We start from the raw sequence: 136,694 nt of genomic DNA, 5'->3' as shown, positions 1-136,694 counted from the left end.
AAAAATATCTTTTCAAAATATCTCTTCTAACTTCCTAACCTCTTATCTTTTCAAAATTTGTTTCAACTAACTAACTAACTTTTTGTTTGTTTCTTAACTTTTTCAAAACTACCTAACTAACTCTCTCTCTCTCTAATTTTCGAAAATATCTTCCCTCTTTTTCAAAAATTTCTTTTTTTTTTCTTTTCTAATTAATTTTTATTTTTTTTTTTTACGAAAAAAAATTTTAAAATAAAAATATTTTTTAAAATTCAAATTCTTTTTAGTTATTTTATTTTATTTAAGTATTTACTTCTTATAAAATAAAATAAATAAAAAGATAAATCAGTCCAAGTTATATCCATAGATCCATCATGGACATAAGTGGAGATGGACAGTCCAGGAGGACTTTGGGGTCATATTCTAACCCCTCTACTGCTTCATATGGGAGTAGCATCTGCATACCCTCCATTGGAGTTAGTAGCTTTGAGTTGAATCCTCAGCTCATTATCATGGTGCAGCAAAATTGCCAGTATTCCGGTCTTCCACAGGAAGAACCTACAGAGTTTCTGGCACAATTTTTACAAATTGCTGACACAGTACATGATAAGGAAATAGATCAGGATGTCTACAGACTATTACTGTTTCCATTTGCTGTAAAAGATCAAGCCAAGAGGTGGTTAAATAACCAACCTAAGGCCAGCATAAGAACATGGAAACAGCTGACAGAAAAATTCCTGAATCAATATTTCCCTCCAAAAAGGATGACACAGCTAAGGCTGGACATCCAAGGCTTTAAACAAGGAGATAATGAATCTCTTTATGACGCCTGGGAGAGATACAGAGAGATGCTACGAAAATGCCCCTCTGAAATGTTTTCAGAGTGGGTTCAGTTAGACATCTTCTACTACGGGCTTGCAGAAGGAGCTCAGATGTCTTTAGATTACTCAGCTGGTGGATCTATCCATATGAGAAAGACAATTGAAGAAGCTCAAGAGCTCATTGATACAGTTGCCAGGAATCAGCATCTGTATCTAAGCAGCAACCCTTCCATGAATGAAGAGGTTAAAACAGTAACTGCTGAATTCAGTACTGTAAAACAAGCTGCTGAATTCAATCAGCAATTAGATTTTCTAACAAAGCAGCTAGCTGAATTCAAAGACAGGTTACAGGAGACAAGGATAGCTAATATAAATATGGACGAACAGTTTAAACAAACAAAGCAGCAGCTATCAAGGCAAATAGCAGAAGAATGCCAAGCAGTTCAATTAAGAAGTGGGAAAACATTAAATACCCCACCTCAAGGCATCAAAAATTCAAGAAATGAGCGACCCACCAAAGATTCACCTGAGGACAGTAAGAGCCCAGGAAAAAATAATTCTGGCACTAAAACGCCAGAAAATAGGTGGAAGGCTGGCGCTGAACGCCCAGACCATGCCCAAAACTGGCGTTCAGCGCCAGAAACAAGGCAGGATTGGCGTTCAACGCCAGAAATGGGCAAGAATCTGGCGTTGAACGCCCAATTGGTGCAAAATCTAGCGTTGAACGCCCAAAATGGGCACATTTCTGGCGTTCAGGCGCCAGGAACAGACAGTGATTTGGCGTCTAACGTCACTCCAGCTTCTGACTCTGGTACGCAATTGCCAGTGAGGGATCAGACACACATAAGTGCTGATAACAACCCCTCTAAAAAGGCTTCTTTAACCACTAAGGTTGAGGAATATAAAGCCAAGATACCTTATCCTCAAAAACTCCGGAAAGAGGAGCAGGATAAGCAATTTGCTCGCTTTGCAGATTATCTAAGGACTCTTGAAATAAAGATTCCTTTTGCAGAGGCACTTGAGCAAATACCTTCTTATGCCAAGTTCATGAAAGAGATCTTGAGTCATAAAAAGGAGTGGAGAGAAACAGAAAGAGTTCTCCTCACTGAAGAATGCAGTGCAGTCATTCTGAAAAGCTTTCCTGAAAAGCTTAAAGACCCTGGGAGTTTTCTGATACCATGCATATTAGAAGGTGATTGCACCAAGATAGCTTTATGCGATCTTGGGGCAAGCATCAACCTGATACCTGCATCCACTATCAGGAAGCTTGGCTTAACTGAAGAAGTTAAACCAACCCGGATATGTCTCCAACTTGCTGATGGTTCCACTAAATACCCATCAGGAGTGATTGAGGACATGATTGTCAGAGTTGGGCCATTCGCCTTTCCCACTGACTTTGTTGTGCTGGAAATAGAGGAGCACAAGAGTGCTACTCTCATTCTAGGAAGACCCTTCCTAGCAACTGGACGATCCCTCATTGACGTCCAGCAGGGGGAAATAACCCTGAGAGTCAACGATGACGAGTTCAAGTTGAACGCTGTCAAAGCCATGCAGCATCCAGACACATCAACAGACTGCATGAAAGTTGACCTTATTGACTCTTTGGTAGAAGAGATCAACATGGCTGAGAGTCTCGAATCAGAGTTGGAAAACATCTTTAAAGATGTTCAGCCTGATTTGGAGGATTCAGGGGACATGAAAAAGCCTCTGAACTTTCTTCTGAAAGAGGAAAAACCTCCTAAACCAGAGCTCAAGCCACTGCCACCATCCTTGAAATATGCATTTCTAGGAGAAGGTGACACTTTTCCAGTGATCATAAGCTCTGCTTTAAATTCACAGGAAGAGGAAGCACTTATTCAAGTGCTAAGGACATACAAGACAGCTCTTGGGTGGTCCATAGGTGACCTTAAGGGCATAAGTCCAGCTAGATGCATGCACAAAATTCTATTGGAGGATAATGCCAAACCAGTGGTTCAACCACAGAGGCGGCTAAATCCAGCCATGAAGGAAGTGGTGCAGAAAGAGGTCACCAAATTACTAGAGGCTGGGATTATTTATCCCATTTCTGATAGCCCCTGGGTGAGCCCTGTTCAAGTCGTCCCAAAAAAGGGAGGCATGACAGTGATTCATAATGAAAAAAATGAACTGGTTCCTACAAGAACAGTTACAGGGTGGCGCATGTGTATTGACTACAGAAGGCTCAATACAGCCACCAGAAAGGATCATTTTCCTTTACCATTCATAGACCAGATGCTAGAGAGACTAGCAGGTCATGATTATTACTGCTTTTTGGATGGCTACTCAGGCTATAACCAGATTGCAGTAGATCCCCAGGATCAAGAGAAAACAGCATTCACATGTCCATCCGGAGTGTTTGCTTATAGAAGGATGCCCTTTGGGCTATGCAATGCACCTGCAACCTTCCAGAGATGCATGCTCTCTATTTTCTCTGATATGGTGGAAAAATTTCTGGAAGTCTTCATGGATGACTTCTCAGTATATGGAGACTCATTCAGCTCCTGTCTTGATCACCTGAAACTTGTTCTGAAAAGATGCCAAGAAACCAACCTAGTTTTAAACTGGGAAAAGTGTCACTTCATGGTGACTGAAGGAATTGTTCTTGGGCATAAAATCTCAAACAAGGGAATAGAGGTGGATCAAGCAAAAATAGAGGTAATTGAAAAATTACCACCACCTGCCAATGTTAAGGCAATCAGAAGCTTTCTGGGGCATGCAGGATTCTATAGGAGGTTTATAAAGGATTTCTCAAAAATCGCAAAACCTCTAAGCAATCTGCTAGCTACTGACACGCCATTTGTGTTTGACACAGCATGCCTGCAGGCGTTTGAAACGCTAAAAGCTAAGCTGGTCACAGCACCAGTCATTTCTGCACCAGACTGGACATTGCCATTTGAGTTAATGTGTGATGCCAGTGATCATGCCATTGGTGCAGTATTGGGACAGAGGCATGACAAGCTTCTGCATGTCATTTATTATGCTAGTCGCGTTCTAAATGATGCCCAGAAAAATTACACAACCACAGAAAAAGAACTACTTGCAGTGGTTTACGCCATTGACAAGTTCAGATCATACTTAGTAGGATCAAAAGTGATTGTGTATACTGACCATGCTGCTCTTAAATATCTACTCACAAAGCAGGATTCAAAACCCAGGCTCATCAGATGGGTATTGCTTCTGCAAGAGTTTGATATAGAAATAAGAGACAGAAAAGGGACAGAGAACCAAGTGGCTGGTCATCTGTCCCGGATAGAGCCAGTGAAAGGGACGTCCCTCCCCTTTCTTGAGATCTCTGAGACGTTCCCTGATGAGCATCTATTTGCCATTCAGGAAGCACCATGGTTTGCCGATATTGCAAACTATAAAGCTGCAAGGTTCATACCCAAGGAGTACAATAGAATACAAAAGAAGAAATTAGTTACTGATGCAAAGTACTACTTGTGGGATGAACCCTATCTCTTTAAGAGATGTGCAGACGGAATTATCCGTAGGTGTGTCCCTAGAGAGGAAGCACAAAGAATCCTATGGCATTGCCACGGATCTCAATATGGAGGCCATTTCGGAGGTGAGCGAACAGCCACCAAGGTCCTCCAATGTGGCTTCTATTGGCCCACACTCTATAAAGATTCCCGAGAGTTTGTACATAATTGTGACAGTTGCCAAAGAGCTGGTAATCTGCCTCATGGTTACGCCATGCCTCAACAAGGAATCTTGGAAATAGAGTTATTTGATGTATGGGGAATTGACTTCATGGGACCTTTCCCACCATCATACTCAAACACTTATATTCTGGTGGCAGTTGACTATGTATCAAAATGGGTTGAGGCTATTGCCACACCCACCAATGATACTAAAACAGTGCTGAAGTTCCTCCAGAAACATATCTTTAGCAGGTTTGGTGTCCCTAGAGTGTTAATCAGTGACGGGGGCACTCACTTCTGCAATAAACAGCTTTACTCTGCCATGGTTCGGTATGGAATTCGCCACAAGGTGGCCACTCCATATCATCCACAAACCAATGGGCAGGCTGAAGTCTCTAACAGAGAATTAAAGAGAATCCTGGAACGGACAGTAAATACCCGTAGAAAGGATTGGGCAAGGAGCTTGGATGATGCTCTGTGGGCTTACAGAACAGCATTCAAGACCCCTATAGGGACCTCTCCATACCAACTCGTGTATGGTAAGGCATGCCACTTGCCCGTGGAACTGGAACATAAGGCCTACTGGGCAACCAGATTCCTAAACTTAGATGCCAAATTAGCAGGAGAAAAACGATTGCTCCAGCTAAATGAGCTAGAGGAATTCAGATTCACAGCTTTCGAAAATGCCAAGCTTTATAAAGAAAAATAAAAAAAATGGCATGACAAAAAGCTGTCATCTAGAATCTTTGAACCAGGACAAAAGGTCCTGTTGTTTAACTCTAGACTCAGGCTATTCCCCGGGAAACTGAAATCCCGGTGGAGGGGACCATACGTGATTACAAGTGTGTCACCATATGGTTATGTGGAGCTTCAAGATATTGATTCTGATAAGAAGTTCATTGTCAATGGACAGAGAATCAAGCATTATCTTGAAGGCAACACTGAGCAAGAATGCTCAAGGCTGAAGCTAGATTAAAAGCTCAGCAAGGTCCAGCTAAAGACAATAAAGAAGCGCTTGCTGGGAGGCAACCCAGCCATGGGGCAACAATCCTCTAAGCCTTTTGCCCTATTTTTATTTTTATTTTTATTTGTTTATATAGAGTTCATTGACAACAAGGTAAATAATCATTTACAGAAGACCTCGTCACACAAAACAGAGTAAAAGAGCTCAATGGCAAGAAAACGCCAGTAAAGGGGCATTTTGGGCGTTCAGCGCCCAAAATGGGCATCCACTGGGCGCTGAACGCTAGTAATGGCAGCATTTGGGCGTTGAACGCCAGAAATGGCCACCCACTGGGCGTTGAATGCCAGGAATGGCAGCAACTGGGCGCTGAACGCCCAGGAGATCAGCATTTGGGCGCTGAACGCCCAAAACAGGCAGTGTTTGGGCGTTCAAACGCCAGAAGGACAGGGAGGAGCCAAATCCAAGTAATCCCACACGTATTTCCATTTTAATTTCAAAATTTATGCTTCAATGCATGATTTTTACATGAACATATCAAGAACCCTGATTTCTAAAATCCTTAATTTCTAAAAATCCATCTTTCCAAATTCAATCCGACTCTTTTCAAAATCTATCTTTTTCACTCAAAAATCTTTTTAACTAATCCATATCTTTTTCAATATCTTTTTCATATTATCTTTTTCAAAATCCAGAATTATCTTTTTCAAAAATCTATCCTATCTTTTCAAAATTCAACTATATCTTCTATCTTATCTTTTTCAACTCAATCTTTTTATCTTATCTCCTCCAATTTTTCGAAAATCCACCCCTCCCCCCCCTTTAAATTGGGTTCGGCCTCCCCCCTCCTTCATCAACAAGTGCTACTCAATCTCCTTCTATCCCTCTCCTTTCTTTTCTTTTGCTTGAGGACAAGCAAACCTCTAAGTTTGGTGTGTTTTTCCGAGATCACTAAGATCATGGCTCCCAAAGGGAAACAATACACTCCTAGAGGCAAGAAAGAGAGCGTTCCAAAACCACTTTGGAATCAAGGGAAGTTCTTATCTAAAGAACATTCAGACCATTATCTTAAAGTAATGGGTTTGAGATCAGTGATCCCGGAAGTTAGATTCGATCTGAAAGAAGACGAATATCCGGAGATCCAGGAGCAAATTCGAATCAGGAACTGGGAAGTCCTAGCTAATCCTGAAACGAAAGTAGGAAGGAACATGGTCCAGGAGTTCTATGCTAATATGTGGCAGACTGACAAGCAAAGACTATCTGGAACAGCCTGCTACGAATTTCGGACCATGGTCAGGGGAAAGATTGTTCATACCACCCCTGACAAGATCAGAGAAATATTAAAGCTACCTCAACTAAAGGATGATCCAGACTCCTTCAACAGGAGGATGATGAGAGTAGACATTGGTCTGGATAAGATTCTAGAGGACATATGTATCCCTGGAGCCAGGTGGACCACCAACACAAAGGGCGCCCCAAATCAACTCAAGAGGGAGGATCTCAAACCAGTTGCCAGAGGATGGCTGGACTTCATTGGGCGTTCTCTGTTGCCCACCAGCAACCGTTCTGAAGTCACAGTTAAAAGAGCAGTGATGCTTCATTGCATCATGATGGGAAAGGAAGTGGAGGTTCATCAGCTGATTTCAACAGAGCTCTATAAGATCGCTAACAAAAATTCAAGAGAGGCCAGGTTGGCTTATCCAAGCGTGATTTCTCTACTCTGCAAGGACGCTGGAGTCAAGATGGGAATAACTGAATATATCCTAATTGAAAAGTCAATCACCAAAGCATCAATGGAGAGACAACAAGCACAGGAGGATCCTATCAAGAAGAGAGCACAGGAATTCCTCCCAGAGATTCCTCAAGCAGAATATTGGGAACATCTTGAGACGTCTGTCACCAAGCTACAGGAAGCTATGGAGCAAATAATAAAACAACAGAAGGAACACAGTCAAATGCTGACCCATATGCTTAAAGAACAAGAGGAGCAGGGACGTGACTTAAGGGAACTGAAGCGCCAAAAATCTTCTGTGATACCAAGTCTCCCAAGGATCAGAGGAACCCCCATACCCCCAGAATAAAGGTTGTTAATTTCCAATTTCTGCCTTAACTCTGTGACAGTGTCCTTATAAAAGTACCTTAGAAGTCATATAATAGTAGTTAGTATCTATTTTGATTTTATCTCCAATTAAGCTTTGGTTTATTTTTCTCATCATCATTAAACATGAATAAAATAGTAGATCTTTTGAATAAGAAGCAATAAAATCTCGAGTTTAAATAAAACAAATTCTAATTGGTTAAATGTGGTGGCAATGCTTTCTGTCTTCTGAATGAATGCTTGAACAGTGCATATGTCTTTTGAATTTGTTGTTTAAGACTGCTATATATGTTGGTTCTTGAAAGAATAATGAACATGAGACATGTTATTGATAATCTGAAAAATCATAAAAATGATTCTTGAAGCAAGAAAAAGCAGCAAAGAACAAAGCTTGCAAAAAAAAAAAAAGCAAGCAGAAAAAGCCAATAACCCTTAAAACCAAAAGGCAAGGGCAAATAAAAAGGATCCCAAGGCTTTGAGCATCAGTGCATAGGAGGGCCTAAAGGACTAAAATCCTGGTCTAAGCGGCTAAACCAAGCTGTCCCTAACCATGTGCTTGTGGCGTGAAGGTGTCAAGTGAAAACTTGAGACTGAGCGGTTAAAGTCAAGGTCCAAAGCAAAAAGAAGAGTGTGCTTAAGAACTCTGGACACCTCTAATTGGGGACTTTAGCAAAGCTGAGTTACAATCTGAAAAGGTTCACCCAGTTATGTGTCTGTGGCATTTATGTATCCGGTAGTAATACTGGAAAACAAAGTGCTTAGAGCCACGGCCAAGACTCATAAAGAAGCTGTGTTCAAGAATCATCACACTGAACTAAGAGAATCAATAACACTATCTGAATTCTGAGTTCCTATAGATGCCAATCACTCTGAGCTTTAATGGATAAAGTGAGATGCCAAAATTGTTCAGAAGCAAAAAGCTACTAGTCCCGCTCATCTAATTAGAATCTGAGCTTCAATAAAAAAAAAAAAAAAAAAACTCTGAGATATTATTGCTTCTCAACCTATTAGTCTTCTATTTTATTTATCTAGTTGCTTGAGGACAAGCAACAGTTTAAGTTTGGTGTTGTGATGAGCGGATATTTTATACGCTTTTTGGGGATAATTTCATATAGTTTAGAGTATGTTTTAGTTAGTTTTTAGTCTATTTCTAGTAGTTTTTAGGAAAAATTCATATTTCTGGACTTTACTATGAGTTGTGTGTTTTTCTGTAATTTCAGGTATTTTTCTGGCTGAAATTGAAGGAGCTGAGCAATAATCTGATTCAGGCTGAAAAAGGACTGCTGATGCTGTTAGATTCTGACCTCCCTGCATTCAAATTGAATTTTCTGGAGCTACAGAACTCGAAATGGCATGCTTCCAATTGCATTGGAAAGTAGACATCCAGGGCTTTCCAGCAATATATAATAGTCCATACTTTGCACAAGGATAGACGATTTAAACTGGCGTTCAACGCCAGTCCTCTGCCCAATTCTGGCGTTCAGCGCCAGAAAAGGATCAAAAACTGGAGTTGAACGCCCAAACTGGCACAAAAACTGGCGTTCAACTCCACAATTGGTCTCTGCACGTGAATTGCTTAAAGTCTCAGCCCAGCACACACCAAGTGGGCCCCAGCACACCAAGTGGGCCCCAGAAGTGGATCTCTGCATCATCCATCATAGTCCACTCATATTTTGTAACCCTAGGCTACTAGTTTAGTATTTAAACAACTTTTAGAGACTTATTCTGTATCTCATGACATTTCAGATCAAAACTTTGTATTCTCTGACGGTATGAGTCTCTAAACCCCATTGTTGGGGGTGAGGAGCTCTGCTGTGTCTCAATGAATTAATGCAAGTATTTCTGTTTTCCATTCAAACACGCTTGTTCCTATCTAAGATGTTCATTCGCGCTTAACTGTGATGAAGGTGAGGATCCATGACATTCATCACCTTCCTCAACCCATGAACGCGTGCCTGACAACCACCTCCGTTCTATATCCGATTGAATGAGTATCTCTTAGATTCCTTAATCAGAATCTCCGTGGTATAAGCTAGAACTGATGGCGGCATTCATGAGAATCCGGAAAGTCTAAACCTTGTCTGTGGTATTCCGAGTAGGATTCAAGTATTGAATGACTGTGACAAGCTTCAAACTCCTGAAGGCTGGGCGTTAGTGACAGACGCAAAAGGATAGTAAATCCTATTCCAACCAGATCGAGAACCAACCGGTGATTAGCCGTGCTGTGACAGAGCGCGTGAGCGTAGTTTTCACTGGAAGGATGGACGGTAGCCATTGACAACGGTGATCCACCAACACACAGCTTGCCATAGGAGGATGGGCGTGCGTGAACAGGAAGACAGAGGAAAGCAGAGATTCAGAAGACAAAGCATCTCCAAAACTCCAACACATTCTCCATTACTGCACAACAAGTAACTTTTAATTTATGCTCTACTGGTTATTCACAATTCAACTGATAAACATAATTGACTTCCTGACTAAGATTTACAAGATAACCATAGATTGCTTCAAACCAACAATCTCTGTGGGATTCGACCCTTACTCACGTAAGGTATTACTTGGACGACCCAGTGCACTTGCTGGTCATATGTGCGAAATTGTAAGAGAGTCACAATTCGTGCACCATTTGGGCACTCATCCGTGTAGTGAGAGTAGCAAGAGCAAATACCACATACTCTTTGAGGGACCAATTGTTGTTGGTTGTGTTGTTGAGATGGTGGGGGTTGTTGTTGATATGATTGAGGTTGTTGTGGTTGTTGTTGATTCAATTGGAGTTGCCTCAAGACGGATGTCATCTCATTCAAGGATTGAGTTAGAGCGGTGGCTTCACTACTAGTTGATACCTCGTTCACGATCCTTGGACGGTTGACTCTTCGCCTCATATGTTGATTGGATTCGGCTAAGTCAATAATAAGTTGCCATGCCTCCTCCGCGGTTTTATATTTGGACAAAGAACCATTGCTAGAAGTGTCCAAGAGGATTCTATCTTGCTCTCGCATCCCTTGACATATGTATCCAAGCAATACTTGAGTGTCGAGCATGTGATTAGGGCACGCATCTAGTAGTTTGCGAAACCGTTCCCAATACTCATATAGTGGTTCCGTCTCACCTTGCACAATACAAGACATTTCTTTCCTTAGCCTATCCATCTTTTCCGGGGGCAAGAATTTATCCAAGAACCCCCTTCTAAGTAGGTCCCAATCGGAGGTAACTTCACTAGAGAGAGTGTAGAACCATTCTTTGGCCTTGTCCTCAAGAGAGAAAGGGAAAGCAAACAACCATATAGCAACTTCATCGGAACCTTCCCGTCTAGTAGTTGAGCATATGCGATGAAAGTCCTTGAGATGTTGAATAGGGTCTTGTGCGGGAAGTCCGTGAAACTTGGGTAGGAGATTGATCAAAGCGGTCTTCAATTCAAAGTTCGCATTCAAATTGGGGTGAGTTACATGAAGGGGTTGAAGGACATAATCCGGTGCACCCGCTTCCTTGATAGTAACTCTCCTTGGAGCGTCCATGGTATTAGTACCTAAAACAAAAGAAGAGTTGTTAGTGATATTGGTGGGAGTATGATTAATGCCTTCTTTGAGTGACGGTTCAATGTTCACTTGTAGTAAGGTGGTTGAGGTGGTGAAGACCTCTTCACCTTTTCCAAATCTTAGCCGCCTCCGAGCTTCTCTAATATGAAACAAAGTTCGTTCTATTTCCGAATCAAAAGGGGCTAAGCTCGGATTCGGTTGTGAACGCGTCATTCAATGAAGGGGAAATGGAATTCATTGTAACGATGAGAAGTTAATCAATTGAGCAATTTACAATGAAGTGCAACTATGTACATATATACACACTTAATCCAAAATAATAACATGGCACACTAAGCAAACTCCCCGGCAACGGCGCCATTTTGACGAACGAATTTTTTTGCCGGTATAGAAATTATCAAATGATCAATCGTAGTATAGTCTAAACCGACGCAAAATCCTTCATAAAAAAAATGTACAATCTATATCCGAGAGTACTAGTCTCCCGAGTCGTTCTCCCTTGGAATTGCCAAAGTATGCATCTTATTGATTTAGTAAGCCTTGTTGGAATCCTTTGTAGGTTTTAGCAAGTAATGAGAAACAAACAATCAATTATCAAAAAGACTTGGCTTAGGGTTGGCATTGGAATTTCTATCCTTATAGTCCTTTCAATGTTGATACAATTAGGCTTTGCTTCATTTAGTTATCCCCTAGGTATGGAGGAAAGTCAAATGAAAGCAATCAACTTGAGTCACAAGTCCTAGCTTCACCTTATGGGAATCTAGCTTTAGTGCACTCCAAGCCAACTAGCAATCCCTAATTCTAGATCAACTATTGATACAACTATTCAACTTCTTCCAAGGACCAAACCCTATGCCAAGTGTGAAAATTCTACTCCATGACTAGTGTTGTCATTTTATCAAACATGTGATGAGCAAGAAGGAAAGTCATAGTAAAATGAGAAGAAAAGTTGAATTGAAAGTATTGCAACACAAAGATCTAACAAGAAGTCTCAAAGAGTAGCAATGAAAATCCAAAATAGAGATGAAATCCAAAATTACAAAGTTGAATTCTAGATCTATGAGAATTGATCAATTGTATCTACTACTTGAAATTGGAGAAGGAAATCTATGACATGAACAAAGTGGAGTGAGAATTGTAATGGATCTCACCAAAAAGTCATTGAAAATTCAGAAATTAGAAGAGGATGAACCCTAGTGAAGCTTAGAATCTCCCTCTTCTTCTCCAAAAAAGTGTAACTAACTCTCTCTTCTCCAAAAAAAGGAAAATATCTAGGTCTAGGAAAAATGAACTAAAAATCCCCTTAACCCTTGCTCCTTTGGTCTTCTTAAGCTTTTCCCGCCAAGGTGCTTCTCCAAAAGTGGGATCCTTAACTGCCTCCATGCCTAAGTCACGTGACTTCTTAAAAATCATGTTCGCAAATCGGCGCGCACGCGCAAGGTACGCGCACGCGCCGTTGAGACGTCTTGCAATGTGCGCGGAGACGTGATGTATGCGTACGCGCCCATGAAGATCCTGGCTTAGCCGCTTCTCAAGCCGGCTCTTGGCTTCGGCTCCACGTAGCCCTATCGTGCGGGCGCGCAAGGTGCGCGCACGCGCCCATGCAGAAATTCCCAAGGCTTAATCCTCATGCTTCCTTTCTTCGTACCCGTCTTCTTTCTCTCTTTCGGTCCATTCCTACTCTATATCCTGAAACCACTTAGCACACAAGTCACGGTATCGAATGGCACTAAGAGAAGATTAGAAATGTATCTGTTTTAGTGCGAAATAAGCATGTTTTCATTCACGAGGCGAAACTAAGAGAGGAATGCAAAATCTTGTATTTTCATATAGAAAGTGTGTGGAATCATTGATAAAACCCCTGAAATCAGCACAAGATAAACCCTCAAATTGGGGTTTGTCACTGAGCAAAAATCTGATTCAGAGGCTGAAAAAGGACTACAGATGCTGTTAGATTCTGACCTCCCTGCACTCGAAGTAGATTTTCTGGAGCTACAGAAATCCAATTGGTGCACTCTAAATTGCGTTGGAAATTAGACATCCTGGGCTTTTCAGCAATATATAATAGTCCATACTTTTCCCGAGATTTGATGGCCCAAACTGGCGTTCCAATTCAGCATAAAAATTCTGGCGTCAAAACGCCAGAACTGGCATAAAAGCTGGAGTTAAATGCCCAAACTGGCATAAAAGCTGGCGTTTAACTCTAAGAAAAGTCTCTACATGTGAAAGCTTCAATGCTCAGCCCAAGCACACACCAAGTGGGCCCGGAAGAAGATTTCTGCATTAATTACTTATTTCTGTAACCCTAGGCTACTGGTTCTCTATAAATAGGACCTTTTACTATTGTATTTTCATCTTTTGATCATCTTGGAATCTTTAGTTCATCTTTTGATCTCTTGATCATGTTTTGGGGGCTGGCCATTCGGCCATGCCTAGACCTTTTGTTCTTATGTATTTTCAACGGTGGAGTTTCTACACCCCATAGATTAAGGTGTGGAGCTCTGCTGTTCCTCATGAATTAATGCAAAGTACTATTGTTTTTCTATTCAAATCAAGCCTATTTCTTCTCTAAGATATACACTCGTTCTTCAACTTGATGAATGTGATGATCCGTGACACTCATCATCATTCTCACCTATGAACGCGTGCCTGACAACCACTTCCGTTCTACATGCAAACAAGCTTGAATGTGTATCTCTTAGGTTTCTAATCTAAGATTGGAACCTTCGTGGTATAGGCTAGAATTATTGGCGGCCATTCTTGAGATCCGGAAAGTCTAAACCTTGTCTGTGGTATTCCGAGTAGGATTTGGGAAGGGATGACTGTGACGAGCTTCAAACTCGCGAGTGTTGAGCATAGTGACAGACGTAAAAGGATCAATGGATCCTATTCCAATATGATCAAGAACTGACAGATGATTAGCCGTGCGGTGACAGCGCATTTGGACTATTTTCACTGAGAGGTCGGGAAGTAGCCATTGACAACGGTGATGCCCAACATACAGCTTGCCATGGAAATGAGTATGAATGATTGGAAGAAGGAAATAGGAAAGCAGAGGTTTAGAAGGAACAAAGCATCTTCATACGCTTATCTGAAATTCTCACCAATGAATTACATAAGTATCTCTATCTTATTTTATGTTTTATTCATATTTCAATTATCTTAAACTCCATAACCATTTGAATCCGCCTGACTGAGATTTACAAGATGACCATAGCTTGCTTCAAGACGACAATCTCCGTGGGATCGACCCTTACTCACGTAAGGTTTATTACGTGGACGACCCAGTGCACTTGCTGGTTAGTTGTGCGGAGTTGTGACAAAGAGTTAAAATTACAATTGTGCGTACCAAGTTGTTGGTGCCATTGATGATCATAATTTCGTGCACCAAAGACACAGAGCCATTCGGGATGGCATTGAACCACTTAATTGCTGGGCCAGCTAGGGTTGCCGGAAAAGCCCTACACCAAACAGCGTCGACCACCCCTTTTAGGTTCATTCTGGTCTCGAAGGCCGTTAGGTGTTCTTGCAGGTCCTTGGTACCATCGTACTTTATGTCAATCGATTTGTGGAAGCCCTTTGGTAGCTTGCCCTTCAGGATTCTCTCGGTGAATGGGATAGCTCCCATTATCATGTGTTCGCTCTTTCTTCGCTTGAGATCTCTCCGGTATCTCCTTTCCTCATTGTCATGATGACATTCGGGTTCCCGGGACTTTCTGCGGTTTCGGTGCCTGCCGTGTTGTTGATTTGGTGACCTATCGTGCCTTGTATCTCTCCACAACATGGTCCATAAAATTGCCTCGCTGGTACATTCTGGTTGGTACCATTCTTTAGAGGTGGCCTGGCCTTCCAAATTATGTACTCGCTGGTGTAGCTCTTGGATAATCTGGTATGCTTGTTCTCCCAGGCTGTCCGTTGCCCTTGGTTCGCCAGATCAGTGTTCGTCTACTCATGGTTTCTGATCGTGGGTTGCCTGTGCGTGGATGACGCTGGTTATCCTTCCGTGGATGGCGGGGTAACTGGGGTTCTGCAGTTTGTAAGTGGGGGGAATTCGGCGGATTTGGTTCGTGGTGATGGTTTGAGAACCACTCTTTGAGTTCATCCATCATTATGCCAAGGCTTGGCCTGTCCTAACAGACGGTGCCAATGTATGAGACTTCGCTGGTACGGGTTGAAGGAAGGATCGGGGACTTGCCGACCTTGGTGATGATGCGATTGGACTTTTGGAGCAATGGGAGGTGGTACCTGTAAAGACACTCCGACGTTCAAGTCAGAATGGATCTAAGAGGTATGGGTGAAAGTTAAGAATATGTAACGTACCTAAGGGAGCCCTTGGCTCTTCTTATATAGTTCTGTCTTTGTTATCTTATCTTCTCTTTGTTGGCTAAGATAAGAGAGGTATTTGAATTTGAATGTTAGTTAGAGATTTGCGATCTCTTGGCTAGTTTGAGCCGTATAGAGGCCCTCGACCTAGAAAACTGGGTCGTTACTTGGCCATTTTGGGAGACCCGGGGATCGGGTCTGGAGCAGTCCCTATACCATTTATTTTTTTAATTAAGTCTCTGCTAACATTAAACATAAAAAAAACGTTAGTAAAATGTGGATTTACTTATTTACCCATATCCTATACTTATAATTTCCACCCTCATCGCCCTCTACCACTCCCCCCACCTCGTTCACCATCTTCTTACCTTCTTCCTCCATCACCACTCTCTGTTCTCCAACTAGCTCCATTTCTACCATAGTAGAATTTTTGGAATAATCAACACAAATTCAGAACTAGCATGATCAAAAACAGAATTTTTGTCATAACATAATCAGTTAGTTATATGCAAAACATATAATTAGAATTTTTTAGCACAATCAAAATTTTCTTTTGGCATAACCAGTGAACTTCGTAAAACCAATTCAAAAGTAAAAGTAAAAGAAGAATGAAGCAGAAGTGGAATGAAGCAAAAGTAGAATAAAGCAAAAGCAAATGCAAATGCAAAAGCAGAATGAGGCCGAATCTAATACCGAATCTGGAGCAGCAAGCAACGAACATCGACAACGGACAGGAAGGGAGCAAGTCGTCGGCAACAACATATTCATATTTAAAAAAATCATCAACAAAATTACATACAGTCAACAATTCCTGATCCAGAATCAACAACTCAATTCTACAAATTTCAATTTCTAGGTTCAACAACAAAACCATGAGAAATTCAAATCACAACAACAATTCTAAATTTGTAATTGGAGTTTCTGATTCAGGAACCAACCTAACTGAATGTGGAACATGAGCTCTAAATGCCGACGATTGTACGTGGGGGAAAATAGAACTGGCTAAGAAAGACGACAATGTCCACAACGGCGAAAACCACCCAACACGACAATGGCGCGCGACGCAAGCCAGAAACGACGTCATTGTGAAGGAGAAGGTGGAGACAAAGGTGCGCAAGACGGCTGGTGTGGCGATAGCAAGCGGCATCAACAAAAATGCAGAACTATGCAGAGGGAACAACACCTCCACAAAAAAAATACGGACAATCTCGGCGGTGGAGGGTGGAACCGTGACACTAACAACGGAGGGCAGAACAATGATGGAGGCGAAGAAGAAGAAGCACCACTCACTACCGAGAGAAGAAGCACTGAAGAAGCATTGAAATGAAAAGGATGATTTTGAAATTTAGAAAATATTGAGGTGTCCTCAATTAAGTCTAATATCCTTAATTTTAGAATATTCAAATTTTTTAATAGAATATTCTGATATTTTTAGACATTTTTGTAATAGTAGGGACTTGATTAAAAAAATTAAATGATATAGGAATCTAATTAAAAAAATATATAAAAATTTAATTAAAAATTCGATAAAATTATAGAGACCTGCAGAATAATTAAACTTTTTTTAAAAGATAAAAAAAGAACTTAAATTCACATATAAAAACAAACTAGATAGAAACTAATTAAGATAGCTCCTCTCTCGTTTCGTTGAATACTAGCTACTTTCAAAAAAAAATTATCTCGTAACAAAATATTTCAATATTTATTTTTTTATTAAACAATTAGCACATTTATTATCCTCTTTATAAATCTATACAAAAATAACATTTTATCTATACATAAAAAATATTTATTAATATAAAATATATATTAAAATATAAAATACATATTAAAATAAATAAAATAATATATATATATATATATATATATATATTAATATACAAATACATAATGATTAATTTTTAGTATTTATATAATATTTTTTTATTTTTGATGACAAAATGTATTCCATCTTATTAAATTAAATTCAGTGTGTGCATTAGGGCCAGAGTGTGGTGGTTGTAGAGGCATAGATCTGACATTTTTAATGCTAAAAATTATTAGACAAATCACAAGGTGGTTATTCTCATCAAAAGTACGGTCATGGATCTAAGGTTATATATGAATATGTGTACTTTTTTTAGTACCTTCAAGATCGTTTGTCCTGAAAACTTCCTGTAGGTAATAATTTAAAGTTAATTGTGATGCTAATTTGTTTACTGATTTGAACTTGACTGGATTTGGTTGTCTTATTAAAAATTCTAATGGGATTGGATTGCAGGTTATTCTGGTAGCTCTTCTCCCTGATTTATCATCCGATGTGGGTTTTTTGTAATTTAGAAGAGTCTTGTTTTAGCTTGCAATTGCAGATTGAGAGACATAGTGAGTGAAACGAATTGTCTAGACATTCTTTATCTTTTGTATGACTCTTCTGATAGGTGTAAATCTAAAGTTATTGATTTAGTTGACAAGATTCAAGAGCTGTGTTTAAGACCCTGATACATGCAATTTGATTGGATATGTAAGGAAATAAATAAAATGCGAATTGAATGATTAGAAATAAAATTAAAAGTAATTCCAATCATGTTATTTAGTCTGAACTTTGTGAAGCTCTCCAATAAATCATTATGCCTGATTTAGGATATGTGTGTTTTACGTTGTTTTTCTTTGTTGTTTAGACACCAAAAAATTCAGGGTGTGCGAATTTTTTTGGGTCTTGTGTGTGGATTCATTTACTTAGTAAGTTTTTGGTCAGAAGATTTGTCTTAAATATTAGGAAAAATTATTGTAAAGGACCGTTAGAAAGATTTAATTATTAAAAAGGACCTTTAATATTAAAATTATTAAGAAGGATAAAATCTTTTTATAATATTTAAGAAGAAGAACCAAATCTTTTTATAAAGAGACAAATATATCTTTAATTATTTTTTTTATTTTTTATAATTTTTCCTTAAATAATAAAAATTACTAAAATAATAATAAAAAATAAAATTTTAATAACAATTTTACTAAATATTATTTTTTAAAATTGGTCATCTAAAATTTTAAATTAATAATTATTCTTCAAATACTTATACAATAATACTTATTTTGTGTTATGTATTATAGTAAATTGAGTTTATGAACTGATTCAATTTATCATGTATTTTTTATAATAATAAATTGAATTGGATTGATTAGATTTATTAAAGAATTTAGTGCAGATATAATTTTTCACTTGTTTTAATAAATTGAAATGGCCTAATTCAATTTATTTATATATTTTATCTTATTAATAAATTAAATTGATCTAATTTAATTTATATAGATATATTTAAAACAGATGTGTAATCAAACAATTTTATGTAGAATATTTCTATAATTTTAATCTCTATTTATTAACGTAAATTACCTTTGAATTTATATAATGTTTTATTATTATAATTCAATGGCTAAATTAACATGAATGTTTTTTTTTTTTTTACCAAAGATAAGAATCAAATTTTTCTATAAAGAAATAAATATATCTTTAATTATTTTTTATTTTTTTTTATAATTTTTATATTAACAATTTTTTTTCTTAAATTTTAGTAATTTTTATTAATTATTTTTATTTATTTTTGTTATTTTTGTGATCTTTACCCAACGAAAAAAAATAAAGCTAAAAGATCAGAAAAGTAAAAAAATTAATAAATAAATAATAAAAATTACTAAATTTTTAGAAAAAAATTATTAATATAAAAATTATAAAAATAAATAAAAAATAATTAAAGATATATTTATCTTTTTATAGAAAGATTTGGTTGTTCTTCTTTAATATTATAAAAAAATTTAATCCTTCTTAATAATTTTAATATTAAAATTTTTTTTTAATAATTAAATCTTCCTAACTGTTCTTTATAATAATTTTCTCTAAATATTACATAGATAAATGAAAACAGGCCATGGGCTGGAGGTACTAGACCCTTTGAGTTTCGGGTTAAGGCCCATTAGAGAGAGATGCGTTTTATTAGTACACAGAAGACGGTAAGTAGAGTTTCATTTGCGTCTGCGCTGCAAAAAAACTAAAACTAGGATTTGTTGCAGCAAGCCCGAGTGGGAGTGGAGCAGCAATGGCGCCGAAGCAGAGAACAGCGAGGAAGGTGAGCCGGAACCCCGAACTGATTAGGGGAATCGGAAAGTACTCGAGGTCCAAGATGTACCACAAGAGGGGACTCTGGGCCATCAAGGCCAAAAACGGCGGCGTTTTGCCTCGCCACGATCCCAAACCTAAGCCTCAAGCACCTTCTCAGAAGCCTCCCAAATTTTATCCTGCTGATGACGTCAAGAAACCCCTTGTCAACAAGCACAAGCCCAAACCTACCAAGCTCAGGTACCTTTTCCGCTATCAATTTCGTTTGGATATGATTTCGTTTACTTTTCTTTGTTTCGTTCATTTTCGGGTTTTGTTTATTAATTAATTAGGATCTGGATTAAGCTTTAGCCATTTTATTTTCATGAGTAGTGTACAATTTAGATTGCTCGTGTACAATGCACTCTTATATTACATGTTCTAATTTATTATTAGCTTTTTTTTATATATAAAACTATTTTGGAGCTTGTGACAATACAAATTTTTTTTTTTTTGGGTATTGTTTTTGTGTGTCAGGGCTAGCATTACTCCTGGAACAGTGCTGATTCTTCTAGCTGGCAGATTTAAGGGAAAGAGAGTAGTGTTCCTGAAGCAGCTTCCTTCGGGCTTGCTTCTTGTTACTGGTTAGTTATGTATTAATCTTTTTTTATTTTCTCTTTGCATGATATGCTTTTGTTAATTGCAATGCTTCATATCTTGTGGTCATTAGTTGGTACTATATTCCGTTTTATTTCTCTGTTATTTATTGGGATTTTACTGAGTGATAAATAATTGGTTTATGAGGGCTTCTTTGTTTTCCGACATTTACATGCTTCAGTTTAAAAATTGGTCTAACTGTTGTCATTTATCATTTTCGCTTTTCTTTTTATTTTTTAAATCCCTGCATTTGGACTTGTATGTTGGTGCAAATGCTGTTTGTTATATAGTGTGTGCTTTGGCTTCAGGCTTTTGATGCCTACTGATGTCAAAATTGAAGGGCACATGGGTGTACTGATTAGGTTCTAGGTTGTAGTTCACTATCTTATGTTTTTCTGCTTGTCCCTTCAGGCCCTTTCAAAATCAATGGAGTGCCTTTGAGACGTGTGAACCAATCCTACGTCATTGGTACATCAACCAAAGTAGATGTCTCTGGTGTTAATGTGGATAAATTTGATGACAAATATTTTGCAAAGGAAGCTGAGAAGAAGAAGAAAAAGGAAGAGGGAGAGTTCTTTGAATCAGAGAAAGAGGTTGGATTGCTTGCTGACTTTTCACATGTTATTCTCATTTCTCAATTGATTGTATGCGCTGATTCTGCTATTCTTTTTGGTGATTCAGGAGAAGAAAGTGCTGCCCCAGGAGAAGAAAGATGATCAGAAAACGGTGGACTCTGCTTTGTTAAAATCCATTGAAAGCGTTCTAGATTTGAAGGCATATATTGGTGCTAGGTTTTCCCTCAAGCAAGGCATGAAGCCTCATGAGCTAGTTTTTTAAAAGGGTTTTACACTTGTTTTTATCATATTCTGTTTTTTATTGAATTTTTGAACTAATAGTTGTGCTGCTATAATTTTCTTTCTGGTAGACAAATGAAGAACACGGTTATTTTTGTTAGGCAAAATATTTCAGGAATGTTCAAGTATTCAACCAATTTTACTCTTGCGTATAAACTTAATTTAAGTGGAACTATTAATTAGGATCTTAAAAGTTGTGATTTTTATATCTGAATTAGTTGTCATAATGAGTTTTGGTTATGATACTGTTCGACTTTAAGATTGGACCAATTTTATATTGGACCAATTTTATGTGACGATATTTTTAAATCTAATTCGTCTATCAAACATTAGCATTGACGGATAAGATTAAATTATTAATAATTTATAAATAATTATAGGTGAATTCTATCATGTAGAAGAAAGATTCTTTCTATATGTGTAGAAATTTGTTGTTCTTCTTCTAGTAGGACAAGTGTCTAGAAAGAGAATATAATTAAAGCTATAGTGGAAGACAAAAATTGATTTTGATGCAGAGTGTGGATCCCATTGTATTAGATAAATTAAAATATTTAATGATGTAAAGTTGATTAAATTTCTATATGTGTAGAAATTTCTGGCCCAAGCCATTTTTTTTTTGGATTTGGGTCTTAATTAAATTTCTTTTAATAAAAAGCAAAAATAATAAACATAATATCTTATGGATTTGGGGTTATTTGAATTTTTTTTGTTTGGGTCTTAATTGATTTTTTTTTGTGTAAATGTAGGTGTTGATTGATTTTTTTTTTATGAAAAGTGGACAATTTTTTTTTGTCATGAAAGATGTATTTTTGTGTTCTTGAAAATATTAATTTAGTCTTATTTTTACATGTTATTTTTATTCTAATACTCTCAACAATTTTATTCTTAATAATGTTTTAGACTATAATCATTCATTAATTATGGTTTAATTATTAGTTATATAGTTAATTTTTACGTTATAAAAAAATTATAATAGTGCACAAGAATAAAATGCTTTAGCATTTAGAATTTAATTTTAGTTCGTTTAGGGTTTATTTTGATGATAATATTTTTTGTACGTGATAAAATTTTTGTATTGTAACATTTTTTTAAACAAAAATATCTACCAAAGTCATTTAATTTAATTTATATTACCTTTTACATATGTATAAATATTTTATATTTTTAATTATTAGTATAAATATGTCTATCTACATATTATTAAGTGATCACTTACATGTTAATATATATATAGTTTAGCCACCTATACGATACTTTTTTATTTTTTTGGTGACTTACGATACTTTTTAATTGATGCCTAATTTTGTTTGATTTATTTTTGCTAATAATTTTTAAATTATTATAATTATTTTACTTTTATATTTTTAAATTTAAAATAAACCATTTAATTTTTTTTTTTTGACAATTTGACTAAAAATTTTAGACACCATAACAAATATCTACATAATTATATATAATAAAATACTCAAATATTTATACATTATTAAATTAACCTTAAATGTATCGAATATAAATTATTAATTAAAACATATCTTCTTTTATTAATTCAACTACCTCTTGCGTAACGAGAATTACTTTCAGTATTTCTTCGTCAACAACACTCAACCGTCAACATGTTACTATCATTATAATTTGTCACATCCCAACAACAATCCTCCATCAAAGCAAAAATAAAATTTTGACAAGTAATAAGCATACCTTTGTCACGTCCCAACAACAATCCTCCATCAAAGCAAAAATAAAATTTTGACAAGTAATAAGCATACCTATCATCAAAGATTAACTGCTTTAAATTTAACTAACACACAAAAAATTAAATTCTAAATTCAAATAACCATTCTAACCAATAAAATAATAATTTTTTATAAATTCAGTTATTCACCGTATCTTTATTTTAAAAATAATTTACTAGCAAGTAAAAATTTAAATAACAATTACTTAAATATTTTTGTTCACATTAATCATTAACCTACACATAATTTACGTTATTATTAAATTAACCTACACATAAATGATTTAACAACTAAATTAACATTGTTAAGTATAAAAAATCTAGTCATCAATACTGTATCTAATTTTTAAATTTTATCGAAAATGTGAATCTAAATACTAAATCCCTTATCATTAAATAGTAAAATACTTAGCAATCTAATTTTAAAATGAAAAACTTAAACGATCTAATTTTAATCTCTAAACACCACAAACCCTGATTTCTTAATCATAAAACTTAAACTATCCAATCCTGAACTCTAAACCATCCAACCCTAAATTCTAAACAATATATTTTTAAATTCTAAATTCTAATAAAATTTTTTACACTAAAACCTAAATCCTAAAGCATCTTACACTAAACCCTAAATCAAGTAACAATAAATTTGAATAACTAAATCATTTTATTCACAAGTTTAAAAATAATGAAACAACAAAAACAATTTAAATGGCTTTTAATCCAATTTTAATATGTTAGACTTTATTTAAATATTATGAATGCAAAGTAAATAATTATTTTTTAAAAATTTTTTATAAGGCTCATTTTTAAAATGATTCATTTTTATACCAATACTTATCATTTCATAATTTTAGAACAAATTAAATATAAAAAGAAAGAGTAATAAAAGAAATAGGCAAGTAGCAATAAAATTCACCTAAATAAATCATGAAGAAATTATATCATATCATATTCGATAATAGATAATACTCTAGTTAATCTTTATATTAACTAATTGAATGTATAAAAGTGGTAACATTCATTTTAAAGATAAATCACATAAATAAACGGAATGAGTTTCAAATTTACATAAATGTCCTAAATGCAAACTGATTATATGAATATTTCAATTACATATGATTCGAAGTAGTAGGTGTACTAGTAAATTTACATAAATGTCCTAAATGCAAACTGATTATATGAATGTTTCAATTACATATGATTCGAATTAGTAGGTGTACTAGTAAATCGAATTCATTGGAATCGGTTTACTATGAAAAAACATTTTAGTGAAGACTATTTCATGTAAATCGAATCTATTGGATTTAATTTAAAACCTATAAAAATCCAATAGCTTCGATTTAATAGGAGCAACTTCCATGGAGATAAATCGAAACTATAAAAATAGAATCACACTCAAGGTAAAACAAATTCATAGGTTTCGATTTAATAGTTTTGACAAAAACATTTTATTCTTGTGCACTATTATAATTTTTTTATAACGTAAATTATTTATTCTGCTACAAAAATTTACCATATAACTAATAATAAAATCATAACTAATAAATGATTATAGTCTAAAATATTATTAAGAATAAGATTGTTGAGAGTATTAGAATAAAAATAACATGTGAAAATAAGACTAAACTAATATTTTCAAAAACACAAAAATACATCGTTTATGACAAAAAAAATTGTCCACTTTTCATAAAAAAAAATCAATCAACACTTACATCTACACAGAAAAAATAAATTAAGACTCAAACAAAAAAATTCAAATAACCCCCAAATTCATAAGATATTATGTTTATTATTTTCGTTTTTCATAAAAAAAATCAATTAAAACCCAAATTCAGGAAAAAAAATTGCCTGGCCCAGAAACTTAAATCCATTAAAGAAAAAAAAAAACCAGCCCATCATTATCATTCATAATTAATAACTAATCAACTTTACATCATTAAATATTTTAATTCATTTACTGCAGTGGGATTTACACCAAGATCAGCTTTTGTCTTCTACTATAACTTTAAGTGCACTCTCTTTCTACACACTTGTTCCACTAGGAGAAGGACAATAAATTTCTACACATATAAAAAGAATCTCTCTTCTACATGATAGAATTCACCATAATTATAATTAGACCATAATAGAGGTTCAAATTACAATAAATTTTCAACATTCTTCCACTTGGCTTAAGTGTAATCACATTTTCACACGTTACATAATTGTTTTAATATGGTAAAATATTTTCTGAATTATGGTAGTAATGTATTAAATATGAATTGTATTTCCTTTCATATACTACAACCACCACTATTATAAAGTTTCTAGATCATTATGTTATAATTCAAAATAATATTATTTTAACTAAAAACAATAAACTATTAATGTTCAAAAAACACAAATAAATATAATGAATTCGAAATATTAGCATCATTCAAAAGAATCAAGACTTATTCTATGTACATGTTTTTTAAATGTCTTTGGATGCAATCCTTTAATCAATGGATCAGCAATAATAAATTTTGTTCTAACATGTTCTATGGACATTTTTTGTTTCCAAACTTCCTCCTTAACGTCAAAGTACTTTATTTTCATTTACTTGACACCTTTAGAGTATCTATCATTTTTGGAAAAAAATACTGCTACAACATTATCATAATAAATTTTCAATGGCCTAGAAATTAAGTCTATAATGCTAAGTTCTAAAATAAAATTTCGCAGCCATAAAGCTTGATTTGTAACTTCAAAACATGCTATAAATTCTACCTCCATAGTAGATGTTACCACAACACTTTGCCTGTAGCTTTTTCATGATATGACAGCTTCTCCAAATAAGAATAAGTAGCCAAATGTAGATTTCTTTGTGTCAACACTTCCACCAAAATCTAAATTTGAATAACCAATTACTTCTAATTGGCTAGACCTTTGGTACATGAGCATATAATTCTTTGTACATTGAAGATACCTTAAAACCTTCTTTGCAGGTTTTCAATGATCTATTCTAGGATTACTTTGATATCTTCCTAGCATTTCTACTGCAAAACTAATGTCTAGTCTTGTGCAGGTCTGCACATACATAAGACTACCCACTATAGAACTATATGGAATTACTTCCATTTGTTTTTGTTCTATATCATTTTCTGGGCATTGCATAAGACTAAATTTGTCTCCTTTTTGAATTGGTACAATTTCTGCAGAACACTTTTTCATATTAAACCTCTCTAGAACCTCATTTATACAGACATTTTGAGACAATTCTAACAATCCTTGTGATTTATAACAAAAAATTTCAATTCCTATCACATAGGATGTCTCTCCCATATCTTTCATTTCAAAGTTCCTAGAAAGATATTCTTTAGTCTCACGCAACATTTCCAAATCATTTGTTGGAAGCAAAATACCATCAACATATAAGACTAGAAAAATGAACTTACTCCCACTGACCTTTCGGTATATGCATACATCAACCACATTTTCTTCAAAATCGAAAGATAGAATGGTATTATTAAACTTAATATACAATTGTCGTGAGGCTTGTTCCAATCCATATGTTGATTTCTTAAGTTTACACATCATATGACTTTTTCTTTCATTTGGAAAACTTTTAAGTTGATCCATATAAACTTCTTCATCAAGATCATTATTCAAAAAGGCAGTTTTTACATCTATTTGATGTAGCTACGTAATGAATCTTTCTTAAAAACATGTGAAAATATTTTTTTTATAATCAACACCATTCTTTTGAGTAAATCTTTTAGCAACAAGTCTAGCTTTATATCGTTCAATATTGTCGTTTGACTTTTGCTTAATTTTGAAGACCCATTTCCAACCAACATATTTAGCACCTTGTGACAATTCAACAATATTTCAAACTCTATTATCTTCCAAAAATTTTAACTCTTCTTTCATGTTATCAATCCATTTTTTTGAATCATCACTATTTTTGACTTGTGTAAATAAAAATGGATATTTAAATATTCCAATATCTTCTTCTTGTAAATAAGTCTCATAATAGTTTAGAATAGCTGACTTTCTTTTTCTTTGAGATCTCCTCAATGGTACTTCTAGAGACCCGTTTCTTTTTTATATTTGTGAGTTAGTTTTTTCATTGGGAGTATCATCATTCAAATTTTGTTCATCACTACTAATATGTTCAATAATAGTTGGAACAACTCTTTAAGTAAGTGTGGATAAAAGAACACTAACATGTATATGAATATTAACTTTAATTTTTTTTATTTTCACATTTTGATGATTTTCACTCCCACTAACTTCACAATTTTCAAAGAATTTGGCATTACCAGTTTCTACAATCCTTAGACTATAATTTGGACAATAAAAAATATATTCTTTAGACTTCTCTGGATATCCAATAAAATAGTCACTCATTGATTGAGAATTTAATTTTTTTTCTTATGGATTAAATATTCTTACTTCTGTTGGACAACCTTAAACGTGCAAATGCCGTAAATTAGGTTTCTTATTAGTCCATAATTCAAAAGTAGTATTTGGAATAGCTTTATTAGAAATTTTATTTAGCAAATATACGGCAGTCTTTAATGCATACATCCACAAGAATTTGGGTAAAAAAAATTGCTCATCATACTTCTAACCATATCCATTAATGTTCGATTATGCCTTTTTGTCATACCATTTTGTTGCGGTGTGTATGTCATTGTGTATTGTGCACATATGCTAGTTTTTCTAGAAATTTTACAAATGGATCAGGATATTATCCTGTTTCATTATGTTTTCTATAATATTCACCACCTCTATTTGACTTAACAACTTTTACCTTTTTGTCTAATTATCTTTTAACTTCTTTAATATAATTCTCAATAGCATCAACTGCTTGAGACTTTTCTTTAATCAAATAAACATATCCATAACGTGAAAAATCATCAATAAAAGTGAGGAAATATTTTTCTCCACCAATAGATGGAGCATCAATAGATCCACATACAGCAGTGAGTATCATTTCAAGAAGCTGTCTTGTTGCACCTTTCTTATTTTGTTTGGTTTATTTTTCCTTAATACAATCCACACATAAACCAAGATCAGTAAACTTTAGAATTTGTAAAATCTCATTCTTTACTAATCTTTCCATTTTTTTCTTGGATATATGACCCAAGCATTTATATCACAAAAATACAAAATTTTCTTTAGGCGTATTTGGCCTAACTATATTATTCTGGTAATCAATAAGCAAAATTGATCAAGAAATTTTAATCTATATAATCCATCGATTAAAACACCATAACCAACAATATCAGAATTTTTAAATAAATTAAAACAACCATATCCACCGTTAAAAGAAAAACCACAATTATCCAACTTTAAAACAGGAATTAAATTCTTAGACATTAAAGGTACATAAAGAACATAAAGAGTCATCTGAATTTAAACAAAAACTTGTATCCAACACCAAGCGATAAGTTTCTATTCCTTCAATTATTTCACACGGTTTTTCATGTAGAGGAACATCTTACTTTGACTTGTGATTTGGATCGTAAGGATTCCCTGCATTACATTAGATACATGAGTTGTAGCACAATCAAGCCACCAAGAATTATGAGAAATATCAATTAAATTTAATTCATAAGTACATACATATGTTTCAAATATACCTTTCTTTTCGAACCATGTCTTACAATTAGGATCATCTTTTTGAAAATGTCCTTCCTTCTTACAGAAATGACACTTTTGTATTAACATATCATTTCTTCTTAAAATTTTTGGGCTTTGTCTTTAATTTTTTTTCTTATTTGCCAGCTCCTTGAACCAAATTGACAGAATGACCACCACAATTTTTAAGTCTATTTTCTTTCTGTATAAGCTTTCCAATCAATTCATCAACGTCCCATTTTTTCTTCATAATATTATAATTAATTTGAAAAGCTCCATATTCAGAAGGTAGTGAATTCAGAATGAACTACATCATAAAAGGGTAATCAACTGTCATATCCAATAACTTTAATTTTGCAGCAATATTAGTCAATTTCAATAGTATGCTCTTGCATACTCTTAGACCCATCAAACTTCATGGCCGTGAGATGTGACATTAATGTACTAGCGAGTGATCTATCAGCAGAACGGAAACGATCTTCCATAAACGCAAGATATTCTTTAGCACTTTCTTTATCTGTTAAAACGCTTCATGTCTTAAGTGCATACTTCTCATTCTCATCATTATCATCAGTCACAATGGATTTTTTCTCCAAAAGTGAAAGTCAAGCTTCAAAAGACCTAAATAGAACTTCACTTGCTCAGTCCATTAAGAGAAATTTAAGCCATTAACAATGGTAACAGATGAAACTTGCAAATGAATTAAAATACCTGTAATTTAATCATACAATGCTCATATTAATTTTAATTTTATCATCTACTCAAATTACAGAACATAACAAAGTATATTATAATTCATCTTTTTGTAAAATTCTACAATATACTAACATACAAATAAATGTCATATTTATCATACTTGAAGATCAAAATTCTTTGCTAAATACATATATCTTCTTTGGACAATACATATGTCTGACTAAAGAATAATAAATTTTTTCTTTCAAGTCTATTAATAATAGAAAAGATTTTTGTTTGGGTAAATCTAATTCTAAAATTAATTAACACATTATTAATTATATTGCCATTTTATATTATAACTTGATCACTCTGATATACACAAATAATAAATAATCAAAATAAACTTAATATTATAAATAAAATATTTATAGATTTTCATAAAATTAGAGTACATTACGTATTCAAAATAAATTCATATTAAAATTTTCAAAAAAAAATTATATAGGAACATATACGACCACAAATATCCAATTTTGATGGCCTGAAAATTTGAAACCCACTTAATTAAAATTTTACTATAAATAATTAATCAGAAAACGCAGTAGACATCATAATTAGACTAGGAAAAATCACATACTTTCAAAACCTAGCTCTAATACCACATGTAAACTTAATTTAAGCAGAAATATTAATTAGAAACTGAAAAGCTGTTATTTTTATACCTGAATTAGTTACTATAATGAATTTTGGTTATGAACTTATGATAGAGTTGGACTTTAAGATTGATTTCTCTCTTTTTCCCTTTCTTTTCCTTTCTTTTGGACTTTCTTTTGGACGTTCATCATGATGACAGATTTTTTAGTATTTTCAATAAAATAGAAAAGTAAAATCTTGTGTATATTGTACAGAGAAAAAACCATTTTATATGTATAGTTATATTTAAATAATGTATTCATTAAATATTAGCATTAATGAATAAAATTAAATCATTAATAATTTATAAATAATTATAATTAAACTACAATAAAAATTAAATTACAATAAACTTCCAATGATGCGAATGCGTAATTGATTTTATAAATTTTAGCTACTTATGCGAATATTTCATGTTGACATTCAAAATTAAGAATGCTAGAAACAAAAAAAGGATGTCGGCAGAGCCTGCAAAATGATTTTCTTTTCCATGCTTGGTAAAGGGTATAAAGAATTTGTTTTAGTGTTTCGTCGGGTTGATAAAAAAATTATCGAACTCGATACATCAAATTTACAGAAATGAACAAGGGTTAATTATTAATGCGCTTCCGTTGAAGTTTTGGCTTTTGAAGATTAATATGAATACTTAGTTTAATGAGCTGATCATTTGAATATTTGCCCACTTAAATTGCGAGCGCAATTGTATCATACTTTGATGTATGCATAAAGATTTTGAGGAGTAATTTTGACGCTACAAGTCTACTTTCTTATTATTTTTTTGAGATGCTCCGACAAAGACGCTTTTTAAAATTATTTTTTAATAATTAAAATTTAATATATATAATTATTTAAATTATGTTATTTTTGTCAAAATTAAGTCAGATAAATTAATTTAATCGAAAAATAGTGAATTAAATTTTGAATTCGTCTAAATTAATATTATTTTTTATGAAAAATGACTACAATACATCTATTATATAAAATGACTAAAATACTCTTATTATATATATTAATTTTGAAAATCCTAAATTCTAGCTCTTTTTTTCTCTATCGTTATAGGGTTAGAATTTAAAGTTTTTAATATATATATATAAAATAGGGATATTTTAGTTGTGTTTTTATAATAGGAATATTGTAGTAATTTTTTATAAAAAATATTAATTTATATCGGTTCAAAATTTAATTTATTAATTTTTTTGCTAAACTGATTTATCCGATCTAATTTTAATAAAAATAATACAATTTAATTAATTATATGTGTTAAATTTTAATTTTTAAAAAACATCTTTAAAAAAAAGACGTTTTACATCTTTATCTAAGTAGCTCCCTATTTTTTTTACCAACATTTCTACTAAACTTTTTTTGGTATTGACATTTCTACTAATTTTATTCCGAATCTGAGTGAATAACTATTCTTCTTAGTTTTTACTTTTTAGTCAAAGTAGGTTTTCTATTTGAGCATTTAGCTCGGGATCCAACTACTTTCTAGCCGGATTGGAGATAGTTTGTAACTAATTAGCCTCAATGACCAAGCTACTTTTTGAACTCCCCCTCCTTTCGTTTCCTAAAAGAAAAGAACACAAACCTAGGCGCATGCAAGGTTGATTCTATAAACACACTGATATGAACAAGTAAAAGTCGGTTACGAGTTATAGCTCGGCAACGTACGATTTACAATTGTAACTGCATATTCCAGATAAATCAGCATTTATGTTCTTCCTATAACGTCGGATACACAGTTAATGCTCGGACGTTACACAAAAACGGTAAGCTTCGACCAGCCAGATATAAGGAGAAGAGCAGAAGCCAAAGAGGTAAGCCATCTTTTTCCAAAAGGCATACACATATATATTCTCTTACTAACTTGAGCGTCGGAGGATCTTTGCAGGTTCCCACCACCTCGGTTTCAACCACCGCCGTGTTTCGTGTTCTACCTCAAGAGTTTACCGACCTTTTCTGGGGAACGAGCTATATCTCAGTGTCAACATGTCAGAACATTTGGCGCTAGAAGAAGGGCAAATTTGAGATATCATTCGTTGTAAGCCCCAAATCCCTTATGGCTGATGCTCCTCCCCCTACCCCATCCGAGCTTCTGAAGATGGTGACCGAGCTTCAACAAGCGAACCAACGGATGGCGGAGGACAATCAGCGAATGCAAAATCAAATTGCGCAACTGGTGAATGCTCGTCTGGAGCATAATAATAATGATCACGAACAACACGGGAATGATGAACGACAATCACTACCAACTCATGTCTCTGATACACCACAGAATAGGAATGACGAGGAGCAACAGAATGAAGAGGCCCAACCCGAAGATGAGGGAGAAAACCCTGACAACTCTGTGGGACCGTTCACAGCTGACATAATGAACTTCCAGCTCCCCAGACAGTTCACTCTACCGACCACATTAACCCCATATGACGGACTGGGAGACCCAAAGCAACATGTTAAAAAATTCCGATCAATCATGATTGTTAACGGTGCCTCTGATCCTATTTTATGCCGATGTTTTCCTTCTTTTTTAGACGGTCCTGCACTTGACTGGTTTTGCTCTTTGCCTGCAGATTCTATATCACGTTTTCAGGAGCTAGCCAAACAGTTTGAGGATCATTTTGCAGCCTCGGCGATATATCTCCACGACTTTGACTACTTAACGACCATCAAACAGGGTCCACAAGAAAGTCTAAAAGATTATATAACTCGGTTCACTAAGGTCGCCATGAGTATTCCGGATCTCCATCCGGAGGTTCACCTTCATGCCATTAAAAGTGGTCTTCGTCCAGGGAAATTCCAGGAGACCATCGCTGTGGCCAAACCGAAAACTTTGGCTGAATTCCGCGAAAAAGCTAAGGGGCAGATAGATATCGAAGAACTTCACCAAGCGCGGAAGTCAGATAAGTCGGCCACTAAAGACGACGAAAGAACTCATGATACCAAGAAGGGTTTCAAACCAGTCCCCCGTTACGAATCATACACCCAGTTCAATACCAAAAGGGATGATATCATTAAGGAAATTTTGAATTCAAAACTGATTAAACCTCCTCGCAAGGCAGGGAATTACCCTGAGCCAAAAAACGTCGACAAATCAAAATACTGCACCTTTCACCAGAAGCATGGCCACACAACTGATGAGTGTGTAATTGCTAAAGATCTCCTGGAACGGTTGGCACGACAAGGCCATCTCGATAAATTCATTGCAGGACATATGCAAAAGAGAACGGCATCCAGCTCCGAGCAACCCTCAACAGGTCAATCGTCAAAGGAAAAAGATAAAGCCCCGGCTCAACCACGGGAAGTAATCAATTGTATTTCAGGAGGCTATGCCGGTGGAGGGAGTACAAGCTCGGCCAGAAAATGAACTTACCGAGCTATGTTAGCGGTCAGAGACACTGACTATAATTCCGCACCAATCCCAGACATCCCCGAGCTGACTTTCCGTCCCACTGACGTCAATTGCAGACACACAAACTACGACGACCCCGTGGTCGTCTCTATCCAACTGGGAGACCTTATTGTTCGGAAGGCATTGCTTGATCCAGGGAGTAGTGCTGATGTACTTTTTTTTGCAACATTTCAAAAAATGAAATTGAGCACTAACATTTTGCAGCCATATTCGGGAGACTTGGTTGGATTCTCAGGAGAGCGAGTGCCCGTCCTGGGGTCCGCATGGTTGCAAACTACACTAGGCGAACAACCATTATCCAGAACACAGGATATTCAATATCTCATCGTAGACTGTTTTAGCCCTTATAATCTTATCTTAGGGAGACCTTTTTTAAACAGATTTGCTGCTATTGTTTCTACATATCACCTCTGTGTCAAGTTCCCTGTGCAGGATAATATCGTTGCAACCATACATGGCGATCTGCAAGAAGCTCGGCAATGCTACAACGTAAGTTTGAAACCCATCAGAAAGAAAACTGAAGCTCGGGTCAACTCAATACAATCCAAACAACCAATCTTGGCAGAATTAGACCCAAGAGCTGACTTCCAGGAACGTCCCACGCCTAATGAAGATCTTCACAAGGTCGTCTTAACCGAAGATCCAGCAAAATTCACATTCATCGGAACATCAATGGACGACGAGGTCAGAATAAAGCTAATTAATTTCTTGTGTGCGAACGCCGACCTTTTTGCATGGACTTCCGGAGACATGCCAGGGATTATTCCGTTAGTAATTACACACAAATTGGCTGTCAGTCCGGCAGCCCGACCAGTTTCCCAGAAAAAGAGAAACCTCGGCGCAGAAAAGCGATCAGCATCCATGACAGAAGTCAACAAACTCCTCGAAGCAAAATTCATCCACGAAATCAGGTTCACCACGTGGTTGGCCAACGTCGTTATGGTAAAAAAGAATAACGGTAAATGGCGCATGTGCGTCGACTTTACTGATTTAAATAAAGCATGCCCAAAGGATGCTTATCCTCTACCTTGCATAGACACTTTAGTAGATAACTCCTGTGGTTATGACACTTTGAGTTTCATGGATGCATATGCTGGTTATAATCAGATCCTTATGCATCCATCAGACCAAGAAAAAATAGCTTTCATAACTGAATATGGTAATTACTGCTATAATGTTATGCCTTTCGGTTTAAAGAATGCAGGGGCGACGTACCAACGACTGATGAACAGGATTTTCGAACACCAAATAGGTAGAAATATCGAGGTATACGTGGACGACATGGTCGCCAAGACAAAGATCGGCCAATCCCACATACAGGATCTTGAAGAAATATTTGCTCAAATCAGAAAATATAATATGCGGCTAAACCCTGAGAAGTGTGCCTTTGGTGTAAAAGGCAGAAAATTTCTCGGATTTATTCTGACAAGTCGGGGTATCGAGGCAAATCCAGAAAAATGTCAAGCAATACTTGATATGTGCAGTCCAAAGACAACAAAAGATGTTCAAAGGTTAACAGGCATATTAGCGGCATTGTCAAGATTCTTGCCATGCTTGGCCTTCAAATCTTTCAACTTTTTCCAATGTTTAAAGAAAAGTGCGAAGAGCTTTTTCTGGGATGAGAAATGTGAAGAAGCATTTTTGAGCTTGAAACAGTTCCTCTCCAACCACCTGTTTTGCAGAAACCTAAGCTCGGCGACCCATTATACCTATATTTGTCTGTCACTGAGATGACCATTAGTTCCGCTCTTGTTACAGAAAACAACAAAGACCAGCAGCCAGTCTATTTCGTGAGCAAGACACTACAAAATGCGGAACTTAGATATCCAAAGCTTGAAAAGCTTGTCCTGGCACTTATGTTCTCTGCAAGACGACTCCGACCTTATTTTCAAAGTCATACAGTTATAGTCCGAACAGAACATCCACTTCGACAGATACTTTCTAAGCCTGAATTAGCAGGACGACTGACTAAATGGTCTATTGAACTCTCCGAGTTCGACATACAATTCCAACCTAGAGGATCTGTTAAATCGCAATGCCTGGCTGACTTTGTGGCCGAGTTTACTAGCACTTCATCCGATGAAAGAAGTCGACTCTGGACATTGTTTGTAGATGGAGCTTCAAACCCTCAAGGGGCGGGAGCAGGAGTACTGTTAGAAAGCTCGGATGGTATAGTCCTCGAACACTCTCTCATATTTTCATTCAAAGCAAGCAATAACCAGGCAGAATACGAAGCCCTCATAGCTGGGCTCAGGTTAGCTACTGATTTACATATTGCTAATTTAAAGGTTTACTGCGATTCATTATTAGTCGTCCAACAAGTAAATCAAAGTTTCCAAACAAAAGATCCAACTCTTTTAAAGTATTTGAATATTGTTCAGAGCTTGTTAAATAAGTTTTCTAAAGTGGAAATTGTCCATATACCTAGAGAACAAAACCATAGAGCCGATGTTTTATCAAATCTAGCAACAACGCAAGCACACACTGCTACACTTTTACAATCAACTTTAGACAAACCGAGTATTGAATCAGCCAAAATTTTAAACACCTTGAGTAAAAATAGTTGGCAGGAACCTTACATTCAATACCTCCGCAATGGTTCCATCCCGGAGGAAATTGAAGACAAGGGTAAATTCAGAAGACAAGCTTCTTTTTTCACCTTGTTAAATAACACTCTGTATAGGCGAGGTTATTCTCGACCATTGTTGAAATGCTTGGATAGGTCGGAAGCCGATCTTCTCTTAGCCGAGGCCCACGAAGGAATCTGTGGCATACACTGTGGAGCTCGAAGCCTGGCACAGAAGGCTCTCCGAGCAGGTTTTTATTGGCCGACAATATGGGAGGACAGTAGGCATAAAGTCAGAACCTACGACAACTGTCAGAAACACTCGCCGATCATTAATATGCCTGCTGAACAACTCCATCACTCAGTGGTAAGCTGGCCGTTCAATCGGTGGGGGATAGATATACTCGGTCCTTTCCCCACTGCTCCAAGACAGGTAAAATTTTTAGTAGTTGCAGTAGATTACTTTTCTAAATGGATTGAGGCGCAGCCGCTCGCAAAAATCACATCCTCACAAATGATAAGTTTTGTGTGGAAACATATAATTTGTAGATTTGGTATACTAGGCCATATCGTAACCGATAATGGTCGGCAGTTCACTGATAGTACTTTTAGGGAATTTTTGCAGAATTTAAAGATAAAGCAACACTTCTCTTCTGTGGAACATCCGCAGTCCAACGGCCTGGCAGAGACAGCCAACAAGGTCATCCTGCAAGCGTTAAAGAAAAAGCTCGACAACGCAAAAGGCTTATGGGCCGAGCTTATTCCTGAAGTTTTATGGGCATACAACACTACAGTCCACTCAACGACCAAGGAAACTCCGTTCAGGCTGGTCTATGGATCTGAAGCAATGATCCCAATGGAGGTGTCCCAAAGCTCTATGCGGACGTTAGCCGAAGATCATGAGCAAGCTCGGCAAGCAGAGCTTGACCTAATTGAAGAAATTAGGGAAACAGCAGCTATTCGGCACAGAGCCTTGCAGCAACAAGTGGGCCGACGATATTCTCGGAAGGTAGTTCCAAGATCGTTCAGCAACGGAGACTTAGTACTTCGCAAGACTGAGCAAGCTCGCCGACCTCCTTCTCATGGGAAGCTCGCCGCAACCTGGGACGGCCCGTACCGAGTATCTGAGGTGCTAGGCCAAGGAGCATATAAGTTAGAACAGCTAGATGGCACGCAAATTCCCAGTACATGGAACATTAACTCTTTGAAGCAATATTACAGTTAACAATAAGCAGCTTACCAGTACTCTTTTTCCTACCTTGAGAATTTTTTCCCAAAAGGGGTTTTTTGCTCATAGAGGGTTTTAATGAGGCTGGTTCACCTGAAATAAACTTGTACAGGTACTGCTATTAATAACATTCATTTTCTTTTGCATTTTTATGGCATATCTCCCACCAAAAGAGGGGAACTACTCTAAATTTTCAGATATCATATTCTTTCAAAAAAGAGTTACCAATAAAACGATAAGTCGCATTATCATAATACGGATGCGCAAAAATTACAGTCATCAGGCCTTAAAACGGCTACATCAAAAAACTGATTAGGAAACAGCGAAACCTAATCTACCAGCTTATAACAAAAGTACTTAAGTACACAAATCAAAACATGGAAAGATATCCAGCAAAATACACAGAAATGTTTTCCTTAAACAGAACTAAAAGGTAAACATGTGCAGAATTAGTCGGCAAGGTTGTCATCTCCCTCCTCAGTAGCCTCCTCATCATCTACGAGCTTACCACCTCGGATGACTTTACCAGGATCCATGGCGCCGAATTCTCCATCAGGAACAAGGAACTTTGCCTGATTAACAGCTCGCTCGAAGCCTTCTGCAAAGGCATCCAGAATATCACCTTCCTTGTTACTCTCAAATTCCTTCAACTTCGCAGATAACTCGATCATTCGATCATTTACGGTCGACAAGTCATTTTCCTTCTCTTTCAATAATGCAGAAATCCTTTCATGACACTCCTTTTCAACTTTAAGCTTGGTCTCGGCCTCAAATAACTTTTTCTTCAATTCCTTAATACTCGCCTCACTCAGCGCTAATTGCTCCTTTAACTCAGCAATCTTGGAAGCCTCAGACAATTCCTTCTTGTGTTTTTTCTCTTGACTACGGCCAATACTGGCCAATCGAAATCCTAATACCTAAAATCATTAAACCAACATCATATTAGAAGAGACAGCAAAGAAAAACACACAAACCATCCTATATTTTAGAAACACATTACCTGCAAGTATTGATCAACGCCTACGTCCCCAACCTCCTCTACCCGACTTCCATCTGCCTTAGACTGCACAACCTCATCCGACACAACGCTAAAGGGAAATTTCTTGTTCCATACCGAGTAATTCTCCTCCTCCTCGTCAAATGAGTGTAATTTCTCTTGCCTTAAAGTAAAGTTCGGCAATTCATCGAGTTGCAACTTCTCACCTTCAACTCGTACCTCATCTTCGGTGACTGCATCCGATTTTCTTTTTTTGAATACAATACCCTTCTTCTTCGGTGGGGGCTGATTCACCTCAGCCCCACCATTCCGACTATTGATAAGTTCGGGTCCCAGTATATGCTGCGGATGGCAACACCAATAAAGCGAGAATTTTTTCCCCAAATGCTCGTCAAGGTAAAACGGAAACTCTTTATCTACTGATTTCACTTTCAAAAATATTTCTTTGAAATCCTTAAAAGACGATTTATAAAGTTTGAAGATAGAAAACCCAGGGGTGCTGTTTAAATTAATTCATAACCCTTTCCATATCCCTTTAGCTTGGAATAAAGAAAAAAACAGTTCTAAATCTGCTTTAACTTCAAGAAAATCCATTAAAGCTTCAAAACATCTGATAAAAGCCCACCTGTTTGGGTGTATTTGAGATGGAGCACAGTTCAGTTGTTTCATCACATCACATTCAAAACCAGAAAAGGGGAGTTTAACTCGTAGTTCCTCAATCATGCAACTATAAACATAAAAATATTCAAAATCTTTTTTTCTATGGAAAACACGATCCGCTCGGCTGCATGGCAACAGTTCTATGTGAAAACCAGCCCTGACTACCCTACCCATGTTTACCCGCTTCACACTCTCAATATCAGAAAACAATGAAGCCTGTATATGGACATCATTGTCAACCCAATCATATTTCTCATCATCCTTAACTTGGGGAAGCAATTTTTTCTTCTTCTCACTCATTGTTAACAGGTATGACAGAAAGAATTAATAAGAACAGAAGGGGGTGAAGAAAACTTACTAACCTCTTCTACTCATTGTCACTTAAAAGCTTCTGACTCCAACTTAAACGCAGTGGGTGTGAAAACTTGAAACTCCACCACTAATTGAATTAACTTTTCAGTTCCATAATCAAATCTCATCCACACAAACCAAAGTCACTTTAACGGTCTAAGAGTGACATTGGAAGTTGAACCAGACAAACATTAAATAAACACAATGGCCAATAAAAGTAAATGATTCAAATTTATTTCACACAACCCTTTCATATGCCAAGATTAGGATCTGGTAAGACACGTTGACCTGGGGCTAGATATGCCGAGCTATAACTCGCTAAGTCAGTAAAAAGCTCAACCTGTCTCCTTCAGATCAGGCCAAGCTTGGGGGCTGTGATATGGACAAGTAAAAGTCGGTTACGAGTTATAGCTCGGCAACGTACGATTTACAATTGTAACTGCATATTCCAGATAAATCAGCATTTATGTTCTTCCTATAACGTCGGATACACAGTTAATGCTCGGACGTTACACAAAAACGGTTAGCTTCGACTAGCCAGATATAAGGAGAAGAGCAGAAGCCAAAGAGGTAAGCCATCTTTTTCCAAAAGGCATACACATATATATTCTCTTACTGACTTGAACGTCGGAGGACCTTTGCAGGTTCCACCACCTCGGTTTCAACCACCGCCGTGTTTCGTGTTCTACCTCAAGAGTTTACCGACCTTTTCTGGGGAACGAGCTATATCTCGGTGTCAACAGGTTAGAACACACACTATTTTCATAAAATGTTAATTCCTCCTTCCTCGTGATGATATTATCCGTATCTACTTGTTGAAGCTGTCATGTACTAACAGGAATATGTTGCTTGTCGTGATCTAGAAGCACGAGCTTCCTCATCAATATATCATATCTTGAAAATAACTGTTGAAAGGAACCCTCGATCATAACTTTCCATTACTAACTGATCAAAGAGCATATTAGATCAAACTTCAATATCACTTGTAAATCCAATTGAGTGTTGGTTGTAGGGTGATTACAACATTAAATGGGTTAGTTATTACAATTAAGGTACTTAAGTAATTGGGACTGCCTAAGTTAGGCATTCTGAAGCTGCCGACTTTGGTGAGAGCTAATTAAAAATGCTTTTCTTTTTCATTTTCCCCCCTGTTAACTAGCATTTCCTGCAAGGCAGATGGTGGCCCATCATAATCAGTATACTTGTTTTTTTGGGGCGGTTCACATTTTGTCACACTCACGTGGTATGGTAGAACACAATGTTAGGATCAATCATTGTTGCAAAATTGAGTTTGAAGTTGTAAAGCCCTCTAACATTGATTTAGTTGTCTTCACGAAAATGGAACTGTTCAGGCTCCACTCACTTGAATGTTTGAGATTTGCCATACGACAGCTACAATATTAAATATCAGTAACATGCAGCTGAGATGTGTTCCTCTTGAATCCTCCATCTTATGAATAAAATTTTCCAATGATTAATAGCATTTTTTTTCTTTGAAGTCCTGGTAGGAACTTTAAAACTATGATCTCATGAAAAATCTTGAGGAGCGAAATTAAAAGGAAAATTGTTAAGGTCGAGACTCGAAGAGTATACGAGTTTGTTTATCATATGGAGGCCACTCAGATAAACACGCCTAAAATGTCTTTTTTTAAAGATGTTTTCATATTGTGTTTTAATTAGTTTCTGTATAATTTATTCGGTGTTTCTCATCACATATTATTAAATTCCTCAAAAGATTTTCTTTCCAAAAACACTAAAAAATATTTAATTTGGACTAAAACAAAAAAAAGTAATAGATTAACTATTAGATTTTTTTAAAAGATTATTTACATAAAAAATATATCACATTCATAAATATATATATATATATATATATATATAAAACAAGCTCAAGCGTTTAAAAATTTTTATAAATAAAAAAATAATTAATTTATATTCGTACAATATATAAAATAATTACTATATTATTATTATTATATTATAGATTAAGATTCACTAATTTAATTTTTTTTTATTTTTAATATAAGTATTAGAAATAAATAAAATTTTTATAATTAAATGTAGTGTAACAAAATATATATAATATTAATTAGTTCTTAAAAATTTTAAAAAAATAGTTTCTCATTTTAGTAAAATAACTATTTATTAAAGTAGACAAATTAATTATTTTTTTCTCATATACGGTTTTTTTAAGACATAAAAGCAATTAATTAGGACATTGGTTAAGATAATTAAAGTCACTATTTCATTAAATTTTTAATTTAAAGAAAAATCCTAGTTAATTTTGGTATAGAAATTTCGAATTTAAAAACATTGATAAAAATTATGTTGAATTTTGATTTATTTGATTTTCATTTAAATTAATCACTACATAAGTTAAAGTTCTGTTTTGAAGTTATATTCGAGCTTTAATCTGATTTTTAAAGTTTTAATTTACTTAGTTTGATTTTTTAACTTAGGTATCCGTGACTCATATTAGGGTTTTAAGTGTTTAGTTGAAAATAAAAAATAAGGTAAAAAAATTTCAATTGTCACATCAAATAGTCGCTAGAATGTATAATGTAGCAGTCGTTAGTCCATTTCAGTATGTTGTTAACGATTTTGTGAGACAGTGACAAAAATAAGATTAGGAACCAATGTGAGTCATAACTATTAAGTTGGGAGACATAATTGTTAGAACTGATTAGGAACCAATTGGGAGACATAATTTGTTGTTGCTTGATTAGGAACCAATTGTGAGTCATAACTATTAAATTGAGTAAATCGAAATTTTTGAAATTAGATTGAAATATAATTGTTAGAACTGAACCAGCAGTGATCGAACCGATCAAGCTACTGGTTCACTGGTTTATTGGTTCAACTGATAAATCACTGGTTGAACCGATAAAACTGGTCTCACGTAAATATAAAATATAAAATAGTTAAAAACTTAAAATTAAAATTTGAAATGCATATCTTCACTAACATTTTATGAAGAATCAAGTCTCAACTTCTAAAAATAACTAATATAAAAAAAACCATAAAATTTTAATACTACAATAGTATCTTATTTTGACACAATAAAAAAATAATTAATTCACAAAGCCTATCATCTAACTATAATATCAGTAGATTTTAACACTAACATCAAAACAAATAACCTTAATCACAATACTAGCAATAAAATAGATCAAGTAAATTAATAAATTTTTAGTGAAATTTATATTTATATTAATAATGGTATATAATTAAAATATAATTAATTTTAAAAATAGAAAAAACAAAAATTAAATTAAATTAGATATTTATGTATACTATATAATTAGTATTTGTCAAATATAATACTTAGAAGTGCAATGGCTAAGTGGCAAGTAGAGGTTACTTTTGCTCCAAGGTTCTTGGTTCGAGACCTTGTGGAGACATTTTAAAATTTTTTTCAAGCAGACCAGTTTGGTTAGACCAGTTTGCACCGGTTCTTACCAGTTCACACCGATTTTATTCCTTAAACGGTCCAAAGAGTAAACCGAACTGGACTATAATCCAGTTCTAGTCCGGTTCACTAGTTTTTTGGTCGAACCAACCGATCCAGTTCGGTTTTTACAACTATGGATATAATAATGGTAATTAAGTTGACCATTCAGTTGTTTTAATGGTAATTAAAATCTAATAATAGTTTATAATAAAAGAAACATTCTTTTGCAACAATGAACCTATAGTAATAGTTAGGGGTGTTCATAGATTAGATCATATCCATATAAATCCACAGTATTTATCCGTATCTGATCTGTAATTTGAGAATATGATCTGATCTGTAAGATGATCGGATTGGATCGAATCGGATCCACACTCTAATCAGATAGAAGTAAATATGTTTAAAAAAGTAAACAAAAAAAATTATTGACTTTTTTTTATAAAAATAAATTTTTTTATATTTTTTATTTTATGGATATATTTGATATCTGATCCAAACATAAAAAGTGCGAATATCGAATTTGATCTAATGAGTTTAGTGCGGATTGGATCGAAATTTCAGCCGTATCCCATCTGTAAACACCCCTAGCAATAATAACTAAAAAAATATAATGATTATATTTTTAACTAAGAGGAAGTGCAAAAAAAAGTACTAAATACAAGAACATTTAATCAAATATTAAAAAAAAATTTACTTTAAAACATACAGTTGGACTTTTTTTGCTCATATAATAATAATAATAATAATAATAATAATAATAATAATAATAATAATAATAATAATAATAATAATAATAATAATAATAATAATATGATAATTGCTTTGTATATCACACAAATATAAACGTTTTTTTTCTATGATCTTAAGAAAGGTTTTGTAAGTCTCTAACTTTGTTGTCGATTTTTGTAGTGTTAACTCTCATATTATCAATTTGATTCATATATAATTCGGATGATAAATTATTTGGTGACGTGCTTTCTTTTTTACTGTGATATACTTGTTTTATTATTATTATTATTATTATTATTATTATTATTATTATTATTATTATTATTATTATTATTATTATGTACATTAAAAAATAACAGGCCAAATTATTGCCATAACATAATAAAAGTATGGAAGTTTATCATTCTTCTCTAATGGAGGAAACAAAATTCTTTTCAATAATTTATTTAACGTTTAGTAGAATAAAAATAAATTTTATTAGAATAAATTTTAGTATGAGTTTAATATTTTTATTCATCATAAAATATTTATAGAATTACTCGTAGATAAATTTTGGAAAAAAAAAAACCATGATTTTTAATTTTATTTTTAAATAAACTTTATTTTTAATTTTAAAATAAATTTTATTTTTATTTTTTAATAATATTAATTTTTTACCGTATATAATTATTCAATTATTTTTTAATCATATATAAATAAATTACTCTTAATAAGACTTTTTCGTGTTATTCAATTATCTTTTTTTTTTTAAATAATTAATTATTAAAATAATTAAATTTTTCACAACAAAAATAATAAAAAATTATGAATGAAAAAAATTAACCATCCTAATACTTTTTTGTATTTTTATTCATATTTTAATTATAAACATAAATATAATTTAATTATATTATTTATGAAATGTGACTATAGATGTAGATAAAATTTAGTTATATTACTTATATATAGTTTCATTGTATTGTATTGCTTATAAAGTTAGATTATAATTATGACAATAGAATTGTTCTTGTATTTTTATATGTGTGACTAATTGGTGGTGTTAAAACATTACTCTTAATTATAAATAAGGTTTATAATTTAAAAAATCAAAACTCAATTAAAAAGATACGAAAAAAATGATGTTAAAATATTCTAACTCTTTAAAATAAAAATATTCAAAATTTAATTAAAAATTATTTAAAATTTAAACTCAATAAAAATTTATATTCAATGTATTTTGTATTAAATATATTTAATAACCTATTATATCATATTATATCATATTGGTTGAAATTAGTTTTTATAATGTTAATTTTTTAATAACACTTTATTAGAAAAAATCATCTTTTCAGAATTTTTTAAAAACTAATTAATATTATATATATTTTATTACAATATATCTTGTTATAAAAAAATTATTTATTTTTAATGCTTATATTAAAAATAAAAACAAAATTTAAATTAGTAAATTTTAATCTATAATATAATAATAATATAGTAATTATTTTATATATTATACGAATAAAAATTAATTATTTTTTTATTTATAAAATTTTTTAAGAGCTTATATATATAAAATAATTAATTAATTGTTATATATATATATATATATTTTGATGAATGTGATATATTTTTTTATGTAAATAATCTTTTAAAAAAAATCTAATAGTTAATCTATTACCTTTTTTGTTTTAGTCCAAATTAAATATTTTTTATTGTTTTTGGAAAGAAAATCTTTTGAGGAATTTAATAATATGTGATGAGGAACACCGAATAAATTATACCAAAACCAATTAAAACACAATATAAAGACATCTTTAAAAAAAGACGTTTTAGGCGTGTTTATCTGAGTGGCCTCCTTATCATATTTTAATATTGTGCTTTTCATCATGGGAATCTTAACATGCTTATTATCTTAATCTCTGATTATATTAACTACCGTAGGCTGAAAAGGAAAGATTTTATTTTTCTAAAATCAAGTACAATGGCCAAATAATTATCACCAAACTAAGCAGAAGAATAACCCATGCCTGTTCAGAAAATCTTCAGAAAGCAAGAGCAAAGGTTGTACACGCTAAGCCTTCACACAACAGTTGAAGTAGCTAAGGAAGCTTCTCCTTGTCTGTCACCAAAAGAAAAAGACGTTAAGAGATTACATTATGTAGCACTTAATAAGCAAGACTTTAGAAACACATATATCACAGATCATTTAACACATCCGCCAAAGACATTTTATAAACGATCAATCCATCACAGTATACATTTTATAATTTAATGGACTCTTACCCATGAAAACTGCCCCAAACATTCACTGCATGTGCAGCAACTCGAATCGCGCGATGCTTAGGTATCCTACATCTACATCTATATATAATTTATATACATCCTTCACTTTACACATCTATCATAACACATAATTATGGGTCCCACGTAATATTCCCTTCATTTAATAACATAAATAATATAAACTCTGCTTTCATTGGCTGGAAAGATATTTCTCTTCTTCACCACATTATTATTCACTACTTTCCGCCCTATTTGTCATTTGCGTTCATTATTTGAATTCAATCAATTTCCTGATTCCGTCGTAAAGCATTTTTTTTATGATATACTGTATCTACCAATACCAGTTCCAAACATAAATCAGTCTTGATGATTGGAGGTACCGCTAGGTTCATACTTACACAGTAAGCAATAAAAGGAGCATAGAAAGCATCAATTTGATTTTTCAATAAAGGAAAAATATAAATTCATGTATTTCGGTAAAGACACCAATGTCAACTCATGTATCAACCAAACGTGTATTAAAATCCAAATAGAAAACTGGCTTATTCTTATCATGGTTAACTTAATTAGAAAATTAATTACCTTCATCAGGATATATCCAAAGTATAATCTTTCCTCTCAGAATATAAAATAAACTTAACAAGCTAATGTATGTATGTATTAATGTATGTATGTAATGTAACCATCAATTTTAACAATATCTAATAGTAATTTCATCTACACTTGCCATAGCTACAAATTCAGAAATACTTTAAGGATTAAGAGATTAAGAGGGGAAGAATCTTACAGTTGGAGAGTGAGAACTGTTTTGATGGTAGTGAGGGTGCTGATGCTCGTTGCGGCTATGGCCAGTAGTGTTTTCTACGGTGGCAGTGGTGGTGTTTGGGTTAATGAACTCGTCTTCGTTACCAAGACTTGCCCTTGAAATGTTAGTCTTGTTCTGCTTCCTTGTTTCTCTGATCTTTGAGAAATCTAGTGAGTAATCGGGAACTTGCCCCTTCTGATCCCAGTCCCCAAATTGCGGCACTGATATCCATGCCGCATTTTTCTAACATTCACAAATCACAACCATCTTAGTCAAAATCACAATGATATTTAATAATATATTAAGAGGTTTTAACAGCAAGGTTCTAGTTATTTAGCTTGCACAGTCAAATTTCAATCAGCTAAGAACAATACAAATATCGTCGTCATAAATTGCGGGCGAAGAACGAATCCTAGCGACAAATTTGACTGTTTCTTCTTTATATATTTTTCATTACTTGTACGGCTAAAACACCAATATCGTCATTCCACAGTTTGAAGAAACAGAACAAAATTGATTTATTATTGCTCTGAGCTGGAAAGGAAATATGAAATTCTATAGTAATCGAACTCCTGTCCACCTTTACCAACGGTTTAAAGCGGTCAACCAAATATTCTAAAAAAAATCTTGAAAAATAAACAGCAGAAAGCAACAAAGAATATAGAATTACGATGCCTTAGGTAATTAATCTTTTTTTTTTTCCTTTCAAAAAATTAAAAAATCTTGTTTCTGGTATTGCCTAGCTAACAAGTAACAATTTTCTCTGAAATAGTTATTGATATTAAGCTTTTAAAAAACAATATATTCATGAATTTGTGAATTAGGAGAAGAAAAAAAAAAAGAAGTCTGTTCCTTCTGGTTCTCGTTCATGTAATACTTTGTTTCATGAATAAACGAAGCACGAAAGAAAAGAAACTCCTGCTATATAATCAGCAGATTCCATATGCATATATGCAGAGAGAAAAATCAGTTTCAAGTGAACACAGTATATACGTAGTTCATGCAAATCTCGGAGAGAGAGAGAGAGAGGCAAACCTCTTTACGAGTATCCATAAGAGTGGATTTCAGATCTTGAATTAGATAGAGCGACTAGTTTGGAACCAAGAAATTAAGAGCAGTAATATGAATATATGTAGTTAGTTACAGAGGGAAGTAGCTTGTGACGCAGCTATAATGTAATAGGAAACCAAGAAGGAAATAGAAACTACAATTCTACAAAGAGAGGTCCCCGGGTTGGGTTCGGGTTTGGGCGATGGTGACTTGTGAATTATGATGTGATGCTGCAGCAGCGAAGAAGACCTATTCTGATCCTTACTGCACTGTCTTTCTGTTATTATACCCAACTTTATATGAGATTAACCCATCTTAAACTTATTAAGTCTTAATATAGGAAAATTATCAGGTGTTCCAAGTACTTTTATGGAACATGGCTGTTCCAATAAGCAAAAGGTTCCCATATTAATTTTGTCGTTTAGCAACTTTTTAAAAGACTCTAAAATCCTCTAAATTAGATATTAAATGACATAAATGGACAGCTATAAGAGGTTTGCTGCCCCTTGGATTGCTGGCTTTCAATAACTGACTTTATTGTTTTGAAAAGTTATCAATAATTTTTTATAAATAATAACTTTATAATTTTTTAAGACAATAAATAAATAAATAAATTTCAACCTAGTAATGATTTAAAAAATATAAATTCTAATATTTAAAACATTTGTATCTATTTATGAGTATCATTTATCATCAATAGTTTTAAAATTTAAATCCGTTATAATATACCACTAATCAATTAAATTTCATATTTATCATTCAATTGAATTAAAATATGATAGTTAAATATAATTAATATTTAATTAAAATAGCTATAATAACAACTTTTAATTATAAATATTCAGAATATATAACGTTAGATTTACTTACACATATTTAATAACACTTGTATCAATATTACTCTATTTTATATCTTCTGGATCAAATAAATTATTTAAAATATCTCTAAGTATGTTTAGCTTTAACACAACAACAAATACTTATTTAATATACATTTTAATATATTATGATTAATAAAGTTTATTTATACTTCTATATTATATTTTTTGTATTTTTATTCTCAATCATTTTTTCTTAACCCTTTTCTTTAATTATTTTCAAACATAAACTAAAAAAATTATATTTAAAATTTAAAATTACACCATAGAATATCATCTTAAAAAAACATTCACACCAACAAATAAAAATAAATTTATCTGTTTATAATTGAGTATACTAGATAATTATATTATGTATTACATAAAAATACTAAAAAATACACATAAATTAATATGAAAAAAAATAAAATTATGGGCAAAAATACTAATTTTGTAATTAAGTCTCTACCATGATAAAAATGTTAAAATTAATAGAATATTCTGTTAAATTATACAAAATTTTAAGTCAAATATTAGGCATATTCGTTCTATTTAACGGAATATTATGTTAATTCTAGTATTTTTGTCACGGCAGGGACTTAACTATAAAATTTGATATGGTATAATGACTCAATCATAAAGAAAAAACAGTATATGGACTTAATTGAAAATTCAAACTATAAGGATCGACAAAATAATTAAACAAAAAAAATATAGAGTTTAATTTTTGATGCTCGGACAGTGTAAAATGTTTTACACATTCGTGTAACCACATCTATTTTTTTGAATAACCATTCACAATGAAAATAATAATTATTTTTTATGACGTGGTATTTATGATTAAATGTACACGTAAAATTTTTTACGGTTAAATTCTAAAATATATCCATGATTTAAAGTTATCTTTTTATATTTAAATATAAAAATTATTTATTACATTATACACAAATTAACGTAAACAAATATGTAAATATTTTTTATTTGAATTTAAATAAAATACTAATAATACTTTTATAATGTAAAATTTAGAAAAAAAACATATGAAATCTTAAGTTCAAATTTCACCATTATTAGAGTCTTGTTCTAATGGTTATTTATTACGTTATTTTTAGAAATTATACAAAAACTAAATGAAGCAAAATATATATGTTTAAATTACTATATTTTAATTTTACGCGATTTCACAATCTTTTATATTAATATTTTATTTGAGTCAAACAGTATATATTATTACTAATATTGTAAAAGCTTCAAGACCTGTTTAAAAAAAGATTACATGATACGCAGCTTTGGCTCGCATAATTTATTTAGCTATGACTAGACTCATAAAAAAATCTTAAAAATCTTTTTACATAAAATTGGATAAGGAAATTATCAGTTAAAGACTACCTATAAACTACTCAAATTACACATTCATCACAACATGTTTTCCATATCAATCTTGATCGTTAATATTTTTTATATTAAATCTGAATGATTAAATAAGTTGGAACGAAAAAATTCCAGATTCGATGGAATAGGTGATAAGCTTCCCTTAACATAACAACGTAAGGTTTCTTCTGCCGCTTTGTCACTGCATTTTGCCCACTGCCACTCATCAACACGCTATGCTTACCAAGCAGGCAAGCACACGCCACTTTCCTACTTTATTCTACTACTCTCATTTACATAAATCATATAACAAAGTAATAGACACAAATAATAAAAAATGTTAGGGTGCATGGTATCATCAGTGGACTTTGTTCTTGTTATTGGGTTCCCTTTCGGCGTGTTGCCTTTATTGCTCGGATACCCTGAATCACCCATTCATGCTCACTGCGCTGGCTTAACACTTCTGAATATTCTCCCTACTTTTAAATTTGTGTTTTAGCTTTATGATTTATATATGTCAGCAACGCTTTATTTGTTTGAGTGGAAAAGGAAAAATATATGGAACCAAAATGTGACCAGTCAAAAAGTAAACAAAATCGTTTAATTAAAATCACTTTTTGAATAATATGTTTGAAAACCGTTGCTGAGATCACGGAGCACAAACTAAAACCCGATTTTTCATAGAACCCAAACACATTTTGACTGATTTTTGGCTGATATGCTTTTGGTTCCCTAGTTGTTGTCAGTGGAAAATAGATGAAAAAAAAAGGAGAGAAAGAAATTAAAAAAAAATAATTATTTTTTATTGTTTAATTAAATAAAAAACTCAAAAGAAAAAAGTGAATAATGTAAAAAATAGGTAACATCTATTGAAATTTTTTTCTCCCAATATTAGATAAAAAATAAAAGAAAAATATAATTAATATTAATATTATAATATTATCTTCTTATTTGTTAATATATTTTAAAATATATAAAAATAAAATTATCTTTTTATAATATTATATATTATTTTTTCTTATTTTTTATTTAAATATATTAAAAAAAATAAAAATTTATTTAATTTTTTTTTACTTCCTTTCTCTTTATGTTTTTTCTATCAATCACTAAAAAAATAAAAATTTATTTTATTTTTTTTATTTTTTTTCTATTTCTTTTCTGCCAACCACTCCTTGAATTGATTATTGATCATCAATATATTTCTTTAGTATTACTGATCAGTGAATAAAATTTGATCAAATATGACATGCTTGACTAGTTGACTATTATATCAGGATCATGATGGAATTGATATAGGATGTATTCTGATCTATAACAACAAAACTGAAAAGTCATGCCCACACATTGACAAATTAAAAGAGGATAACCTAAAATTTGTTTACGTGAGTTTTTCCAGAAAAAAATAAAATAAGTAATTTTCTTAAAAAAAATTTAAAAAAGTAAAAGTAATTTTATATTTAAATATTTTATATAAAAATATTTTTTTATCTAATAATTATGTTTTGATACTGTTCTTGCAAGGATATTCTGTCCGATCTATACGTCAGTTCTCTGTTAATCTCATTATGCCTGGTGGCTTTGGCTGAGTCGATGATATCCTTGTGAACCTGGACCTAAGCGTGATACCTACAAAAGGGACTCCGACGCTCAAGTCAGTAAAGAGATAAAATAAATAGAGTGTATATGATTGGTGATATAGCTCTGAAGTATGTTGTTTTCGGGACGAAGTATTTTTGTCTTGTCCTTCCATTGATGGCTCAACCTACTTTATAGATCAGTTTGTAGCTTAGTAGTAAGCTTTTTCCGAGATTTTGGTAACTGATCTTCGTCCAAGATTGTGGGGACTGATCTTCATCCGAGATTGTGGGGAGTGTTCTGTTGGGATAGAGCCGTTACGCCGAGGTATGACTTGGTTTTATCCGAGATATTAGGGGTACAATACACAGCCCCCAAGCTTGACTTAGTGTGGTTGCATCAAGTTGAGCTTTTTGCTGGAGTTATACCTTGGTGCTTTGAGGTAAAATATTGGAGCCCCAAGCTCAACGCGCGTTTCAAGCTTGGGCTAAAAATAAGTGGGTAAAAAAATAAAATTAAAAATGTTTTTTCAAAAAAGAAAGGTTTTTGCTTTGTAAACTGGGTTGCAATAAATTTCACGCTTAGCTATGGTGAAACCGGACCGTTTTGCATTTGGGCGCGTAATTGTTGCTGTTTCAACTTCCCACTAAAATAGTGGGTTTGTAATTAAACCTGTGCCGTTTACGAAACAAGACTTCAGTTTGCAAAAAGGTTTTGATAAGTGAGTAGACATGTCTTCCAGAGGTTAGTCTTCTCATCTTGTATCTGTCTTTTCTTCTCCTCAGTGTTCTTTCGAATTCTTCTCCTCTTTTATTATCTGAAAAATGGTTAAAGAGAAAGAGAAAGAAAAGGTGAAAGCTGTCGAAGTGAATAAGGAGAACCCCTATCATTGGGTTCATGAGGACATGAAAACTCGTGCTTCGTCGTATTGTGATCAGGAGTCACTTCATGCTTTAGAGGCCCCCAGGTTTGTTAGGGATGGTTCTGGTGTTCGTATTGAGTTTCTCCCTTGTTCTAGTGAGGAGAGGGTTTGTGAGAGGAGGGAGGATTGGGGTTATTTTTATATGTACCGTTCCCTGTTTGACTGAGCTGCATGTAAGGTTTCCGTTTTTAGATTTTGAGTGTAAAGTTCTGACCCAATTGAACTGTGCTCCATCACAGTTGCATCCAAATTCATGGACATTTTTGCATGCGTTTGAGGTTCTAATGGGTTTTCTGAAGTCTCCCTCTTCGCTAATTGTTTTCTTTTCTTTGTTTCAGTCTAAGGGGGTTCGTAAAGGGCTGTGGGTTTTTCTAAGTAGCTTCCTTGGTCGCTCTCTCTTTTTGTTGTACAAATCTTCTTTTAAAAATTTTAAGTCGATGTTTGTAAAGGTTCGATCTTTGGAGTCTGTGTATCCCTTTTATTTGGATGACGAGATGATAGAAAGATTTCCTTTGTATTGGTGTTCGAAACCCTTGCAAATTTTTGAGGCTAGTGAAAGAAGTGAGGAAGAGGACTGTTTGTTGGAGTTTTTAATTGAAAACTTTGCTGCTGGAGAATATTTGTCTATTCCCGATTTATTGAAATGTGAAGAGGAAAATGACATTGAAGGGCTAAAATTGTATATAGGTAATTTTGATTTTACACGTCTTAATGATGTTTGGTTGTGTATTTGTTGACTTTCTATTTTTGTGGTTGCAGGTAGTAGGGTGCCGAATTTGAATGCTGCTAAATTCCAAGCGTATTTGAAGAAAAAGGGTGAGAAAGGTGGTAGTGTGTCAGAGGTTGTGAAGGAGACTGATGGGGATGCCGCGTTCTCTGCTGCTCAGGCCCCTCTTTCTCCAAAAAGAAGGAAAAATGAGTCGGAGAATTCTTTGGAGGTCATCTCTGAAGGTGATCAGAGTGTTGCCGTGAAGTCTATTTTTGAAAGGCTGCGGAGATTGCATGGCTTTATACCTGGGGAGAACTTGCATTCTTTATGGAGCGACCAATTTCCGATTTCCGAGCTCGCAGATTGCGTTTCTCAGTATCCTGGGGATATGGGTCTCACACGTCGGACATGGATCGAGGGGATGGGAAAATTCATTCAGGTAGTGGTTTTTATTTTGGTTGTTTTCATCTTTGTAGAGTGCTTTAATCATTTACTCTATTATCTTTGCAGATCGTTGCTTCTCGTCTAATGTGTGTTGGACGAACTAGTGAGTTATTGGGTTTGGAGCAGCAGGTGGTGGTTGAGAAAGTGTCGTCTCTTGAGCGTCTGTTGAAGGAAAGGGAAGAAGTTGTTGTTGATGTTACTGCGAAGATGAAGGAGAAAGAGGATGAAGTCGGCCGCTTTCAGGAACAAGTTAGGTTGCTGCAAGCTGAAGTTAAGGAGAGTGATAAGACTAAGGGTGAGATGACTGGTCATCTTAACGAGCTTGAGGAGGAGAAGATGGATATGTTTATAGCTGGGTTTGATCGTGCTGTTAGCCAAGTCTCCTTGTTTTCGCCGAACTTTGACGTAAGAAAACTCAACGTGGCTAAAATTGTTGTTAATGGTGAACTTGCTGATGACGAAGTTAGCGAAGACCAGGCTGAGAGCATTCCTCGTCCCCCTTGAAAAGATATTTGTATTTTGTTTCATGACTTTTCCGATGTTTTCAGAATATTTTAAACTTTGTACTTAGTGACTGTTTTGGTGTTGGTGTTGACTTGTGACAATGCTTTTATCAAAAGCTCGTGTATGGATATTTAATTTATCTTTTTCATGCTAGTTAGATGATAGATATTGATTTTGATAGTAGTTTTTGATATTTGAATTTTGATGGTACTAGTCTTTCCGACTTGTGTGGTCGGTTCGATGCGTTGGTCCTAATTTCTAATTGCTGATAAGTCAGTTTGATTGATAGGCGTTCAGTAATATTCGAAGTATAGATAGTCGAGCTGAATGTAATATTTATTGATATGAATGAGATGTTTAAGGTATGAAGTGGTCGGCCTCGTTAAAACCTGTCCGAATAAAACGCTCCTTAGGGATAAAACCTTGTGATCAGGAAAAAGAGTACCTGGTCAGTTCATATTTACATAAAAGTTCAACTGTAATAGATTCTCAAAGATGAGATATTCCATGTGTTAGGTAGAGGTGTTCCTTCTAGTGTTTCGAGGGAGTATGCTCCTTTTTCGATTACTTTAAAGACTCGGAAAGGGCCTTCCTAGTTAGCTGCAAGCTTCCCGTGACCTGGCGGTTTTCGGACTTCTTCCATTTGTCGCAGGACTAAGTCTCCCTCTTGTAATGTTCATGGCCTTACTTTTTTGTTGTACTGTTTTCGTATTGTTGCCTGCATGGCTTGCTGCCTTACTCCGGTGAGGCTTCGTTCTTCATTTATTAGGTCGAGCTTTGTTGACCTGGCTTCCGAATTGTCTTGCTCATCAAAGTATTCGGTCCGAGTGGACCCTTGGCTAATCTCTATGGGTATCATGCAATCTGCACCGTACACTAGTCGGAATGGGCTTTCATTCGTTGTTGTGTGGGGTGTCGTGTTATAACTCCACAATATTTCTGGTATGAGCTCGGCCCATCGTCCCTTAGCATCTGTTAATTTCTTTTTTAAGGCCTGCAAGATAACTTTGTTAGCTGCCTCCGCGAGCCCATTAGTTTGTGGGTGTTCGACGGAGGAGAAATGGTGCTTAATATGCAGGTCTGTTAGATATGATGCGATCTTTTATCCGTAAATTGTCTGCCATTATCAGATATGATTTCTCTAGGTAAACCGAATCTACATATAATCGACTTTCAAATGAAATTTTGTACCTTTTCGGATGTAATTTTTGCAAGAGGCTGTGCTTCTATCCATTTGGTGAAATAATCAACAGCTACTAGAAAGAATTTTACCTGTCGTGTTGAGATTGGAAATGGTTCGAGTATATCCATCCCCCATTTGTGGAATGGCCAGCTGACGTCTGAGGTATGTAAGAGCCCAGCTGGGTTGTGAATGAGCGGTGTGCATCTTTGGCATGCATCACAGCTTTGTACCTTATTTCTGCAGTCTTTTCTTAATGTCGGCCAGAAGTATCCTGCTCGGAGTATTCTTGTAGCTAAGCTCCTACTTCCAGTATGGTGTCCGCAGATTCCCTCATATAGTTCGTTCACAGTGGTTTCTGCTTCTGCTTGGCCGAGACATTTCAGAAGAGGTCAGGAAATACCTCGCTTGTATAGGTCGGCTCCTAATAAGGTATACTGGTTTGCTTTGTATTTGAATGTCCTTGGGTTTTCATCCTCTGGTATCTCTCCGCTTTTTAAGTAGCGAATGAATGTGCTTCGCGAATCTTCTTCCTGTGAGACACTTAAAACAGATTTTACATCTAAACTTGATTCTGTTAGTGTAATGTGATGTAGTTTATCTGTTTGATCGGTTACCCTATATGTAGCTAGTTTGGATAAGATGTCGGCCCTGCCATTTTGTTCTCTAGGTATATGCAGTATTTCAAAAATTTGAAAAGATTTCATTAGCGTTTCGACCGAGTTCAGGTATTTTTCTAAGAGCGAATCTCATACCTGAAATTGGCCGTTTACCTGTTGCACTACGAGAAGTGATTGCAATGTACTGTTAAGTTAGAGATCCCCACGCCCTTGGCTAACCTCAAGCCTGCTAGTAGGGCTTCATATTCGGCCTGGTTGTTAGTTGTTTCAAAGAGGAACTTGATTGACTGTTCGGCTTGGACTCTATTATCGTCTTTTAGGAGAATTCCTGCTCCACATCCATTTTCATTTGACGCTCCGTCCACATATAGTTCCCATGTTTTGATGTGTTCTTATATGTCCATAAATTCTGAAATAAAGTCGGCCAATGCCTGGGCTTTAGGCGATCCATGCGATTGATATGATATGTCGAATTTAGAGAGCTCAATTGCCCATTTTGTCATTCGCCCTGCTAAGTCCGGTTTTGATAGTATTTGTCGTAAATGATGGCCTGTCCGAACTATAATTGGGTGTGTTTGAAAATAATGCCTCAGGTGCCGAGCAGTGATTACTAGACCGAACGCCATTTTTTCTATCATTGGGTACCTTGTCTCGGCATTCTGTAGGACTTTGCTTACGAAATACACCGGGTGTTGCTCCTTACCTGTTTCTGTTACGAGTACAGAGCTAATAGTGTTAGTGGAAATGGAAAGAAATAGAAAGACTTGTTTACCTTGCTCTGGTTTCTTGAGTATAGGTGGTGATCCCAAGATATGCTTGAATTTGGAAAATGCTTTTTCGCATTCTTCCGTCCAAATGAATTTATCCGACTTCTCCATGGTCTTGAAGAAATGATAGGATCTTGTTGCTGCGGCTGGTAAGAATTTGGATAGGGTTGCTAGGCAGCCTGTGAGTCGTTGTACTTCTTTGATCGTCTTTGGTGATTGCATGTTTAGGATTGCCTGACACTTGTCAAGATTGGCTTCTATACCTCGGTTTGTTAACAAGAATCCGAGGAATTTGCCCTTCTGTATGCCAAATGCGCACTTTTCCGGGTTTAGTCTCATATTGTAGGCTCGGAGTTGTTGGAAAACCTCCTGAAGGTCAGCTTCATGTTGTTTTTCTGAGCTAGAATTGATGACCATATCATCAACGTATATTTCGATATTCCGTCCAATTTGATTTTTAAATATTTTGTCCATTAGTCTCTGATAAGTGGCCCCTGCATTTTTTAGTCGGAAAGGCATTACTTTATAACAAAAGTTACCTTTGTCAGTTACAAATGTCGTCTTATCCTCGTCATCTGGGTGCATTTGTATTTGGTTGTACCCAGAGTAGGCGTCCATGAAGCTTAGCACTTGGTAACTTGAGGTGTCGTCTACAAGTCTGTCAATGTTCGGCAGCGGGTACGAGTCCTTCGGGCAAGGCTTGTTTAGATCTGTGAAATCTACACACATCCGCCATTTTTCTGAGCTTTTTCTGACCATAACCACGTTTGCTAGCCATGAGGAGAAATAGATTTCTCGGATGAAACATGTATCCAATAGTTACTGTGTTTCTATTGCTGCTGCATTTCTTCTTTCAGTGCCCAGGTTACGTTTCTTTTGTCTTATAGGTCGGGCATTGGGATTGACTGCTAGTTTATGGCATATAAAATTTGGGTCGATCCCTGTGGTATGCGAAATTGCTACTCAGATTAGGTTGTAAAATTATTTGTTCGTTCTTTCCCTAGCAATGGCACCAAAAACGGATGCACAGAACTATGGTCCAAACATAACTTCACAACTTCGCATAACTAACCAGCAAGTGCACTGGGTCGTCCAAGTAATAAAACCTTACGTGAGTAAGGGTCTATCCCATGGAGATTGTTGGTATGAAGCAAGCTATGGTCACCTTGTAAATCTCAGTCAGGCAGATATCAAATGGTTATGGAGTTTTCGAAAATTAATGATAAATAAACAGAAAATAAAGATAGAAATACTTATGTAATTTATTGGTGGGAATTTCAGATAAGCATATAGAGATGCGTTCGTTCCTCTGAACCTCTGTTTTCCTGCTATCTTCATCCAATCAGTCTTACTCATTTCTATGGCTGGCTTTATGTAAGGACATCACCGTTGTCAATGGCTACTTTTCATCCTCTCTGTGAAAATGGTTCGATGCGCTGTCACTGCATGGATAATCATCTGGAGGCATCACCGTGGTCAATGGCTGTGTCCCATCCTCTTGTAAAAATGGTCCAAATGCTCTGTCACAGCACGGCTAATCATCTGAGGTTCTCGATCATACTGGAATAGGATTCACCCTCCTTTTGCGTCTGTCACTACGCCCAGCACTCGCGAGTTTGAAGTTTGTCACAGTCATTCAATCCCAGAATCCTACTCGGAATACCACAGACAAGGTTTATACTTTCCGGATTCTCATGAATGCCGCCATCAATCTAGCTTATACCACGAAGATTCTGATTAAGAGATCCAAGAGATAATCATCCAATCTAAGGTGGAATGGAAGTGGTTGTCAGGCATGCGTTCGTGGGGGAATGATGATGATTGTCACGTTCATCACATTCATATTGAAGTGCGAATGAATATCTTAGAAGCGGAATAAGTTGAATTGAATAGAGAAACAGTAGTACTTTGCATTAATTCATGAGGAACAGCAGAGCTCCACACCTTAATCTATGGAGTGCAGAAACTCTAGCGTTGAAAAATACATAAGTGAACATAGGGTAAGCATGGCCGAGTGGCCAGCCTCCCATGGAGGTCTAGAGATCTAAAAATGATCAAAAGATGTCTAATACAATAGTAAAAAGTCCTATTTATACTAAACTAGCTACTAGGATTTACAGAAGTAAGTAATTGATGCATAAATCCACTTTCGGGGCCCACTTGGTGTGTGCTTGGGCTGAGCTTTAGCTTTCCACGTGCAGAGGCTTCTTTTGGAGTTGAACGCCAAGTTGTAACGTGTTTTTGGCGTTCAACTCTGGTTCGTGACGTGTTTCTGGCGTTTAACTCCAGACAGCAGCGTAGAACTGACATTTAACGCCCTTTTGCGTCGTCTAAACTCGGCCAAAGTATGGACTATTATATATTTCTGGAAAGCCCTGGATGTCTACTTTCCAACGCAATTAGAAGCGCGCCATTTTGAGTTCTGTAGCTCCAGAAAATCCACTTTGAGTGCAGGGAGGTCAGAATCCAACAGCATCGCAGTCCTTCTTCAACCTCTGAATCTGATTTTTGCTCAAGTCCCTCAATTTCAGCCAGAAAATACCTGAAATCACAGAAAAATACACAAACTCATAGTAAAGTCCAGAAATGTGAATTTAACATAAAAACTAATGAAAACATCCCTAAAAGTAACTAGATCCTACTAAAAACATACTAAAAACAATGCCAAAAAGCGTATAAATTATCCGCTCATCACAACACCAAACTTAAATTGTTGCTTGTCCCCAAGCAACTGAAAATCAAATAGGATAAAAAGAAGAGAATATACTATAAATTCCAAACTATCAATGAAACATAGCTCCAATCAGATGAGCGGGACTTGTAGCTTTTTGCCTCTTGAATAGTTTTGGCATCTCACTTTATCCATTGAGGTTCAGAATGATTGGCATCTATAGGAACTCAGAGTTCAGATAGTGTTATTGATTCTCCTAGTTCAGTATGTTGATTCTTGAACACAGCTACTTTATGAGTCTTGGCCGTGGCCCTAAGCACTTTGTTTTCTAGTATTACCACCGGATACATAAATGCCACAGACACATAATTGGGTGAACCTTTTCAGATTGTGACTCAGCTTTGCTAAAGTCCCCAATTAGAGGTGTCCAGGGTTCTTAAGCACACTCTTTTTTTGCTTTGGACCTTGACTTTAACCGCTCAGTCTCAAGTTTTCACTTGACACCTTCACGCCACAAGCACATGGTTAGGGACAGCTTGGTTTAGCCGCTTAGGTCAGGATTTTATTCCTTTAGGCCCTCCTATCCACTGATGCACAAAGCCTTGGGATCCTTTTTATTTACCCTTGCCTTTTGATTTTAAGGGTTATTGGCTTTTTGCTCTTGCCTTTTAGTTTTAAGAGCTTTTGGCTTTTTCTGCTTGCTTTTTTCTTTTTCTTTCTATTTTTTTTTTCGCTATTTTTTTTTCTTTTCTATTTTTTTCTGCAAGCTTTTGTATTCACTGCTTTTTCTTGCTTCAAGAATAATTTTTATGATTTTTCAGATTATCAAATAACATGTCTCCTTGTCATCATTCTTTCAAGAGCCAACATATTTAACATTCTTAAACAACAACTTCAAAAAATATATGCAATGTTCAAGCATTCATTCAGAAAACAAAAAGTATTGTCACCACATCAATATAATTAAACTAAGTTCAAGGATAAATTCGAAACTCATGTACTTCTTGTTCTTTTGAATTAAAATATTTTTCATTTAAGAGAGGTGATGGATTTATATTCACTACTTTAAGGCATAGACACTTAGACACAAATGATCATGTAATGAAGACACAAACATGGATAAACATTTAACATAGAAAACGAAAAATAGAAAATTTAAGAACAAGGAATGAGTCCACCTTAGTGATGATGGCGTTTTCTTCTTGAGGAACCAATGATATCCTTGAGCTCTTCTATGTCTCTTCCTTGTCTTTGTTGCTCCTCCCTCATTGCTTTTTGATCTTCTCTAATTTTATGAAGGATGATGGAGTGCTCTTGATGTTCCACCCTTAGTTGTCCCCAATACTTGTGTGGAGGAAAATGTATCCCCTGAGGTATCTCAGGGATCTCTTGATTTGCAGTCAAATGTTCTACCACTGAGCTATAGATCCTTTACATGAATCTCTCCATCTCCCATGACTTGGAGGTGGAAGCTTTTGTCTTCCCTTTCCTCTTTCTAGAGGTTTCTCTGGCCTTAGGTGCCATCAATGGTTATGGAAAAACAAAAAAAAAAGCAATGCTTTTTCCACACCAAACTTAGAATGTTTGCTCGCCCTCGAGCAAGAGAAGAAAGAATAGATGAAGAAGAAGATGTGGAAGAAACTAGGATTATGAGGAGGGAAGGTGGGGATCCTGTGGGATCCACAGATCCTGAGATGATCCTGTGAGGTTCACAGATCTTGAGGTGTCAAGGATTTACATCCCTGCACCAATTAGGCATGTAAAATGCCTTTGCATGCAATTCTGGCATTTAAACACCGAACTGATGCTTGTTCTGGGCGTTCAGCACCCAGATGCAGCATGTTTCTGGCGTTGAATGCCAGTTCTATGCTTGTTTCTGGCGTTCAGTGCCAGCTTTCCTCAGTGTGCATTTCTGGCGTTTGAACGCCAGGATGCTGCTTGTTTTGGCGTTCAACACCAGATCCATGCTCTGTTCTGACGTTGAACGCCAGCCAGATGCTCCTTACTGGCGTTTAAACGCCAGTGAGTCCTTCCTCCAAGGTGTGATTTTTCTTCTGCTGTTTTTGATTCTATTTTTAATTTTTTGATTTATTTTGTGACTCCACATGATCATGAACCTAATAAAACATGAAAGAACAAAAAAAATAAAAATAAAATTAGATAAATAAAAATTGGGTTGCCTCCCAACAAGCACTTCTTTAATGTCAATAGCTTGACAGTGGGCTCTCATGGAGCCTCACAGATGTTCAGAGCATTGTTGAGACTCCCCAACACCAAACTTAGAGTTTGGATATGGGAGTTCAACACCAAACTTAGAGTGTGGTTGTGGCCTCCCAACACCAAACTTAAAGTTTGACTGTGGGGGCTCTGGTTGCTCTGTTTTGAGAGAAGCTTACTGTGCCTCTTTTCCATGTTTACAGAAGGATGTCCTTGAGTTTTAAACTCAAGGGAGTCCTCATTCAATTGAAGGACTAGTTCACCTCTGTTAACATCAATCACAGCTCTTGCTGTGGCTAGGAAGGGTCTTCCAAGGATGATGGATTCATCCTCATCCTTCCCAGTATCTAGGATTATGAAATCAGCAGGGATGTAAAGGCCTTCAACCTTTACTAACATGTCCTCTACTTGTCCATAAGCCTGTTTTCTGGAATTGTCTGCCATCTCTAATGAGATTCTAGCAGCTTGCACCTCAAAGATTCCCAGTTTCTCCATTACAGAGAGTGGCATGAGGTTTATTCCTAACCCAAGGTCACATAGAGCCTTCTCAAAGGTCATGGTGCCTATGGTACAAGGTATTAGGAACTTTCCAGGATCCTGTTTCTTCTGAGGCAATCTCAGTTGATCCAATGCATTTAGTTCATTGGTGAACAGGGGAGGTTCATCTCCCCAAGTCTCTTTACCAAATAAATTGGCATTCAGCTTCATGATTGCACCAAGGAACTTGGTAACTTGCTCTTCAGTAACATCCTCATTCTCTTCAGAAGAAGAATACTCATCAGAGCTCATGAATGGCATAAGGAGGTTCAATGGAATCTCTATGGTCTCTAGATGAGTCTCAGATTCCTTTGGTTCCTCAGAGGAAAATTCCTTATTGATCACTGGGCGTCCTAGGAGGTCTTCCTCCTTGGGATTCATGTCCTCCTCCTCTCTTGTGGGTTCGGCCATGATAGTCAATTCAATGGCCTTGCACTCTCCTTTTGGATTTTCTTCTGTATTACTTGGGAGAGCACTAGGAGGAGTTTCAGTGATCTTCTTACTCATCTGGCCCACTTGTGCTTCCAAATTTCTAATGGAGGACCTTGTTTCATTCATGAAACTCATAGTGGCCTTAGATAGATCAGAGACTAAATTTGCTAAGCTAGATGGATTCTGCTCAGAATTCTCTGTCTGTTGCTGAGTGGATGATGGAAAAGGTTTACTATTATTAAACCTGTTTCTTCCACCATTATTAAAGCCTTGTTGAGGCGTTTGTTGATCCTTCCATGAGAGATTTGGGTGATTTCTCCATGAGAAATTATAGGTGTTTCCATATGGTTTACCCATGTAATTCACCTCTGTTATTGTAGGATTCTCAGGATCATAAGCTTCTTCTTCAAAAGATGCCTCTTGAGTACTGTTGGATGCAGCTTGCATTCCATTCAGACTCTGAGAATTCATATTGACTTGCTGAGTCAATATTTTATTCTGAGCCAATATGGCATTCAGAGTATCAATTTCAAGAACTCCCTTCTTCTGAGGCGTCCCATTACTCACAGGATTCCTCTCAGAAGTATACATGAACTGGTTATTAGCAACCATGTTAATGAGTTCTTGAGCTTCTGCAGGCGTTTTCTTTAGGTGAATGGATCCACCTGCAGAAGTATCCAATGACATCTTAGCTAATTCAGACAGACCATCATAGAATATATCCATGATGGTCCATTCTGAAAGCATGTCAGAAGGACACTTTTTGGTCAGTTCCTTGTATCTCTCCCAAGCTTCATAGAGGGATTCACCTTCTTTCTGTCTGAAGGTTTGAACATCCACTCTAAGCTTACTAAGCTTTTGAGGAGGAAAGAACTTGGCTAAGAAAGCCTTGACCAGCTTATCCCAAGAGTTCAGGCTATCTTTAGGTTGAGAGTCCAACCACACTCTAGCTCTGTCTCTTACAGCAAAAGGGAAAAGCATGAGCCTGTAGACTTCAGGATCTACTCCATTAGTCTTAACAGTATCACAGATCTGCAAGAATTCAGTTAAGAACTGAAAAGTATCTTCAGATGAAAGTCCATGAAACTTGCAGTTTTGCTGCATTAGAGAAATTAATTGAGGTTTCAGCTCAAAATTGTTTGCTCCAATGGCAGAAATTGAGATGCTTCTTCCATGTAAATTGGAATTAGGTGCAATAAAGTCACCAAGCATTCTCCTTGTATTATTATTATTTTCGGCTGCCATCTCCTCTTCCTGTTCGAAAATGTCTAAAAGGTTATCTCTGGATTGTTGTATTTTAGCTTCTCTTAGTTTCCTCTTCAGAGTCCTTTCAGGTTCTGGATCTGCTTCAACAAGAATATTCTTGTCCTTGCTCCTGCTCATATGAAAAAGAAGGAACAGAAAAATAATAATAATAGGGATCCTTTTTACCCAAGTATAGAGGTTCCCTTATGTGAGTAGAAGAAAAGAAGAAGAGAAAATCTGAACTCAGAGAGAGAGGGTTCGGATTTTTGGTGAGTGAGTGAGAGATGTTAGTAGATGAATAAATAAATAGAAGGAGATGAGAGAGAAGGATTTTTGAAAATTATTTTTGAAAAATGGTTAGTGATTTTCGAAAATTAAAAAAAAGAAATAAATTAAAATTGAATTTTGAAATAATTAGTTAATTAAAAAGAATTTTTGAAAAAGAGGGAGATATTTTCGAAAATTAGAGAGAGAGAGTTAGTTAGGTAGTTTTGAAAAAGATAAGAAACAAACAAAAAGTTAGTTAGTTAGTTAAAACAAATTTTGAAAATCAATTTTTGAAAAGATAAGAAGATAAGAAGTTAGGAAAGATATTTTAAAATCAAATTTTTGAAAAAGATAAGATAAGAAGATATTTTTGAAAAGATATGATTTTTGAAAAAGATTTTGAAAAAGATAAAATTTGAAAATTTGATTTGACTCATAGAGAACAACTAGATTTTAAAATTTTTTGAAAAAGTCAACTCAAATTTTCGAATTTTATGAGAGGAAAAAGGGAAAGATATTTTTTTGATTTTTTGAATTTTTATGATGAGAGAGAAAAACATGAAAATGATGCAATGCATGAAAATTTTTAGATCAAAACAATGAATGCATGCAAGAATGCTATGAATGTCAAGATGAACACCAAGAACACTTTGAAGATCATGATGAACATCAAGAACATATTTTTGAAAAATTTTTGATGCAAAGAAGACATGCAAGACACCAAACTTAGAAATCTTTAATGCTTAGACACTAAGAATTCAAGAATGCATATGAAAAACACCATACAACACAAAACAATATAATATGAAGATCAATCAAGAAGGTTTATCAAGAACAACTTGAAGATCATGATGAATGCAATGCATGAATGTAATTTTCGAAAAATGCTAGATGAGTATGCAATTGACACCAAACTTAAAAATTGACTCAAGACTCAAACAAGAAACACAAAATATTTTTTATTTTTATGATTTTATAATTTTTTTGTATTATTTTTTTTTTTCAAAAATTAATGTAAAAAAGAAAAATAAGGATTCCAAAATTTTTAATATGAATTCCAGGAATCTTGCACTCTTTAGTCTAAAGCTCCAATCTGAGGATTAGACATGGCTTAATAGCCAGTCAAGCTTTAGCATGTAAATCTTTTGGATCAGGAACAGCAGCAGGTGGATTAGCAACAACTAGCTTGCTCTTGATAATGTTGGGTTGGAAGCCCCAGTCCAAATAAATTTAGATATGGCTTTACAGCCAGCCAGGCTTCACATGCTTCATGAAACACTAGAATTCATTCTTAAAAAATTTTAGAATGATTTTCGAAAACAGATGAGAAATTTTTGAAATTTTTTTTTGAAAACCCTTTTTTTTTAAATAAGAAGAAAATTACCCAATCTAAGCAACAAGATGAACCGTCAGTTGTCCAAACTCGAACAATTCCCGGCAACGGCGCCAAAAACTTGGTATGCGAAATTGCTACTCAGATTAGGTTGTAAAATTATTTGTTCGTTTTTTTCCCTGGCAATGGCACCAAAAACGGATGCACAGAACCATGGTCCAAACATAACTTCACAACTTCGCATAACTAACCAGCAAGTGCACTGGGTCGTCCAAGTAATAAAACCTTATGTGAGTAAGGGTCGATCCCACGGAGATTGTTGGTATGAAGCAAGCTATGGTCACCTTGTAAATCTCAGTCAGGCGGATATCAAATGGTTATGGAGTTTTCGAAAATTAATGATAAATAAACAGAAAATAAAGATAGAAATACTTATGTAATTTATTGGTGGAAATTTCAGATAAGCATATAGAGATGCGTTCGTTCCTCTGAACCTCTGCTTTCCTGCTATCTTCATCCAATCAGTCTTACTCCTTTCTATGGCTGGCTTTATGTAAAGACATCACCGTTGTCAATGGCTACTTTTCATCCTCTCTGTGAAAATGGTCCGATGCGCTGTCACTGCATGGCTAATCATCTGGAGGCATCACCGTGGTCAATGGCTGCGTCCCATCCTCTTGTGAAAATGGTCCAAATGCTCTGTCATAGCACGGCTAATCATCTGAGGTTCTCGATCATACTGGAATAGGATTCACCCTCCTTTTGCGTCTGTCACTACGCCCAGCACTCGCGAGTTTGAAGTTCGTCACAGTCATTCAATCCCAGAATCCTACTCGGAATACCACAGACAAGATTTAGACTTTCCAGATTCTCATGAATGCCGCCATCAATCTAGCTTATACCACGAAGATTCTGATTAAGAGATCCAAGAGATAATCATCCAATCTAAGGTGGAACGGAAATGGTTGTCAGGCACGCGTTCGTGGGGGAATGATGATGATTGTCACGTTCATCACATTCATATTGAAGTGCGAATGAATATCTTAGAAGCGGAATAAGTTGAATTGAATAGAGAAACAGTAGTACTTTGCATTAATTCATGAGGAACAGCAGAGCTCCATACCTTAATCTATGGAGTGCAGAAACTCTAGCATTGAAAAATACATAAGTGAACATAGGGTAAGCATGGCCGAGTGGCCAGCCTCCCATGGAGGTCTAGAGATCTAAAAATGATCAAAAGATGTCTAATACAATAGTAAAAAGTCCTATTTATACTAAACTAGCTACTAGGGTTTACAGAAGTAAGTAATTGATGCATAAATCCACTTCCGGGGCCCACTTGGTGTGTGCTTGGGCTGATCTTTAGCTTTTCACGTGCAGAGGCTTCTTTTGGAGTTGAACGCCAAGTTGTAACGTGTTTTTGGCGTTCAACTCTGATTCGTGACGTGTTTCTGGCATTTAACTCCAGACAACAGCGTAGAACTGGCGTTCAACGCCCTTTTGCGTCATCTAAACTCGGCCAAAGTATGGACTATTATATATTTCTGGAAAGCTCTGGATGTCTACTTTCCAATGAAATTGGAAGAGCTCCATTTTGAGTTTTGTAGCTCCAGAAAATCTACTTTGAGTGCAGGGAGGTCAGAATCCAACAGCATCAGCAGTCCTTCTTTAACCTCTGAATCTGATTTTTGCTCAAGTCCCTCAATTTCAGCTAGAAAATACTTGAAATCACATAAAAACACACAAACTCATAGTAAAGTCCAGAAATGTGAATTTAACATAAAAACTAATGAAAACATCCCTAAAAGTAACTAGATCCTACTAAAAACATACTAAAAACAATGCCAAAAAGCGTATAAATTATCCGCTCATCACCCTGGCATATCAGCAGGGGTCCAGGCGAACAGGTCGACATTGGCCTTTAATATGTCCTCCAAGTTCTGTTTTGTTCTGCAGAGAAAGCCAAACCGATGTTAGTATAGTGATTTGTTTCATCCGATTGTACCTTTTCTAAGTCGTTCGTTTGGGAGGGGTGACTGTTGTTGTCCCTAGGATCCATTTCGGCCAGGGTGGGGATGCTTTCCGAGTTGTATACTTAATGGATTCTCGGGATAGCCTCCTTTGTGATTTTCTTCAGGCTTGCTTTGTAGCATTGTCTAGCTTCCTTATGGTCGGCGTGGACTGTCGCTACTGTGTTATCTTGCACAGGAAACTTGACACATAGATGAATGGTAGAAACAATAACTCCAAAGGAGTTAAGGGAGGGGCGTCCTAAGATGATATTGTAAGGACTAACACAATCGACTACCAAGAACTGGATGTCTAGTGTTTTGGAATTTGGGAATTCTCCCAATGTCCTCAGCCATACATAACCTGATATAGGGGCTCTTTCTCCTGAGAACCCTGCTAATTCTCCTCCTGATGGTTGCAATGCCTTGTCGCTTAGCTGCATCTTTTTTAATGTGGAATAGAATAGGATATCGGCACTGCTTCCCGGATCGAGCAGAACTTTCTTTACGGTCAGCTCTCCCATGTGCACCGAGATTACTACTGGATCATCCAAGTTTGGTGTCTGTGATTTGAAATCGTCAGTATTGAAACTGATATGGGCAGCTGAGGTCGGAACTGTTGGGTTTTGGTGCGACCCTTCCATTGTCATCATAGTCCGGTAGCATCTTTTCCTAGCTGTGTTGGTGAGTCCTCCTCCTGCGAAGTTGCCTGATATGTAATTTATGACTCCTTTGGAGGTAGGGGTTTCGATTGAGCCACGCCATGTTCCTTTTTCTTTGTGATCCGAGCCATATCTCGGCTTGTCGATGTCCTTGGTTGCCTCCTTCTGACTTTTGGAACTGATATATTTTGTCCAATAATCCCTGTCTGGCCAATCTCTCCAGTAGGTCTTTTGCTACTACGCATTCATCAGTGGTGTGGCCGGACTTTTGGTGGAATGCGCAATGTTTGCTTTTGTCCACGTATTTTTGGTCTTGGTATGTTCCTGCCTTGACTGGTGGCTTTATAAGTCTGTTGTGGAGTATTTCCTTGATGATGTCCTCTCTACTGGTATTAAACCCGGTATATGAATCAAATTTTGGAGTTAGTTTAAAAGGTTTTTTGGAATCTCTGTTATTTGACCTGTTCGGCCTGTCGTCTTCCTTCCGTGATGGTGGTCGTTCGTTTCTTCGTGTCTCACACAATTCTTCTATTTCAATTTCTTCGGTGGCTGTCTCGGAACTCCTCCAATGTCTCCAGTTTCGCCACAGCTATAGCTTCCTGGAATTTTCCAGGTCGAAGGCCACTTTTTATGGCATGCAGCTGGACTTCTAGGTTAAGGTCGGGGATTTCTATGGCCACCGTTGTGAAGCGCGTCATGTAATCCATCATACTTTCGTGCTGCCCTTGTTTGATTGTGCTGAGATAATCCGAACCTCTTGCATAGATTTTAGATGCTGCAAAGTGGTTGATGAACATCTTGGCGAACTCGTCAAAGCTGGTTATGGACCCTACAGGCAAATTAGAAAACCATAGTAAGGCAACTCCATCTAAAAATGTAGGAAAAGATCGACATAGAATGGGATCGGAGTCACTATTAAGGAACATCATAGACTCAAATTTTGTGACATGAACTTTAGGATCCCTGATCCCCTTATATGGCGTTAAGGTCATTGGTAGCGTAAAGTTCTTGGGCATTTTGAAATTCATTATCTTCTCGAAAAACGGGTTGGTTTGCCGTCTTCCGGTTTTTGGGGGTGTCTCCCTTGTCTTTGCGTTGGATTCTGATTAATGTTCTTCGTGTTGATCAACATTTGTCTTCTTGCTATCGACCTTCTGATCTCTGTTATTTTGCATTGCTGCTAATAATTCCGCCATCTGCTAGTTTTCTGCTTGGAGAGCGGCGTTGGCCGCCAGGAGATTGGCGTTGGCTGCCAGGAGATCGGCGTTAGCTTGATGGGGTTGCTGGGTCTTTGGGTAATCAGTCATGTTCCCTTTTCTGCAAAGAGAAAGAGGTATAAAGCAAATACGAATTATAAAAATTATAATTTCGGAGTGGGGTGAAGTTAATTTCCGGCTCCACGATGGGCGCTAAATGTTCTTGCAAGGATACTCTGTCCGATCTATACGTCGGCTCTCTGTTAATCTCACTATGCTTGGTGGCTTTGGCCGAGTCGATGACATCCTTGTGAACCTGGACCCGAGCGTGGTACCTACAAAAGGGACTCCGACGCTCAAGTTAGTAAGGAGATAAAATAAATAAAGAGTGTATATGATTGGTGATATAGCTCTAAAGTATGTTGTTTTCGGGACGAAGTATTTTTGTCTTGTGATCTTTTCATTGATGGCTCAGCCTACTTTATAGATAAGTTTGTAGCTTAGTGGTCAGCTTCTTCTGAGATTTTGGTAATTGATCTTCGTCCGAGATTGTGGGGACTGATCTTCATCTGAGATTGTGGGGAGTGTTCTGTTGGGATAGAGCCGTTACACCGAGGTATGACTTAGTTTTATCCGAGATATTAGAGGTACAGTACAGATACAATAATACAAAAATATTTTTTATTTATTTATTATGTTAAAAATATTTTTTAAATACTTTTTTAAAAAAAATATAAATTATAATTTTTAAAAAATATATTTTTTTTTACTTTTTCTATTGTTTTTGCTTTCATTACTAAAATTTTGCTAAATACAGTAAAAAATAAAAAAATTATTAAAAAATATCTTTTTCTAACAATTTAATAACACCAAAACAAACTCTAAATAAGCTTCAAATCTAATTGACCTACCTCTATTTTTTTATATTTATATCTGAAATATAATATTAAAATAAGTTATTCATGAATATATTTACCTTATATAATAAAACTTCATATTTTTTTTGTTATTTATGTTAATACTAAAAATTTATAAAATAAAGAAATTCACAAAGTACTTATATTTAATAAAGAAAAGATATCGTATGCAGTAAACAAATAACTCAATGTCTATAAAAAAATGAACTAAACTATTTTAAAGTGGATTTTATATATATTCACTAAATGTTGTCAAATAATAATAATAATAATAATAATAATAATAATAATAATAATAATAATAAAAATAATATTGATTTGAGTAGTCAAAAATAATAATATAATATTAAAATATTAACAAATAATTCTTTAACTATTTAGATAAATTGAATAGACAAAAATAAAAAAATACTATATTAAAAATATTGTATAAAAAAGAATTAAGAATTATTTGAAAGATATATATAATATTTGTAAAGATATCATAAAAAAGGTAGTTATTAAAAAGATATTAGATTAAATATTATAATTATTGACAAATTTTATCATAATTAATTATTAAATTTTAATAAATTTAATTATTTAATACATAATATTTTTTTAAAAATAGCATCAATATGTGTCAACATGCTACGCTCATAAATGGTAAAACAAAATACCATATATAATATTCATAGAAATATAAGGAATAATTGTGATAATTTTTAAAAGGATATAAAATAAAATATTAAAATTATTAATTTATGAAAATACAAAAAATAATCATAATAATTACTAAAAAAATATGAAATAAAATATTAGAATTAATATCAAATTTTAACATAATTAAATGTTAATTTTGGTATGATTAATTATATAATATTTTTTTTAAAAAAATAGTTGAAAAAAAAGGAGGTATTCAAATTGACACTAAAATGTGCTACATCAACGTGCTAACCCTCATAATGTAACCTGTTATATAATTAGTATTATTGATTATTGATGATTGACTCGTTATAATATAAGAAATAATCATAATAACAATTACGAAAAAGATATAACATAAAATATTAGAAGTATTGACAAATCTCATCAACATAGATAATTATTAAATATTAATTTGTATATCATTGATTATATAATTTTTTTTTATAAAATAGTTGAGAAGAAAATTGTTACGGATCCAGTCCACGGATCCTATACCCGGAACGGTCTCCGAACCCGGTTACCTGGGTTCGATCCGCTTCGCCCTTCCAAAAGGCCCGGAACCGGCCCGCTGAAGTTCCTAACCAACTTTCGAATTCAAACGTCTCCCTTATCTTAGCCAGATAAGATAAGATAAGATGTTCACCATCACCTATAAATAGAGGACCCAGATCCCTCCAGGTATTCATTCATTCCTCACACCTTATACCTCTTAGATCCATTCTGACTTGAGCGTCGGAGTGTCTTTGCAGGTACCTCCCCCCATTGCTCCAGTCAAGTGATCCGGCATCTACCTCAATCCGCAAGTTCTCGATCCATCTCTCAACCCGTACCAGAGACATCTTGTACATTGGTGCCGTCTGTGGGGAACTTGCGCCGACTAGAGTCGGAATGGGGGACGTACTCGAAGAAACCTCCTCAAGCCGGGATAACTCTCGAGCAAAGAACCCGACCCCCGAGCATCAGGAGGTCACAAACCATGGAAGGATAGCAAGCACCATCCACCACGCACAGAATAAAGAAAACGATCACATCATTCCGGATCCGCGACATCCTGAGAAAACAGGGGACAAAGTGGCACAAATAATCCAAGATCTTTGCCTCCGAGTTCAAGAATTCGAAGGCAGACTAGCTTCCAAGGAAAGGTATAATACCGAACACGGAAGTCACGCAACCTCTAGATCAAAATCTCGCCACGGTAGATCGCCAACACGGCGACACGATAGGAAAGATAATCGCAGCACCTCGCGCGACCCCAGGCGAGAAAAGTCGCCGGAACGACGGTACAGCAAAAGGCACAACCGCAGTACCTCCCAAGATCTAAGTCATCAGCGCGACTCAGATGAAGATCGGCGACACCGAGAAACCAAGCGCACAAGAAACGACCACACAATAATGGGAGCTACACCTTTCACAAAAAGGATCTTAAGAGCAAAACTCCCCAAAGGTTTCGACAAACCCACCGACATGAAGTACGACGGAACTAAGGATCCCCAGGAACATCTAACTGCCTTCGAGGCTAGGATGAACCTAGAAGGAGCAGCCGACGCAGTCCGATGCAGGGCCTTCCCGGTGACCCTAGCCGGGCCAGCAATCAAATGGTTCAACGCCCTCCCGAACGGATCCATAGCTGGTTTCCACGACATCACACGGAAGTTCATGGCCCAGTTCACCACCAGAATCGCTAAAGCTAAACACCCCATCAGCTTGCTAGGGGTGACACAAAAATAAGACGAATCTACAAGGAAATACCTCGACCGCTTCAATGACGAATGCCTAACGGTCGACGGTCTCACGGATTCAGTCGCAAGCCTCTGCTTAACTAACGAGCTCATGAACGAAGACTTCCGCAAACACCTCACCACCAAACCAGTGTGGACCATGCACGAGATCCAGAACGTCGCCAGAGATTACATAAATGACGAGGAAGTCAGCCAGGTCGTCGTTGCCAACAAGCGACAACACACCCACACCGAACATGGCAACCCGGCGCAACGACATAACCCACCACCCAGAGAAAATCAAAGGGACCACCCCAAACCGACAAACACAAACCGACCACCAAGAATCGGCAAGTTCTCTAATTATACACCCTTGACAGCACCAATTACCGAGATATACCACCAAATAGCAGATCGAGGCATCATGCCGAAAGCCCGACAACTCAAAGAAAGAACGGGAGGCAACAAAACCCTTTACTGCGACTACCACCGAGGTTACGGGCACAGGACACAAGACTGTTTCGACCTTAAAGACGCCCTTGAACAAGCCATAAGAGACGGCAAGCTCTCAGAGTTCGCCAAAATCATCAGAGAACCAAAATGTGCGGAGAGAGACAGGTCGCCAGAAAGAGCAGGACGCAACCCGAGAACACAAAAGCAACCTCCCAGGGAAAGCCCAGAAGACGACCCGGCCCTAATAGTAAACGTCATCACGGGCAAAGATGTGTCAGGCAAGTCAAAATTAGCACTTAAAAAGGACCTCAAAGTTTTGGCCGTCAGAGACCAAGCCCCAGCTATCACAGCCGACAAAGCGATAACTTTCCTACCCGAGGATTGCCAGCACGGCACCTCGGCCGAAGACGCACCTTTCGTCATCTCGGCGAGAATCGGAACAGGACCAGTCCGAAGAATACTGGTGGACACCGGCGCAGACTCCAACATCTTCTTCCGAGGGGCCTTCGACAAGCTCGGACTCCGCAGCGAAAATCTCCAAACACACCGCAACGGCGTCACGGGACTCGGGGACAACTTTCTCAAACCGGACGGTTCCATCACCCTCTCCCTCACCATAGGGGCAAGCAACCAAAGAAAGACAATTCTATCCGAATTTGTGGTCCTAAAAAACTCCACCGCCTATAACGTCATCCTCGGGAAAAAGACAATCAATGACTTCTCCGCCATCATCTTCACCAAATACCTCCTTATGAAATTCATAACGGACGACGGCTCCATCGGCATTATCCACGGAGATCGCAAAGTCGCAGCGGAATGCGATGACACCAGCCTAGCTTTACAGAAAAAATCTCGCAACGCGGCCGGAATTTTTCTAGCCAATTTGGACGCCCGACAAAACGGCCAACCCAGGCCAGAACCAGAAGGCGACATGGAAAAAATACAAGTAGGGCGAACCAGAGACGAATATACTTTCATCAACAGGAACCTCCTAAACGACCTTAAAGAAGACCTTTCCCAATTCTTGAAGCAGAACAAAGACTTGTTCGCTTTCACACCAGCCGACATGCCCGGGATAGACCCCGACCTGATGTCCCACCGATTGGCCGTAGATCCCAAAGCCAAACCCGTGGCACAAAGAAGACGAAAAATGTCCCCAGACCGGGCAGCCGAGGTCAAAAGACAAGTACAAGCCCTACTAGAAGCGAATTTCATCAGAGAACTACCCTACACGACGTGGTTGGCAAACGTCGTACTAGTAAAGAAGTCCAACGGGAAGTGGCGAATGTGCGTCGATTACACAGACCTCAACAAAGCCTGCCCAAAAGACGCCTCTCCCCTGCCAAACATCGACGGATTGGTAGACGCCGCATCCGGACATCGGTACCTCAGCTTCATGGACGCATACTCCGGCTATAATCAAATACCTATGCACCAACCCGACGAGGAGAAAACAGCATTCATCACCCCCGATGGGACATACTGCTACACAGTCATGCCCTTCGGCCTAAAGAACGCAGGAGCCACGTTCCAACGGCTCGTCAACAAAATATTCCAGAACCTTTCCGGAACAAAGTTAGAAGTCTACATAGACGACATGCTCGCCAAAACTGAATCCGGCGAACAACTCATAAGCGACCTCAAGGTCATAATGAACACCCTGCGAAAGCACCATATGCGACTCAACCTGACAAAATGCGCCTTCGGAATGGAGGCAGGGAAGTTCCTCGGCTTTATGATCACCCAACGCGGAGTTGAAGCAAACCCGGAAAAATGTCGTGCCGTCCTTGAGATGACAAGCCCAAAAAACCTCCACGACATCCAGAAGCTCACCGGTCGACTCACGGTGTTATCCCGTTTCCTCGGAGCATCAGCACAAAAAGCAATCCCGTTCTTCAAACTGATGAAGAAAGGAACCCCCTTCAGATGGGAAGCAAAATGTGAAGAGGCATTCCAACACTTCAAAAGAGTACTAGCGGAACCACCAGTTCTCGCCAAACCCCAAACAGGGGAGACCCTCTACCTATACCTCTCCATAACGGAAGAAGCACTCGCAGCAGCACTTATCCGCGAAAATGAGAAGAAAGAACAAAAACCCATCTAATTCATAAGCAAAGTCCTACAAGACACGGAAACTCGGTACTCACGCCTGGAAAAGCTAGCTTTCGCGCTCCTCATGGCCTCCCAACACTTACGGCAATATTTTCAGGCCCATCCCGTGACGGTCCGGACCGACCAAGCGGTCAAACAGGTGCTACAAAAACCTGACCTAGCAGGAAGAATGCTAGCTTGGTCCATCGAGCTGTCCCAATTCGAAATCAAGTTCGAACCCCGAAACGCAATCAAAGCGCAAGCCATGGCCGACTTCATCGCCGAAATGACTCCGGGAAACCAAGCTCCCGAGTCATGGAAGCTGCACGTCGACGGCTCGTCAAACGCCACCTCCGGAGGCGCCGGGGTCATAATCGAACAGTCAGTACGATACGAATTCCCAGTCTCTAATAATCAAGCACAATATGAGGCCCTCCTAGCGGGCCTAGCCCTAGCCAAGGACGTCGGAGCAAAAATCCTGGAAGTAAACACCGATTCCCAGGTAGTCAGCTCCCAAATCAACGGAGACTACCAAACGCGAGACCCTTTACTCCAACAATACCTCGCTAAGGTAAACAAACTGAAAGAAGGGTTCGATCGCGTCACCATACGGCACGTTCCCAGAGAACAAAATACAAGAGCAGATATCCTCTCCAAACTAGCCAGCACCAAACCAGGACACGGCAATAAATCGCTAATTCAGGAAGTCGTTAAATCACCATCCATATCAACAACGGCTAGTGCTTACCTGACACTCCCCAGCCAAGGATCATGGACCTACCCTATCCTACAATACCTCCTCAACGGAACGCTACCTGAAGACCCCAAGGAGGAAAAATGGACAAAAAAGAAAGCCGCCAACTACACAGTCATCGCAGGACAACTATACAAACGCGGATTCTCGCAACCCCTTGCCCAGAAAATCATCCGGGCCGGCTACTTCTGGCCCACGGTTATCCGGGACTCCATGCAGTTAGTAAAGAACTGCGATAAATGCCAAAGGCACGCCAACATTCACCAGGCCGCCCCACACCAGCTCAGCATCATATCGGCAGAGCGGCCATTCGGCACCTGGGGGATCGACCTGGTCGGACCCTTTCCTACGGCACCCGGTCAACTCCGATATCTCATTGTCGCCATAGATTATTACACCAAGTGGATTGAGGTCGAACCCCTGGCCTCCATCACGGCAACCCAATGCCAAAAATTCCTCTGGCGACAGATCATCACCCGATTTGGGATCCCCGAGATCGTCATCTCGGACAACGGAACCCAATTTGTTGACAAAAAATTCAGAGAATTCCTAGAAGGACTACGTATAACCCACCACTTCAGCTCGGTAGAACACCCCCAAACAAACGAACAGGTGAAATTCGCAAACAAAATAATCATCAAAGGACTCAAGAAACAGCTCGACGAAGCCAAAGGACTATGGGCCGACAAACTCGGATCGGTTCTATGGTCATACCGAACCACTCCCCAAACGACCACAGGGGAAACCCCTTTCCGATTAACATACGGAGGGGAGGCCGTCGTCCCAGTAGAAATAGGAGACCCAAGCCCAAGGAAAACGGTCGGAGGTAACGACGAGGAAGCGGAACGAGACCTCATTGACAAAGAAAGAAGCATAGCCCATGTCAGGGAGCTAGCCCTTAAACAAAGAATCAGCTTAAGGTACAACCACGGCGTCATCAAACGAGAATTCGCGCCTGACGACCTCGTTCTACGACGAAACGACATCAAAGCCCCGACCCCAGGGGAAGAAAAACTCACCCCCAACTGGGAAGGACCATACAGAATCAAAGCCGCAATTGGAAGGGGAGCGTACAAGCTCGAACGACTCAACGGCGACGAAATTTCGAGAACATGGAACGCCGCCAATTTGTGACGCTACTACACTTAGGTTGACCGCCATAGGTCCCCCTTGTCTTTTTTAATTTCCTTTTACTCAGATTTTACCTCTTTACTACATTTGTTTTCCTTGTTTAAATTAAAGTATTAAACTCGGGTACTCTTTCCTGTCATCACGGAGGGTTTTAACGAGGCCCAAATAAAATTCCACTATGTTCTACCCTTCCCCCTTCTACCTCCCAAAACGGAATAGAAACACAGCCACAAACACCGAGAACTGATCACCCTCGGGGCCTGACAAACGGATATCCCTAAACACTAAGCGGCCTACTAAAGGTCCTAAGTCACGACGGCTTAAAGACATAACGGCTCAAAATAAACATAAGGCCTGAACGGCCACACGAGTCATTAAAAAGAAAGCAAGTTATAAGCGGCCGCAATGGCACAACCCAGAGTTCAAAACATACCAAATACACGGCCCACGGCCGACCAAATATCCAAAACAAAGACTAAGTTCAAAGCAAACTAAAATTACAAGATATAAAACTACTCAAGGTCAACAATTCGGCCATCACGGACGGCCTTGAAAGCCCCCATCACAGACACGTCCGCACCCGGAGCCAACACCCAAGCCTGAGCCCTCATCGTCTCCTCGGTGGCAACGATCGCACCCTTAGTATCAGCCAACAACTCCGTCTTCTCTTTCTTCAGGGCAGCAACTTCGGCCTTTAAAACTTCCAGCTCGCCAAGAAGCACGGCAGCCTGAGAACCCGCGTCGGAAGCCCGTTGCCGCTCCTCGCCCAGTTGGGAAAGAAGCGAAGTCTCGACCTCGGAAAGAAGGAGGATCTCCGTCCCGGCTTCCTCGGAAGACTTCACTGCCTTCTCCCTCGCTACCTCGGTAGCCTCGAGCTGCTCTTTCAACTTAGCCACCTCAGCTTGCGAATGACGGAGCTTCTTGTCCAACAAACCGACCTGAGCCATCACGGGCTCAGCCTTCCGAACAACAATAGCAGATCGGAGGAGGGCACGATACACCGACTTAGCCTGGAACGAAACATCAAAATCATCAAAAAATGGCTCTGTGCCAGGCATCAAGTGCTGATCTATGAACCCCGAAGCATCAAAACGTCGATCCATCACACTGGGCACAGCACCCTCCTCCTCAAAAGTCTCGCTGCTAGGTTCCTTAGGCCTCTTTCTCTTCCGAGAAGCCTCGGCAGCCGTGACCACAACGACTTCAGGCGAGTTCACGGGACTAGGCGAAGCCCGAGCGTCGGCCCTCACCCCCGACGAAACCACCTCCTGAGAAACAGCCTGAGAGTCCACGGCGGGATTAGAGACAGGGGTAGCAGGAGACGGCGATCCCTCCTCCCGACCCATCGCCGCCTTCAGCCGCGCCAGGGAAGTCAAACCACCAGCCATCTCAACTGAAAGAAACCAAAGAAAAATCAAGTTACAAAAGCGGGAAAACAAACATGAAAACCGAAAAAGAGACAGTCACACACCAATATACGTCCGACAAGCCTCAGGATCCCCCATGACGTCTCGAGGATTTAACGGGCGCTCGCCAAACAAATGCCACAAGACACTGGCAATGTCCTTATCCTCGGGAGACAAACCATCATAAGTAACCTTAGTCAAAACCGATGGCCCGGCACGAAAATTCCAATAGGTCGGAAACCGGCGCACGCCCTCTAACGACAACCAAAATGGATGATGCCCCTGAACGGGGCGCACCTTAAAGTACTCTCTCTTAAAACCATGAAAAGAGTCTTCAAACAAACCAAAAATACGGCGATGAGGCTGAGCCCGGAACGACATATACCCTTTCTTATGCTTCCCCTCCTTAGACGGAAGAGTACATAAGAAAAGAAAAAGGAAGACAGGAACAGAAACCGGGAGATCAAGATACTGACACACAAGCTCAAAAGTTCGAACGGCTGCCCAACTATTCGGATGAAGCTGAGACGGCGCCACGGAACACCGACTCAGCAGCTCCTGAACAAACGGCGAAAAAGGAAGCCGCACGCTGAGCCGAGTAAATATTGATTCATAAACCCATATCCAGTCCGGAACAGTGGGCGAATCAAGGTTCAAATAGCAAACGCGCTCGTCGGCGTCTGGGAGGGCAAGCTCATACTGCCGCTCCATATCGCCACCACCACAAATTGCCCCTTGATCACGGAGGCGTTGAAGATCGGCCTCCGTCATCCGTGACGGAACGCCCCACACGTCGCTAGTCACCCAGGTATAGCGAGCGGGGACGCCCCTAGAGGGGGCTATTGGAGTACCCACACCCTCACTCCTCCGCCGATGCATACCTAAAACAGGGAGGAGCACCACCATCAGCCTACTAACCCTACGCAGAAGCAAGGAAGACAACCGAAACCCTACTGCCACCACCAACCCAACACAGTAGTGCTCAACCCCTTTAAAACACAGACACCACCACCCAAAGCACAAAATGCAGTACAAAAAAGGAAATGGCAGAACAACGCATGGAAAATATAGAACAACAAAAGATCACAAAAGTGAAAACAAGGAAGAGCAGAGGAAAACCAACCTGATGATATAGAAAACAAGCCTGAAAAATGGAGATGGGAGGCAAAAACTCAACTCCAGAAAAACGCAACAAAGAGGAAGAGATTTTTCAGATTAGAGAACGAAGGGAAAGTAAAATGAACGAGGGAAGCAAGAAGGAAAACAAAACAGTTTCAAAAGAAAGCAGAAAGACGCAAATGGCCCTGAGCAATAATATGACGCACAGGGGCAATAGAGGAAAAACACCCAAAAACGTCCCCTCATAATAAATGCCCCTCAAAAAAGAAACCAATAAAGTACGCCTCGAAAAACGCAACAGGCACGATGGACACAGAAGAGTCGTGTCAAACCAAAAACAGCCAGGCAAAACTTCGCCACGACCTTAAAAGACCAGGGCCGACACACCGAACTCCCCTGACTCGCGGTCGGAACCACATCTCCCCATCGACAAACCGACCTAACTCGCGGTCGAACCCACATCTCCTAACGATAGACCGACCTCACTCGCTCTCATGCTCCGGGGGCAACTGTTACGGTCATCAAACCCGGCATGTGATGAAACGCCCAAATAACGCGCTCCTCGCCTGACCATGAAACGGCCAGGAACTCCCCAAATTGTCGACCTCAACTGAAAGAACCAAACAACAAAGATTCCTCCAGCGATGAGACCGAGCAACCTCTCTCTCTCGCTCGGGGGGCAACTGTTACGGATTCAGTCCATGGATCCTATACCCGGAACGGTCTCCGAACCCAGTTACCCGGGTTGGACCCGCTTCGCCCTTCCAGAAGGCCCGGAACCGGCCCGCTGAAGTTCCTAACCAACTTTCGAATTCAAACGTCTCCCTTATCTTAGCCAGATAAGATAAGATATGATGTTCACCATCCCCTATAAATAGAGGACCCAGGTCCCTCCAAGTATTCATTCATTCCTCACACCTTATACCTCTTAGATCCATTCTGACTTGAGTGTCGGAGTGTCTTTGCAGGTACCTCCCCCCCATTGCTCCAGTCAAGTGATCTGGCATCTACCTCAATCTGCAAGTTCTCGATCCATCTTTCAACCCGTACCAGAGACATCTTGTACAAAAATAAATGTAAACTGTCATCAGAATGTGTCACATTAACATACATGTTTGGTACTAAAATGTAATTTGTTGTAGAATAATATAATATAATGATGATGATTGACAAATTTCACTATAATTAATCATTAAAGGTTAACAAATATAATTATTTAATACATAGTATTTTTCAAAAAATAGCATAAACATATAGATTAGCACCAGAATGTGCCATGCTAACATACTTGCTCTAAAACTTACGCTCATAAATATTAGGTTTAATTATTCTGTTGGTCTATCTCAACTAGATTTCTATATTTTTTTCTTTCAATTAGGTCCTTACACAGTTACACTATTTTTAATTTTGTAATTAAGTCATTTTTATATTAAAAACATTAAAATTAATCAAATATTCTCTCAAAATACATGCAGTCAAAGATTTAGTTAGGTTTTTAATTATGAATACCTTTAATTTATGAAGAAGTATTTAATTAACACTAACATTTTTTACATTAGAAAAGACCTAATTATAAAATTAAAAGTAGGGTAGAGATCCAATTGAAAAAAAAAAAATTATAAGGACTTAATTACAAATTTAATAAAATTATAGGAGCCAATAGAATAATTAAACCTAAATATTAAAATAAAAGACTATATATAACATTCACAGAAATATGAAAAGAATCGTAATAATTTTTAAAAAATTATAAAATAAAATATTATAATGATTGATTTACAAAAACATAAAAAATTATGATAATTACTAAAAAATATGAGATAAAATATTACTATTATTTTTAAATTTTAATATAATTAATCATTAAATATTAATTTGCGTATAATTGATTATATAATTATTTTTAAAAAAATAGTTAAAAAGAGAGAAGTATCGAAACTCTCACCAAAACATATCACTAAAATATTATCCGTTGTAGAATTAGAATTAATGATTATTGGTTCACTAAAATATAAGAAAGAATCATAATAATAATTAATTAATTACTAAAAAAATATAAAATAAAATATTAAAATTATTGATAATTTTTAATATAAATAATCATTAAATATTTATTTATGTATGAGTAATTATATATATCTTTTAAAAAAAATAGTTGAAAAAAGAATATATACAAATTGATACTAGAAAGTCTAGAATACTCCACAACAGAATATTTAATGGCAGAATGTAATCTATTATAGAATAATATGATGATAATGATTATTCAAATATTTATCGATATAAATAGGTATTTAGTTAATCAAAAATATTATTTGTACACTAAAATCAGCCACTAAAATCAGCTATCAATGTATTTGTATATAAATATATGTGTGATTTAATTTATTTTTAACATGTATTTATATTCTAACATGTATTTTATAGATTGACTTGGTGGCTAATTTTAGTGTACACGTAGCATAGTCGTTAGTTAATTGGTTTTGGAGAGTTCCTTTCTCGTGTCAACCGAAGTTGTGACATTTCAGAAGGACGTTAAGCACAGAAAGGAACTTCACTCTAGTAGAAACTGACTCTCAGCACATGCTCAAAATTCAAAAAGAGAAATTGCAAGAATCTCCCATATTCGAATCCCTTTTGCAAAAGATATGTCTTTTCTGTTTTTCGTCCAGATATTAAAAAAAAAAAATAGTTCGCTGCTCATTGGCAAAATTTACATTGATGACAACCAACGTGGTATTTGAATTCTTCCTTGTTGATAAGGTGCGAAAATTAATAAGATCAGTGAATTCTCGCCATGAAAGGCCAAAATCTTTACAAATATTGAATTTGCATGGGCCGGATTGAACAAGTCTAACTAACACTAGCAGCCACCATGCATTGACATGAAATAATATTCATTAAATATTCCATTAGTGAGAAATTTAATAATAAATAAATATTACGATGGAAAAGGAAGTTCTAACTAGATCTTAATTCCTTGAGAAGTTTTACACAATATTCCTGTGATGAAATTGATGTTATTTATGCTAGGTCAATACAATACACCTCTTATCATGGGATTATCCAATACTACAAAAACCTGAGGAGTGTGTGTACACAATGTTTGTTATGGTGAAATACTAGTGGGGTGGGGTTTTAATACCTTTTGAGCTTCAATTCAACTACGGGGTCGTATCGGATCTATTTGTTTTATACTACAATTTAAAATTTGTTTGAATAGTACATAATAATAAAAATATTTATTTGTTTTTATTAAATTATTAAATTTGATTCCATAATAATATTTTATTCAACTTTTGATATTTGATAATCAATTTGAAAACTTTATATTAAATATACATTATAATGATCAAATTTAAATGAGATTGGTATTCTTTTTTAAAAATCGACTCAAAAAAATATTATATTTTACAATAACAAAATATAATTATAACAACAATTATGTTAGATATACATAAAAAATAATCACTTATACAGAATAAATTTTAAAATATAAAATACACATTAAAAATAAATTGAATAATATATATATTTATATACAAATGCATAATAAATAATTTAATAGCTAATTTTTATGTAAATATAATATTTTTATTATAAAAATTATCATATTATATATATTTTACTTTTACTATTAGACCGTCACTCAATTTGTATGTTAGGTAAGATGGTCCTGCACCCCTTGTAGGTGGGGAAAGAAAACAGAAATAGCTTTGCAGTTTTCATGGTTAGTAATAGTTGATCCACATTTACCAGAAGACCCAAATATAATTCAATTAGATACTTGGCCCCATGCCCCTGCTATATCAATTTTTCTCTGATTGAGAAATTTTGTAGATGTGGAAATAAGATGAGGACATGGAATTGAAGAATGTGATGCAAACCTATGAGCATAAGCCAGTGAGCGTACACCACAAATCCCATATTATCCCCAAAATCCTTATCTTTATTCTGATTTTATTCAATTATTATATTATATATTAAATAATTTATGGGCAAAATAGATTCGACTGGCAAAATGATCGTTAATATGATAAAAGAAAAATATCGGACGTTAAATTTGTTAAAAAAAAAAAGAAAAAATTTAGACAATCAACTATAACATAAGTTAACTCAAGTCAATTTTTTGTATTTTTAATTTTAAAATTTAAAAAATTAGGTTAATAGAAAATTATTTTTTTCTTTTTTATAACAAATTTCTTGTTTTTTAACTAATTAACTCTAGTTGGCTACCCTCCTAATTAATTTCTAGCGGAATCGAAAAAATAAATAGAAAATTAGCTAAATTCAATTACAAAGTGTTGTAAAGAAAAAATATTGGTCATTTAATGTCTTTTTTGATGGAAAAACATTATTTTTATATTAAGTTACCCTATTGTTATAATCTCATCTCTTATCTGTATTTATATGGAAATTCACGGAAGCTGCTAATCAAGAATTGTAAAATGATTTGACTATTTAACTAAATTATTATTTAATAATTTTCGACTATGAAAACTATTAACTTCACAATTGTACGTGAGTGTTCACCGTGTATCTATTTATCAACGGAACAGCAGTTTGGATCATTTGCACGGTAACAGCCTAGTTTGGAAGCGCTCTTAATAATGCCACAAATTTTTTGATACTGCATATGAGATGTAATGATTGTTTATGTTTTGTCATAAAAAATAAGTGATATAATATTTGTTGGAGATAAGGTTGAATTTTCTTTTCTATTCTTCAATATCTGAATATCTATGCACCTTACTCTTTCCAAACATTTAGCCTAATTAACTAGTTGGAGCAATAATGTAAGAAAGCAAAGAAAATGAAAGTTACTTTCACATAGCTTCCTATCACCTTCACAAACAGCAGTATATACTTCTGAGATTTTGCATCAGAGTTCCGCTTGAGATTCTTTCTCAGAGTCAGTTTGTGTAACCTTTACTGTTGTCTTATGAATAGCTTCTCCGACCACTTTTGCTGCTGATCTTGCACTTTCCTTAACAGTTTCTTTGCTTGTGTCAAAACTCTTCTCAGCCGCATCCATCATTGTTCCTTTAACACTATCAGCTCCTCTATCAGCCCCACCCCTAAAGCTGACCACCAAAACATGTATACATACCGTTGATTTTATTAATTCCCTTGTTGTTTTATATGGAAACATACTATTTACTTAGATGATCACAAATCTAATATCTCACAATCACAAGAATAATGGTAAAATTTATAAATGGTAGAGTTCATTTTTCTGTGTGTAAACAGAGATATTCTTACATAAATACAAATTTAACAAATCATTTTGAAGTGCATTTACAATTAAAATGGATCCCCATCTAACTTTAGTTTAATATACATTTATTATTTATAGACCCCACCAAGTATTGTATGTGCCTAAGAATAAAGCACTAAATTTGTGTTTACAGGAAAATTGTGTTGATCTGATATGTTAAACTTGTGGTCACACAAAAATTTCTGTGCGTATAAAGATATAATAATCTAAAGGGTGTCTAAGGAACCGAGCTTACTCAAGATCTGGTGGGGAAAACTGCATCTGCAAGTCATGTATGATGGTTTTGATTTTCTCCCATGAACTTTCGTGGGATTTTCTAAATAGAGAAATGGTGTCCATTACTATCCTGGAGAGAAGTGGTTTTTCAGGGTAGTTGTTTTGATTAATATGTTGGCTACCTTCATCAGGTGCTATAGGCTGAAACTGAAGAATGAATGGGACACAGAACAGAAGAAAGAATAAAAGGGAGGTTCCGTTGAATCTATCCATCCCAATATGTAATGAAATCTTCAAGGTTTGAGAGAGGGAGGGAGGAATGACAATGTATGTGGCTGGTTTGCGGTTTCTGCATTTTGAACCCGTTCAAGATACGTGGCCTTCGCATCTTGCATGTAGTCATTCGTTGCTTCTTGAATACTTCAAACATAATTATCTTTTGGCATCCATGTATTATAAATAAAATAATAAGTCACTCAATGCATTGAATAGTTATCATTTTTTTTATGAATTTAATAATTTTTGGCAGTATAAAATTACATTACCAATGCATTGAAATTATCTCTTTGCAAATTAAGGAATTAGATACTTTCAAATTTTTTTCACTTGAAGAGATAAAATGTAATTTTTTATCATATATTTTATATATTTTATAAGTAGAACTAAAAAATAAATAAATAAAATATTAAAAAATAAAAAATTACATTTTACACCCTTAATTGAAAAAGAATTGAGAGAATTTAATCCTACCTTTATATCGTTCTTAACATTATATTAAAATTCTATATATCTAAATAACATTTACCTATCCACAAAAACCGCTTCTAAGTTTTGGTGGGTGGTGTAGATCAATAACCTCGCCCTAACAATTTTGTGGAAATCAAACTTCTACTGACAATTAAAAATGGCTTTCGTGTTTACATGCACTCTCATGAAAGAAAATCTCCATTACTTATTTATATTCATCAGGTATGAAAGACTGCTTGAACGGATTTTAAAAGTTTCACAAAGTTGACCATGTTCATAAATCAAACCCAAATTACTCAAATTTCTTTAGCATGCGTTTAAGCATCAATAAACTAAAGCTCTTTCAAAGGACACTTAAAACTTCGGAAACAAAAGATCCATCCCATTCGCAAAGAATTAGAGTATTGTTGTCGTTTCCAACTATAGGGAAAGATATGTATGACATAACAGGAATTGACCATTTATCATATAATTCTTCCCAAACTTTGATCAAGTAGCTCCTCCTTCCCACTGAGGAAAAGCCTCTAAAAATAATGAATGAATCAATAGAAAAGTTACAAGAGGAACAAAGAATTTAAAGAAACATACAACTTCATTCAATGCAAGAATACACATCACTGTATCATCAAGGACAGAAGGACTGATAACCAAATATAGATATCTTCAGACATTAATATCGGAGCGCTTTGTCCTCATTGCAGCATTGATTTCGGAGGAGCCAGACAAAGAAAATCTAGGGAAACTATAGTTTTCAGTGACTGAAACTGGCTGTTGAGGATAAAGAGTAGGCGGCGGAGTTAGGTTCCTTTGAGCCGGAAGGGGGGGAAGCGTGTCATACTTGTAAGGATCACTGCTTACGCTGCAGTCAACAATAAAATCTGAGGCCCAGGCATGAAACAAGCTTGAAGAGAGAAAAAACAATGATTTCCAAGGAAAAAGAAAAACCTTGTACTATAGGACTGATCATCTTCTATGAAGTTATCATCTATTCGCTGAGGAAGTCTCTGAGCAGAAGGAATGGACCATTGATCATCATCATCATCTATACGCTGAGTGGCTCTTGGAGCAGAAGGAATGGACCAAGGTCTTGGTGCAGGCATTTCATCTGAGAAATATCTTCTCCTGATCAGCTAAAAGAAGAGGTAGTGCCAGAAAACTTAGATGACATCCAATCATGAAGGAAATAAACTAAAAGGAAACAAGATCAATAGCCATACTAACCATGAGGAAAAATTTCATCACAGCCTCTTTGTCATACCTTGCTTCTTTAGCAGCCTGCAGACATCTGGCATTAAAACCACAACTACAAGAAGAAAAATTAATTGTACAACAACTATTCAACAGAATTAAAAACCAAACATATCTTTGCAACAAATTAATATAATTTGAGATTTCAACATTTTAATCCAGATGTTACAGCATCTCCAGTTCAAAAGTTTCTAGAGCTCAATAGAGTGGCAAGTAATTTTAGAGGGACTAGTGGTTGAAACTCCAGGTTATTAGCATTAATATCAGATCAAATGTACCTGAATGTGATGGTCTATTTTACATGGAGGAACTCTAGAATCTCGAGCATAGAAAGTTAAAAGCAACAAGTGAATCCTTCATTAAAATCGATACAGAAACTTTAAGTTGACACACTTACAGCAATAAGGCCACCACCACCAGGAAAGGTCTCAGTCAGCGGAAGCTCCTCACTGGATGGAAGCAAACCCTGCTTCTCAACCCACTGGCGTGCAACATCAACAAGATTCCCGCTGCTTACTCTTTTACCCTCTTTTGCAGCAATATCAGCTTTGTTGCCAATAACAATATATGGAACGGGAAGGCCACCAGGGCCACCTGATCCCAAAGGAGCTGAAAATGTCCCAGTTGCCGCAATCTCAGCTGCCCACTTCTGCAAGCTAGTCTTTGTTCTTCTTTGTGAAAGATCATGAACAAAAACTACACCTGGGTATGAAAAGCAATTGGTTGGTTTTACAAGGCCAAAAGGCAAGATACTCCTCTTTGTAGAGTTCACCATACACAAATACTACTTAAAAATGTAAGCATATACATTTTTGATAACTAAAACAATAGGAGCTTTGTTACCAACCATTAATCTGAGAATAAAACAGAGATCGGCAATCTTTGTACCGTTCATGCCCTGAGACATCCCATAGTTCAATGAAGAAATCTCTCTCAGAATCACCTTTAAGGCTACTTGAAGAGCTGCCAGCATTACCATAAGTAGTGTGCTGAAAAGCGGGGAAAATAACAGTCATTCGTATTTGGTAGAGACACTGATAAACAGAAACAAAAACATATTTTCTTGTTTAAGTGTTACTAACTACCTTCACAGAAACTGTACAACCTATTGACGGTGCAGGGCGAGCAACAGGAATACCTTTAACAATCAGCTGAACTAGAGAAGTCTTTCCAACACCTGCAATGAATCAGAAACAATAATAAAGAAGGGAGCCATAAGAAGGAAATCACTTGGTTCCGAAGATCAAACAGATACGTCCTCAAAGCAAGCCTAAATAAATTGTCTTACTGCTTGGAGTCTTGTGTTGACAAAAAAAAAAAATTTCCAAACAACATAAGGCTACAGCAATTCCCACCATCTTCTCAAACAGAATAAGATATTGATCCATTTAAAAATACATGGAATACAATAACTCTTGGAGCCATCACTAACCGTAAAATTGATTTCATTCATAGTGATTAGTTTTCTTACTCTCCTACTCCCCTGATCTAAGGTTTTCCAGCAGAGCTATCACAAAGTTCCAATGGATCTTCATAGTACAACCTCCTAATCTTAATCAGCATGACTTTTTGTTTCTCTCTCTTTTTTTCAATCCACAGTACAAAACAACGTGAAAATTTCCCACCAAAACGAATGATTAGGGGGAAAAAAAATAAATTCGGAAAAGTTAACACTAAGCTACTAATAAGTGAACGCAGCAAAAGGGTATTCTATAAGAAATTAAGAATCATTCATGCACCTGAGTCACCAACAACTAGCACTCTGACCTGTCCACAGAGCACCCCACTATTCTGCTCCGTGTTCTCACGTTCCCTCCAAAACATGGTTCCCTCCAAGACCCTCTCTAGGAATCACTATCGCAATACCAAATGCCAAAACCCCAAATGCTCTTTCTCAAGTTCCGTCAAAAGGGTTCAATCTCCCCGTAAAGCACCGATTTTTCAAAATAGGGATCCCAAATCCCCTTCCAGAATCCATGTTATGTGAGAATCACACCGAGATCCCAAACCCCATTGTTACGCATCTCTGAAAGAAAGCACCACAAATCCAAATGCGCCACCAAGAAAATCAATTACTTCGCCAATCGGATCTAATGAAAGAAGCTTCTGAAAAGGTACCAGAAAGTTCCAGAGTAAAACAATGGTCCACGATTAGGGTTCAGGTAAAAATTGATGGAATATGCAACTTGTTCAAATTGGGAAAGAAGAAAAGAAAAAGAAAATGAAGAAAGAGCAAGGTAGTTTGGATGAGGAAATTTGAGAATGAAAGAATCATGGAGGATGACGGTGCCACAAACTTGAAAAGGAAGATGAGATGCCATCTCGATACCAATTCGTGAAAACCACGCCACCGATAGCGCGTGAGTGCGTCAAATCTTAATAATTTCACTTTCAATTTTTAAATATAATTATATTTTATTAACGACATATTTTGTATTAATAATAGAATTTAATTTTCATGTACACATAGTTAGTTATATATTATTATTATTATTATGTTGATAGAAATAACTAATATTTAAATTTATTATTTAAAATATTACTTAAATATCAAATCTAATTAAATGATTGTATGCAATATTTAATAATAATATTTAAAGAAAAACTAAATATTAGGATTGGTGAATAAAAAAATCTCAATAAAACAATAGAACGAGTGGATTGCATGACTTTGGTCATTAATCATTGATGATATAATTTTAAAATTTTTTATTTAAATTAAATAAATATAAAAATTACGAAAATATATAAAATATAAATTAATTATCTAAATACATAGCGATTCACGATTGCGTTGCTGTTCTGTATTATGACGGGGACATGGTTGACGGAGATTGGAGCCAACTTGATAAGGTCTTTTGGGCATTCCCTCCTTGCGTTGATGCGTTTAAGCAGTGCAAACCTTTTGTATCAGTAGATGAGATACACTTGTACGGAAAGTCCGATGGCATGCTATTAATTAATGTGGCTCAAGATGATAATAACAACATTCTGCCCATTGCTTTTGCATTAGTCAAGTCTGAGACAACCGAGTCATGATCGTTTTTCCTATTGAATTTAAGGCAGCATGTTACTCCACAGCCGGGACTTCTTCTCATATCTAATAGATCACAGACCATTCGCGCTGTCGTAAATGTGAAGGATTACTATGTATTCATAACACGTAGTGGAAGAAAAGAAAGTAATCCTAAATATCTATTTTGTACTTAAATTTTATTCTAATAAGATAGATTAGATTCAAATACCTAAGTACGCTAGTAAAATTCACTTTCTCCTTCGATGGTACGAAAGTGCTATGAGTATCCACACCGAAACCAACTTTTGCTGTCAACTTTTTGACCAATAAATATTTGATCTAAATTGAGAAACCTCTTTACAATCTTTGCACACCATAAAATTCTTCTCCAAAAATTAGATTTACATACATTTATGTGTGTAGACGTGAAGGAATAAAACTCTTGTGCTGGTTAATTTTTTTTCTCTACTCTTGACATACATATATATAGTATGAGATTTATTTTACTGATTTCAAATTTGAATCTCAATTCAAATTTAAATCATATCTTGTAATTTTAAATTTAAATCCTTTAAATTTATGAATCATATCATTAACTCAATTTGAAACAGAATCAATTAGGATTTCATCCAAACTTAGAATTTAAATTTAGAAATAGAATAACTAATTATTCTCAATTTTTATTTAATCATATTATTATTATATTTTTGGTGCTAACAAAGAATATGATAATATTATATTTAAATTAATATAATTATTTATTTGATCAAATCAAAATAATAATTAAATAATCCTTTAGCAAAGATTAGAACACTTGTTAGTGTGTGATCCCATAGGTTCAACATTAAGCGAGAAGTAAATTAGTCATACTAAATTTACTAATCAAGGTTGGCATCTTGCAACACTCCTTAACAACCCGATAGTATGAAGTAATATATTTTTACTAAGAACCCGAGAAAAATAAAGTATAATTCATTCCATCTTTCCAACTCTTTGTGAACCCTTAGAGTATGGTTTAATTGTCAAACTCTAACTTGTTACCATTATTATAATGAATTGTGAATGACCTAAGAAACTCATTTCTTCATTCATTTAATCCCATTGGTCAAGGTTTTATTTATCTCGATCATTATTTACGGAACTATTTATAGACTCTCTAATTAAGCAAGATAAGGCTGCATTTATGAAAAGCTCAGTTTCATAATATTATCCCTTTGTGCGAGCTTTTGAGTGTGTTGGTGGAATACTTGGAGTATTACCCATCTTTGGGGTTATTCTTTTCTTTATTTCAGGCAAAGGGTGTGTGAAAATGGGTTTGGGTACACTTAAGCAGTTACCTAGGTCGTAGCATTTTTAGCCTATATAAGTCCTCGTTTAAGGACTTTAAAGATATGTTTGTGAAAGTGCAAGTTAGTGAGGAGTTTTATCCTTTCTTCCCGGACTCGTTGATGAATGAAAGATTCCCTATTTTCTGGTCTCCGGAACCGAAACAGATTTTGGATTGTGAAAATAGGGTGAAGAGTGAGGAGTATATTTTAAAATTTTTGGTATCTGTGATGTCATCATCGGAGTTGTTGTCAATTTCTAGTTTGTTGAAGCTTGAAGGAGATAGAAAGGCAATGGAGGAGTATTTAGGTAATCTAGGTTTGTATATTTGATGTTGTGATCTAGGAGTGGTTGTAATATTTTTAATTTATTGTATTTGTGATTCTTCTTTCAGGTGAGAAAGCTCCGACGTTGACCACTGCCAACCTGAAGGCATTTGTTAACAATGTTAAGAAGAAAGAGAAGGAAGGATCTTCTATTAATGTGGCGAAAGATAGTGAGGTTGATGGTGCCTTCCGTGGCCTATCAGGAGGGGAATCTAAAGAGAAAAAAGGGTGATGCATTGTCCAAAGTTGTTGATTTGACCGACTTGAAGGAGAATAGCGGGGTGTTCACGGCTGAGGAGATCAACACAACTTATTAGAGTCAGCTGGTTCTTCATGGGTACAAGGAAGGTCCCATGAATTCTTTGTGGACCACAAGCTATCTTTTCATGGCCGTTGCTGATGAGTTTGCTCAGGTTGATGCTAATGTGAAAATTGTTTACGAGGCTGGTAAGATTGGTGTGGCTCGATATTTGCAGGTGAGTTGTATTTGTGTTTTTACGTTTTTGATTCCTTGCTTGCATTTGCAAATCCAGATATGATTTTGTTTATATTAAAGTTATTGGGGTTCAGTTGATGTCGATTGGTCACACATATGAATTGGACGCTATTTTGGAGAGTGATAATATTGCTGCTATAAAGAAGTTGAAGGAGTTTGTGAAGGAAAAAGACGAGAAGATGAACAAACTGAGAACGGAAGTGAAGGGTTTGAAAGAAAACTTAAACAATATGGAGAATGAGTCGAGAAGGGTCAGAAATGAGTTGGAACTGAATGTGGCTGAGGGTGATAAGCTGAAGGCGAGGATTGCTGAGCTGGAGAACGAAATATTGAGTGCTTTTACACAGGATTTTGACCAAGATATAGCACAGGTTGGAGTGATTGCACCCGAGTAGATGTGACAAGATTTGATGTTACGAAGATTGTATCTAATGGTCTATTATTGGATGATGATATGTTGGTCTAGAACCAAGATAAAAGCGTTTCTGTTAGTAAAGAAGAGTAATTTGAAATCTCTTCTTGTTTGCATTTTTGTTTGTATAGAATAGTATGGTCATTTGTAGATGTTAGCTATTTTGATTATATCAGTTTGTTTTGCCAAACTTTGTTGCTTTTGCTTTTACGATTAATGGTCATGTCCGTATAAGGACTTTTGTTTTGGGATATCTCTCGTTTGTATATATTGTTTGTACAGTTATCTCCAATCCTGGACCTGTGAAACAGACAAAACAGCTTTGTTGTTGAAGCTGGGCTCAGCAAGGGTGAGTTGACAAAAAATAGATTCGTTCATATATTTTCTGGTTGTTGCTAATTTTGATAATGCATCTGCTCAGGTGTTATGTTCCCGAGTTATATGTGTTATTTGAAATGAAATGAATAGAGAGATGAGGTTTTTTACCATTGTAAAGTACATTTCAAGTAATTAGTCTCGGACTTGAAAATGACCTGTTATCTGTTGGACGACCAATAATATGTCGTAATATACCTGTATATGTGTGACATTTAAAGATTGAACCAGTCTAAGTCTGGTGAGTAATGCTTCGTACTCCACCTGGTTATTACTTGTGGGGAAAGAGAACTAGATTGATTGTTCGGTATTCAAGTTATGTTGGTTGGTAAGCAGTACCCCTGCCCATAATCCCTCTGTGTTGGTGGCCCCGTCAACATACAGGTGCCAGACGCCATCCTGTTTTGTTTGTGTTGCTAGTTTGACTATAAAGTTGGCTAAAAATTGTGCTTTTATGGCGGTCTGAGATTCGTAAGTAATGTCGAACTCAGACAGCTCGATGGACCATTTTACAAACTGTCTGGATACCTCGGGTCTTGTTAGGATTTGCCTCAAAGGTTGGTTTGTTTTAACGACGATGGTGTTACTATGAAAATAATGTCTCAACCTCTGTGCTGTGATGACTAGCGTGTATGCTAGTTTTTCCATGGGCGAATATCTTAGCTTAGCGTTTTGTAATGACTTGCTAACGAAGTATGCCGGTTCTTGTTTATCCTGTATTTTTATGACCAAAACAAAACTAACGGCATTACTAAAAACTGATAAATAAACTAATAAAAGCATACCTGGGGTTGGCTTTTGTAAAATCGGAGATGAGGATAACGTTGTTTTTAGATTTTGAAAGACCGTTTCGCAGTCCAAGCTCCAGTTGAAACTGCGTTGTTTTCGCAGTATATTAAAAAAGTGGTGAGAATGACTGGAAATAGCAAGCAAAAACCTGGATAGTGCGGCCAATCTACCGTTGAGTTGTTGCACCTCCTTTATTGTTTGTGGGCTTCACATGTTTATTATAGCTTGACATTTCTCGAGATTCGCTTTGATGCCTTGGGAGGGGAGCATAAAACCCAAAAATTTTCCTCCTTTGACACCGAATGCATATTTTTCAGGGCTGATCAAAAATTTCTTTAATGTTAGCTTTGTGGCTTTGACAGTGCTTTGTCTTTACCACCATGTTATTAACATAAACTTCAACATTCCTTCCAATTTGTTTAGCAAAAACTTTGTCCATTAATCGCTGATAGGTAGCACCTATATTCTTTAGGCCAAAAGGCATTACCTTGTAACAATAATTTCCATGTTCAGTCATAAAAACTGTCTTATCCTCGTCTTTGGGGTGCATCAGAATCTGATTATAGCCAGAGTATGCATCTAAGAAACTTAAAAAGCCGAAACCTGAAGCATTATCTACACGTTTGCTAATGCATGGGAGGGGGTAGGCATCTTTTGGACATGCTTTGTTCAAATTTGTAAAGTCTACACACATTTTCCATTTACCTATGGCTTTTCTTACCATGACCACGTTAGACAACCATGTGGTAAAGTGTAATTCTTTAATGAAACTTGCAGCCAGGAGCTTTTTGGTTTCTTCCAAACAAGCCGCTCTCTTTTACTCGCCCATATCCCATTTCTTTTGTGCTACAGGTCGGACGGTTGAATCAATTTGTAGTTTGTGGCATATGAAGTTCAGGTCAATGCATGACATGTCTACGGAGTCCAAGCAAAGAGATCCATGTTTTGTCGGAGTATGTTGATGATCTACTCTTTGTCATCTGCATACAAAGAACAGCCTATATAAGTAAATCAATTGCCATTATCATCAAAAATTACCTTTTCGAGGTCATCCACTGGGGAAGGCCTCTCTTTGAAATCCTCTCTTGGATCAAGTTTAGATGTGCTCGAAATGTCGACGATGTTGTATATAGTTTGTGAAAATTCGGTTTTTGGTGGTTGCACCGATCTGGCTTTCAGGCTCGCGTTGTAGTAGTGTCATGCCTCCCTTTGATCAGAGTGAATAGTTGTTATCTGGTTATCCTGCACATGAAACTTGACATACAAATGAACAGTAGAAACTATTGCACCAAAAGAATTTAAGGAAGGTCTACCGAGAATGATATTGTAAGGGCTAATGCAGCCGACTACTAAGAATTGAACATCCATTATTTTAGATAAATAGGTGTTTTCCTAGTGTCACTTTTATCTACTGGTGTTCGAGGATGGGTACCCGCACCCCTGAGAAGCCTACCAGCTCCCCCGAGGAAGGTTGCATTGTCTTTTGATGAGCGGATATTTTATACGCTTTTTGGCATTGCTTTCATATAGTTTTTATTATATTTTATTTAAGTTTTATTATATTTTCATAGGTTTTAGTGCAAAATTCACATTTTTTGATTCTACTTTGAGTTTGTGTGTTTTATGGTGATTTCAGGTATTTTTTGTTTGAAATTGAGGAGGTTGAATAGAAGTTTGATTCAGAAGCAGAGAAAGGACTGCAGATGCTGTCAGGATCTGACATCCGTGCGCTCGAAGGAGATTTTCTGGAGCTACAGAAGTCCAAATGGCGTGCTCTTAATGGCTATGGAAAACTAACATCCAAGGCTTTCCAGAAATATATAATAGTCCATACTTGGTTTCAGAAACGAAGGCCCAAAACTGGCATTCAACGCCAGCCACCAGCCCCAGTCCTGGCATCCAGCGCCCACAAGGGGGTGGCCAGCGTCCAATGCCCAAAAGGGGACCCCTAGCCAGTGTTCAATGCCCCTAGGGAGTCTTAGCACATGGAAGACACTCAAGCTCAGTCCAAACACTCACCAAGTGGGTCCTAGAAGTAGATTTTTGCACTATCAACTTAGTTTATCTTATTTCTATAATCCTTAGTTAGCAGTTTATATATATAGGAGAAGATCAACCATGTTTAGGATTTTCTTCCTCCCCTATTATTTTCGAATACTATTATATACAGTATGAGTCACTAACCTCCTAAGGTTAAGGTTAGGAACTCTGCTAATTTTCATGGATTAATAAAAGTACTAATGTTCTATTCAATTCGTGTGTGACTCTATTCTAAGATGTATCTTCGTTCTTCAACCTTATGAATGGAATGATCCGCGATACTCATCTTCATTCTATATGGGTTCAGTGTGAGTCTGTAACAGGAGATCACTGAACCATCAGCTTGATTATACATCTCTTAGACGGCTAATCCACGACTTCGTTAGGGACTTCTCGAGACACCAGTTCAGCCGAGGTATGGAGAGATTAGAGTCTTTGTGGTAGAGGCTAGAACCAAAGGTGCATCATTCTCTGATCTGAAAGATTCGACCTTGTCTGTGGCATTTTGAGTAGGATCATCAAGGGGATGAACTGCAGAAGCTTCACCCTCATTCAGGTTGGGTGCACACTAAACCTGGCGTTCGGCCTAAGGGAGGAAGATTGGCGGCCATTAAACCGGCATTGATCACTTACAGCCTGCCATGGAAAGAATCACTCATAGTTGAAGAAAGACACTAGGAAAGGTTGATCCAAAAGAATGAAGCATCTCCGAAACCTCAACCGTTCTCTTATCACTGTTTTCACTCAAATTAAGTAATTTTATCCCTATGCTTGTTTTATGCGTTTATCTCAACAAACTATTTTTTCTAATCGCCTGACTAAGATCTACAAGGTGTCCATAGCTTGGTTCAAAACAACAATCTCTGTGGAATCGACCCTAGCTCACCTCAGGTATTACTTGGACGACCCAGTGCACTTACTGGTTCAGTTGTACAAAGTTAATTTCCGTGTACCACCTTTTCACTTAGCTTCATTTTCTAAAATGTAGAATAAAATAACACGTTGGAACTGCTGCCTGGGTCAAGGAAGACCTTCCTTACTAAGAGGTCTCCTGCCTGAATTAAAATGATGACAGGGTCATCTAAATTGCTGCCTTTTCTTGGTAGTCAAGGTGCTTGAAAGTGATTATGGATGTGGATGATTGTGGTGCTACTTCTGATGGTGTCCCTTCTACGACTAGCATTGCTCGGTAGGTCCTCTTCCTTGTCGAGCTTGTGGGTCCCCTACCTGAGAACCCTCCAGAGATGCAGTTGATAACTCCTCTTGTTGGGGGTGGTTGGTATTTTGACTTTTTGTGCGTGTTTGGGACATTTTCTAATTGTGTGCCACTTATCTTCGACTGTCCTTCCTGTATGCGACCATCTACATACTTATCCAAAAGACCTTGTTTTGCTAATCTTTCTAGGAGATCTCTAGCAATCACGCATTCATCGGTAATGTGGCCGAACTTTTGGTGAAAAGCACATTGTTTATATTTGTCAACGTATTTCGATCTTGGTACGACCTTGCTCTGCTTGGTGGTTTGATAATTTAGCATTGAGTATTTCCTTAATGATGTCTTCCCTCTTGGTATTAAATTGAGTGTAGCATCAAACTTCGGGGTTAGTTTGAAGGGCTTATTAATATCTTTGGTTGTGGTTTGGGTTTTTTTTCCTCTTCTGGGCGAGATTGTTGATTTTTTCTAGACACTGAGCTTCTCGAAGTTCCTCGATTTCCATTTGTCCCACAAATTTTTCTCAGAATTCTACTTATATTTTTGGTTTAGTTACGGCTATGGTCTCTTGAAACTTCCTTGGTCGGAGGTCGCTCTTGAGTGTGTGTAAGTGGACATCCGGGCTAAGATAAGGAATTTCCATAGTCGCCTTTGCAAGTCGCGTCTTATAATCCTTGAGGCTCTCATGTTGTCCCTATTTGATGGTACTAAGGTAGTCTGAGCCGTGAACATATATTTTAGAAGCCGCAAAATAGTTTGTGAAGGATTCTTCCAGATTCTCAAAGCAAGAGATTAAACCTGCAGGTAACTTAGAAAACCACAATATAGCAGCACCATCTAAAATGGTCGAAAAAGATTGACAAAGTATAAGATCGAAAGCACCATTAAAGAAAAACAATGATTAGAACTTGGTGATGTGAATGTTAGGGTCCCCCAAGCCTTCATATGGCTTCAGCGTGGTGGGCAGCACAAAGTTTTTTGGCATCAGAAATTTCGTTATATCTTCCGAGAAGGGGTTGGATATCATCTTCTTCTGCTTTGGGGGAGTCACCTCCTCTGGGTCTTGGGATTGTATACCGTTAGTGCTTTTGAGGTCTTCGGCATTTTGCTTCCCATTTCTTTCTTGGGCCAGTAGCTCGATCATCCTTTGAACCTCGGCCTGAAGCTCTGCGTTTTGGCCCATCAGCTCGTATTGAGTTAATTCTGAGATTCCATTGTCAACCATACTAGAAAGACCCCTGTAAAATAATGCTCAAAAAGAAAAAAAAAGTGAGATTCAGTGGGGTTATTTTAACTGGGTCCACGGTGGGCGCCAAAATGTTCTAAGTAGACCAGTGATTTAGCCGAGGTATAGTCCAAGCTCCTTGAATGCATAGTATTCTTGGCATCGCTGGTCTTTCTCTTCTGCTCAATAAGGACTTCAATCCATCGGGGGTCCTGCAGAAAATACTCCGACGCTCAAGTCAGTAGAATTTCTAGAAATAAAAAGCTCTATTCTTATATTGTTTTGTTGATGTTGCTCTATGCGCTGTGTCTTGTTTAGTTGGTGTCTTCATCTTTTATAGATGACCAAGGTTACTGCCTTGTAACGACTTTAGGGTTACTGAACCCCTGTTCTTCAGGTGGTTATGTGTAATTTGAATTTCGAATTCGTGGTTATCATGTTTGCTCGAATATCGGCTTTTGGAACGTTGCTGGGGTTTTCTTTTCTTTCCGATATATACTCGTTTATTTGTTTGTTTTATTGCCGAGGTTGTTGGTATAGTTCAGAAGGTATTCATAATTAAAAACCTAATTAGATCTTTGGCCGCATGAACTTTGGAAGAAATATTCTATTAATTTTAACGTTTTTGACATGAAAATGACTTAATTACAAAATTAAAAGTAGTGTAGGGACCCAGTAAAAAAGAAAAAAAATATAAGGATCTAATTAAAAATTTAGTAAACCTATAAGGACTAACAAAATAATTAAACCTTATTAAAAATATTTTTTTTATGTGATAGTTGTACACTCCCAAAATACCCATACATAAATAGAGAGAAAATAAAAATCATCAAAATAAAAGTATACCCAATACGTCAGGAAACAAAATCTCAAAATAACTATCTAAAATAAACTAATTATAAGATTAACATATTTATCTCTTAAGATAAATCTATGCATTTATTTACTTTTAAGATTAATTAAAAAATATTAATTAATAATATAATAATTAATAACAAATAATTATGTATGATTGTAGTATAATTTATATTTAGTGTAATTAATAATAAATTAGAATATTATATTCTTCTAATTAATAATATATTCTAATATATTTCTACTATTAATTGATTTAAAGTATTATTATATGCACTCTAACTAATAATATATAAATATTTTTTTATTTATAATTATATATTAATATATTAATATATATGCACGTTCCTCCCATAAGTATAATGCTTCTAAAATTAGAAAAAAAAATTATTAATTAATGATATAATAAAAGGTATCAAAATAAAATCATATTCAATGTATTAGAAAACAAAATTTAGAAGTAACTACTTTAAACAAATCAATTGCGGAATTTTTAACAATGAAAAATTTAAATATTATTTTATTTTCAAAATTCAATTTGAATGTTATGTTTAATATCCTTGAAGTTATTTTATTCATTAAATACTAATTTTTATATAATTATAAAAAAGATACTTTTTTTTTAAATAATTTGAGAAAATAGAAGTATGTAAATTGATATTAGAATGTGCCATGTTAATATGTTTGATGCCAATATAAATATCATATAAATGTTAATTATGTATGATTTATAATTATATTATAAGGATTGATAATTAGTATAATATTTATTAAATTTTGATTTTTATATAATTATAAAAGAGATATTTTTTTAAAATAATTTTTTTTATTAAAGATAAAAAAATTTGAACTTGCAACCTCTTAAAGTGAATATGAAAAGACTATGTCATTGAGCTATAATTTATTGACTTTTTTAAAATAATTTAAAAAGAGAGAAATATGCATACTGATACATCAATATTTTTTACATCAGAATACAAAGTACAAACTATTGTAAAATAATATAATGATATCATAAACCTATTAAATAATAATAATAATAATAATATTTTTAGTAAATTTAAATACTTTTTTCCGTCATGTCTAAATGTACCTGAAATAGACCAAAGTCCCTCCGAACATTATATGATTATATTCCAGTATTCCACACAACATTATTGTACTTAAAAAAAAAAACATTTATTTTCACATTAAAATTTATTTTTTGAAATTTTCGACTATATTTTTAAGGGAGATATTAAACTAACTCACCCAAAAAAAACTGTACTCATCACAAGGGGGATAAACAGTAAACCCTCAACCCCCCAAAAAGATTACAAAAAGTCATGTAAAACTCTCTCTCCCTTCTCTCTCCCCAACAAATGATGACATCATAAAACCAGTAATAAACTAATAATAATACAATTAAGTTGACTAAACAAGGTTATGACCTTGGATCTTGTTGACCTTCTCTTATTAGGAGCCAGGAACGTGCACAGGCTTTGGAGTAGGGAGAGGTTGCTCACATGGTAATTCACAAAATAGCCATATATGAAAGCGAAGAGGAGAGAAGACACATTAAGTAACATAGGAGAAGTGACACTAAGATGAGACAAGCCTGATCAAAGTGCCAAATTCCTAATTAATTATGGATCAGAAATTGATAAACCAATTAAGGTTTAGAACTTAGTAGGTAAAAGGGCTTGCATGATTGTGTATCCCTTCATAGGTTGTTATAACATAGCTTGAGTCGTCTCTGTCCCTTTCCACCCTCTTCTTCACACCGCATCCTTCACTCGAACACTTGTAATAGTTCCTGTATGTGTCATCGTCGTCAATCAATAATTCTACAAATTAAATTGATGGGACAAAATAGGCAATCAGGCATAATTGCATTAGGACAAGACATAACAAGATTTTAGTATTTTGCTTCACATTGCTTTATTACCTAGAAGACCCCATTTAATCAGTATCCTATTTTACCTCCTCCAATCATATAGTAAAAGACCTCAACTCTTTTTTTTTTCGTGTATTTTTAAATAAATAAAAAATTTTATAAAAAGTGTGAAGACAACATTAGTCAAATTATACAATTATGATCAGTGTGCGATCAGCCGCCACAAGATTCATCAAAGCATTTAGAATTTTAGATACCGGGGCACTACATGTCTACATATCCCACTGTAGGCCTAGCTATATATAGTCCACTTGACAAGTTGACCATTGTTCTTTTTTTCAGAAAAAGAAAAAACAGATAATAAAAATTAGGATGAAAAAAGAACTTTTACGTTACAAATGCAGATAAAGTTATTATAAATAAATTATCAATAAAGAAAATAAAAAATTAATTTTATTTTTTTATTCAACAATGTGATCGTTTGCATTCCTCGTTTCACATGCGAAAAAGGGATTGAGTATACAGACCACAAGATGAGTAGATGTGGTTATATACTTATATAGTTATATGTAACGTTTTTCTCTCTCTTTCCCTTTTTTTTTTTCTTCCATAAATAACAATTTAAATGAAAAATAATTTCAACAAAAAAAAGTTCTGCTAATTTGTTACAAAATGGAATGAACTTTGATAATCTATGCACTTTCAATACCGGAAACATTATTATTATTATTATTATTATTATACCATGGCTTTTCGTATAAAAAAGTCAAATAAACATTTTTTTTATCAGCATGCTGAATTACTCTTTTTAGAGAAAAAGATAAATAAATCTCTTACTTTTTAATTTGAAAATATATAAATTTTTTACTAATTAAAATATAAAAACATTTTTTATTTTTTAAAATATGAAACATTTAAATTTATTTGTCAAAAATATATAAAGATAAATAAATCTTCTAAAAAGACTTAGATATATCGCGTTTTAAAAAGTGAGAGGCGTTTTTGTATTTTTAATTAATCAAAAACTTATTTATTTTCAAGATAAAAAACATAGGCATCTATTTGTTATTTTTTCATTTGATTATATAGAACTAACCATAATTAATATGATAATTATATACCTTTTTTAACAATATAGATCATAATATATAATGACTATATGTAGAAAAAGTTTATCATAAAACTAAAATATTATTAACATAAAAACGTTGAGAAGTATTAAATACTTAAATACGTTGACATGTATGTTTAACTCAAGATTTTAATTGTCATATATCTGAATACATTTTTACGTGATGGATCGCATCTAACATCTTAAAATTAAAAACGCCATGATTTGATTACCTTAGATTTGGAGTGTTCTTGACGGCCTTTTTTCCGTACTTCCTCCATCTGTATCCATCATCCATAACATCAAGCTCCGATTTCGTTCTAAACGCCACTCTTGAATTCACTTCTTTCTTACTCCCATTTTTGCATTTTCTGCACAACGTAACAAACTACACTTAGTTAATACTTGTTACTACATGAAAAACTAAGCAAAGCTTAATACTAAGAGAAAGAGAAAGAGAAAAGAGCACTTACATGTTATTGTTGATGCTAGAGGCTTCACCACTATTATTGGTAGTAGTGACATCGCTGAAGGCTGCCATCTCCGACGATTCATTAGTACTTTGCGATTGTGATCCACTCTCTTGATTATTATGATGATGATCATCAACACCATACCCATATGCATCATCATCAGCCACAAGAAAATCGGATATCATGAAATCGGACATGCTCATCATGGCAGAGTAGTCATCATCATCATGATGAGCACCGTAATTGGGGTTTATTGGGTTCACATAATAGTAATCCATAATATTTTTGGTGTGCGTGCTTGAAGTAGTTGAATACTCTACTCAAGTACAAATAAAAGCCTAATTAATGAGGTGATAGAGCATTGAGTTTTTTATGCGATAATAAAGATAGTATCTAGAAGGGATATATAAATGGAAAAGTGAGTGATTTCAAAATACCCATTATGCTTTACTAACTAAGCTTGATGCTTCCAAACACCTTCGTGGAGGGATGTATTGAAGGTTCCTAACACTCACAGATATGTCTGCATCACACACTTGAAAGTCGTAGCGTCACCATAGTGACGTGGTGGTACCTATGTTGAGCCTACTTGCTAAGCCAATTATACCACATATTAATACATTATAGTATATTATCTATTTATCTATCCAACATTCACAATTTGCTGAATTACGGTGTTTGCATGTTTGATATATTTTGCACATGATATTTTTTTATATTTGTCAGATATGCGTATCTATTATGTCTAATTGTGTTTTAATAATAAAAAATTTGGACACATTTTAATATATTTAAATATAATCATGTATTAATATGTCTATTTTTATTCTTAATATATATTTTTAAAATAAATTTAAAAATAATATATATTATTATTTATTAAAATAAAAATATTTTAAATATTTTATATAATTAAAATAAAATATTAAAAATATCACATATCGAATTGTGTTCCATATCTGTCTCAGTGCACATGTATCATAACTATTTATACTTCTAAGTTGTATATTATACATAATGAGAATATATATTAAAAAAATCAATACACAACTTTCTTGTATAAATATCTTTCATTATATATATATAATTTATAAAAAAACATAATTTTTGTTATTTTAATTTAAACTATAAATAACTTATCATTTCAATTAGTTCTATTTTTATTACTTTTATATATATTTAATAAATAAAGAAGGAAATTAATACGCACATCTATACTAGTATTATATAATTGGATTAAAGTTGTGGGCTTTCGCATATTTTGGTAGCTTCTTGGAGCCAAGCATGGCAACATCTTATGGCATGAATTTTTATTTTTTATATTTTGGTATTATGAAATTTTATTTAATTATTTATTTGTTCGATTTTCTTCTTCCTCTTATTATTATTATCTTGTATCAAAGTCTTTTTAAGTCAGCAAAAGCTCAAATTGAATGATTAAAAATTCTCAACTAGATACGGGTTAATTATTAATAATTGTAATCGTCATTCAAATTATAACGTTTCTAATTTTCATGGACAGGTTTAGGTTTGTGGGCTTGTGGCTGCTAGAGAGACATCATGTAGTGAATTTGGTCATGAATTAAACCAAGCGATAATTTAATTTATTTTTAGAGAAAATATTAGAAGATTAACGTTATTAGAAGAAAGTTCAAAGTCAACAATTTAATTTATATTGATCAGTGTATATTTTAATCAACAGTCTAATATTTTTAGTCTAATAGTTTAACTTCACATTTTAGCTTATATTTTTAAATATTTATTAACTAATTACTAACAAAAAAATAACTTGTGTTAAACCTGTAATATTATCCTTAACTTTTTAGTAAAAAAAAATAAAAAATTTAGTTAATTTTCTCTTAAATGTTAAATAAATGTAAGAGAAAAAGTTACTAAGTAGCTACATTTTTAATAAAGAAATGAATAATTAGTTAAAATATTATCTCAAATACAAAATAAATATAAGAAAACAAATTAATTACTTATTTTTTTACAGTGTTTTTCTATTTTTAAATCTAATCGGGCCAAAAATTAAAGTATACATATTATATTACTCTGAAGACACAAGTCTCTGTTCTTATAAAAAGATCGTCCTCTGTACATTATTTCACACACAAATGAGAATTTAACCGCACCTTTTGTATACTAATGTATTTTTCTCATTAAAAACAACAAAGATATTAGGCTGTCAAGTCATGACTCGTGAGATTTTTTTGTCAAATAGCTAGTCAAAGGTCCAATAGTTAGTTTTTCTTGTTGTAAAATGATACCAAGCTTAAAATTCAAGTGAATTACAAAAATAATTATAAGAAAATAAGAAGGTTGGTGATGTACTCTCAGGTCATTGAAATTTAAAGTAATGGAAGAAGAATTAGAAAGAAGTGAAAAGAGAGAATAATTGATTAAAAAAACCACCACAGAGTACTGAGTACCAATTACAATATATATAGCAAAAGGGAAAATAAATTACTAACTAATAGTGCTATAATTATGTCTAACAAACTAACCAACTTGACAGCTATACAAAAAACAAACTCTATTATGTTACATCCCCCGCAAGCTGGTATTACGTGGTTTGTGCAAATCAAGTAATCCCAACTTGGAAAGCAAATGAGAGAATGGTCCTGGAGGAAGGGATTTAGTGAATATATCAACTGGTTGTTCACTTTGTTCACTGGAGACAACGTGCCTAAGATTAGAAACCCCTTCTTTGAACTTGTTTCGAGCCACATGACAATCAACCTCAACATGCTTGGTTCTTTCATGAAAGACAGGATTTGAAGCAATATAGATAGCAGATTTATTATCACAGAAGATATCAACCGGAAGAGGAGGAAGAATGTTGAATTCCTTTAGTAGTTTGAGTAACCAAACGAGTTCACAAGTGCCATTAGCAAGGGCACGAGGACGACCTTGAAACTGTAGCCTGCTTCTTACTCTTCCAAGAAATAAGAGTTTGGTCAAGGAAGAAACAATAACCACTGATGGATTTTCGGGTGTCTTTACAAGCCCCCAATCAGAATCAGTGTAACCAGATAGTGTGAAAGAATTGTTGACAGAGAAAAATAAGCCAGTTGCTGGTGATTGTTTTAGATACCGGATGATCCTATAGGCAGCCTTCAAGTGGGCATCAGTTGGTGAATCCATTGAGATAGACATCCAACAGAGTAGCTGAGATATGGTCTTGTGTTAGTAAGGTACAGAAGTCTGCCCACCAATCTACAATAGATGGTTGCATCAGGAAGAGGGGAGCCTGAAACCTTAGACAGAGAAGTAGTGTACTCCATAGGAGTAGATGCTGGTTTTGCACCAAGCAAACCGCAGTCTGTGATCAAATCCAATGCATACTTTCTTTGATACAGTGCAATACCAGCATTGCTTCGTGCTACCTCCATCCCAATAAAGAACTTAAGAAGGCCAAGGTCTTTAATTTTGAACTTATCATCCAAAAACATTTTGACAGCTTGAATTTCACTCAAATCATCTCCAGCTAACACAAGATCATCAACATAAACAAGAATAGCTGTGAAAGTTGTACCTGTGGATTTGGTAAAAAGTGAGTGATCATTTTCAGATGGAGTAAACCCCAGATCAGCAAGTGCAGCAGACAACTTGATGTTCCATTGGCGACTAGCTTGTTTCAAACCGTACAAAGATTTTGTCAACTTGTAGACTAAGTTTGGATTGGAACACTGTAACCCCTTTGGAAGTTTCATATAAACGTCCTCATGTAGGTCTCCATGGAGAAAAGCTGTATTCACATCAAGTTGATGAAGATGCCAATTCTTTGCTGCTGCAACGGTAAGAAGAACACGCACAGTGCTCATTTTCACAACGGGACTAAAGGTGTCAATGTAATCGACTCCAGGAATTTGAGTGAAATCTTGGGCAACAAGACGTGCCTTATGCCTCTCGATAGTGCCATCTGGGTGGAATTTTGTGCAAAAAATCCACTTACAACCAACTGCATTCTTTCCAGGAGGAAGAAAAGTGATGATCCAGGTTTTGTTTTGCTCAAGAGCAGTGAGTTCTGCCTCAATAGCCTTCCTCCAACAATCATGCATAACAGCCTTAGAATAGTGTTTGGGGTCCGAGTTATTTATGAGAGCAAAAGTGAAGGCCTGGTGCTTGGGAGTAAACAATGAATATGACAAATGGTGAGAAAGGGGATACTTACATGTTGAAGGTAATTGGGCCGCATTAATTGGATCTCTATGTGATGAAATATGGAAACAATGAAAATCTTTAAGATAAGAGGGTGTTTTTCTTTCTCGTTCAGACCTTCTCAAAACTGGTGCAGCAGATTGTGACTCAATATGAATGGATGAATGTTCCAATGGTGCCAATGCAGATGCTGAGTCTAAGGTGGCGGGTGATGCAGAATCTGTTATATCATGAAGAGATGCCATGGGTGATGTAGAAGTGGCAGATAAATCAGGTGTAGTGTGTATGGTGTGAGGTGCAATTATGCCATGAGTATGCTCATATGAAGAAGTATGTGCAGAGTTATTATAAAAGAATGCAAAAGGGTCAAAATTGGATGATTCAATTGAAGGCTGATCTATAGAAAAATCAGTGCTTGGTATTTGTTTGAATGGGAAATAGTGTTCATAAAATTCAGTGTTTCTTGATATAAATATTTCTTTGGATTTTAAATCAAACAAAATGGACCCTTTTGTTCCTGATTGATAACCAAGAAAAACACATTTTCTAGCTCTAGGATCTAATTTTCTTCTATTAGTACTCAAAGTGGTAGCAAAAACAAGACAACCAAACACCTTGAGATGAGTCAAATCTGGTTTATTCTTGAAAAGTGCCTCATAAGGCGTTTGATGATTCAAGAAGGTGCTTGGTAGTCTATTTATTAAATGTACTGAATGTTGCATAGCATAATGCCAAAAACATTTTGGCTCATTAGAATGAAACAAAAGTGCTCTTGCAATATTCAGTATATGTTGATGCTTCCTCTCAACAATTCCATTTTGTTGAGGAGTTTCAACACAAGATGTTTGATGTAATATTCCTTTTGAGTTATAGAAGGAGTTCATTTTAAATTCCATCCCATTATCTGTTCTAATTTGTTTCACAACTTTATGAAATTGAGTTTGCACCATTTGAACAAAATTTTCTACTAACACTCTAGTTTCGGATTTTAGTTTCATGCAATAAATCCAAGTAAACCTCGTTTTATCTTCCACAATTGTAAGAAAATATTTATGGCCAGCAGTAGATAAAAGTGAGAGTGGTCCCCAAATATCTATATGTAACAAATCAAAAATATATTCTGATTGTGTATTACTAATGGGAAAAGACAATTTCTTTTGTCTAGCCAAGTGGCAAGAATCACAAACATGAGATGATGAAATGCATTCAATAAATGGAAATGTATTTTTCATGATTGACATTCTTTTGGATGGTAAATGACCTAGTCTAGCATGCCATAGAGTTCCTAAATCTTGCTGCAATGTGACATTTACAGAATGTGTGTTAACTTCTGGTGTAGTTAGTTTCCAAGGTTGAGCATCCATCACATAAAGATCACCAATGACTTTAGCTTGCCCAATCATCTTCAATGATGGGAGTACCTGTATCTCACAAAAAGAATCAGTAAATTTTAATTCACAATGTAATGACTTTGTGAGTTTAGACACTGAAATCAAATTATATTTAAAGTGAGGTATGAATAAAACATTGGTAAGAATCAAATGTTTAGAGAGTTGCACAGTGCCACAAATGTTTGTTGTAGTGGTAGAACCATCAGGTAGATTTACCAAAACTGGTCTCATATAATGAAAAGTTTTGAAAGACTCTTGAATATAGGATGCATGATCAGTAGCTCCACTGTCAAGTATCCAAGAAGTTTTAGTAAAATTTGATGATACACTCAAGCAATGCCTACCTTTTGGTTGAGTAAGGGTGGCGGAAGAAGTAATGTGGTTTACACTATTTGAAGTTGGCATGCGTGGTTATTGAAGGAGTGCTAGTAAGGTTTCCTTCTGATCTGGAGTCAACACAAGTACTGTATCATCGCTCTTTTTATCATGGTTAGAATCAGGAATCTCAGCACTAGAATTCTCAACTATCTCGTCAGTGCTAAGTTGATTGGCTACTCGCTGCTTTTGGTGAGTAGGAAAGCCATTTTTCTTATAGCATGTCTCTGCTAAATGACCAATTCGATTACAGTAGCTACAAAACTTTGAAGTGTAGCCTCGACTATAAGATTTTTGATTTCCTCCTCTGCCTGAATTTCGTCCACGGCCTCTGCCTCTTCCAGAAAATGAACCGCCTCCAGTTGAGGTTTGCACCTCTAAAGAGTTAGTCACTATGTTGCTATTTGACGGGTCACAATTCAATTCTTGCTCTTGTTGGGTTAACATAGATAGTACTGTGTTGATTTCAGGTAACGGCTTCATTAGCATGATTTGTGATTTAACATTTAAATATTGCTCATTCAATCCTTTTAAGAATTTGACAACATATTCCTCAGAAGCATAGTCTCGAACAATTCGTAATCCACATGAACATCCATTAACACAAGCAACACAACTAGGAATAGCACGTAAATTTTCTAATTCTTCCCAAATAGCTTTCAACATAGCAAAGTAAGAGGTAACAGTAAGATCACTTTGTTTGAGTGCATACAATTCTTCTTTTAACGCACCAACTCGAAAGACATCTCCCTGTGAGTAACGACGTTTTAAATTATTCCACAAGTCTGGAGCTGAGCTAATCCACATCACGCTCTTAGCGATTTCAGGGCTGAGAGAGAGGTTGATCCAGGAGAGGAGAAAATTGTTACACCTATCCCATGCTTCAAAATTAGGATCACCTTCACCTGGTTTTAGAATGGATCCATCGAGGAATTTCACCTTGTTCTTCGATCTGAGTGCTCTCCACATATCGTGCGACCACTGATAATAATTTTGAGGTGTCAATTTAAGCGGAATTAGAGCCAATCCAGGACTTTCTCTTGGATGAAGAAAATAAGGGCTAATCGGATCAGAAATTGCAGAAGAGGAACTAGATCTGCCAAGATGTGCCTGGAACTGAGAGAATTGACGCATGAAAGCGGTGAAATTCTCAAAATCTGCAGCGGAATTTGATGAAGGGCTTGCATTCGGATTAGATAAATTATCTGCCATAGTTGGATCTTCTCGCTCTGATACCATGTAAAATGATACCAAGCTTAAAATTCAAGTGAATTACAAAAATAATTATAAGAAAATAAGAAGGTCGGTGATGTACTCTCAGGTCATTGAAATTTAAAGTAATGGAAGAAGAATTAGAAAGAAGTGAAAAGAGAGAATAATTGATTAAAAAAACCACCACAGAGTACTGAGTACCAATTACAATATATATAGCAAAAGGGAAAATAAATTACTAACTAATAGTGCTATAATTATGTCTAACAAACTAACCAACTTGACAGCTATACAAAAAACAAACTCTATTATGTTACACTTCTCATTCATTCAGTTTCATACGCTCCACTGTACTCAACATACACTAACCTTCAACTGAGGTAAAATACATTGCATACGAGTTCCATAAACGTGACATTCCTAAACTTATAATCAAAGGAACATATAAATAAGACCATCAATCACAATAAATCAGACTGGGCGTAATAACATCACTTCATCATGAACAATCTCAGCTCATCATCATACCAATGGTGAAATGGAATTGTATTGTATCCCAATACATCGGAAGAAACAGATTATACCTTGGCTTGATCAAACAAATTCAAATATGAATAACTCTCTATCACAACAAACTTTTCTCCCAAATCTCGCCTTCAAGTCGGCCATGAATATTTCGACTCAAACCGACGAATGATTCAGCCCAAACCACTATAAATCAGGAGGTAGGCCGACGACAAAAGGCAGAGAACAAAAACAACGCAACAACGACTTTATACTCATTTTTCTTAGAGATTTTTTTATTGATTTGAGCGTCCGAGTCCTTTTTGCAAATACCACACTTGGGTCCGAGTTCGCGGGATACTGCATTCCAGAAGCGAAAGCCGACGTATAATTTGGAGAAAGTATCATTGCCAGAACATTTGGCGTCCACCGTGGGGCCCAACCTCGTTTCCAGTTTGACCTAACACTTTACTAACTTTTCCTGTGTTTTCTTTTCTTCGCAGGGTTCAAGCAATGACAAATCATTCAGTTACTCCTTATGCTAACCGAACTAATGCTGAACTCTTGGCAGCAAACACTGCTTTAAAGGTGGAAAACCAACGAATGGCCGAGCTGTTAGCGGCGAAACAGAATAATGACGAAGAGAAGAATGAGCATAAAAAGGTCAATGATGACCTCCATGACGAACACCAATCTGAGTCAAACGCAAAGAAAGGCAGAGCACCCCCCAAATCTAGAAGGCGAAGAATCGGTCCCTTCTCCGAAGAAATAATGAATTTTGAAACGCCTAAAAATTTCACGCTCTCAATGACACTAGCACCATACAAGGGGATCGGAGATCCCAAAATGCACGTCACAAAATTTAAATCTATGATGTTCCTTAATAGTGATTCCGACCCTATCTTGTGCCAATCTTTTCCTACTTTTTTAGATGGAGCTGCTTTACTGTGGTTTTCTAATTTGCCTACACATTGAATCTCCAGTTTTGACGAATTCGCCAAGTTGTTCATAAACAACTTTGCAGTGTCAAAAATTTACGTGCGTGATTCAGACTATCTCAGCACAATCAAGCAGGGACAATATGAAAGCCCAAAAGACTACATGACACAATTCACAACGGCGGCTATGAAAATCCCAGACCTCAATTCGGAGGTATACTTACATGCAATAAAAAGTGGCCTCCGACTTGGAAAGTTTCAGGAAGCAATCACAGTGGCAATGCCGAAGACACTGGAAGAATTCCGAGATAAAGCAACCAGACAAATGGAAGTCGAAGAACTAAGAGAAGCTCGGAGAATGGAGAAACCACCATCCTGAAAAGAGGAAGAAAGATCACACAGATCTTGGAACAGAGACCTCAAGAAACCTTTCAAATTAATGCCAAAATTTGATTTGTACACCAAATTCAACACCAAGAGAGAGGATATAATTAAAGAAATTCTACACAACAAATTGATAAAGCCGTCAAGCAAAATAGGAACATATCAAGATCAGAAATACGTTGACAGGAGCAAACACTGCGCGTTCCACCAAAAATACGACCATACCATAGATGAATGTGTAGTGGCCAAAGACCTATTGGAGAGTTTAGCCAGGCAGAGGTTGCTAGATAAATATGTTACATCCATAAATCAAAAGGAAGCAACCAGAGACAATGACAAATCGAACAACAGTTCGAATCACAAAGACAAAGGAAAATGGCACGGGGTGGTCGAAACCCCTGCTTTGAAAGGGGTAATAAATTATATTTCAGGTGGCTTTGCAGGAGGAGGAACAACTAATACAGCTAGGAAACGAAGCTACCGAGCCATGATGACAATGGAAGGATCTCGTCAAGAGATGCACACCTCAGCTCTAGCTGCCCAAATTGCTTTCGATGCATTTGACTTCAAGTCACAGTGTCCAAACTTGGATGATCCAGTGGTGATCTCAATCCGCAAGGGGGAGCTAACAGTAAAAAAGGTTATCCTCGATCCAGGGAGCAGTGCCAACGTATTGTTCTACTCCACCTTAAAAAAGATGTAGCTTAACGACAAAGCACTACAACCCTCAGCCAGAGAATTGGTAGGGTTCTATGGAGAAAGAGTCCCTATATCAGGTTATGTATGGTTGAGAACGACACTAGGGGAGTCTCTGAACTCAAAAACTATAGATATTCAATTTTTAGTAGTTAATTACACTAGCCTTTATTATATTATTTTGAGACATCCGTCCCTTAACTCTTTTGGAGCTATTGTCTCTACGGTTCACCTTTGTGTTAAGTTTCCTGTGCAGGACAACATAGTGGCAATGGTGCACGCCGATCACAAAGCCGATCACAAAGAAGCTCGGCAATGCTACAATGCAAGTTTGAAGGCCATTCCAAAGGAGACTATCCCAAGAATCCATTCTATTTACAACTCAGAGAGCCTTCCAACCATGGATGAGTTGGATCCAAGGAGCAATAACAGTCTTCCTACCTCAATGGACGACCTAGAAAAGGTATAACTAGGGAAAGCAAACTAATTTACTAACATTGGTTCTGTTTTCTCTACAGGAACAAAACAAGATCTGATTGAAATATTAAGGTCCAATTCCAATCTTTTTGCATGGACACCTGCTGACATGCCAGGAATTGACCCGAACTTCATATGCCATAAGCTAGCAGTCAATCCTAATGTCCGACCTATAAGACAAAAGAAGCGAAACTTGGGCACGGAGAGAAGAAATGCAGCAATGGCAGAGACGCAAAAACTACTTGATGCAGGTTTCATTCGAGAACTACAATTCTCCTCATGGCTAGCCAACATGGTAATGGTAAAGAAGAGCTCGGGAAAATGGCGTATGTGTGTGGATGACACATCGGGATTTCAAGTGCTCAGCTTCATGGATGCCTATTCCAGCTACAATCAAATACTAATGGACCCGGACGACGAGGACAAAACAGCATTCGTAACCGATTAAGGTAACTTTTGTTATAAAGTCATGCCTCTTGGGCTGAAAAATGCAAGAGCAACCTATCAACGATTAATGGACAAGGTCTTCAAAGATCAGATTGGCCGAAATATTGAAATATATGTTGATGACATGGTAGTCAAATCAAGCTTGGAACAACAACATAAAGCCGACCTTAGCAAAATTTTCCAACAACTCTAAAAGTACAATATGAGGTTAAATCCAAAAAAATGTGCATTTGGAGTACATGAAGGCAAATTTCTCGTATTTTTACTAACAAACAGGGGGATAGAAGCCAACATTGACAAATTTCAGGCCATAATACAGATGCAATCACCTTGGTCAATTAAGGAAGTGTAGCAACTCATTGGCCGCCTAGCAGCCCTGTCACGATTCCTACCCGCAGCAGCTGCCAAGTCATATCACTTCTTCAACACCTTGAGAAAGGCCAAAAAGTTTGTCTGGACAGATGAATATGAAAAAGTCTTTACCGAATTCAAAAACCTTCTAGGTTCACCACCTATATTCCAAAAACCTCAGCAAGGTAAGCCTCTTTACTTATATCTTTCAATTTCTACTAACACAGTCAGTTCCGTACTTGTAACAGAGACAGAAAAAGAATAGCATCCAGTATATTTTGTCAGCAAAATCCTATAGAACGCCGAGACAAGATATCCAGCAATAGAAAAATTGATGTTTGGCTTAATCATTACAGCTCGGCATTTGCGGCATTATTTCCAAACACACCAAATAGTTGTTTGGACTGGCCGCCCGTTACGACAAATATTGTCAAAGTCTGACCTAGCAGGATGACTCACAAAATGGTCAATAGAACTCTTCGAATTTGATATCTATTATCAATTACAAGAATCTCCCAAAGCACAAGCCTTAGCCGATTTCACTTTAGAATTCACCAATGCAGAAAGTACAATCACAGAATGGGAACTATATAGATGGTGCATCAAATGAAAGCGGAAGTGGAGCTGGAATCCTACTCAAAGATAACATCGGCATACATGCTGAGCAGTCAATAAATTAATAATCAAGCCGAGTACGAAGCATTGCTAGCAGGCCTAAGACTAGCAAGGAAAATAGAAGTCAAAAATCTAAAGGTATATTGTGACTCTTTCCTCGTATTGCAATAGATAACTGGTCATTTTCAAGTACGAGATTGATTTTAAGAAAAATTGAGTGTCGGTATAGAATTTCACACAAAATAAATGAATTCTCGTTACAAATATAGCTCTATACCAACAAACAATCATCCCAATAAAAAATTTGGTTTTGTCACAAGTACAAACCCCAATGAATTTATAACCGAAGTATTTAGACTCTGAGTCGTCTCACAAGGAATTGCAATAAAGTGCTCAATTATTGGCTATGAAAATGCAAGGGGGGTTTGATTTTATATTTTTGTAAGAAAATAAATGACAAGAAAGTAAATCAAGCAATTAAAGAAAGCAAGTAATAAAGAGAGACATTCATGGCAAGGATTGAGATCATAGGCTTTCTATCCTAGTCATACAATGATTAATTCATCTTATTTAGTCAACTCCAACAAATGGAAGAAGGTATCATGTTATCTTCACATAGGGAGAATGTCAAACAAGACTAATCAATCATATCACAATAATAACAAGAATCTATCTCATTTCGTCATCCCCAACATTGAAAGAAGGTGTAAGTTATCTTCCATGAGAGAAAGTCAAACAAGACTAGTTAATCTCAAATCAAAAATCCTAATCAACTTACTAATTGAATTAGCAAAAGATTAGCATCATTAAAAATGATATTAACTAACAACTCTAGATCACCAATGTAAATTGGGTATTAATGACTCAAGATTGCCTAATTACTCTTCCCAAGCCAAGAATGCTCAAAAGCTACTCTAAAGCCCAACCAAGCATTTTGTCAAACACTTGGAAGGCATAAAAGGAAATCATAATAAATGACAAGAAATAGTAAAATCTATCAGCTACAAATTACAAGAAAAGTAAATTCACAACTTAAATCAACCTTAGAAGAACATCAAACATTAATTTACATTAAAGAAAAGATCCAAATCCAACAAGAGTATTCATAAACATAAAAGAAGCATAAAAGTAAAATTAACACTAAAAATCATGAGAATGAAAGAGTAGAAGCAAGAATTTATAAAGAAAACAAGATAAAAACATGAAATTGGACCTAGATCTAAGATGGATTAACCTAACCTAATTTAGAGAGAAGAGGGAGCTTCTCTCTCTAGAAACTAACCTACATGATGCTATACTACCAAACAATTGCTTCTCCCTTACCCAAACTTGAATTTTGCATGAAATAGCATCAAAAATGAGTTGGGTTGGGCCCAAAGTGCTTCAGAAATCGCTGAGAGCAATTTCACTTTAGTGGGCCACGAGCAGCATCGGTGCGCACGCGTACATGGCACATGTGCGCCCCTATACGCGAAGCAACATATGGCAAATTTTATATCATTTCAAAGCCCCGGATGTTAGCTTTCCAACGCAACTGAAACCGCCTCATTTGAATCTTTGTAGCTCAAGTTATGGTCGATTGAGTGCAAAGAGGTCAGGCTTGACAGCTTTACGGTTCCTTCATTTCTTCATGAGTTCTCCCACTTTGCATGCTTTTCTCCTCACTTCTTCCATCCAATACTTGCCCTATGAACCTGAAATCACTCAACAAACATATCAAGGCATCGAATGGAATTAAAGTGGATTAAATTTAGCTATTTTAAGGCCTAAAAAGTATGTTTTCACATTTAAGCACAAAATCAAGGGAGAATTACAAAACCATGCTATTTCATTGAATAAATGTGAGAAAAGTTGATAAAATCCTCCAAATTAAGCACAAGATAAACCACAAAATTGGGGTTTATCAAATCTCTCCACACTTAAACCAAGCATGTCCTCATGCTAAGAATAAAGAAGGACAAGAAAAGGGTATGAACATTTATTCAATGCAAAGAAACTATATAAACCTATCTACATGCATGCAACTAAATGCAAAATGCTTCTACCTACTTGGTTAAAAGCAAATCAATCTCCAAGAATATACATAAGCAAGTAGGGCAAAGGTCATATGATGACTCACAAACTCTACCAATTCAAATATCAAAATGAAGTTCAAATAGACTTGCAAGAAGAAAGTTCGTGAAAGCCAGGAACAAGGAATTGAGCATCGAACCCTCACCGGAAGTGTATCCGCTCTAGTCACTCAAGTATATAGGGTCGATCCACTTAATTCTCTTCTAATCATGCTTTCCATGATTTGTTTTTCATCTAACAATCAACAATTATTCAATGCATGCATACACTCATCATGAGGTCTTATTCATAGGTTGTAATGGGGCTAGGGTAAAGGTAGGGATACATATGGTCAAGTGAGCTTGAAATTTGAATCTTTGATTAACCTAAGCTCTCACCAAATACATATAACAACCTATACAATTCTAATACACAACCTAGCTACCCATGATTCCCACTTTTTCACATACTCATGCATTCTTTTTAATTCACATTCCATATGCATTGATTTTTATTAAACTTTACTTTGGGGCATTTTTGTCCCCTTTTTATTTCTTTTTCTCTTTTTTTTTTCTTTTTCTATATTTTTTTTCTTTCATATATATATATATATGTATTTTTTTTAAGTATATACAAACGTATCAATGCATATGGTTTTACATATTTAATGTATAAGCATGTATCCAATTCCCAAAAATCTTCAACAAAAATACAAAAACACACTTTCCTCTCAACCAATGTCCCAAGTTTTCCATACCTAAATGATACACACCCTCACTAGCCTGAGCTAATCAAGGATCCAAATTAAGGATATTTATTGTTTTTCACTTAGGGGTAGTGATGTGCTAAAATTAAGAACAAAAGGGATTCAATAAGCTCAAATTTGGCTAACAATGGTTGATGAAAGGTAGGCTATTTGGGTAAGTGAGTTAAATGAAATGATGGCCTCAATCATATAAATGCATGTATACATGGAATAATGGACATAAAGAATCAAACAAACCAAAGATTACAATCATAGAGAGAGAATAATACACACAAGAATGAAAATAAGTGGTTATAAAATGTAACCACACCATTGGGCTCAAAACTTACATGCTTGTGTTCTTAGCTCAAAAACCATGTTCCAAAATAAATTCTTCAAGCAAGTTCACACAAATTTTTTTTTTTCAAATTGGTAGGGTGCCCTAAAACAATTTTTTTCTTGGAAAAGATATCATCACCCTAACCAAGTAGTCCTAACATAAAAAGAAGTGGTAAAAATATGTACAAATTCTAACTAACATGCAATCTATCATGCAATGCAACAACTAATCTAACAAAGAAAATCAAGAATTATTGTTGAAAAAGGAAATTGTTACCCATGGAGATCGGTCGGACGACCTCCCCACACTTAGAAATTTGTACCGTCCTCGGTACATGCAAAGAAGAGCAAGGTGGATGGGTTGCTACAATTGATGAGTTTCTTCAAAAGGTTGTGCAGGTGAACTCGTTTGTTGCTCCATTTAGAACTTTTCCCTCCTATTCCTTCTTGGTGGCCAACCTAAAAGGAAAGAGAAAGAAAGGAAATTAAGCCCACAACAAAGATATTAAAGCAAATAAAACATAGGCGGGGGCTAATGCCAAATAAGAGTAAGGTTCTCAAATACATGGTAGCTACAACATGTGAGTGAGAAAGCAATTCAAGCAAAGTCATATTAACTAATACTTGATGCAAGAACAAAGTTAAAGCATGAAGAGCACTCAAAAGCATAAAGTTCAACTAGAAAGAGTGGGTCATGAAGGACATGCAAGTTCATATCAATGCACAAAGAATATAAGAGTCATACAAGATTGAGCATTGATTTAAAAGTTTCATCACCCAACAGTGTCAAACAAGTCAAGAAGCACCAAGATTAATCAAGAAATTCTCAACAATTGAGTAAGAAAATTCAACACCATTATTAAAATAAGAAACTTAGAAAAGAAGATAAGAACAAGCTATAAAAACAAAATTAAAATGCAATAAATGAAAATAAGCAAATGCAATAAAAGAAAATGGAAGAAAAGAATTTTTTTTTTACCGGCGCGGACGCGTCATGCACGCTTACGCGCCGATGCGCAGTTTGGCCAAAGGACGCGTACGCGCCAGGTGCGCGCACGCATGGGTTGCAGGCACAGAATAGGCACAAACTAGGCATAACTCTCTGGAACATGTACCAGGAGGGCAGGTGGCGCTATCGGCGTGCACGCGCACAGCGTGCGTGCGTGCGCATTGCGCAATTAGCTTCAAGGACGCGTACGCGCCAGGTGCGCGCACGCGCGGGTGGTTTATGCTTTAGGCATGGTGCTGGCGCAGTGTAGGCGCAAGTCTCGGGTCAATGTATGGAGGGGTGAGATTTTTCAATCCACGCGTCCGTGCACATGGCGCGCCCGCGTGGATGGTCGAAAATGTTTGATGCGCGCGTACGCGCCAGGTGCGCGCACGTGCAGGTTGGTGCTCTGTTTTTCAAAATTTTTCCAAGTTCTTACACCAAACCAAGCATTCCAAACCTCCAAACAGCTACCCAAACACCATGAAACCTTATTGGGCATACTAAACTACCAAATAAACTCAACAAACTAAGCTACAAACTTAAGGCATAAATCTAATCAAACAAACCAACAACCAAAATATTAAAACAAGAGTATGCGAAGAAGAAAACTACCTAACAATAGCAGCTCAATTCATCCATTGATTATATTTACAAAAGAATAGAAAGAGTTTACCATGGTGGGGTGTGTCTCACCTAACACTTTTGGTTTAAGTCCTTAAGTTGGACATTTGGGAAGCTCCTTGTCATGGTGGCTTATGCTTGAACTCATCTTGAAACTTCCACCCATGCTTGGACTTCAAGTAAGCTCCAAAATTCAAGATCAATGGCACCAAGCTTTGATGAAGTTCCACACAAGCTAAGGGCTTCCAAAATTGGTCTTCATATATTCTCGGATCCCAAATCTTGTTTCTACACCCATCTTCAAGTTGATCATCACAATTCCAATTGGGTGAGAAGTGATCCGAATTCTCAAGTAAACACCAAAGCATCTTCCTAGACCCTTTTAGTTGAGAACTATACCAACCATTGCACTTAGACTTTGAGTTTCCAACCATAAGGAACCTTGATTGGCATTTCCACCCACTAATAAATTCTCTTTTGCTCTTAACCCCACAAAGAGCTCTAAGTTGCCCATCCGTCTCAATCAAAACATATTCAAGCGGGAAAGTAAAGATTAGAGATAAGAATTTTACCCACTTGAATGTTGTGTAGGACGGTGACTTAGGAAGGGGGACCTCCCCACACTTAGCCAATGCGAGGTCTACGCCCTTGTGCTCCTTCTTGACTACCTCCACCTCTTTGCAAGCTTCTTCAATTTCAATTCCTTGCTCACCAACTTCTTTTATACACCCTTCATTGCTCAAACCATGTGTTGGAGGTTGTGCACGGTCCTCCTTGTCATCAATTTCATAGCACAATGAGGGAGATCCATCAATTCCAAGAGACTCATTGGTTGGTGTAGAATTATCTTCAATGATGACACTTGCTTCTTGCTCAACCTCTTCCTCTTGGTAGCTTCCTTCCAATTCAATCTCTTCTTCATTGCTTACCAAGGGCATGGGACGTGAGGTATTTTCTTCCTTACCCTCTATGTCAAACCCAATTGGAGAGGATTCAATTGTACATAAGAATTCTTCAATGATTGAATCCATCTCTTGGTCAACCTCTTCAAAGGCTTCAACCACTTCTTCCGGCTCAATTGTCTTAATGGTATGCGAAATCGTTACTCTGAGATTGTAAAATTTGTTGCTCGTTCTCTCCCTGGCAATGGCGCCAAAAATGGTGCACAATACCATGGTCCAAACATAACTTCACAACTTCGCACAACTAACCAGCAAGTGCACTGGGTCGTCCAAGTAATAAAACCTTACGTGAGTAAGGGTCGATCCCACGGAGATTGTTGGTATGAAGCAAGCTATAGTCATCTTGTAAATCTCAGTCAGGCGGATATTAAATGGTTATGGAGTTTTCGAAAATAAATAATAAATAAACATAAAATAAAGATAGAAATACTTATGTAAATCATTGGTGAGAATTTCAGATAAGCGCACAGAGATGCTTTCGTTCCTCTGAACCTCTGCTTTCCTGCTGTCTTCATCCAATCAATCCTACTCTTTTCCATGGAAAGCTTTATGTAGGGCATCACCGTTGTCAATGGCTACTTCCCATCCTCTCTTGAGAAAATGGTCCAATGCGCTGTCACTGCATGGCTAATCATTTGGAGGTTCTCGATCATACTGGAATAGGATTTACTATCCTTTTGCGTCTGTCACTACGCCCAACATTCGCGAGTTTGAAGATCGTCACAACCATCCCTTCCCAGATCCTACTCGGAATACCACAGACAAGGTTTAGACTTTTCGGATCTCAGGAATGGCCATCCATGGGTTCTAACTTATACCACGAAGACACTTAATAACTCGGACTCGGTCCCCTGTATTAGATATCCAAGAGATATCCATTCAATCGAAGGTAGAACGGAAGTGGTTGTCAGGCACGCATTCATAGGGAATGATGATGATTGTCACGTTCATCACATTCATGTTGAAGTGCGAATGAATATCTTAGAAGCGGAATAAGTTGAATTGAATAGAAAAACAGTAGTACTTTGCATTAATCTTTGAGGAACAGCAGAGCTCCACACCTTAATCTATGGTGTGTAGAAACTCTACCGTTTGAAAATACATAAGTGAAAGGTCCAGGCATGGCCGAATGGCCAGCCCCCATGAAAGTCTAAGATAGCATAAAACTGATCAAAGATGATCCGAAGATGATAAATAAGAAGTCCTATTTATACTAAACTAGCTACTAGGGTTTATAGAAGTAAGTAATTGATGCATAAATCCACTTTCGGGGCTCACTTGGTGTGTGCTTGGGCTGAGCTTGAAGTTTACACGTGCAGAGGCTTCTTCTGGAGTTGAACGCCAAGTTGTAACGTGTTTTTGGCATTCAACTCTGGTTCGTGACGTGTTTCTGGCGTTTAACTCCAGACTACAGCATAGAACTGGCGTTCAACGCCCTTTTTCGTCATCTAAACTTGGCCAAAGTATGGACTATTATATATTTCTGGAAAGCCCTGGATGTCTACTTTCCAACGCAATTGGAAGCGCACCATTTTGAGTTCTGTAGCTCCAGAAAATCCACTTTGAGTGCAGGGAGGTCAGAATCCAACAGCATCAGCAGTCCTTCTTCAACCTCTGAATCTGATTTCTGCTCAAGTCCCTCAATTTCAGCCAGAAAATACCTTAAATCACAGAAAAACACACAAACTCATAGTAAAGTCCAGAAATATTAATTTAACATAAAAACTAATAAAAACATCCCTAAAAGTAACTAGATCCTACTAAAAACAATGCTAAAAAGCGTATAAATTATCTGCTCATCACAACACCAAACTTAAATTGTTGCTTGTCCCCAAGCAACTGAAAATCAAATAGGATAAAAAGAAGAGAATATACTATAAATTCCAAACTATCAATGAAACATAGCTCCAATCAGATGAGCCGGACTTGTAGCTTTTTGCCTCTTGAATAGTTTTGGCATCTCACTTTATCCATTGAAGTTCAGAATGATTGGCATTTATAGGAACTCAGAGTTCAAATAGTGTTATTGATTCTCCTAGTTCAGTATGTTGATTCTTGAACACAGCTACTTTATGAGTCTTGGCCGTGACCCTAAGCACTTTGTTTTCCAGTATTACCACCGGATACATAAATGCCACAGACACATAATTGGGTGAACCTTTTCAGATTGTGACTCAGCCCCCAATTAGAGGTGTCCAGGGTTCTTAAGCATACTCTTCTTTTGCTTTGGACCTTGACTTTAACCGCTCAGTCTCAAGTTTTCACTTGACACCTTCACGCCACAAGCACATGGTTAGGGACAGCTTGATTTAGCCGCTTAGGCCAGGATTTTATTCCTTTAGGTCCTCCTATCCACTGATGCTCAAAGCCTTGGGGTTCTTTTTATTTACCCTTGCCTTTTGGTTTTAAGGGTTATTGGCTTTTTGCTCTTGCCTTTTGGTTTTAAGAGCTTTTGGCTTTTTCTGCTTGCTTTTTCTCTCTTTTTTTTTATTTTCGCCTTTTTTTTTCTGCAAGCTTTTGTATTCACTGCTTTTTCTTATTTCAAGAATCATTTTTATGATTTTTCAGATTATCAAATAACATGTCTCCTTGTCATCATTCTTTCAAGAGCCAACATATTTAACATTCATAAACATCAACTTCAAAAAGACATATGCACTGTTCAAGCATTCATTCAGAAAACAAAAAGTATTGCCACCACATCAAAATAATTAAACTATTTTCAAGGATGAATTCGAAACTCATGTACTTCTTGTTCTTTTGAATTAAAATATTTTTTATTTAAGAGAGGTGATGGATTCATAGGACATTCATAACTTTAAGACATAGTTACTAAATACTAATGATCATGTAATAAGACACTAACATAGATAAGCACTTAACATGAAGAAAACGAAAAACAGAAAATTTAAGAACAAGGAATGAGTCCACCTTAGTGATGATGGCGTTTCCTTCTTGAGTAACCAATGATGTCCTTGAGCTCTTCTATGTCTCTTCCTTGTCTTTGTTGCTCCTCCCTCATTGCTTTTTGATCTTCTCTAATTTCATGGAGGATGATGGAGTGCTCTTGATGTTCCACCCTTAATTATCCCATGTTGGAACTTAATTCTCCTAGGGAGGTGTTGATTTGCTCCCAAAAGTTCTGTGGAGGAAAGTGCATCCCCTAAGGTATCTCAGGGATCTCTTGATTTGCAGTCAAATGTTCTACCACTGAGCTATAGACCCTTGAGATGAATCTCTCCATCTCCCATGACTCGGAGGTGGAAGCTTTTGTCTTCCCTTTCCCTTTTCTAGAGGTTTCTCTGGTCTTAGGTGCCATCAATGGTAATGGAAAAACAAAAAGCTTATGCTTTTACCACACCAAACTTAGAATGTTGCTCGTCCTCGAGCAAAAGAAGAAAGAATAGAAGAAGAAGAAGAAGAAGATATGGAGGTGAGTGGTGAAGGGTTCTTGGGAGAGGGTGATCTAGGATTATGAGGAGGGAAGGTGGGGATCTTGTGGGGTCCACAGATCCTGAGATGATCCTGTGAGGTTCACAGATCTTGAGATGTCAAAGATTTACATCCCTGCACTAATTAGGCATGTAAAATGCTTTTGCATGCAATTCTAGCGTTTAAACGCCGAATTGATGCTTGTTCTGGGCGTTCAGCGCCCAGATGCAGCATGTTTCTGGCGTTCAGCGCCAGCTTTCCTCAATGTGCATTCCTGGCGTCTGAACACCAGGATGTTGCTTGTTTTTGGCGTTCAACGCCAGATCCATGCTCTGTTCTGGCATTGAACGCCAGCCAGATGCTCCTTACTGGCGTTTAAACGCCAGTAAGTCCTTCCTCCAGGGTGTAATTTTTCTTCTGCTGTTTTTGATTCTGTTTTTAATTTTTTGATTTATTTTGTGACTCCACGTGATCATGAACCTAATAAAACATGAAAGAACAATAGAAATAAAAATAAAATTAGATAAATAAAAATTGGGTTGCCTCCCAACAAGTGCTTCTTTAATGTCAATAGCTTGACAGTGGGCTCTCATGGAGCCTCACAGATGTTCAGAGCATTGTTGAGACTTCCTAACACCAAACTTAGAGTTTGGATATGGGAGTTCAACACCAAACTTAGAGCTTGGTTGTGGCCTCCCAACACCAAACTTAGAGTTTGACTGTGGGGGCTTTAGTTGACTCTGTACTGAGAGAAGCTTACTGTGCCTCTTTTCCATGTTCACAGAAGGATGTCCTTGAGTTTTAAACACAAGGGAGTCCTCATTCAATTGAAGGACTAGTTCACCTCTGTCAACATCAATCACAGCTCTTGCTGTGGCTAGGAAGGGTCTTCCAAGGATGATGGATTCATCCTCATCCTCCCCAGTATCTAGGATTATGAAATCAGCAGGGATGTAAAGGCCTTCAACCTTTACTAATATGTCCTCTACTTGTCCATAAGCCTGTTTTCTGGAATTGTCTGCCATCTCTAATGAGATTTTAGCAGCTTATACCTCAAAGATTCCCAGTTTCTCCATTACAGAAAGTGGCATGAGGTTTATTCCTGACCCAAGGTCACATAGAGCCTTCTCAAAGGTCATGGTGCCTATGGTACAAGGTATTAGAAACTTTCCAGGATCCTGTTTCTTCTGAGGCAATCTCAGTTGATCCAATGCATTTAGTTCATTGGTGAACAGGGGAGGTTCATCTCCCCAAGTCTCATTACTAAATAAATTGGCATTCAGCTTCATGATTGCACCAATGAACTTGGCAACTTGCTCTTCAGTAACATCTTCATTCTCTTCAGAAAAAGAATACTCATCAGAGCTCATGAGGGGCATAAGGAGGTTCAATGGAATCTCTATGGTCTCCAGATGAGCCTCAGAGTCCTTTGGTTCCTCAAAGGGAAACTCCTTATTGATCATTGGACGTCCTAGGAGGTCTTCCTCACTGGGATTCACGTCCTTCTCCCCTCTTGTGGGTTCGGCCATGATGGTCAATTCAATGGCCTTGCACTCTCCCTTTGGATTTTCTTCTGTATTGCTTGGGAGAGTACTAGGAGGGATTTCAGTGATCCTTTTACTCAGCTGGCCCACTTGTGCCTTCAAATTTTTAATGGAGGACCTTGTTTCATTCATGAAACTCAGAGTGGCCTTAGATAGATCAGAGACTAAATTTACTAAATTAGAGGTATTTTGTTCAAAGTTCTCTATCTGTTGCTGAGTGGATGATGGAAAAGGCTTGCTATTGTTAAACCTGTTTCTTCCACCATTATTAAAGCCTTGTTGAGGCTTTTGATCCTTCCATGAGAGATTTGGGTGATTTCTCCATGAGGGGTTATAGGTGTTTCCATAGGGTTCACCCATGTAATTTACCTCTGCTATTGCAGGGTTCTCAGGATCATAAGCTTCTTCTTCAGAAGATGCCTCTTGAGTACTGTTGGATGCAGCTTGCATTCCATTCAGACTCTGAGAAATCATATTGACTTGCTGAGTCAATATTTTATTTTGAGCCAATATGGCATTCAGAGTATCAATTTCAAGAACTCCCTTCTTCTGAGGCGTCCCATTACTCACAGGATTCCTCTCAGAAGTGTACATGAACTGGTTATTAGCAACTATGTCAATGAGTTCTTGAGCTTCTGCAGGCGTTTTCTTTAGGTGAATGGATCCACCTGCAGAAGTATCCAATGACATCTTAGCTAATTCAGACAGACCATCATAGAATATATCCAGGATGGTCCATTCTGAAAGCATGTCAAAAGGACACTTTTTGGTCAGTTCCTTGTATCTCTCCCAAGCTTCATAGAGGGATTCACCTTCTTTCTGTTTGAAGGTTTGAACATCCACTCTAAGCTTACTCAGCTTTTGAGGAGGAAAGAACTTGGCTAAGAAAGCCTTGACCAGCTTATCCCAAGAGTTCAGGCTATCCTTAGGTTGAGAATCCAACCATATTCTAGCTCTGTCTCTCACTGCAAAAGGGAAAAGCATGAGCCTATAGACTTCAGGATCTACTCCATTAGTCTTAACAGTATCACAGATCTGCAAAAATTTAGTTAAGAACTGAAAAGGATCTTCAGATGGAAGTCTATGGAACTTGCAGTTTTGTTGCATCAGAGAAACTAATTGAGGTTTCAGCTCAAAGTTGTTTGCTCCAATGGTAGGAATTGAGATGCTTCTTCCATGTAAATTGGAATTAGGTGCAGTAAAGTCACCAAGCATCCTCTTTGCATTATTATTATTTTCGGTTGCCATCTCCTCTTCCTGTTCGAAAATTCCTGTAAGGTTGTCTCTGGATTGTTGTATTTTAGCTTCTCTTAGTTTCCTTTTCAGAGTCCCTTCAGATTCAGAATCTGCTTCAACAAGAATGTTCTTGTCCTTGCTCCTACTCATATGACAAAGAAGGAAATAACAAAGAAAATATGGAATCCTCTATGTCACAGTATAGAGATTCCTTTGTGTGATTAGAAGAAAAGAAGAGAATGTAATGTAAGGAAAGAGAAGGGAGGAGAATCCAAACACAAGGGTGAGGATAGGAGCGGTAATTTGAGATGAGGAGATGTGTTAGTAAATAAATAAATAAATAGAAGAAGATGAGGGAGAGGGAAATTCGAAGATAAATTTTGAAAAAGGGTTAATAATTTTTGAAAATTAAGATAAAATTAAAATAAAAAATTGAAACAATTAATTAATTAAAAAGAATTTTTGAAAAAGAGGGAGGTATTTTCGAAAATTAGAGAGGGATAGTTAGTTAGGTAGTTTTGAAAAAGTTAAGAAACAAACAAAAAGTCAATTAGTTAGTTGAAAAAGATTTTGAAATTCAATTTTGAAAAGATAAGAAGATAAGAAGTTAGAAAAGATATTTGAAAAAGATAGGATAAAAAGATATTTTTGAAAAGATATGATTGAAATTAGTTTTGAAAAAGATTTGATTTTTAAAATCACAATTAATGACTTGATTCACAAGAAATCACAAGATATGATTCTAGAACTTAAAGTTTGAATCTTTCTTAACAAGTAAGTAACAAACTTGAAATTTTTGAATCAAAACATTAATTTTTGATGATATTTTCGAAAATTATGAGATAAAATTAAGAAAAAGATTTTTGAAAATTTTTTTTAAAATTTTTTAAAATAAATAAGAAAAATGAAAAAGATTTGATTTTTGAAAAAAATTTTGAAAAAGATAAGATTTTTAAATTGAAAATTTGATTTGACTCATAAGAAACAACTAGATTTTAAAAATTTTTGAAAAAGTCAATCCAAATTTTTGAAATTTATGAGAGAAAAAAGGAAAGATATTTTTTTAATTTTTGAATTTTTAATGATGAGAGAGAAAAACATGAAAAATGATGCAATGCATGAAAATTTTGGATCTAAACATGTGATGCATGCAAGAACACTATGAATGTCAAGATGAACACCAAGAACACTATGAATGTCAAGATGAACATCAAGAACTTATTTTTAAAAATTTTCAAGAAAAGAAAACATGCAAGACACCAAACTTAGAAATTTTTCATGTATAGACACTATGAATGCAAGAATGCATATGAAAAACAAGAAAAGACACAAAACAAGAAAATATGAAGATCAAACAAGAAGACTGGCCAAGAACAACTTGAAAATCATGAAGAACACTATGAATGCATGAATCTTCGAAAAATGCATAAAATTTTTTTGAAAAAAAGAATGAAATTGACACCAAACTTAAAATTGACTCAAGACTCAAACAAGAAACACAAAATATTTTTTATTTTTATGATTTTATAAATTTTTTTGATTTTTTTCGAAAATTAATGTGAAAAAGAAAAATAAGGATTTCAAAATTTTTAATATGAATTCCAGGAATCTTGTACTCTTAGTCTAAAGCTCCAATCCAAGGGTTAGACATGGCTTAATAGCCAGCCACGCTTTAGTATGCTATTACATGCATTGAAGTCATTAGTTGAATCCTCAGTCCAAAAAAATTTGGACATGGCTTTACAGCCAGCCAGGATTCAACAAATCATCATGAAACACTAGAATTCATTCTTAAAAATTCTAAAGAAAAATAAAATTTTTTTGAAAATATTTTTGAAAAATTTTTGAAAACAAAATAAGAAGAAAATTACCTAATCTGAGCAACAGGATGAACCGTCAGTTGTCCAAACTCGAACAATCCCCGGCAACGGCGCCAAAAACTTGGTATGCGAAATTGTTACTCTGAGGTTGTAAAATTTGTTGCTCGTTCTCTCCCTGGCAATGGCGCCAAAACTGGTGCACAATACCATGGTCCAAACATAACTTCACAACTTCGCACAACTAACCAGCAAGTGCACTGGGTCGTCCAAGTAATAAAACCTTACGTGAGTAAGGGTCGATCCCACGGAGATTGTTGGTATGAAGCAAGCTATGGTCATCTTGTAAATCTCAGTCAGGCGGATATTAAATGGTTATGGAGTTTTCGAAAATAAATAATAAATAAACATAAAATAAAGATAGAAATACTTATGTAAATCATTGGTGAGAATTTCAGATAAGCGCACAGAGATGCTTTCGTTCCTCTGAACCTCTGCTTTCCTGCTGTCTTCATCCAATCAATCCTACTCCTTTCCATGGCAAGCTTTATGTAGGGCATCACCGTTGTCAATGGCTACTTCCCATCCCCTCTTGAGAAAATGGTCCAATGCGCTGTCACTGCATGGCTAATCATCTGGAGGTTCTCGATCATACTGGAATAGGATTTACTATCCTTTTGCGTCTGTCACTATGCCCAGCATTCGCGAGTTTGAAGATCGTCACAGCCATCCCTTCCCAGATCCTACTCGGAATACCACAGACAAGGTTTAGACTTTCCGGATCTCAGGAATGGCCATCCATGGGTTCTAACTTATACCACGAAGACACTTAATAACTCGGACTCGGTCCCCTGTATTAGATATCCAAGAGATATCCATTCAATCGAAGGTAGAACGGAAGTGGTTGTCAGGCACGTGTTCATAGGGAATGATGATGATTGTCACGTTCATCACATTCATGTTGAAGTGCGAATGAATATCTTAGAAGCGGAATAAGTTGAATTGAATAGAAAAACAGTAGTACTTTGCATTATCTTTGAGGAACAGCAGAGCTCCACACCTTAATCTATGGTGTGTAGAAACTCTACCGTTTGAAAATACATAAGTGAAAGGTCCAGGCATGGCCAAATGGCCAACCCCCATGAAAGTCTAAGATAGCATAAAACTTATCAAAGATGATCCGAAGATGATAAATAAGAAGTCCTATTTATACTAAACTAGCTACTAGGTTTTACAGAAGTAAGTAATTGATGCATAAATCTACTTTCGGGGCCCACTTGGTGTGTGCTTGGGCTGAGCTTGAAGTTTACACGTGCAGAGGCTTCTTCTGGAGTTGAACGCCAAGTTGTAACGTGTTTTTGGCGTTCAACTCTGGTTCGTGACGTGTTTCTAGCGTTTAACTCCAGACTGCAGCATAGAACTGGCGTTCAATGCCCTTTTGCATCGTCTAAACTCGGCCAAAGTATGGACTATTATATATTTCTGGAAAGCCCTGGATGTCTACTTTCGAACACAATTGGAAGCGTGCCATTTTGAGTTCTGTAGCTTCAGAAAATCCACTTTGAGTGCAGGGAGGTCAGAATCCAACAGCATCAGCAGTCCTTCTTCAACCTCTGAATCTGATTTCTGCTCAAGTCCCTCAATTTCAGCCAAAAAATACCTGAAATCACAGAAAAACACACAAACTCATAGTAAAGTCCAAAAATGTGAATTTAACATAAAAACTAATAAAAACATCCCTAAAAGTAACTAGATCCTACTAAAAACATACTAAAAACAATGCCAAAAAGCGTATAAATTATCCGCTCATCACTTAACTTCCTCCCCTTGTGACAATTCTTGTTTCAATTCTTCTTCTACACCTTGAAGCTCTAAACTGACTCCCTCACTAGGCCCCTTGATTGCTTCTCCACATTCGTCAATGGGAGTGCCTTGGTTGCTTAGGCTTAGTTGGGAGGAGACCATATTGCTAACGGCTTCCGCTATGGTAGCTATCTTGGCTTCTAACTCCTTGAACACCTTTTGGTTCTCGTCTTGCCTTCGAATGTAAGAACTAACACATTCTTAGAGAGAATCATCCATTGGAGGTGGTATGGAAAAAGAAGGTTCATTGTTTGGGAGAAAAGTTTCATAATTGGAAGTTGGTTCATCTTGGTAAGGGTATGGAGGTGGTGTATATTGAGGTGGTTCTTGAGAGTAATTGTGTTGGAATGGTGGTGGTTCCATGTATGGTTCATATGGTTCAAAAGGTGGTTGGTATGGTGGATAAGGATTAGGGTCGTATGGAAGTGTTTGGTGAAAAGGGGCTTGTGAGTAAGGTGGTTCAAAATCATGTTGAGGGGGTGGTTCATACGCATGTGGTGGTGGTTGTTGACAATCACAATAAGGGTCACCACATCCATTAGATTGATATGCATTAGGATTAGAATTATACCCATAAGAATCCAGAGGAGGTTGTTGCCAATAAGGTTGATCAATCCCTTGAGGCTCCTCCCATCTTTGATTGTTCCATCCTTGATGCACATCCTCATTGTAGCTTCCATTCCCTACAACATAATTTGAGCCAAACTCATAGCCAAAGGGATGAGAATTCACAATAGCAAATAAAAACAAAAGCTACAAAAATAAGCAACAAGTCCTAAGGCTAACAAAAACTAAGAAATAAGCAAAAGGCAAACATATTCACATATTCACAATAGCCAATAACAAAGCACCATTGCAACTCCACGGCAACGGCGCCATTTTGATTTTCAGAAAAATTGAGTGTCAGTATAGAATTTCACACAAAATAAATGAATTCTCGTTGCAAGTATAGCTTTATACCAACAAACAATCCTCCCAATCAAAAATTTGGTTTTGTCACAAGTACAAACCCCAATGAATTTATAACCGAAGTATTTAGACTCCGGGTCGTCTCACAAGGAATTGCAATGAAGTGCTCAATTATTGACAAGAAAGTAAATCGAGCAATTAAAGAAAGCAAGTAATAAAGAGAGACATTCATGGCAAGGATTGAGATCATAGGCTTTCTATCCTAGTGATACAATGATTAATTCATCTTATTTAGTCAACTCCAACAAATAGAAGAAGGTATCATGTTATCTTCACATAGGGAGAATGTCAAACAAGACTAATCAATCATATCACAATAATGACAAGAATCTATCTCATTTCGTCATCCCCAACATTGGAAGAAGGTGTAAGTTATCTTCCATGAGAGAAAGTCAAACAAGACTAGTTAATCTCAAATAAAAAATCCTAATCAACTTACTAATTGAATTAGCAAAAGATTAGCGTCATTGAAAATGATATTAACTAACAACTCTAGATCACCAATGTAAATTAGGTATTAATGACTCAAGATTGCCCAACTACTCTTCCCAAGCCAAGAATGCTCAAAAGCTACTCTAAAGCCCAACCAAGCATTTTGTCAAACACTTGGAAGGCATAAAAGGAAAGCATAATAAATGACAAGAAATAGTAAAATCTATCAACTACAAATTGTAAGAAAAGTAAATTCACAACTTAAATCAACCTTAGAAGAACATCAAACATTAATTTGCATTAAAGAAAAGATCCAAATCCAACAAGAGTATTCATGAACATAAAATAAGCATAAAAGTAAAATTAACACTACAAATCATGAGAATGAAAGAGTAGAAGCAATAATTCATAAAGAAAACAAGATGAAAACATGAAATTGGACCTAGATCTAAGATGGATTAACCTAACCTAATTCTAGAGAGAAGAGGGAGCTTATCTCTCTAGAAACTAACCTACATGATGCTATACTACCAAAAAATTGCTCCCCCTTGCCCAAACTTGAATTCTGCATGAAATAGCATTAGAAATGAGTTGGGTTGGGCCCAAAGTGCTTCAGAAATCGCTGGGGGCGATTTCACTTTAGTGGACCACGAGCAGCATCAGCGCGCACGCGTACATGGCGCGTGCGCGCCCCTATACGCGAAGTAACATATGGCAAATTTTATATCATTTCGAATCCCTAGATGTTATCTTTCCAACGCAACTAGAACCGCCTCATTTGGACCTTTGTAGCTTAAGTTATGGTTGATTGAGTGCGAAGAGGTCAGGCTTAACAGCTTTACGGTTCCTTCATTTCTTCATGAGTTCTCTCACTTTGCATGCTTTTCTCCTCACTTCTTCCATCCAATACTTGCCCTATAAACCTGAAATCACTCAACAAACATATCAAGGCATCAAATGGAATTAAAGTTGATTAAATTTAGCTATTTTAAGGCCTAAAAAGCATGTTTTCACATTTAAGCACAAATCAAGGGAGAATTACAAAACCATGCTATTTCATTGAATAAATGTGAGAAAAGTTGATAAAATCCCCCAAATTAAGCACAAGATAAACCACAAAATTGGGGTTTATCAGAGATCCACTCTTAGAGAAATATTTAAATTTGGCAAAAGACATGATACATCATTTTCAAAACTTTGAAATATCCCATATACCTAAAGAGTAAAACTGTAGGGCCGATATTCTATCCAAGTTAGCTACATCTAGGGTAACTGATTCATCAAACATATTGTCTCATCTTACACTAACAGAACCAAGTTTAGATATCAAATCTGTTCTAAGTGTGTCACAGGAAGAGGACTGGCAAAGCCCATTCATCTGCTATTTAAGAACCAAAGAAATACCAGAATATGAAAACCCGAGATCATTCAGACATAAAGCCAGCCATTACACTATCATGGGAGATGTCCTATACAAATGAGGATTCTCCCGACCATTGCTCAAATGTCTCGGCCAAGCTAAAGCAGAAGCTGCTATTGCAGAAGTACATGATGGTATTTGTGGCCACCACACTGGGGGTCGAAGTCTGGCCACAAGGATTTTACGCGTAGGATACTATTAGCCGACGTTACGTAATGATTGTAAGAACAAAGTATAGAAGTGCGATGCATGCCAGAAATGTGCACCACTCATCTACAGTCCGGCCGAATTATTGCACACTTCAGACATTAGTTGGCCTTTCTTCAAATAGGGGATGGACATCCTCGGAATAGCAGTTGATTACTTCACAAAATGGATAGAAGCACAACCACTTACAAAAATAACATCAGACAAAGTACAGACGCTTATTTGGAAATCCATCATATGTAGATATGGTTTTCCTAGAGAAATTATTTCCGATAATGGTCGACAATTCACTGATAAGAAAATTGCTTCATTTTTAATTGATCTTCACATTAAACATCGTTTTTCCTCTGTCGAGCACCTACAAAATAACGGGCTCGCAGAGGCAGCTAACAAAGTCATTTTGCAGGCTTTAAAGAAAAATTAACAGATGCTAAGGGATGCTGGGTCGAGCTTATACCAAAAATATTGTGGAGCTACAACACAACACTACAATCTACTACAAACAAAACCCCGTTCTGCTTAGTATACGGCATAGACTGTATGATTTCTATAGAAGTCGGCCAAGGCTCAACCCGGATCGAATACTTTGATGAAAGCGCCAACATAGGAGCAAGATTGGCCGAGCTTGATACAATAAATAAGGAACGATGCCTAACTCCACTCCGATAGAAAACTATGCAATTGGCTATGCAAAAGCAGTATAACAAAAGAGTATGACCAAGAACGCTAAAACAAGGAGACTTGGTGTTGAGGCAAATAGAAGAAGTTTAGAAACCTCCCGGACTTGGAAAATTAGCTGCTACTGGGGAAGGACCTTTTTGAATTTCTAAGGTCGTCGGAAAAGGAGCTTATTGCCTCAAAATGCTAGATGGAACGACCTTACCCAACACTTGGAACATTTCATCATTGAAATTTTATTATAGCTAACTTCTCTCTGTAAACAAGACGGAGTGGCCAGGTACTCTTTTTCCTGATCACGGGATTTTTTCCCTAAGGAGGGTTTTTCTCAGACAGGTTTTAACGAGGCCGACCACTCCGCACCTTTCAAAAGGCGAAAGGTCATTTTTCATATAAATAAAGCAAATTCTTTCACTCTCTAAATTCCTGCATCGCTATCTCTATATAATTACTTCATTCAAACTAACAAGACAAAAATTTGGAAACAACATCTATAAACATGCAATTAGCAGTCAAAACATTCTAAACAGTCAAACCGACACCATACATCGGACAAAACACTTTATAAAATAAACCGATTTCAGATTGGTAATCAAACCAAATGTTTCAAACAGGCGAATTCATATGTTTCAAATTACAACTATTCAAATTCTTCTTAAAGAGGGGGGATGAACATTTTTATCATGTTACTCGCCTGCCTCATCTTCCACAAGCTCTCCACTGACAAGATCTTAGTAACATCAAGTTTCCTGATATCAAACTCGGGCGAAAACAACACGACTTGGCTGAAAGCACGGTCAAATCCAGCAGCAAACATTTCCAATCATTCCTCTTTCAATTCATGAATACGAGAAGTCATTTCACCCTTTGTCTTATCATTTTCTTTATTTCACCTTGAAGAAGGCGAATCTGATCTTGAAACTTCACAATTTTCTCCTCTCCACGTTTTATCTTAGCGGTCACATCAATGATCACATCCTCCTTCTCCTTCACAGATTTCTCTAAGCTGACAACCTTATCAGCAACAACCTGTTGTTCTGCCCCTAACAACTTGGTGGCACAGCCAACACATAATAACTGCAAAGCCACAATCTACATAACACAGATAAACAATGACGAACACATATATCGAAGATAAATCAACGAAACAATAAAGGTACTAACTTGGATGAACTTCCCCATCCCTTCCATACCAATTCGGCGAGTCAGCCGCATATCCCCAGGATAATGGAAAACCTTGTCAGCAAACTCAGAAATCGGGAACTGATCACTCCATAGAGACTGTGGATTCACCCCTTCGATAAACCCATGGAGTTTTCTCTGCCTCTCAAATACCGACTTTTCACCCACATTAGCGTCCTTATCCTCCTCAGATAGGACCTCCAAAGATTTCTCTGATTCATCTCTCTTCCTCTTCAAAGACGCAGCAAGTCGGATGGTGGAATGTGCAGCATCGCCACCACCCTCCTTTACCACTGCAGAACCACTACCACCTTTTTCTTATGCAAAAAAAAAATTGCAATCGAGACGTATTCAGATGAGGCACCCGTCCACCTACAAACAAAAGCAGCACTATGTAAAGAACCAAAAATCAACAAACCAAAAATATAGATTTATATTACCTATATAAGCTCTTAACCCTTCTCTATCATTCTCCTTTTCAAAACATAGTAGTTTGGGAATAGACAAATATTCACCAACAGGAAAATTTTCTATCAGAAAATCCAAAAACAGATCTTCTTCTTCACTCCTCTCTGCAGTCTCAAGAATCTGTATTGGCTCCGGACAACAATACAGTAAAAAATTTTTTATCAACTTACTATCTGAATAAAAGGGATATTCGGTCTCCAAGGATCGAACCTTCACAAACATAAATTTGAACATTTTTTAAGGAAGATTTATATAGAAGAAAGATGGAACGTTTAGGAAAACTACTAAGAAAAACCCATAAACTCTTCCACCCCCTTGATTGAAATAGGGAGAAGAAATATTCAAAGACAAAGAAAATTTCAAAAAATCCATCAAACATTCAAATGCTCACAAAAATGCCCAGGAATTTGGGTGTAGCTGTGAAGGAGCACAATTAAGTTGGGTCAAAACCTTACACTCGAAATCCGAAAAAAGGAGTTTTAAGTACAGTTCAGTAAAACAAGGAGTATACATATAAAAATACTCCCAGTCCCCCCTCCTCTCACATATCCTCTCCTCGCTAGTACAAGGGAAGAACTCGACACCAACACCCGACCCATCTTTTACCAACTTCAAAGTTTTAAGCTCGCGAAGTGACTCAGCATCGCAATAAGATGACACACGGGTCTTAACATCAACATGCACCCAATGATATGGATTCTGACTTTTCACCTCAACTACCTTCTGTTTTTCTTTTTCTTTTTTCCTAACCATTGCCAAAGACAAATAGGACACAAACAAGGACACGAAGAGGAAAAGACTAAGCTCTTGAAGACATGTCGTATTCACCTCTTAGACAGAAATAGCTTGGGCTATGTGTTTGTGTCACTTCCCAAGAGAGAAATAGCAATAAAGTATTATTATAACCCACTAACTTAGTGGGTAGTTCAAATTTTAACCGTTCACATACCAAAAGACAAACGGTCCAAATCTCCCCATATAAACAACATTTATCGCAACACGTTTAATAAGGTAAAACCATTATTAAAACCTATTTTTAAATTAAATTAATTGTTGTTATTATTTCATTTATCTATTAAAGACCCAAGCTTGAAAGACAGCAACGCGCATTGAGCTTGGGGGCTACTAAGTTCAATCGCCAACCGAGGTATAACTACACATAAAAGCTCAACTTGCTAAACATAAGTTTGACAAGTCAAGCTTAGGTGCTATGTACTGTATCCCTAATACATCGGAAGAAACGGGTTATGCCTCGGCTTGATCAAACAAATTCAAATACGAATAACCCTCTATCATAACAAACTTCTCCCCCGAATCTCGCCTTCAAGTCGGCCACGAATATTTCGACTCAAACCAACGAATGATTCAGCCCAAACCACTATAAATCAGGAGGCTGATGACAAAAGGCAGAGAACAAAAACAACACAACAACAACTTTATACTTGTTTTCCTTATAGATTTTTTTACTGACTTGAGCGTCGAAGTCCTTTTTGCAGGTACCATGCTTGAGTCCGAATTCGCGGGATACTGCATTCCAGAAGCGAAAGCCGACGTATAATTCGGATAAAGTATCCTTGCCAGAACAGGATCATATCTCAGTATGTAATATATATATATATATATATATATATATATATATATATATATATATATATATATATATATATATATATATATATATATATATATATATATATATATATATATATATATGCGCCCAAAATTATACATGGCAGGTAGATACCGATAACGACACTTCAAATAAAAATTCGATTAACGAATAAACTTATCTGAGAATATTCTCTAAATTTTAAGATTATATTTATTCTAAAATATTTCTATAAGTCTAATACTAAGAATCGAATTCAAACTAAGAGTATGAAAAATTTTTAAAAATTGGTTTGATGATTAACTGTTTTCTCGGATTTCAAAAAATACGTTACAAAAAGAACAATAATTCCTCATTACTTATTAAATACCTAATAACTCAATTTTATAAGGTTAATTACAACATTGTAACAATTATTCTATTGATAAAGGAGAATGTTGCAATATTGATTATATATAGACTCATATGAAGGGATATCACAATAAGACATCAAATATCTTATGATGAGAGTAGCTCATGAAAAGTGTAATTTACATAAGAGAAGCTTGTAACATCATAACTTCATAATATACGCACTATTCCAAA

The 136,694-nt window shown here is 36.1% G+C and overlaps 10 protein-coding genes, 1 long non-coding RNA gene and 2 other non-coding genes across 14 annotated transcripts; 6 read left to right on the top strand and 7 right to left on the bottom strand.

The window, feature by feature from the left end:
* Positions 1-19,264: 19,264 nt before the first annotated feature.
* LOC112733244 (large ribosomal subunit protein eL6z) lies at positions 19,265-21,094 on the top strand. Its single transcript, XM_025782134.2, has 4 exons — positions 19,265-19,707; positions 19,984-20,090; positions 20,515-20,696; positions 20,785-21,094. The coding sequence occupies exons 1-4, from the start codon at positions 19,448-19,450 to the stop codon at positions 20,938-20,940; spliced, it is 705 nt and encodes a 234-aa protein (XP_025637919.1). The 5' UTR covers positions 19,265-19,447; the 3' UTR covers positions 20,941-21,094.
* A 10,626-nt stretch (positions 21,095-31,720) lies between these two features.
* On the top strand, positions 31,721-33,025 carry LOC112735379 (uncharacterized). The gene has a single exon (XM_025784920.1). It carries the CDS (start codon positions 31,721-31,723, stop codon positions 33,023-33,025), a length of 1,305 nt encoding a protein of 434 aa, XP_025640705.1.
* A 12-nt stretch (positions 33,026-33,037) lies between these two features.
* On the top strand, positions 33,038-34,804 carry LOC112735378 (uncharacterized). The gene has a single exon (XM_025784918.1). It carries the CDS (start codon positions 33,038-33,040, stop codon positions 34,802-34,804), a length of 1,767 nt encoding a protein of 588 aa, XP_025640703.1.
* Positions 34,805-44,941: 10,137 nt separating this feature from the next.
* LOC112733242 (uncharacterized) lies at positions 44,942-47,473 on the bottom strand. Its single transcript, XM_025782131.3, has 3 exons — positions 47,158-47,473; positions 46,105-46,365; positions 44,942-45,153 (listed from the first exon to the last, which is right to left on the bottom strand). The coding sequence occupies exons 1-3, from the start codon at positions 47,173-47,175 to the stop codon at positions 45,106-45,108; spliced, it is 327 nt and encodes a 108-aa protein (XP_025637916.1). The 5' UTR covers positions 47,176-47,473; the 3' UTR covers positions 44,942-45,105.
* Positions 47,474-54,230: 6,757 nt separating this feature from the next.
* LOC140177718 (uncharacterized) lies at positions 54,231-56,850 on the bottom strand. Its single transcript, XM_072210866.1, has 5 exons — positions 56,661-56,850; positions 56,127-56,615; positions 55,574-55,682; positions 55,138-55,400; positions 54,231-54,634 (listed from the first exon to the last, which is right to left on the bottom strand). Exons 1-5 carry the CDS (start codon positions 56,848-56,850, stop codon positions 54,231-54,233), a joined length of 1,455 nt encoding a protein of 484 aa, XP_072066967.1.
* A 5,869-nt stretch (positions 56,851-62,719) lies between these two features.
* On the top strand, positions 62,720-62,827 carry LOC112739748 (small nucleolar RNA R71). Its single transcript, XR_003170684.1, has one exon. It is a non-coding gene; the product is annotated as a small nucleolar RNA R71 (small nucleolar RNA).
* A 4,091-nt stretch (positions 62,828-66,918) lies between these two features.
* On the bottom strand, positions 66,919-67,482 carry LOC112735377 (uncharacterized). The gene has a single exon (XM_025784917.1). It carries the CDS (start codon positions 67,480-67,482, stop codon positions 66,919-66,921), a length of 564 nt encoding a protein of 187 aa, XP_025640702.1.
* A 545-nt stretch (positions 67,483-68,027) lies between these two features.
* Positions 68,028-68,486, bottom strand: LOC112735375 (uncharacterized). The gene has a single exon (XM_025784916.1). The coding sequence runs from the start codon at positions 68,484-68,486 to the stop codon at positions 68,028-68,030; it is 459 nt and encodes a 152-aa protein (XP_025640701.1).
* A 6,155-nt stretch (positions 68,487-74,641) lies between these two features.
* Positions 74,642-76,444, top strand: LOC140177717 (uncharacterized). Its single transcript, XM_072210865.1, has one exon. It carries the CDS (start codon positions 74,642-74,644, stop codon positions 76,442-76,444), a length of 1,803 nt encoding a protein of 600 aa, XP_072066966.1.
* A 7,210-nt stretch (positions 76,445-83,654) lies between these two features.
* LOC112736027 (uncharacterized) lies at positions 83,655-84,899 on the bottom strand. The gene is made up of 2 exons (XR_011869947.1): positions 84,480-84,899; positions 83,655-84,050 (listed from the first exon to the last, which is right to left on the bottom strand). It is a non-coding gene; the product is annotated as an uncharacterized lncRNA (long non-coding RNA).
* A 669-nt stretch (positions 84,900-85,568) lies between these two features.
* Positions 85,569-88,807, bottom strand: LOC112733241 (small GTPase LIP1). The gene is made up of 7 exons (XM_025782130.3): positions 88,195-88,807; positions 87,541-87,632; positions 87,303-87,444; positions 86,853-87,157; positions 86,429-86,482; positions 86,153-86,337; positions 85,569-86,066 (listed from the first exon to the last, which is right to left on the bottom strand). The coding sequence occupies exons 1-7, from the start codon at positions 88,277-88,279 to the stop codon at positions 85,871-85,873; spliced, it is 1,059 nt and encodes a 352-aa protein (XP_025637915.1). The 5' UTR covers positions 88,280-88,807; the 3' UTR covers positions 85,569-85,870.
* Positions 88,808-99,691: 10,884 nt separating this feature from the next.
* On the bottom strand, positions 99,692-102,450 carry LOC112733239 (uncharacterized). Of its 2 annotated transcripts, none has more exons than XM_025782129.2 (3): positions 101,989-102,450; positions 101,749-101,886; positions 99,692-100,323 (listed from the first exon to the last, which is right to left on the bottom strand). In XM_025782129.2, the coding sequence occupies exons 1-3, from the start codon at positions 102,264-102,266 to the stop codon at positions 100,194-100,196; spliced, it is 546 nt and encodes a 181-aa protein (XP_025637914.1). In that variant the 5' UTR covers positions 102,267-102,450; the 3' UTR covers positions 99,692-100,193. The 2 variants fall into 2 exon arrangements, with proteins under 2 accessions (XP_025637914.1, XP_072068560.1); XM_072212459.1 differs by having other exon boundaries at positions 99,692-100,354; positions 101,989-102,412.
* A 22,522-nt stretch (positions 102,451-124,972) lies between these two features.
* Positions 124,973-125,080, top strand: LOC112738510 (small nucleolar RNA R71). Its single transcript, XR_003169467.1, has one exon. It is a non-coding gene; the product is annotated as a small nucleolar RNA R71 (small nucleolar RNA).
* The last annotated feature ends 11,614 nt before the right edge of the window (positions 125,081-136,694 follow it).

This window comes from Arachis hypogaea, chromosome 13 (assembly GCF_003086295.3).
Source record: "Arachis hypogaea cultivar Tifrunner chromosome 13, arahy.Tifrunner.gnm2.J5K5, whole genome shotgun sequence".
NCBI classification, from domain to species: domain Eukaryota; kingdom Viridiplantae; phylum Streptophyta; class Magnoliopsida; order Fabales; family Fabaceae; genus Arachis; species Arachis hypogaea.
This window is presented reverse-complemented; position numbering and strand designations above follow the sequence as displayed.

Bases quoted from the DNA above. Each gene is read 5' to 3' on its own strand.
- LOC112733244 (XM_025782134.2), top strand. From the start codon at position 19,448: ATGGCGCCGAAGCAGAGAACAGCGAGGAAGGTGAGCCGGAACCCCGAA. The intron at 20,091-20,514 runs GTTAGTTATGTA...TTGTCCCTTCAG, and splicing joins GGGCTTGCTTCTTGTTACTG to GCCCTTTCAAAATCAATGGA. The intron at 20,697-20,784 runs GTTGGATTGCTT...TTGGTGATTCAG, and splicing joins TCTTTGAATCAGAGAAAGAG to GAGAAGAAAGTGCTGCCCCA.
- LOC112735375 (XM_025784916.1), bottom strand. From the start codon at position 68,486: ATGACCTTAACGCCATATAAGGGGATCAGGGATCCTAAAGTTCATGTC.
- LOC112735379 (XM_025784920.1), top strand. From the start codon at position 31,721: ATGGCTGATGCTCCTCCCCCTACCCCATCCGAGCTTCTGAAGATGGTG.
- LOC140177717 (XM_072210865.1), top strand. From the start codon at position 74,642: ATGGCCTCCCAACACTTACGGCAATATTTTCAGGCCCATCCCGTGACG.
- LOC112733239 (XM_025782129.2), bottom strand. From the start codon at position 102,266: ATGGATTACTATTATGTGAACCCAATAAACCCCAATTACGGTGCTCAT. The intron at 101,887-101,988 runs GTAAGTGCTCTT...TACGTTGTGCAG, and splicing joins TCTAGCATCAACAATAACAT to AAAATGCAAAAATGGGAGTA. The intron at 100,324-101,748 runs GTAATCAAATCA...TGACACATACAG, and splicing joins AAGAACACTCCAAATCTAAG to GAACTATTACAAGTGTTCGA.
- LOC112735378 (XM_025784918.1), top strand. From the start codon at position 33,038: ATGTTAGCGGTCAGAGACACTGACTATAATTCCGCACCAATCCCAGAC.
- LOC112733241 (XM_025782130.3), bottom strand. From the start codon at position 88,279: ATGTTTTGGAGGGAACGTGAGAACACGGAGCAGAATAGTGGGGTGCTC. The intron at 87,158-87,302 runs GTTGGTAACAAA...TTTCATACCCAG, and splicing joins GTTTTATTCTCAGATTAATG to GTGTAGTTTTTGTTCATGAT. The intron at 86,483-86,852 runs GTAAGTGTGTCA...AGATGTCTGCAG, and splicing joins GTGGTGGTGGCCTTATTGCT to GCTGCTAAAGAAGCAAGGTA.
- LOC112733242 (XM_025782131.3), bottom strand. The intron at 45,154-46,104 runs GTAAGATTCTTC...TTTTGGTGACAG, and splicing joins ACAGTTCTCACTCTCCAACT to ACAAGGAGAAGCTTCCTTAG.
- LOC112735377 (XM_025784917.1), bottom strand. From the start codon at position 67,482: ATGACAATGGAAGGGTCGCACCAAAACCCAACAGTTCCGACCTCAGCT.
- LOC140177718 (XM_072210866.1), bottom strand. From the start codon at position 56,850: ATGTGTGTAGATTTCACAGATCTAAACAAGCCTTGCCCGAAGGACTCG. The intron at 55,401-55,573 runs GTTAGCCAAGGG...GCATATACCTAG, and splicing joins GCCCTACTAGCAGGCTTGAG to AGAACAAAATGGCAGGGCCG. The intron at 54,635-55,137 runs GTATTTCCTGAC...CATATCTAACAG, and splicing joins AGCCGACCTATACAAGCGAG to ACCTGCATATTAAGCACCAT.